General features: G+C 34.7%; 12 protein-coding genes and 2 long non-coding RNA genes across 26 annotated transcripts; 9 read left to right on the plus strand and 5 right to left on the minus strand.

Annotated features, from left to right (window-relative positions):
- Window positions 1-13,032: 13,032 nt before the first annotated feature.
- Window positions 13,033-16,746, plus strand: LOC142520657 (uncharacterized). Of its 3 annotated transcripts, none has more exons than XM_075623737.1 (3): window positions 13,033-13,512; window positions 14,356-14,585; window positions 14,751-16,746. In XM_075623737.1, the coding sequence occupies exons 2-3, from the start codon at window positions 14,364-14,366 to the stop codon at window positions 16,581-16,583; spliced, it is 2,055 nt and encodes a 684-aa protein (XP_075479852.1). In that variant the 5' UTR covers window positions 13,033-13,512; window positions 14,356-14,363; the 3' UTR covers window positions 16,584-16,746. The 3 variants fall into 3 exon arrangements, with proteins under 3 accessions (XP_075479852.1, XP_075479850.1, XP_075479851.1); XM_075623736.1 differs by having other exon boundaries at window positions 13,034-13,499; window positions 14,751-16,745; XM_075623735.1 differs by having other exon boundaries at window positions 13,033-14,585.
- Window positions 16,747-18,314: 1,568 nt separating this feature from the next.
- On the minus strand, window positions 18,315-22,678 carry LOC142520916 (protein CANDIDATE G-PROTEIN COUPLED RECEPTOR 2-like). The gene is made up of 6 exons (XM_075624073.1): window positions 22,293-22,678; window positions 21,258-21,449; window positions 19,126-19,285; window positions 18,912-19,014; window positions 18,729-18,810; window positions 18,315-18,641 (listed from the first exon to the last, which is right to left on the minus strand). The coding sequence occupies exons 1-6, from the start codon at window positions 22,569-22,571 to the stop codon at window positions 18,564-18,566; spliced, it is 894 nt and encodes a 297-aa protein (XP_075480188.1). The 5' UTR covers window positions 22,572-22,678; the 3' UTR covers window positions 18,315-18,563.
- Window positions 20,045-21,251, minus strand: LOC142520917 (uncharacterized). The gene is made up of 2 exons (XR_012814029.1): window positions 20,947-21,251; window positions 20,045-20,896 (listed from the first exon to the last, which is right to left on the minus strand). It is a non-coding gene; the product is annotated as an uncharacterized LOC142520917 (long non-coding RNA).
- A 952-nt stretch (window positions 22,679-23,630) lies between the features above and the next one.
- On the minus strand, window positions 23,631-27,858 carry LOC142520132 (chaperone protein ClpB1-like). Its single transcript, XM_075623128.1, is given in 8 exon segments — window positions 23,631-23,894; window positions 23,896-24,075; window positions 24,174-24,371; window positions 24,467-24,746; window positions 24,838-25,460; window positions 25,557-25,738; window positions 25,864-27,026; window positions 27,690-27,858. Coding segments are annotated over 7 exon segments (2,733 nt in total). The 5' UTR covers window positions 27,017-27,026; window positions 27,690-27,858; the 3' UTR covers window positions 23,631-23,777.
- Window positions 27,859-30,766: 2,908 nt separating this feature from the next.
- Window positions 30,767-45,106, plus strand: LOC142520405 (uncharacterized). Its single transcript, XM_075623389.1, has 10 exons — window positions 30,767-31,212; window positions 32,479-32,847; window positions 32,926-33,872; window positions 34,065-35,408; window positions 35,572-35,717; window positions 35,801-37,696; window positions 37,886-37,934; window positions 38,025-38,269; window positions 38,412-38,519; window positions 44,541-45,106. The coding sequence occupies exons 2-10, from the start codon at window positions 32,658-32,660 to the stop codon at window positions 44,755-44,757; spliced, it is 5,142 nt and encodes a 1,713-aa protein (XP_075479504.1). The 5' UTR covers window positions 30,767-31,212; window positions 32,479-32,657; the 3' UTR covers window positions 44,758-45,106.
- Window positions 45,107-46,225: 1,119 nt separating this feature from the next.
- Window positions 46,226-47,650, plus strand: LOC142520715 (uncharacterized). The gene is made up of 3 exons (XR_012813975.1): window positions 46,226-46,346; window positions 47,205-47,291; window positions 47,418-47,650. It is a non-coding gene; the product is annotated as an uncharacterized LOC142520715 (long non-coding RNA).
- An 861-nt stretch (window positions 47,651-48,511) lies between these two features.
- Window positions 48,512-52,712, minus strand: LOC142520843 (biotin carboxyl carrier protein of acetyl-CoA carboxylase 1, chloroplastic-like). Its single transcript, XM_075623999.1, has 8 exons — window positions 52,482-52,712; window positions 51,838-51,891; window positions 51,611-51,744; window positions 51,205-51,523; window positions 50,702-50,773; window positions 50,184-50,249; window positions 49,727-49,976; window positions 48,512-49,603 (listed from the first exon to the last, which is right to left on the minus strand). Exons 1-7 carry the CDS (start codon window positions 52,617-52,619, stop codon window positions 49,953-49,955), a joined length of 807 nt encoding a protein of 268 aa, XP_075480114.1. The 5' UTR covers window positions 52,620-52,712; the 3' UTR covers window positions 48,512-49,603; window positions 49,727-49,952.
- A 3,947-nt stretch (window positions 52,713-56,659) lies between these two features.
- On the plus strand, window positions 56,660-60,738 carry LOC142521411 (plant intracellular Ras-group-related LRR protein 7-like). Of its 2 annotated transcripts, XM_075624613.1 has the most exons (10): window positions 56,660-57,008; window positions 57,536-57,605; window positions 57,808-57,854; window positions 58,368-58,476; window positions 58,601-58,686; window positions 59,172-59,262; window positions 59,766-59,851; window positions 60,208-60,294; window positions 60,384-60,519; window positions 60,671-60,738. In XM_075624613.1, the coding sequence occupies exons 1-9, from the start codon at window positions 56,910-56,912 to the stop codon at window positions 60,492-60,494; spliced, it is 786 nt and encodes a 261-aa protein (XP_075480728.1). In that variant the 5' UTR covers window positions 56,660-56,909; the 3' UTR covers window positions 60,495-60,519; window positions 60,671-60,738. The 2 variants fall into 2 exon arrangements, with proteins under 2 accessions (XP_075480728.1, XP_075480727.1); XM_075624612.1 differs by having other exon boundaries at window positions 60,384-60,738.
- A 2,804-nt stretch (window positions 60,739-63,542) lies between these two features.
- Window positions 63,543-67,750, plus strand: LOC142520606 (uncharacterized). Of its 2 annotated transcripts, XM_075623657.1 has the most exons (4): window positions 63,543-64,169; window positions 64,379-64,418; window positions 65,331-65,477; window positions 65,883-67,750. In XM_075623657.1, exons 3-4 carry the CDS (start codon window positions 65,336-65,338, stop codon window positions 67,253-67,255), a joined length of 1,515 nt encoding a protein of 504 aa, XP_075479772.1. In that variant the 5' UTR covers window positions 63,543-64,169; window positions 64,379-64,418; window positions 65,331-65,335; the 3' UTR covers window positions 67,256-67,750. The 2 variants fall into 2 exon arrangements, with proteins under 2 accessions (XP_075479772.1, XP_075479771.1); XM_075623656.1 differs by lacking the exon at window positions 64,379-64,418.
- A 2,749-nt stretch (window positions 67,751-70,499) lies between these two features.
- LOC142521444 (uncharacterized) lies at window positions 70,500-73,097 on the plus strand. Of its 2 annotated transcripts, none has more exons than XM_075624648.1 (2): window positions 70,500-70,768; window positions 70,870-73,097. In XM_075624648.1, the coding sequence occupies exon 2, from the start codon at window positions 71,238-71,240 to the stop codon at window positions 72,801-72,803; it is 1,566 nt and encodes a 521-aa protein (XP_075480763.1). In that variant the 5' UTR covers window positions 70,500-70,768; window positions 70,870-71,237; the 3' UTR covers window positions 72,804-73,097. The 2 variants fall into 2 exon arrangements, with proteins under 2 accessions (XP_075480763.1, XP_075480764.1); XM_075624649.1 differs by having other exon boundaries at window positions 70,874-73,097.
- Window positions 73,098-86,304: 13,207 nt separating this feature from the next.
- On the plus strand, window positions 86,305-91,209 carry LOC142521494 (uncharacterized). Of its 5 annotated transcripts, none has more exons than XR_012814209.1 (9): window positions 86,306-86,459; window positions 86,924-86,998; window positions 87,750-87,809; window positions 88,424-88,526; window positions 88,971-89,541; window positions 90,066-90,201; window positions 90,391-90,558; window positions 90,643-90,762; window positions 90,869-91,209. XR_012814209.1 is itself a non-coding variant. In XM_075624700.1 (8 exons), exons 2-7 carry the CDS (start codon window positions 86,924-86,926, stop codon window positions 90,543-90,545), a joined length of 1,170 nt encoding a protein of 389 aa, XP_075480815.1. In that variant the 5' UTR covers window positions 86,305-86,459; the 3' UTR covers window positions 90,546-90,558; window positions 90,643-90,793. The 5 variants fall into 5 exon arrangements, 2 of the variants coding, with proteins under 2 accessions (XP_075480815.1, XP_075480814.1); XR_012814210.1 differs by having other exon boundaries at window positions 90,972-91,207; XM_075624700.1 differs by lacking the exon at window positions 90,869-91,209 and having other exon boundaries at window positions 86,305-86,459; window positions 90,066-90,271; window positions 90,643-90,793.
- A 487-nt stretch (window positions 91,210-91,696) lies between these two features.
- LOC142521493 (heparanase-like protein 2) lies at window positions 91,697-95,569 on the minus strand. Of its 2 annotated transcripts, XM_075624698.1 has the most exons (10): window positions 95,137-95,569; window positions 94,446-94,659; window positions 94,327-94,363; window positions 94,047-94,230; window positions 93,794-93,942; window positions 93,433-93,666; window positions 93,075-93,264; window positions 92,837-92,962; window positions 92,657-92,756; window positions 91,697-92,262 (listed from the first exon to the last, which is right to left on the minus strand). In XM_075624698.1, exons 2-10 carry the CDS (start codon window positions 94,653-94,655, stop codon window positions 91,873-91,875), a joined length of 1,620 nt encoding a protein of 539 aa, XP_075480813.1. In that variant the 5' UTR covers window positions 94,656-94,659; window positions 95,137-95,569; the 3' UTR covers window positions 91,697-91,872. The 2 variants fall into 2 exon arrangements, with proteins under 2 accessions (XP_075480813.1, XP_075480812.1); XM_075624697.1 differs by having other exon boundaries at window positions 94,446-95,569.
- Window positions 95,570-101,487: 5,918 nt separating this feature from the next.
- On the plus strand, window positions 101,488-105,837 carry LOC142520406 (uncharacterized). Its single transcript, XM_075623390.1, has 5 exons — window positions 101,488-101,575; window positions 101,871-102,546; window positions 102,669-102,746; window positions 103,328-103,393; window positions 105,796-105,837. The coding sequence occupies exons 1-5, from the start codon at window positions 101,520-101,522 to the stop codon at window positions 105,835-105,837; spliced, it is 918 nt and encodes a 305-aa protein (XP_075479505.1). The 5' UTR covers window positions 101,488-101,519.
- A 946-nt stretch (window positions 105,838-106,783) lies between these two features.
- Window positions 106,784-111,368, plus strand: LOC142520637 (pentatricopeptide repeat-containing protein At2g03880, mitochondrial-like). 3 transcript variants are annotated; one of them, XM_075623701.1, is made up of 4 exons: window positions 106,784-110,099; window positions 110,266-110,356; window positions 110,422-110,560; window positions 110,880-111,368. In XM_075623701.1, exon 1 carries the CDS (start codon window positions 107,018-107,020, stop codon window positions 109,985-109,987), a length of 2,970 nt encoding a protein of 989 aa, XP_075479816.1. In that variant the 5' UTR covers window positions 106,784-107,017; the 3' UTR covers window positions 109,988-110,099; window positions 110,266-110,356; window positions 110,422-110,560; window positions 110,880-111,368. The 3 variants fall into 3 exon arrangements, with proteins under 3 accessions (XP_075479816.1, XP_075479815.1, XP_075479814.1); XM_075623700.1 differs by having other exon boundaries at window positions 110,462-110,560; window positions 110,880-111,367; XM_075623699.1 differs by having other exon boundaries at window positions 110,507-110,560; window positions 110,880-111,367.
- Window positions 111,369-118,249: the final 6,881 nt, after the last annotated feature.

The raw sequence follows: 118,249 nt of genomic DNA on the forward strand, positions 1-118,249 counted from the left end.
TGGGTAATAATAACCGATATATGACCTCACCCCTTAGAGAAATTACATATAGGGGACTGATCAGTAACACCATGAATAATAAGATGAAATAACAGTGCAATACGAATAATATATGATATGTCTATACGCATATGATAAGTTATGTTTGCTTATGGTTAATATCAGGTCTTGACTTTTGTTATGAATTATTATTGTGACATGAAATTCATTTAATATTTACACAAAAATATATATAAGTTATGTCATGTCTATCATTTTGTCTATTTATTGTCCCGACGTTTGTTGAGACACGGCAAATTTCGAATTGTTAAGATCTATATATGTATATTCTTGTGTTATTATGATCGATCGGCCCCCACTTGCTGAGTATTTCACAAAATACTCACCCTTACAGCTCTCACTCCCAGATAAGAATGAAAAACAAGTTGAAGAAGAAGAGCAAATGAATTTCTGGGGATGGTAACAATGTTTCAGTTGATCAAGACATACTTTGGAATTTGGCTATCTTTTATTTTTACGTTGTTCGCTTCCGCACTCGTTTGTTAAGTTGATTACGTTATAAAGACAATGTATGTTTTATGAAAAAGACTGGTTTGGTTGTACACTGTACTACGAGGCTTGTTGATTTACGATTGAATAATTGTAAAACAACGCCGGATGTCAACTCACCCCGGTATCGGGACGTGACAAACTGCCCTTCAGCAAACTGCATAACAGTAGAAAACACTAACTGCCCAAAGTTGAAATTCCGTGCCGTGCCTATGGTGAAGAGGGTGACAGCTTGAAGACGAGTGACCACTGTAGTATTTGTAGACGGGGTCCAATTGCGTATGGCAGTTTTGTGGAGAACTGAGTAGAAGGATGTCAGTTTTGCTGCTGCTAGACGCTCGGGGAGATGCGGATACTGAGTTACCAGTCCCCATGTAATGACCGAAGTGATGTAGTCAATATGCGGAAGGTCATCCACATCGTCGTCGGTAGGAGTGTGATAAAAGTCATTGATAGTGTGCGGAGAAAAATCATATATGACATCCCGAACAAAGACGCGCCCGTACTTAATTGACCTCTTATCTCCAACACTGGTGGTCAGATTGCAATAGAATTCAAGAACAGGTCGTCTAACATAAGGCATTACAGAGTTCACTGTGGAACTCAGCCTGCGGATGTTGAGGAACGTGGTGAGATTGTACCTACGCCTCAAAATCAATGTTGCGTTCTTCAACAAAATTCCTATTTGCATACAGGTACCATTGGCCACAGCAGCCTCTGAATAAAATTGAGGAGCGAAGGAAGTGGCCAGGTTGTAGTCCTCATCAACAGTGTTTTCAACACCCGGTGCAGCACCAGTGCCAACATCGTCAGCAGCTACCTCAACGTCAACGGAATGACCAGAGTGATCACCAGACTTTTGAGATTCAGACTCAGTTGCGGATTCAGATGAAAAGTTATCAGAGGGTTCTGGTTGGGCTTCATCCTTATGAGGTACTAAAGCACGCTTGTTTTTTGCATCCCGTAAGTTGTTAAGGAAGTCAGCTAGGGATTGTTCGTCCTCTGAGTAAAACCCGACTTCCGGGGATTTGTCAGGCTGTGGAGCAGAGGATGTGGACGGAGCAGCGGATTTCTTCACACGAGCAGAGCGCTTCCGATGTACCAACTCAAAAGTGTCATCATTCGAATCATCTCCGGACGAAAAATCTGGGTCCAGAGTGAAATATGTGGCCATCCGCGGTTTCTTTGGGGCATCAAAATTGGGGCTATACCCTGCCTGCCTTTTGGATCGCCGAAGAAAGGTTGAGCGCTGTGGAGGAAAAGCCCGTCTAAGTGCTTCGTAGTCGATTGGCATGCCTGGGTACCATGGATTCCCAGGTTCTCCTAGAGCAATTTCCTCAAGCGGAGCAGGCTGGGGAAGAACAGGCACAATTTGCAGAGGATTGTCGGTAGGATTCTCAGGCGGTGGTGTTGGTGGTGGTGTTGACTCCCGTTGGGGAACACTATGACTTGCCTCCATTTCACTACGGATATCTTGTGGATCGAATTGATGATCTGCCATAAGCGAGAAGAAAAGATTACGATTTCGCTTTGGAACAAAAACAATCAGAGAAATACCGAAGATTAGTGAGTGATCGTGAGACACAGTGTTCAGAGAAATGTGAAAGATGAGGGAAAATTAATCCATGAGAAATCAAATAACAGGGTATTTAAACCCTAGCAACAACGGTAACAATTTGAATCGAAATGACGCAATAGTAACGGTAACAAAAGTAACCGATTCACCCTGGGACAACGGTAACAATTCGACAAGGATTCAGTTTGCCTCTATCCCGGATTCAATTTCAGAATTTAAAGGAACCACTGATGACCCACTTCGATTTGTAACCCACAGAACACAAGACATATCAAAACCTCAAAATTTTGGTTCAAAGGATTTTAATCAACCGTTATTTGTCAATTCTGATCTCCAGCTTATTTTGATGACTTCACGATACAAAATATAATATGCATGACCTAATTATGCCTTTATAAGATGAATGTAACGAAATGTCGGGCAATGTATAAATTGTGATGTGTCTGAACTTGGTGTTGGCAACACCTCTTGGCAACACCGCTGAGTTTTATTCAAACTTCCATAAAATTTTCTTTTGATTCAGAAATGGTAGCTCTCACTCTAGAAGAACGGTCTTCAATGGACTCCCCTAGGTAGCTTTTTTCCATTATTATTTTGACTTAGAAGTGGTAGCTCCCACACTAGAAGAACGGTCTTCAATGGACTCCTCTAGGTAGCTTTTTCCATTTTCTTCTAAACAATTTTTTTTATTTCTCTTTTCTGTTTTTCTCCTTATGCTCACAATTTCCAAGTCACTTTTTCACATTGGACAAGATCACGATTTCCATGAACATCCTCAACTACTCGATGCCTTGGATTGAGCATAATTTACTCCTCAACATTTGATTGGAAGTATGAACACTCAGAGAGTACCATTCAGAAATTGCCTTCACTGTTCAGACTTTACACAAATAAATAGGATGATTATGATTATGCAGTATGCCTAGCATCCTAAAAACAGACATGCAAAAAGGTGTTGTCGTCGGTGTTGGCAACACCAGGGACAACATGTGTGTGTGATTATTGTACGCACATGCTGAGAGATTTCCGAAGGTTGGAAAATCTTTCAAAGTCTAAAGGTTTCGTGAATATATCGGCTAGCTGGTTTTCAGTTCTAACAAACTCTAGTCGAATTATTCCTTTTTCAACCAAGTCTCGAATGAAATGATGTCTTATATCTATGTGTTTTGTTCGAGAGTGTTGAAAAGGGTTTTTAGAGATGTCAATCGCACTTGAGTTGTCACAGTAAAATATCATCCTGTCACTATGAAAGCCATAGTCCTCTATCATTTGATTCATCCAAGCAAGTTGTGAACTACAACTTGCTGTTGCGACATATTCAGATTCGGCTGTGGATAGTGACACACAATTTTGCTTTTTACTGTACCATGACACTAGATTGTTTCCTAGATAAAAACATCCTCCTGAAGTGCTCTTCCTATTATCTAGATCCCCAGCCCAGTCAGCATCAGAAAAACCCACTAAATTAGTGTTTGTATCTCTTGTGTACCACAAACCTAACTCTAAAGTCCCAGCAATGTATCTCAGTATGCGTTTCACAGCTTTAAGATGAGATATTTTTGGATCAGATTGATACCTAGCACATAGACAAACACTGAACATGATATCGGGTCGAGTGGCAGTTAAGTACAGAAGGCTACCAATAATGTTGCGGTACATGGTGTTGTCAACACCGTCTGCAACACTATCTTTTGACAGTTTCTCATTTGACCCCATAGGAGTTCTCATGTGCTTGGAGCAATCATTCGAAAATTTTTTAATCAGATTTTTTGCATACTTGGATTTACATATGAAAATACCATCATGCAATTGCTTAACTTGTAATCCAAGAAAGAAATTTAACTCCCCTACCATACTCATTTCAAACTGTGAGGACATGCGATCTACAAATTTATCAACCAGATTTTGAGATAATGCACCAAATATAATGTCATCCACATAAATTTGACAAATCAGAATAGCATGCTTGAGTTTTTGTATAAAGAGGGTTTTGTCAACCTCACCTCGTTTGAAGCCCAAGTTAATCAAGTAGTCGGCCAACCTACAGTACCATGCTCGAGGAGCTTGTTTCAATCCATAAAGAGCCTTTTTCAGCTTGTAGACATGGTCCAAGTTGTGTGGATCTTCAAATCCTTTTGGTTGACTTACATAGGCTTCCTCATTTAAGATCACATTCAAGAATACGCTTTTAACATCCATTTGGTACAATTTCATATGCATATGACAATCAATGGCAAGTAACAGACGGACATACTCAATACGGGCTACAGGTGCGAAGGTTTCATCAAAATCCACCCCCTCAACCTGTGTATACCCTTGAGCTACCAGCCGGGCTTTATTTCTAACAATGTTACCAGATTCGTCAGTCTTATTCTTAAAAATCCATTTTGTTCCAATAACATTAGTATTTGGGGGTCTCGGTACCAAATCCCACACATCGTTGCGCACAAATTGCTCAAGTTCTTTGTGCATTGCATTTACCCAAAATTCATCCTTAAGTGCCTCAGTTATATTTTTGGGTTCAATTAATGACACAAAGCAGGAGTGACTAACCTGAGAGTATGTGGAGCTCATACATACCAGATCGATCATCTTTCGATAGTCAACCTTATCTTTTTTCCTCGTTTGCACATCCTCGTGCACTTCACCAATGATCTGTGACGATGGGTGATTCTTTTGAATTTTACTAGGAATATCTTTCCCATCATTCAATATCACTGCATCCTCAACTTCTTCATTTTCCACAGATTCTGTAGGATCCTGAGATGGTGTTGTGCTTGGTGTTGCCGTACTTGACTCAACACCAGTCTCAACACCAGTATTAGTTTCCAGCAGTCTTTCAGTATCATCTTCTTTTGATTTCCCTGTCAAATCAGCACAATCATCAAATACCACATTGATTGACTCCATCGTTGTTCTAGTTCTCAAATTGTAGACACGATAAGCTTTACTATTCATAGAATATCCAAGAAAAAGACATTTATCGCTTTTGGAGTCAAATTTAGCAAGATGATCTCGATCATTCAATACATAGCCAACACAACCAAAGATATGAATGTATTTAAGGTTTGGTTTTCTTCCCATCAAAATTTCATAGGAGGTCATAGTAGATCCCCTTCGTAAAAAGACTCGGTCTGAAATATGACATGCAGTATTTAAAGCCTCAGCCCAAAAGCGTTTTGACACACTTTTGGAGCTAAGCATAACCCGAGCCATTTCTTGAAGAGTTCTATTTTGCCTTTCTGCTATTCCATTTTGTTGAGGAGTTTTAGGAGCAGAAAACTCATGGGTTATTCCCTTTTTGTCACACAAGGATGAAAAGTGAGAATTCTCAAACTCCTTACCATGATCAGTTCTAATTTTAACCACCCTTAAATCAAATAAGTTGGTTATTCTTGCATGCAGTTTTTTAAAGACATCGAAGGTCTCAGATTTTTCTCTAAGGACGCTTACCCAAGTGAAGCGTGAAAAATCATCAACACAAACAAATGAATACTTCTTACCGCCCAGGCTTTCAACTTCTATTGGTCCCATTAGATCCATGTGTAGGAGTTCAAGGCATCGTGTTGTCCCGAAGTGTTGCAACACGTGTTTGTTTTCCCTTTTGACATGATCCACAGACATAAGCATTATCTGAACTTAAATTGGGCATACCTCTTACAGCTTCATACTTACTCAGATTTTTCAGGGTCTTGAAGCTTACATGACCTAGCTTTTGATGCCATAGGTCCAAGTTGCTTACCTTGGCACTACAGCAATCATCGTCTTCGCCCACGAGATAGCAATTGTCAGCAGACCGGGTTCCTGTCATAACACAAACATTCGCATTATTAATGACTTCACACTTATCTTAATTGAATCTAACATGTAAATCATCATCACAAAGTTGACTTATGCTTATTAGGTTTGAGTTAAGTCCTTCAACATGCAGAACATTGTGGAGTATGGGAAGCCCGTCAACATTCAGAGTCCCTTTGCCTACAATTTTTCCTTTGGCACCCCCTCCATAGGTCACCCGACCACTTGCAACTTCAAGATAATCAATGAGGTGTTCTTTAGATCCCGTCATATGACGGGAACACCCACTATCAAAATACCATGCACCTGAAATGTTAGTTTTTAATGAGGTATAAATAACATTGCATAGAGTTACAGTTTTGGGTACCCAGATTTTCCTTGTGGGAGGTTTCTTGATTCCAGTGTTGTACTTGGTGTTGGGAAACACCTTATGCAACACTTCATTTGAATGCCAATTCAAGTAATCGTCTCTCAGTTTGTAGCAGAACGGTCTGATGTGACCAGGCTTATGATAGTAATGGCAGATAAAATTACGCTTAATTTTCTTGAGCTTTGCTGATGGCGCATGCTTCTTAGTTCGTGACGCCCTTGCTGAGGAGTGAACTTTTGGGAGTGAAGCGGTTGAATCAACTGACTTCAGTTTTTGTTCAGAGATTGGCTTTGGAGTGGGCACAATTTTTGGAGACATGTCTGTTGGTAAGGGGTCAGTATAATCTTCTCCTTTCACAAATACTGTGGTCTTTGAGCGGGTGTTGGACGACTCTCCATGCTCATACGTGCTTTCAACATACCCAAGACCAGACCTACTACCCGTTCCCATATTCAGCATTGTCTCAAGCTTTGAAGAGCTTGAATTGAATTTTGAGAGTGTTTTTTATGCCTTTTCAAGCTCATCTCTGACTTTACATAGTTCAACGTCCTTCCTACTCAGCAAAGTTTCAAGACGTGACAAGTTGCTCTTCAGATCAGTATTCTCTTTTGCGAGTTTGGAGTTTGTCTCATTTCGTTTAAGCCAGTCATCATAGAGTTCTTCGTACATCATCTGGACAGTTTCCACAGTCAGTTCTTCTTGATCAGCTTCCTGGGTGTCCACACAACCTGAATTTTCCAGAGATTTAGTATTAAGGCATAGTGATCTTGAAGTGGTGTTGCGACCCGGTGTTGCAACACCAGTGGCAACACCGAGGGGATTAACCTGCAATTTATACATATCTCGATGAACAGCAGAAAAAGAGGTACAATCGTCTCCTTCCTTAGAACCACACTCCTCATCAGTGTCCTCGTCACTCAGCGTAGGCTGCCATGATTTTGTTTATGCGAAGCCGATTGGCACATTCATTGGCGTAGTGACCAAATCCGGAGCATTCTCGGCATTTGACTGAGTCAAGTTTCTTTGTTTCTGGTCGACCTAATGTTTCATTTCTTGATTTGAAATTTCCTTGAGTAGGAACGAAAGTTTTGTTTCTTTCAGTAGGGACGAATGAGGGTTTCAATGTAGACACAGATTTCTTTTTGTCTCTCATCCGCTTTAAGTAGTCACCAAATTTCTTGGTGATCAAGGAAATTGTCTCTTCACCTAGATCAGATTCATTTGCCTCTTGAATTAGGCTGTTTACCGAATCATCAGTGGTTTGCAAAGCAATTGCCTTCCCTTTACTCCTTGTCTGTAACTCCAGATTCATTTCAAACGTTCGGAGAGAACTTATCAAGTCTTCCAGATTGAGTGTAGAAGTGTCCTTGGATTCATCAATGGCACAAATTTTGATATTAAAGCGTTCAGGAAGAGATCTTAGAACCTTGCTGACCAATTTTTCATTGGACATAGGATCACCAAGGCTGAAAGCTTCATTTGCGATGTCACGAAGTCTTCGATCATAATCAACAATAGTCTCATTCTCCTCCATCCTTAGGCTTTCGAATTTTGAGGTTAGCATCCTCAATTTGGTCCGGCGGACACTCTCAGACCCTTCACAGTTTTTCTGAAGAATATCTCAAGCTTCTTTGGCAGAAATACAATTGGTGATGAGACTGAACATGTTAACGTCAACAGAGGTGAATATAGCATTGAGAGCTTTCGAGTTAAAATTCGATGTTTGAACTTCATCATTTGACCATTGGCTTTCTGGTTTTGCTAAATTGTCTCCATCATTGTCAACAGTCTTCGGAGGAAGCCAACCATCTAGAACCCGTTGCCATGCTCTTTCATCAATGGATTTAATGAACATCCTCATTTTGACTTTCCAGAGAGCATAATTAGACCCATCCAGGACTGGTGGTCTGAAAGCCGTGCCAGATGTTAACGGATCCATTGAATTCTTTGATTATTTCCTGTAAAGACAGCAGAAGACCAGAATCAATCACTTAGTATATCAAGCGTTGGCTCTGATACCACTTGTAAGGGCTGTTACGCATAAGTTCACAGGAAATATTGATTAAATATGAATCAGAATTTTGGTGTTGTGTTACGGTGTTGGCAACACTGCAGCGGAAATTGATTGATCAAAATTACGAATAAATTAAGTAAAATAACCAGAGACCAGAATTCAATTATGCACAAGTACGAATACTTGTGTGATGCCTCAAGGCAACAAATTCACTAGAAAAATTATGTAAGTCGCTTACACCAAAAACCAATACTAGTGAAAATAACGAAACCTAAATTCCTCGACACACCAAGGAATTAAATAGCATCAAATAACTTTTAACCCAAAACTAGATGCTACACCCAAACATATGCTGGATACACCAGAACGCAAAGAACACTCTTGTCTGAGTGTTTCCTCCTTTGATCTGCAACTTCGTCAAAATCGTGAAACGATTCCTTCAAGAAGGTTTGTGTGTTGTGGCTCTCTGTTCTCTATTCGGTGTAACCAATTTGATTGGTCATGTTCGCCTATTTATGTCTGCATCACAATCTTCCGTGATTCTCTCAATCTACAATCAAGGAAACAAATGTGTTTAATAAGAATCAAACTCTTTTCAAGATATGGCCAATACTGTAGATATTTTCCCTGATGGTATAAATCATTCCATAAAATAAATATCTATTTCTAAAGAAACAAATCATTAATTTCATCTAGAAATGCAAAAATAAAATCTCAATAAAATGTGGAATCCACGATTCCTTTCATTAAGCATTCGAATTCATGTTAGTATATGTTACCGTTGGAGGCAAAGTCTATATATAGCAGAGAAGAGCAGCTGAGAATTTCTTTGAACTCTCGAATCTCCAATCAACCCAATCGATATACTATCAACTGAGTTGTTACTCTGCTGAAATCTTTTCAAATTTCAAAGCTCACGCTTATTGTATACCTTCATAGCATTCAAGGCTATACTTCGAGCTTACAAGCACAAACTGTTATTGTTGAAATACTCGATCTTGAAGATATCAATTGTGCTAAGTTATTTCAGTCTAGCTGAGTACTGTAAACTATTTTGTAACTAAGAGTTTCAGTTTGGCAATTTTTAAGTTCAAAAATGAAGTGGGTCTGTACAACTCTTTGTATCGATTAAAGTCTTTTAGTGAATATCATATCTTTGTGATAGAAAGGGTGACATAGGAGTGTTTGAAATCTCCGAACATCCATAAAATCTTGTGTCTCCTTATTTCAGTTTTATTCTATCTATCAGTCAGTTTATTTCCGCATTTTTATTATTAACTGATTGATATCGACTGACAATATTCCCAAGTATTAGTTTATCACTAAACTGACTCATAAATCGAGAAAAGATTGTGAAAATGTTAGTACCCCCTTTCTAAACACTCTTTCACCTTCCAACCGATACTTACATCTAACTTAAACTATTCTGGGTCTTTGTGAAGTTTTCATGTGATGTTTTGTGAAGTAGAATATATATTTCAAGTTTCTTTCGCCAGACATGATTATTAAATCCTTTTTTGGTTTAAACTGGAATGAAGTACTCAGGGAGGGTTTCCAATGGCTGAGACAAGAGGCATGGATAATAAGCTTATAATCTGGGATCTACAGCATTCATCTCCTAGCTGCACATGTGACTCCTCACAGTGTAAGAAACATACTCTACAATCCACAACACTACCGACTAGTGACTCCTTACCATGTAAGTTTAAACTATTAGCCTACTACTGGAGTCAGACAATTCATTTACTCATAGTCAAACTAATTTCATGGAGTTGAGTGCATCCAAGTGTGAGGGTGTTGATGGGAGGCAATTAAGATTAACGTAGTAAGTTTGAAGTATGTGTTAAATAAGAAGGGGTCACTTAGTATTTTATGGTTCGATCGACTTGTCGTTTTGACAGCGTCATTTTATAACGCTCAGTTGCAGATTGGCTTGTAGTTTCTCAGGATGATGACAATGTAACAGAGAAGAGATTCTCAGTAAAAAGTCCTTTTCTTGGTGGCGATGCATTCACTGAATAGGAGCCGTTCAGTTTTGGAGGGGGATATTTTGAGATTCCTTCCGAGGCAGTGAAAATTTGGTTAGATCCAGTCTTGATCCCACACTAAGCACGTCCATCTTTTAACAAACATAGATATATTTACATGCAACTTAATATCACTTTCTATATATTTGGATCAAATCTACCAATCATTCTTTCGTGGGTAGTCCTTGCAAGTTCTTATCTTCATCCTGTTTGGCAGTGATACCCCGGGAATATCTTGTTCTCGGGTCATCTCCAGGGTGGACTTAAGGTAGCCCGTAAGGTCGGCAGGGGCAAGGTTCATCTTGGAGCCCAGGTGGTAAGAATTCGGGTAGATCTTTGGTGTCGGGAGGGGAGGGCCCGGGTAGTAATACCCGGGTGACAAGCATCCGAGAGGAGTTCTACCACAAGGATGCTTTCTCCTAGGCATTAAAGTGCAGGTGTCACGTATGAACTCATAAGGTATGGGGCGTCATGACTTAATCATCATTAGGAGACTTTTCAAAGCATGCAAGAGCGATGTGACTCGATCGGACTAGGCATGGGTTGTCAGATTTAACAGTAAGCAGAATATGTGCAATTATATATCATGAATAGCAGCTGGGCACTAAAAACCAAGTCCTCCCTGATTTCCTCTTATAAATACCAGGTTTATCCGATATTCAGATATATTCTCTTGCAAACGAAATATTCACTCTTTTCATAAAATATTGACTTGAGCATTGGATTGGCTACGCCGGAAAATCATCCGGCGCCCCACTAACGATTTATGTTATTTTAAGTGTGCAGATATTTCCAGAGCCAAGGAGAACCTCTTCCTGAAAGAATATAACCCAACCCGGTGAAATTATCCACTTATCTCACACCCAATTCACCCGGTCACATCAGGCAGGATGGAGTCACTTGTTTGCTTTGGCTAGCTGGTTCTGGACATATTGCCACAGGCTGCGTCGATGGGAAAGTTCGAATATGGGATGGTCACTCGGGAAACACTGCAAAAATAGAAGCATAACTTGCATAAAAAAATATTTTAAAATTCATTTAAAAAAAACACTTTTTAAAGCAAAAAACTTTTAAATCCAAAAGGAGCCTATCGTACCGTGAGATATTGATCCAATGGTCCATAATGAATCAAATATACACATACACATCTTTGATTTTTTGTATCTTTTATAGGATATGGTCTTGATTATTATAACAATATTGAAATTTAAATAATATTCTTTTTTAAAGCAATATTTAATATTCTTTCACATTATATTTCGATAAGAGAAGGATTCAAATTTACCCTCTAAATTTAAGAATTTTTGAGTGACATCCTCCTGTTTTTAAAAAAAAAATCTGAAATACTCTAAATATATTCGGTAAATTGCTCAAAAATATCCAAAAACAAACAAAAATTTGGTTTCAGTTCTCGTGTCAAAAAAAATGTATTTGAACTGTTTGAGCTCGTATATATTTTTTTTGGATGAAAATCGGTACAAAATACTATAAATATGACACTAATATATGACATTTGAGTATTGGTTGTTATGATAGTAATATATAATTTTTGAGCATTCAACCATGTATAACAAATATTGATATTAATGATACATTTATATATTATGATGAAAATCAATTCAAGATATTGCAAACATGTTACTGATATATGATATTTGAATATCAACTGTTTTATACCTAGTACAAAAGATAAGATTCTGAGTATAAAATATAGACAACTTTATTAATATCAACATTTGTTACACATATTTGACTGTTTGAATACTCAAAAATCATATAGTAGTCCAAGATCTGAAATAATTGTTATTCAAATATTATATATTAGTACTCTATTTCCAATGTTTTGTACTAATTTTTATCCGAAAAGACGTATGTGTTGTTAATATCAATATTTGTTATATATGTTTGGGTACTCAAAGTTGTATATTAGTACTTGATCTGAAACAGTTGGTACTCAAATATTATATACTAATATCATATTTTTAATGTTTTGTACTGATTTTCATCCAAAAAAAGACACGTGGGCCTAATGAGTAAACACATTTTGTTGTCGATCAAAGAGGGCAAACACGTAATTTTTCTTATATATATATATATTAAAAAATTTCTACAAATATATTAGGAGTAGGTCTTTCAGTGAGACGGTCTCACGAATCTTTATATGTGAGACAGGTCAACCATACCGATATTCACAATAAAAAGTAATACTCTTATCATAAAAATCAATACTTTTTCATGGATTACCCAAATAAGATATATGTCTCACAAAATACAACCCATAAGACCGTCTCACATAAGTTTTTGTCATATATTAATTAATGTTCTTTGGAAAGGATGTCTCTTTCTTCAAACAAGATAAATCTCAACAATTATTGAACTTTTTGGAAATTTAAGTCCATATAAATTCATGATTTTTTTAGCATTTGAAAGATATACTCTAAATTAATCTTTGATTTTAAAAATGTCTGACAAACCTTGTTTGAAAGTAGCCTAAATACCATTCTGATCGATTTAAATTTGAACAAAGAAATTATGTTTTTCCGATTTTTTTTAAAATAAATCCAGTATCTTGATAAATCGAGATATTACCAGAAATCCAAAGATCATCCTAAGAACAACACTCACTAAAAGTTCAAACAAGATTCCCCTGTTATCCCCCACACACCATAGTACACCCCCTCCCCTCGTGGGGCCCGGTATTGACAAATCCCATGTCTCCTCATTCAAGTTTTATGCTCTTCCTCCCCCACTTTCTTAGTAAACTGTGTTCCTCTGACCCCATCAGATCCAAAAATCTCCATTTTTTTTCCTTTTTCCAACTGAGCTTCCCTTTTCCATTGGCCTTTGCGTGTTCACCAATTCAAGCCTTCTTTTCATGGCTTTCTTCCCCTTTCCTTGCACCAACCGAATCCCAGCTGCTTTTTCTCTCATTGTGTGACAGCTTTCTCAAAGCCTGTGAGCTCGATTCCTCAGGTTTTCTCTGTAATAATGGGTTCTCACCATTTCACTTCTTTTCTAGTTTTCCTCTGAAAAAAGACTCCCTTTTGTCTTTTTGGTTTGTCACGCTTTTAATGTTCGAGGTTTGTTGAGTTCCCAGTGAAAAGTAGTTCTTGTTTCTGCTGCTGCTGGTGGATTCGAGTGGGATTTTTGGGCTTGGATTTTGTGGTAATTTGCGAAGGTCTCTTAGCTTCTCGAGTTAATAAGTCATGTATTTCGCTCTGTCCTGTTCACTCTCATCTGGGATAGTTTTTCTTTTGTGATTTGTAGTCAGTGTGTTTGTGGGAAAGCTTGATTCTTTTCTTACTTTCCATTTTTGAATTTGATGGTCGGCTGTCGTTTTGATGATAGGATCCATCCATTGTGACAGAATTTCTCCATGATGGAAATAAAATTTATCTAATGTCTTGTTTCATTTTTTTCCCATTTCATTCCATTTGTGTGTAATTATTTCTATTTTATTAGCTTTCTGATGTTTATCTCCTCTTTTCTTAATATTTGTGGCTTCTTGCTTTAAACTTCTTTGTTGGTCATAGCTGGAAAATGCGGATTTGGTAATCAGGGACACCATGAAATAGAGATAATGATCCTGAATTTGCGGATGCCTATTTGTTTTTGCAGATGTGTTTTTGAAAGATTCCCTTTCTTTAGTGTTAACTGATGGGAAAGTTGTATTCTTTATGGCCTTTTGGGCTCTATGCATTTGCCCAATCAATTGCTTTTTTTATCTATATGTCCTTTTCTTTTGTTTTGATCTTTTGGCGCTTTTAATTTCTGATGTTGTTATCATGTTATCTTGTTGTATTCATTGACATTGAATTCCACAGACTGACTCATTTTTGCTCAAATAGTCGGTTCACCATTTCAACTCCCTGTCTTCTTCAGTATCATATACATATTTTCTTACACCTCCAAAATTGCAAGGAATGCCCAATTATTAGTTCATGGTTATACGTTTGTTAATGAAATTATTTAAGTTCCTGGTGGCACGTTACGACTTAAACTTTTCTTTCTGGGCAAGTAGGAGGAACTATGAATTGCACAAGCTACGTCCCTTCATCTTACCAACTGAGGGATTTTAATAAGAGTGAAAGTGGTTTTTCTTTGCTCCCATTCGTCTTTGATGGTAAGAATGGAGAAGAACAAGGGAACGGTATTTCTTTGCTACCATATAATATGGATCAACATTTGGGTTATGACAAGGTGTTATTGAGCCAGATAATGCAGAAGCATGAAGCTACATTTAAATATCAGGTATGTATATCCCTATCATGTTTTAACTGGTGACTGTGCTATCTATTGAAATCATTAATGACCTTCGTTTTACTCTTTTAACCTGTATTTCTATTTGACTTTTTTTGTTCCACGTATCTCTATAGAGTAGCTTTTTTTAGTTCATCTTTTTTCTTGTCCTTCCAGGTCCAGGAACTACACAGATTGTACAGAAGACAAAGGGAGTTAATGGAAGAAATCAAGGTGAGAGAAATGTTTGCTCGGCATGCACAATTCCCCACATCACAATCAAATAACTGTTTGTCTCAAACCCGGTCTGAGGTTTCTCAAACATCACATACAACTAGCTGGATCCTTGGAGATCGAATAGATAATAAGCTGTCTATTCTGAACACAGATAATCTTCGAGGACCTTCAGATTTTGTTGCTGAGAATTTTCAAGGACCAACAACTGAACATCCTGGTTTGCTGCTGACAAGAAACTGTTATAATAGAGTCCAAGCTCCGTCGTTCATAAATAAAGGTCATGAAATAAGAATTTTGAACCTTCGATTTCCAGATTCTGTGTATCATGGTGCAGAAGAGAGGGAGCGGTTTAATGAGGTAATTGTTTCTAAAGATCCTAAAAGGGATTCAGCACTTGGTCCTTTTAAGACCGGAGATTCTATTTCTTTTGATGCAAGATGCCGGGATAAAAAAATTTTGATCGACTTAAATGAACCCATACAACTTGAATCTGTGGCTTCAAGTTCGACTAGTCCTTTGGAACCTTTTCCGTGCTACTTGGAGTTTTCACACCACGATCCTCATGCTTCTGGGAAGATAGAAACAGGATCTGTTGTACCTAAACACTGCCGGCATGATAACTATGGTAGGGACTCTGTTGATAGAAATAGAGCTGTGGGTATGGATTTGAATTTTATGCCTCTCAGTTGTTCATCGGAGACTGTAATTACTGAAGTAGACCTTCTGAATTCGAATCAGGAATACAAAATTGAAGATCCAAAAAAACATTTGCTCTCCTTTGTAGAAAAACCAGACAATAGTAGTGGGGTTCCTTGCTCTTTCGAAAGTAAAATATCACAAGCTTCTGGTGTTGACAAAACTGTAATTTTGAATGCTAGCTCTGTTCATCATCTTGAAATGAGTAAAGAAAAGTGTGTCAAAGTCGACCCTGATGCAAGGATAGGTGAAAAGTTAATGGAATTCGAAACTCACATAGACTTAAATGTTGGTGTACCCGCCAATGGGACATTTCCATCTTTGTCAAGTAACAATGTTGGGACTAAATCTGCTGGAGAGACAGACTTCGAGGCTCCTGTGAGTCCAGAGAACAAGGAGGGTTTTCCGCCAGGAGGAAAATGCAAGGATATGCTACTTGGTACTCCTAGTCTCTTATCTGAACGAGGAGAATCTAAACCTGAGATTGAAAATGATGGGATTGCTGCAGAGACTTTACTCTTAATATCCTCAGCTATAAGGCAGGACTTTAACTTAAGTAACTGTCTCTATTGGCTTGCTGAAATAGCTACTGTGACTGGTTATGCCGAGGACCAAGAAAACAAAGTTATGGAACTGCAAAATTTCTCAACCAACAAAGATGGCTGCATGCTTTTGTCAGATGGGATTGACGAGTTTAAGGATGCGACACTGATGCTATCTCAGAAAAAGGCCCTAAATCTCTCTCGCGATGCCAATAAAAAGAAAGAAAGAGTTGCTTTGTCCTGTAGATCTGTGAGGGGCCGTGCAACTAAAGACCATCACACGGTTAAACCATTCCACAGAACATGTTCATCAAAAAGAAACGTGGGAAAGAATTCGAATGAAGTACCCAAAACCCACTCCAGATCATATCCTTCAAATGCCAAGAAAACAAAGGCCTCCATTCTGAAAGTACCGGCGACTCGCAGTAAAGTTGGAGTTCTGCAGAGTTGGGGAAAGATAAAGAAACGGCAACGTGGTCCTAGACGTTGTGCTAGTAAGTTTCTTACATCATCTGAGTTCGTCCTAGAGGTATGAAGTGTAATTTTGTTTCTTCATAGGTGATATGATAAACATCATTTATGTTACTGATTAAACTGTGAGGCCTTAGAGGCATGAACAGATTTGTATATATGAAATTGTTGTTTAATGAACCATGTTTGGTGGTAGACAATTTTTATCAGATTCTTTGAAGTTTGTTCTTTTTGGAAACTTGAAATGAAAATATTTGTTCAATTAACCTTGGAAGTAGGACTTCACAGTAATAATTGGATGCATAACTCTACCGTTTGGCTCGTGAGATAGGATAAGAAAATATCAATTATATAGATATGATAAATCTATATATATGTGTGTGGGCGCGCATAATGATTTATAACTTCAATCTTTATAGAACTTGAGTCAGATATTGTATAAAACAAATACATGTAATCAACTAAAATCTCGTCTTTTGCATAAAACCGATTAGGAGGTTAAGACAAATGATTATTGTCTTTGTTTTTTTTATTTTTATTGTTGATATATCAATTCTAAAATATATTTTAAAATATATTCTAGAATTTTTTTAAAAGATGGTAATAAAAAGCTGACAGAGATTATTTAATTTATAATCAAAATATTTAATTTTACACCATCGTTAAAATAAAAATAAGAATATAAAAGATTTAGTTACTGTCACGAATTCGGTTACTATAATCAATGTTTTAAGGGCGACGTGTGACGAAGCGTTATAGTCAGGTTTTAATACAAGTAAACGTTATTTTAGTATGAGATTAAATGTTAAAAGTTATTTTATTTTTAATATATTTTAAATTATATTAATTCAATCATTATATAATGTATATATGGGTTAATTGATTTAAATCTCCATCTATGAACTTAAGTTTGCATTTAGTTTCTGTCAGCAAAATTATGTGTTTGTTGTCTCTGATTCACAACAGAATGTGCTTGCACTCTTTGATTCTATATGTTTTCTCGGATAAAAATCGGTACAAATTATTAAAAATATAATATTTATATATGATATTCGAGTGTCAACTATTTCAGATCTATTATTAATATATGATTTTAAGTACCCAAACATGCATAACAAATATTTGTATTAATGATACATTTGTCTTTCGGATGAAAATGGTGCAAAATATTGAAAATGTTGTAATAATATATGATATTTAAGTATCAACTATTTCAGATCTGACACTAATATATGATTTTTTAGTATTCAAACATGATTTTTGAGTGTTCAAACATGTGTAGCAAATACTGATATTAATAAAATTGTATCAATTTTATACTCAAAATTTATATTTTATTCCAAATCTAAAACGATTAGTACTAAATATCATATATCAATAACATATTGTCAATGTTTTGTACCAATTTTCATGTCAAAAGACAAATATGTCATTAATACCAATATTTACTATACATGTTTTGGTACTCAAAAAAATAATATATAGGTATCATATCAGTAACAATTGATACTCAAATATCATATATTAGTATTTGTACCGATTTTTTTTTCCCAAAAATGGACCTATAGAGTTCAAATACATTTTTTTGACATGAGTACTGAAAGTATATTTTAGTTTTTTTGTTTTTTGAGATTTTGTACAATTTACCTGAAATATAATTAGCCTATACCGAATATACCATAATCATTATTTTCGTAAAATTGACATTAATTTTTATTTATCATCGTACATGATTATGCGCAAAGGTTCAATTTTCCTCTCATAGGAATTTACAGATAAAGACAATATAGAGAGATCCTATTCACAAAATAAGGTAAAAACTCTTTTAAAATCTCATCAAATGATGCATATACATCGGTTGAGACACTACACTAATTGCTATACACGGTTGAATTAACCACTTGGGTTTTTAAATATTGTTAGAATCATGAAATATACACAAGATTAGTATGAAAGTTACACAGTATCCACGTGATTTTTATGATTCAAAGGTGGTCAAGCCATCGAAAGATGCTCAACATAGCATAGTATGAAAACACACTATCTATTCCCAGTCGGTATCGAAAAAACCTGCATCTTTCATCTCCGAGTAGTATGCACTATCCAAAAGCCAATCTTCCTCCTGGAAATGAATTAATTTGTTTCTGATATCATTTGCGTCTGTGCAAAACCAGGCTACACTATCGATCAGACGAAAACACACAGTTACCTGGAAAAAGTCTGCGAGAAAAGTAACGTACAGGAAAGGAAGATAGAGGGAATGGCGACAGATTACTATTATATTGTACAACCTGAAAAAAGAGCCGCAATTTCATAAACAGACTGGACACTGATAAAAGGATGCGATGACAGACGTATGTCGAGGGGTATTGGTTGTGAGCATGATACATACCAAAGTCCAAAGCCAAAACCAATTCCAGTGAGTCCATTTGCGAACAATCCTACAACGTTTGTTGTGAACATGACAACCACGTAGTTGTAGAATGATGGCCTTGCTGCATTTTGTCCCATTATTTTTTTATACAGAGTAGGCTATAAGGTTAGTCCGAGGAAAGAAACAAAATTATTGAAAATAATTCAGTCTTGAAGAAGTTGTTTCGACTCACGTGGCAACCTATCTTTCCACTTGGAATAGTGCACAAAGAGTATGTAGCTATAGACGGCTGTAAGCATCGAAGTGTGAACAAACAGAACACTCCATTTTCCCCAATGTGAAGCATCGGCATTAATGAAAAGTGGCACCTCAAATCCAAAGACTACTATTGCCTGTCCATTGACAAAAACGATCACATACCTTCAGTGCCACCACACATTAAAGTTAACGTTGTCAGAAATAAGCGTCATTCAGATTATTGCATACAACAAGATATCAAGAGTACAGGAATTTGTTGAATTTTCTTTGGTGAGGAATTTTATGCGATCATTTTTAGGTTGAGCTGCGTGATTTTACAATGGAAATTGGTATCACTAATATTTTCAAGTATTCTAATAGTTCTACGGATTTCTTGTCACCACACATGTTATCTCCTTTGAATGGGCTTGAGCTAGAGTCAAAACATTAACTCGATAATCCATTGGTAGGAGAAAAAGGAGATATTGTTCAAAATTAAAAGGTTGATCCACTAGCCGCAGTTGCTGCTTTCTGTTTTATGCAAGCAATAAATTCGCATATATCAGGAAATCCATCACATATGAGATGTCACATGTGATATTATGTTGGGTTATTTACAACCAAAATCAATAAACCTATAGTTGGTAAAATTTAATATGAATGTGGTGTCTAAATAAATAATAAATAAGGTAAAATAAGAGTAGAAGGTGCATATGGAAATGCGACAACAATGATCCAGAATAGAATGGTCCTGACAGATGAACAACATTGACAAAATGAAACAGTCTGGGACAAATAATGAGATGTGATGAAATGAGGCAAATAAATGAGATTTGAACATTCAGCTTTTAACTTCCAGAAAGAATACTCACAGACAAAGTAAAACCATAGGATCCTTTGATGAACTAGGAATGTGATTTTGTTAGGCTTGTTTCAAATATTAATCATTGTTCCAACGCTAGAAATAATATAATGGAACATGAAAGGTAATTACACTTACACCCTAGCTCAAAATATAAATTTTAGGTTCAATATTGCTCCTTCACATAACAAATAATCCAATTTTCGGGACCTAATTGGCTAAAGTAAAAAAAATACTGTTTCTAGAGGATTTTATGGTGTAATAAGCAGTTTTTTAAAAAGCGGTAGACAAACGGCCACCGACCGTCTAGCGTCTAGGCGGCCGACTAAGCGGTTTTGTCTTCTTTAACCTAAATATCTAATTCTTCTTGTCCATCTTCATATTTCTCCAACACTTCCTCGATATTAGATTCAAATTCAAAATCTATGGCATCTTCCTACTCTTCATCCGATACAAATTGATCGGAAAATATGTCAAATAATCTTTAAAAAAAATTAATTATTAATCTAGGTAGATGCCAAGCCGGATTTTGAGTCGCCTAGGAGCCGATTAATGTAACAACGCCCAGAGGCATTGCCGTTGTAAAAATCGGGGCGGAGGGTCTCCCACCGCCTAGGCAACGCCTTTTAAAACACTAGTAACAAGGTATATTTTTTTCCACTCTCACTTGACCTATAAAAGTATAGGTACAAAAAGAAAAAAAAATTCTAACGAGGAACTATATTAAGAGTCTTAAAGCAATTAACCACTTCAGAAGTCATGGTCACTGCCAGATGGTTATCTTTGGCTAGAAGAATTTTATGGCAATAAATCCCTATCATATTATTTGAGTCGTGTAGCAATCATTAGATTTCCTTAACTTCTAGATTAAGCTTTTTTCAGTCAAAATAATGAATTTGGTTTCCTTAACTTCTAGATTAAGCTTTTTTGAGTCAAAACGATCAATTTGGTTACTGGAGTCGCATGAAAAATGAAATTCATGATTCCAAATTTATAACTCTAAAATGCTTTAATCCAAACGAAACCTAACAGAATTTTCAAATTCTTGAATTACAAAGATAAAAAGGAACAAAAATAAAATGAGCCAAGACATGTAGTAAGCTAGCACAATAATGCAAAAATGTGCATGAACTGAACTCATTCCAAAAGCTTGGATCAAGTATAATGAGGGAGAAAACTAAGTTAACAAGGAGTGAGCTAGGAAACTGAAGAAAGTATATATCCATTTAACAAGTTAGTTGGCATATCAATAAGACAGATGTTACCTGAATAAGTATATCAACTGCTACAATTGAACCTGAAACCATGAAAGTGTGGGCTAGGGCCTCTAATCCACTAGAATAATTTTCCTGGAGAAGAAAAGGAAGTAGGCTAATTTCTAAAGATAGCATTCCACATTCTGTGAACAAGGATAACAGGTTCCAAGCAATTGTCTTCCCAGGATCACATCGCCATGCCTGTTTCATCACATAAGTCAATACAATAAAAACTAGAGATTTAGAGTCTATTATCAATCAAAAATTTCATTGACCGGTTGTACAAGTAAACTTTCCTTGGGAAAAGAAGTATAATTTCATCAAAGACTAGTTTTTTTTTTTTTACTGGATAGCAGGTTATTTTCTATGAAACAAGTGAAACTCGGACAGGAATGTAACTTTAAAATTAAAGCTTTAGGTGCTGTAAATTAATAGCTTTACTAAATCCACCAAAATACAGAACTAAATGCCCAAGGCAAGCTAAAGCTCGACAGTTCCCTAGAGCCTAATCGCTTTATTGTGTACAAACAAAAAATATTAATATTTAATGCTATTAAAATCAAATAAAAAAGGTTAAACCTTTTGGAACATATCTCAAAAGAGGGTTGTCCCCCACGCCAAAGCTATTTCGTCAGTCATGCCAAGCAAAGACATCATTATTCTAAAATAACTACCAGCCATAACTTAGAATATTCATGAATGACAACTACCATTCACTCCAAAAACTAGAAGAATACAAAAGCTGGATGCGTAGAAATATGACAAACTTCGTACCGGCGGAATTCAATATACCAAGAAATGAAGCTACCGAAAGGATTGCCAAAACATGGAAACTACATACACCCAAGTAATCACACATAAAAAAAAAAAAGTAATCACACAAAAAATCCATGCATTTAAGTTTTCATTGCCTCAAAAGTTATGGAAACATTATAGTACGAAAAAAAGTAAAAAAAAGCCAGCTGTTTCTTTTTCACTGTATATAATCCAGCAAAAATGATTTATACCAAGGAAAAAAAGCAAAAAAAAAAATCGAAAATCTACCTGAAGAATAGACCACGCCAAATTGAGAATAGCTGCGAACCAAAGGAGCGCGTAGAACGCAATCATAACATAAGACTTCCGGTGCCTGAGCTTCTTCACACTCCGATTCGCCTGAAACCCAAGGTACAACACCAACAAAGCGGATGGAACAACCATAGATGCAACGCGCCAGAAGCCGCCGCAGCCGGAGCTGTACCATCTGGAACCCTCGTCAATTTGGACTGCAAAGGGAGGATCGGTGATATTTTGCGCGGATAAAGTGGAATTAGGATTCGACATTCAACTCATCCAATTATAATCTCAATTCTTATCGGAGAATTGTTAGGTTAAAATTGCAGCTTTGATCGAACTTCCAAGGCTTTATAATTAATTAAACCTGATAAACTTCCCTTTTCGTCATCTAAATATTGTGGATATTTTTTTTCGTTTACCAAAATATTATATAATATTTTATTTAAAAATATTATAATATATTATTTCTATTACTGTTTGTTTGCCCATAAAATAATTTGTAATGAAAAAAATCAGTGTGTAATAAAGTGAAGTAGATAGAATGGACGGGTCGAAATTCAAACAAAAAGGCGCTTTCGTGGGATCTTCACGGACAGAAAAAAATTGCCGTTCATTTGATCATGATCGAGTTACATTGCTTCTTCGGCCTGAACTGAGGGTATGGAGATCATTGAAGGAAGGTAATTACACAAATTATCGTCAAAAATTATATAATAAAAATACAAAAACGACATATATCAAGAATTTGATTTAAGAGCAGTCTCTTGTGAAATAATCTTACGAATATTTATTTATGAAACGGATCGATCCTATCGATATTCATAATAAAAAAAGTAATACTCTTAACAGTAATATTTTTTCATAGATGACCCAAATAAGATATCTGTCTCACAAAATACGATTCATAAGATTATCTCACACAAGTTTTTACCTTGACTTGATCATTGGTCTTTCTTTTTCATGATTATAAAATAATGGTCAGAATGTATCATTATTTACATACCAACACTGAACATTTTTGCCCAAAAACCATCATTTTCAATTTTTTTGCACAAGACAAATTGTTCGTTAACATCATTAAAGTAGTTGAACCAACTCTCATTCGAACTCCCAACAGTTCATTCATCCGAGCATAAACCATTTTTGATTCTGCGATATTTTCTTAATTAATCACACCAAACCAGTCATCACCGGTTTGATATTAAAGGTATAAAAAAAATAATCCTAAAGCTCGAGTTCGAATTCAGTTCTTGTTTATACGACTAGTTTAGATTACACGATCAGCTACTAAAATATTAACATCACGAGAAATGAGAAGGGTGCACAGACGAGAACTTTTGCTTTATTTCACATTACATTAGGTGAGAAACATAAAAAAAAGGCCTTCGAAGAAGCCACGCTTTTGAGACAAAAACTCCAGCACCGACACCCAAAAATATATTCAAGACTTCACAATAACATCTCAGACTATTATTAATCATCCATTTCATCGTCATCAAGTATTTCTTCAATCTTAATTCTCTTCACTGCTTGAACAGGATCGGAGGGTGTCCCATTCGGTAGATGAATCAATATATCAGATTTCTCCCCAGGTGGCAGCATTCACAAGCCCCCCATTCGTCTCAACAGTATACACCAATTCTTTTCCATCAACAGATGCATCAATATACACAGTTGAATTTTCATCGATTTCCTCTCGTATTAGCATTTTCGACAATTGAGTTACTACCCTTTTCTCCAGCCACCTTCTTATAGGTCTTGCACCATAAACCTGAAAACAAGAAACAAGTATGATCAGAAACATCCTAATGTGTCACGAATTATGATGGTGTAGGTGAAAGTGAAAGTGAAAGTGAAAGTTTTGCTTACAGGATCATAGCTTTCAGCTAATATGACATCTAGCGCTGATTCAGTCACGCCCATTGCAATGCCTCTCTCAGCCAGGCGACTTGCAACATCTTTCAGCTGTAAACGACACACTTTCCTCAGTTGGTCATGAGAAAGAGGGTCGAATACCACAATTTCATCCAGTCGGTTCAGCAACTCGGGCTTGAAGTGTTTTCTCACCTATAATATGGAATAAAATTGAACAGGTTAGCCATATGGCAAATAAGTTGCTAAATTTTTCCTCTAGAACCATGAAATGCGAGAATGATCGTTACCTGTTGCATCACCATCTCACGAGCGCTCTCCATCGTACACTTTCCCAATAATCCTTTCAAAAGGTACTCGGCTCCGATATTAGAGGTCATTATAATGACAGTGTTCGTGAAGTCAACAGTTCGGCCTTGGCCATCAGTTAGTCTTCCATCGTCTAAAACTTGAAGTAACGTGTTAAATACAGTGGGATGTGCTTTCTCTACTTCATCAAAAAGAATGACACAGTACGGCCGTCTCCTCACAGCTTCTGTTAGTTGCCCACCTTCCTCATGCCCAACATAACTATCGAATGACATGAACAAGCATGATTAGAAAAATGTTGTAATGATTATACAGTCCTAAGCATGAAATAAATAAAAGGATTCTCACTTACCCTGGAGGAGCTCCTATTAACCGTGCAACAGAGTGTTGCTCCATATACTCCGACATGTCAATCCTGACCATTAAATTATCATCATCGAAGAGTTGTTCTGCCAGAGCTTTGGCGAGTTCTGTCTTGCCAACGCCTGTTGGACCCAAGAAAAGGAAAGAGCCTGTTGGTTGTTGGGGTCTTCCAAGTCCAGCTCTTGATCTTAAAACAGCCTCAGCAACAGATACAACAGCTTGATCTTGTCCTACGACTCGTTGGTGCAGCCTCTCAGAGAGACCAATCAATCTCTCTTTTTCATTCTGTCCAAGACGCGTGACAGGTATACCAGTCCAACGTGCCACGACTTCAGCAATTTGATCAGGGCCGACGGTCTCTGTAAGCATCCCGTTCTCATTTGAACTTGTTTCTAGTGCTGCAATTGCAGATTCAACTTCCTGGATTGCTCCGTATCTCAAGTCTGCAGCTCTAGCAAGATCGTATCTCCTTTCAGCTTCTAGCAAGGCATATTGAAGCTCATCTCTCCTCTGTTTGAGCCTCCGAAGCTCGTCGATTCTTTCCTTTTCTTTGTTGTACCTCATTTTCAATGGTTGAAGCTTATCCCTCAAGTCATCAAGTTCCTTCCTCACCTGAAAATTTGTTTGAATTCAGGCAACAATGTTACATTAAGAACCACAATGTACAGTCGCAGTATTATACAACAGAAATAGTAAATTCATACTCACTTCAACCAGACGTGCTTTGCTGGCTTTATCCTTTTCCTTGTCAAGAGCATGCAGTTCTACCTCCAACTGAATTCTCTTTCTTTCCAAATTATCAATTTCTTCAGGTTGACTGTCAAGCTGAACTCTTACATTTGCACAGGCCTCATCAACAAGGTCTATTGCTTTGTCAGGTAAATGTCTCCCTATATACAAATGTCATAGACAACAGAGAATATCAGTAACCCAAACCATATATCGATAACTTTGGGCGTGACGACTAAGTAAAATCCATACAAATGCAACGTTAAGATTTTGATGCCAAACATACCTGTAATGTAACGCGCTGACAGTTGAGCTGCATTTATAAGGGCTCGATCTTGAATCTTAACACCATGATGTCCTTCATACTTCTCTTTAAGACCCCTGAGTATGCTGATTGAATCAACAACACTTGGCTCGGCTACATAAACTTGCTGAAATCGTCTCTCAAATGCAGCATCTTTTTCCACATATTTCCTGTATTCCTCTAGAGTTGTGGCACCAATACACCGCAACTGACCTCGGGCGAGCATGGGCTTGAAGAGATTGGCAGCATCCATTGATCCCTCTGTTCGTCCAGCACCAAGAACTAAGTGAATTTCATCAATAAACAAGATCACTTTCCCCTCGGCCTCTTCAACTTCCTTTAGAACAGATTTTAACCTCTCCTCAAATTCACCTCGATATTTTGCTCCCGCAATCAATGCTCCCATGTCCAATGCAATAAGCCTCACATCAGCAAGATTACTTGGAACATCTCCACTAACAATTCTTTGAGCTAACCCCTCGACAACCGCAGTTTTACCTACACCAGGCTCCCCAATGAGGACCGGGTTATTTTTAGTCCTCCTCGAAAGAATCCTCACAACTCGCCGGATTTCTTCATCTCTACCAATCACAGGGTCAAGCTTACCAGCTTGTTCGACAAGGTCACGACCATAAGTTTTCAATGCCTGAAATGTGGTATCCCCAGAAGCGCTTTCCACCTTTCTTCCTTCTTTCCCCCGCAATTTTTCAACTTCTATTTTCATCTTAGCTGGTGCAACCCCTGCCTCCTTCAATAGTTCTTGAATTTGAGAATCCTCTAAAAGGCCCAGAATTAACTGGTCAACAGCCAGATGAGTGTCACCACGGGACTTTTGCAGGGCTTGTGCTCTACGAATAACCTTGATTAGCGACGTACTAGCTGGTATTTCATCCGGGGGAGGTGACTGGGTGGGCAGCTTTTTCAAAGATTGGTTTATGACCCTCTCCACAGATCTCGCAGCTTCATCACTACCACTGGCATTGACAATTGCTTGAGGGAAAATGCCATTTGGATCAGAAATTAATGCCGAAGCAAAGTGAAGAGGAGTAAACTGAGCATGGGCAGAATTCAGAGCCAATCCATGAGCAGCAGCAAGGGTTTCATTGGTCTTGTGTGTAAACTTCTCGGGATTCATCTCTTGTAAGCTGTTAAATGAAATTAAACAAAAAAAGAATCAAAATCACACCAACAATCGAATGATACAGACAAATTCCACACACCAATATCATTACCCACGACGTATAAACAAAATCCAAGTACAGAACCTTGAACAAACCAACAAAGGCAATCTTCACTGTTCTATACAATCTTCACGTAATAAGATCAAATAAAGTAAAATAAAAGAATTAAAATATACCAATCGCAACAGCAGGAGTAATTTTCCATGAATGATTTCAGAAATTCAAGATTCATAGTCAAAAAGTAACAATGTAGCACTAGATTCTATCACATACAAAACTTGAACCACCCCAAAAACAATTAACACATAAAGGGAGATCGAAAATCTAAAACCCATGTCCGCCTCACAAACAAATCCAATCTTCTTGAAATGATTGGCACATACGGAACACCACAACCCACCCCTACTGAGAATCCATCCTCGTCCGTAACACCATGAATTTAAAGCCAAAGTAAAATCATGAAACCACCCAACCATACATCATTTAATTCCTAGATCATCATCAAACACTCTATATAATTGGGGAAAAAAACTGAAATACGCAAAAAGAAACCAAAGCAAAACCCGAACAACGCACAATTCCATCAAAACAGCTGTAAAAAAAACAAAAAACAAAATAACAACATACCGTCGAGATACACGCGCTGGATTTGAAAATCTTGATTAGATATATGCAGAATAAGTGCGAAATTGATCGTTAAATCGGAAATTTGTTGAAGAACGGGAATGATGGAGGGGACGTTTTATGCAGCAGAGTGGAGGCATCTCGAATATTGGAGGTTGCTCTAGAAGATATTTCTTCCTCCCTTTATTTCAAAAATAATTATTTTTTCAAAAAATTAATATTTTATTTCAGACTTATTTATTAAGTAATAAATAATTTGTTTAATTTAAAAAATGTTATTCATAATTGTAATAATTTATGCTCCATAAGAATGATAAAATAATTAAAATTTTATTTCATAATAACAAATTTATTTCTATCATAAACTATTCAGATTAAAATTTTCGAGGTACGAGTTTAAATTTGCACAATAAATTTAATTTTTATATGGCATGTAGAAAATGTACGGGTATTTCGTTTGATTTTTTTTATTTTAACAAAATAAATTAAATATTATTTAATGTATAACTTTAAATTTAAAAAATTATTTATAAAATTTGCAAAATATTGTATATATTGATTAATTTTCTTTATATCGATATACTTTTACAGTAGATATATATATATTTCGAGAATATGTGAGGGTTTTCTGGATATCGCATTAGATATTGATCATGAATCTCTTTAAATTCTCAATATACAAAATTATGTTGTACTCTTTTAAAGACATAGATATCAAATTATAAAATCACGGTGTTTCGTGGACAACAATGTATCAATAATTATAACTGTGTTTATTTGTGAATCACCAACTAATATATGTCAAAAACTTGTGTGAGACGGTCTCATGAATCGTATTTTGTGAGACGAATATCTTGTTTGGGTCATCCATGAAAAAATATTACTTTTTATACTAAGATTATTATTTTTTATTGTGAATATCGGTAGGGGTTGACCCGTCTGACATATAAATATTCGTGAGACCGTCTCAGAAGAGACATACTCTATATATATTATAAAATCGAGTTGATTGTTTATTATATTATCATATTTATCGTATCTACATATAAACAAAATTACTTTTATCTAAATTATTCAGACAAAATAAAATTTAAAAAATCAAACAATCTCTAATTTAGTAAGAAAGCAAAAAATCACAGTGTTTCGTTATAAAAATTATCATATAGCTGGAGATAATCATTTAGCTATGGATTTCGATTTTCACTTCCATTTGTTTTCTTACCATATTAGCTATTTTTATTGTGAAAAAATCTCGTAATTAACACGGCTATTATTAAATGAGACTAAATAAATTAAATCAGTAGATCTTTTTGTGAGACGGGTCGATCATTTTAATATTTAAAATAATAAGTAATATTTTTTGTAGTAAAATTAATATTTTTTATAAGGAATCTAAATAGAAGATATGTCTAATAAAATTGACTTTTGATACCGTATCACAAAAATTTTTGTGAAACTAAATTATAATATGAGAATTGATATAGTTTTTTTTTTTTAAAAAAAATACTACTTGATATGAATCTTTTATAAAAAAAACAAACTAATATTCTCCGAATAAGCATTCCATAAACCAAGCTAAAATAGTCAGCACCTGCTGATAAATCATTATCTGATCATTTTGATGATTAAATCTGTAGTTAAAATTTCTCATTGAAATCGGTATAATTGAGAGTAAGAAGTCTTACTGTTCAAAATGTTTGTATCGAAGTTTTACTAATAATTTCTCTTAGACGTTATTAAGTCCTACTGAAGTGAGCGATTTCAAATTACTTATAATTACAAAGTATTTTAGTACAAATCCTTCCTGAGAAAAAATAAGGTAATGTAGTAGTTTTGAAATCTCCGAACATCCAAAAATATCATTGTGCTTATTTACTTTACAGTCTAATACTTCCCCACTATTCAGCAAACCCCAACTGATTTTCTCGATAAACCATTTGTTCGGTCAATTTTAGTAAGTCTACTTCCGCACAGTTCACACTGATTGATTTACTGAGAACTCAATCGATAAGAACAAAATTTAAGTGTTACAAACCTAACCGAAAAACTTTTGAGATAAATTTATTCACCTCTTCTAATTTTTTTTTAATCATAACAAATTTCCACTATAGTTCATTAAAAAAACTATAAATTTTCGGATAAATAATTTCATTTATTAATCGACTTATTTTTGTTTCTCACTTTTAAATTTTTTCCATATACTTTCTTTTTTAAAATATTCTATGGAACAATTTTATGTCCAAACAATTTGTTATTTATGGAGCCTCGTGTATTGCAACATGAGGCATAAGTACTCATGACGTCATCACGATATTTGATTGTTTTATTATGAAAAAATATCTTAATTATAATGTCTATTATTAAATGAGATTGTTTAGAATAAAAAATATATCGTGAAAATCTATATGGTAGAAGTCTTGAAATGTGATGATATAATGAATAATTAATTGGTTAAATTATTCCAATTATAAGTATAGTTTAATATAAAATTATAATTTATTCAGCTTTAAAAAATATAATTTGTTGTTATAGGAAATAACCAATCAATAAGTATACAAGATAAAGAATTTAAACGTTTAGGGGATTGAAGAGTTGGTAAGACTTGATCTGACGTGAGTTGATATTTCCCGACGTTGTATGATCGATTATCGTGTAAAATATATTTCTCACATAAATATTGTGAGGTATGCTCTGGAGGATCGACTTCAGATCCTTGAGTAGGTATCTTATGAGACGGTGTCGCGAATCTTTATCTGCGAGACGAGTCAATCCTACCGATATTCACAATAAAAAAGTAATACTCATAGTATAAAAAGTAATATTTTTTCATGGATAACCAAAATAAAAAAATCCATCCCACGAAATGTGATCCATGAAATCATCTCACACAAATTTTTGCTACTCATCCGATTTAGCATTCTCGTTTGGGTGCAAGGGACGTCTGACTCATGCATAGGTTTAAAACCATCGGTAAACATTTTTTTAAAAAATTTAAAAATAAAAATAAAAACAAAAAGACAAAAACCTAAGTTATTTACACGCGACGTGGCTGATTCTCATTGGAAGGGATAGCCATTTCTCCTGGAGTCCTCTCCAATCAAGCGCAGCCCTCGCTTCGGCGATTCCCAGTCTCAGCCTCAGCCCGAACCTAACCTTGTCTCGCACTGTTCGCTGAGATTTCGCTTCTTTTATCTTTCACATTAACACCGCGCATTCATCTCTCTTTCTCTCCGATTCAAAACCCTAGAACTTGGATTCTACCAAATCGAAAATCGCCATTGGGGCTCCAATATTTCTCCACTCATGCTCATCTGGATATTCACGTCAGTTCCGTTTTTCTTCCAATCTTGAACCCTATTTCTTTGTTTCGTTGATATATTAAGGTAAACAAGTGTTTGGTGGATGGGGGGTGGCTCAGTATCGCGTGTAGTGGCGTGGAGATATCTGAATATGGCTGTTTTTGGGGCGTGAACTGTCCCTGTCGTGTTTCTGGCTCGTTGGGTAATTGTATTTGTTCAATTGTCGCGTGAGTCTGCAATTGATAATTTGCTCGCTTTATTTTTGTTGAGTTTTTTTTTAACTATGTTTCTGTATTTTGTAAATGATAGTGCTTTAGAATTGGGCAATCTCGGCTGCTAAATTGTTATTTTTCTTGGGTTAATGTCATGTTTGTTTGTTGGCTAATGAAGGCTGATTTCCAATTATGGAATTACGACGACTTGAAAGCTAGCTAGTTAGAGTTAATCCTAATCTCTGTTGTTTATGTATTAGGTTTTACTGTGCTTCCGCATCAATCTGTGGGTAAGGAGCAATAACTTCAGAAAGTTTGGATGTTTTATGTTGGCCATGTATGATTGGTTCCCTCATCGTACTTCATATGACTTGCTTTGATTGAAATTTCATTTCATTTGAGAATATATGACTGAAAGGAAGTGATGAAAGTTGATAAATTTTAGTTGTAACATGAGTGTGACCATTTTGATTGGTGAAGTAAAATATGGTCTATTAACTATTGGGATAGCAAGAAGCTTTTTTTGGTGTTTTTGCTATTTCTTTTTGCACCGTGGAGTTATAGTTATTGACGTGTCCTTTTGATTTTCGGAAAATGGAAACTAATTAAGAAGATGACTGTTAGAATATCTATTTCACTCCGCTGTTTCTTGAGCTTAGTTCTCACTGTAATGAAATGGTTGCCAATCAATCATTAGTAATAAACTGTCCATTATGTCTTGGTACCCATCGGTAATATTTAGTTGAAACTTTGAAGTCTTAAGTGTTTTAGAGCACACAGTCAGTTATTACTGTGTTTACACACACTAGAGATCTGTATGCCAATGCTGGCAAGACCTCTTTGACTGTGTACGAGTGTCAAAATAAGTGCCTGTGAGTTATTTGGTGTTGTTTGTTGTTTGCCATTTGCTCTCTCTTTGTACTTACTGAAGTGTATATTTTGCCAATTTCTTTTGTTTCCATTTGAGAACATATGAATCTATGCCTTGTCAGCGTCACTTTTTTCCTTGTCGATTACATGTTCTCAAGACCACCATGGTCCAAATCACCTAACACATACCCGCTTTTAATTTGATTATTATTGCTCTTTCCTTGATTATCTAGAGAGCCGATATTTTGCCAACCATTATTATGTCCTGTGTTAAATGGTTGTTACCACTCAGTTAAATTTCAATCTTCATCACTAATCACTGCATACTTTTGTTCTTATTGACAGCATTTGGTTTCTAAAGTGGTATTTTGATATTTTTGTAACGAGTGAACTCTTGACTGCTCATATCAGTAGGTTAAATGAAGGTGTAGAAGTTGGCAAGGATTGACGGTTATTTTTCAGGAGAATTCGGTGTGGCCATAAGTCTTCCATTTTCCCAGCTATAAAATGGTGGCCAGTATCCGATTCTAATATATCAATATACACATACCAACACACAATATCTGAACAGTTTTGTTCAACAACCATCTATGCCTGGCAACGAATTTGGAGACAGGGTCCACAATTTTTTTGCGCAAGACAACACATTTCAGGGGCAGACTGAATCTCAAGTGGTCGAAGGGAATTGGCCAGTGTTGAGCAACAATTTTTGGATTGGCAGCCAGAGAGAAGCTGATGCACTACATTCAAACAACAAGACTTATAATTTAAAAGATCCAGGTATTACTAGGCTGCTTGAGCATCGGTTTTTTCAACATTGAGTTCTTTCATAATAATTTCTCTGTATCTCATGAACAGACATTGATAGAGGACAAGGCAGCTACCCTTTCCATGTGACGCAGGGCTTGAACTTTTCTCAATCAAATGTGAGGGCTGATTTTAGTAAAATTCAGTCCCTAAATGAACAGCCAAATCTGAATGGCTACATGTTTGGAAATCAATTTCACCTCTCAAGACAGAATGAAGCAAACTTTTTGGCAGTCGATACAGATTCTGAACCGCATCATGCGACAACCTCAAGAGGATTTTCTGTTCATGAACTACAGAAAGTGAGTGGAATGGAAAATGGGGCAAAAACTTCACTTGGATCAGAAACATCTGTGCCTTCTGTAAGTTTGGATCTATTTGGTGGTCAGCAGCAGATGAGCCATCATCAATCAAGCATGTTACAGCCAGTAATGCAGCACCAGCATCCTGGGATTAATAACATACAGCAACATCAACAGCAACAGCAACAGCAGCTCATGATCAGGAAAATGCAAGATCTACAAAGGCAGCAACAATTCCAGCCTCTTGAGATGAGGCAACAGAATCATATTAATCAGGTTCAGGCCTTTACTAAACAAGCATCTGGCAGGCACTCCACTTTGATTGATGGCAATCCAGTTTCTGATTTACAGCAGTATCCCTGGACAACTGAAGTCAGTGCAAACTGGATGAACCGTGGTTCTCCGTCCATGCAAGGGACTCAAACTGGACTAGTTTTCCCTCCGAACCTTGGCCAGACTCAGCATTTAGTGGATTTGGTGCCTCAATCTGTTGATCAATCACTTTATGGGATTCCTGTTTCTGGTTCAAGGGGTTTGAATTCAAACCAATATTCTCACAAGGTGACTGATAGATCTCCAATGCTGCAAATGTCAACCTCTAGCAATACTCTTCAGGGTAATCATAATTTTTTTGCGGACCAGGTTGGTTTAAATGATGAAGATTCCATTGCAAGACAAAAATTCAGAATGAGAATATGATTCGACGTACTCCTAGTCAATCTTTATATACTGAACCGAGAAATATGGGCAGTCTGCAGCAAGTGAATTCCATCCAAAGAAATGCTCCTCAGGACTTACTGGGGAGGCAGGAGCTAACAATTCGACCTGAGACCCCAAGTGAAAAATTTAGGAGGCCAGCTGCTGCATCCAGCAATGAGGTTGCCCTAGAATCCAGCTGAAGAAAAGATTTTGTTTGGTTCTGATGATAACATATGGGCTGCCTTTGGTGATGCTGCTAACGTGCCTGGAGAATCTGGTAATTTGTTTGACAATGGTGAGTCTTTGAATGGTTTTCCTTCTATTCATAGTGGCAGCTGGAGTGCTCTTATGCAGTCAGCTGTTGCAGAAACTTCTAGCAATGATATAGTTCCCCAGGAGGAGTGGAGTGGTCTGATTTCCCACAATGTTAATGTTTCTTCAGCAAATCAGTCCTCTTCAGTTCACAATAACAATGTTAAAAAACAATCATCTTTGGTTGATGATAAAACGCGAATGCCTTCAGCACCTAGTCCTGGATCTATTCCCCCTTCTGGTGATAGCAATGTAAATAATGTCGCAGGATTGAATCTCCTTGGACACAGGTTTCTGAATGAACCTGGTCAAAGACTGCCAAATGAGGTGTCTGAAAGATTTGTTTCTTTGGAAGAAGGTAACAAATGGTCTAATTATATTCCACCACAAAAATCAGTCACTGGAGATAGTCAAATCTACAGAGATGCCTCTCAAAATTCTTCCGAAGCTGGGATGAGCGCTATGAAAATCTCCTCGCCTTGGGCACATCAACAGAGTGATTCTCAACAACAATCAAATGGTAGGAATACTCTGGTAGCTATACCAACTGGTGGAGATAGGGGGTTAAATGTTCATCAGGCTGAGAAGTCCCAGAATTCAAAAAGCAATCAATTTAGGGTGATACAAGGAGAAGATGTTGGAGGTTCTTTATGGAAGTCAAATTCTGTTTTTAGATCTGCTACTGAGCTGGGTCCTGTTAAACCAACCATTGGAAATACCGGAACAAATAAAGTTATACTTAGTTTAAATGATGCTTCTTCAGTTGCTAACTCATACAGTGTGGGTGTAGCTGATGAAACCAATCCATTTTTTCACAACACTAACAAAGTTAATCAGTGGAAGAATAGCAGTTCTTCTACAATTTATCAAGGGGGTAAAGATTTGGGTAGATCGCCACACCAGGCTATTGAACATAATCAGGGTTTGGGCTCTTTGAATAGCTGTGAAAAGGAGGAAGCTACAAGACATGAGATGGAAAATTATGACATGAAGGAAAATTCTAATGATAGCCATCGCTCCAACTTATCTGGGCACACTTCTGGTGGCTTCAGAGAAACTGGATCAGGTGCGAGTGATTCAAAATCTTTGCCCCCTGCGAATCAAATGTTAACCAATCAGTTATCTAGGAAAATTTCTGTTCCTCGTAAATTTCAATATCATCCTATGGGAAATTCAGATGAGGATGCTGAACCTTCCTATCACCTGAAGCAATCTACCAATGTACAGGCCATGTCACAACCAAATTTCAATCTTGATCCAGTCAAACTTTTTGGTTCAGTATCCTAGAAATTCTAAAGTAAACGAACAGGTGATTTTATAAATTTAACAATTTGTGTAAATCACTCCTCGAAAGTAAAAATCTAATAGTTTTTTACACGGGCAGGGGCAATCCTCCGAGCTTCAGAAACACAATAAAGTGACGAATGAAGAACCACCCCATGTTGGTTTACCTGGTTATGCACCAACCATATCTGTTTCCTACAGTCGACCCTTTGATTCATTCGCCCCAAACACTGTCTCTTCGTCAGGGTACTTATTTTTTTCGTTTCTTTTCATACTAAATTAGTTATTATACATGTTGGGATACTTTTTGACATTATCTATTCAATCAGCCAAAACATGCTGGAGCTTCTTCCCAAGGTCGATCATTCTAGTGGTCATGGTGACATCATGCACTTAAGTTCTGAGGGTAGGGTATCCGCACAGTTATCTGAAGCGAAAAAAGTTGATGGGACTGCTGGTTTCTTTCAGCAAAATCAATCTTCTGTTTATCAAGGTTTCGGTCTGCAACTTGGTCCTCCATCCCTTCAGCGGGGACAGGTTCCTGACCACTCAGCTTCATCCCAAAAAGCTCAAAGCTCGGTTAATTCAATGTCTATTAGTCATGCTGCAGCAGAAATGGGAGAGAAAGGCCAACAGATGGTCCCTACATCTACAATTCAATCATTGAATTTTCCTCGTGGTGAATTCCAAGCTGAGTTTAAAAATAACAGACCTGCAGTACCTCCGCGATATAGTGGAAATGATGAGAGACATCGAAACTTTCAAGAAGCATTTAGTTTAGGTTCTCCGCATGTGAGTCAACTTCGAAATCAGCAAGTAATGAGATCGAGTGGAAAAATCATGATGAATCAGCACGTCGACTCATCTTTCAGCAGTGATGTTTCAAACAATATAAGGGGATCCATGGAGACAGTTTCGCCCGATACTCTTGGAGATATTCAAAAAGCTAATGTTATGTCTTCACGGGGTATGACCCAACAGGCTGGCCCTAATGATGCACATGAACGAGGTCCAACTTCAACTGCATCAGCCAGGGATCCGTTGCATGCTTCTCAGCGTTTTAGTATGCATGGTATATCTCATCAGGGAAGTTCCCTCAATGCATTACATAATTTAACGACCAATGTCTACACCAGTCAACATTCTTTGGGTTCACAATACCAGAAAGCACCATTCTCAGATTTGACCCAACCAAATACTGGGGAATCAAGTTCTGCTCCCCTGACTCAAGGCAGTATGAATGTTTGCAAAGGGGGTGACCTGTCTTCCGACTTAAGATCAATTTATGTGAATTCTCCTGGTGTTGTTGATGGGGAAGAGCAAAGGCTGAAAGAAAGTGCTGGACACTCATTGTCATCCATCAGAATTGACACAACCAACAAGAATCATTCTGATATATCTCCCCTTGATTTGCTTTCAACTCAGAAAAATTTTGAAGCCTTTGGTCGATCCCTGAAACCTAATTCCTTATCCCATCAAAATCATGCATCGCTAAACCAAATGAAGGCCCTGAAGGATGCAGGGGCTGATCCTTGCTTTAGGGTCTCTAAGAGAATGAAAGGACCTGATGATTGCTTAGATGTTGACCGAGTAGCTTCAACAGCTGGGCAGCAAAATGATCGCGGTCTTATACTTGGAGATTCTTTGGGTTCAAGTACTGGAGTTCCTTCTGATGATTTGTGGATGCCAAATTCCCTTTTGGCAGCCGATGCCTTGCATATAAACCCTTCACAGCATGGAAATGTAGCGTCACAGGATATTCTGTTGCATGGTGCAAAAGAGTCTCATAGCAACTCTTCTACTGATTATACCACCTCAGTTAGAGCTGAGTATCCTGAGGTTAGCCCACAGATGGCCCCATCCTGGTTCAATCAGTATGGTACTTTTAAAAATGGGCAAATGTTGCACAGTTATAATGCACATAAATTGATCCCCTCAATGTCCGGAGAACTTGGAAAGTCTCCAAGTGTTATGGATACCCTTGGTTCAGAGGAGAAAGGTACTGATGCCCCCATAGATGCATGTCAAATTAATACGACCCATCCAACGTCTACCTCTACATTAGTAAATGCGCCTTTGTCGTCTTGTCGCTCATATGAGCTGAATGCCACTGCTCAAAATCTTGTGGTATCGAGACCTAAGAAGCGTAAGACTGCTACTTCTCAGCTTCAACCATGGCACAAAGAAATAGCAGATGGTTCACAAAATCTTTCGAGTCTGATGTGGTAATCATGAATCAGTTTTTCTGTCATTATTCGATTATGTTTTTTTCTGCAAAGTTGTGTTTATGATGTTAGTGAAGATTCAGGATTTGTTTGTTGGAATTTTGTACCATGTTAGTAGCTTTTTAATTCTTCAGGTTTGTCTTGCTCTATAATTTAATTTGTTAATCTGAATGAGTATGCTGCATGCAGTGTGGCAGAAACAGTGTGGAGTCAAGTGGCAAATTGTCTAAAAGAAAAGGTGTGTTTGGGTTGTTCTTACTCTTTCTTCATTAGGGACTTCAATTCACCCATGGTTCTCTACATTTTTCATTTCTTTTGCTGATGGCAGGTTGATGATGATGCTGAATTGATTGAAGTTGGACCATCATTTCGTAGATCTAAAAGAAGGCTTATCTTGACAACACAGCTCATGCAGCAGTTATTTTTCCCTCCACCAGCAGCTATCCTGTCTGCTGATGCTAGTGTTAAATGTGAGAATGTGGCTTATGCTGTTGCCAGAGCCATGCTGGGAAATGTCTGCAACGCAGTTTTTCACTCAAGTGGTTTGGACTTACCCCGTGACAGAGTGGAACTGTAAGAACTTATTTGAATATTCCTCCAGCATTGTTGAATCAGTTTAAAGCCTTAACCTTTCGAATTTGTCAGGTTTTTGGTTTTTTGTGATGAATTGATTCTCCATTCTGAATGACTAGCTCTTATCTCTAAACTTTGTTAGACTTTCTGCTAAGGGTAAATCATCAGAGATAAATGTTGATCGGTATTCTGGAAAAGTTATGGAAGGTTTGACGGGAAGATTGGGGAAGCTGGAAAATGATTTCCTGAGGTAAATCTTTGCACTTATTTCTTGATTTTTGGTATGTTTGTTCCTATATAAGGACTTTTACTTGATCTAAACTGCCAATACTTTGTGCGATCCAGTCTAGTACGTTTTGAGTTAGTCAAATCAAATATATGTTTTCTGGCTGAAAACCAAAATAATTTTATTTTGCTTTGGCAGATTGGTTTAGATGAACCATTCTAGTTACTTTCTGTCCTAACTTGTAATTTTTTTTTGGCATATTTTGCTTGTTGTGAAGTGTAATAACTGCAAGAAAATTTAAGTACTTGAATTCTATAGATAACATAATTTATTTAAGCTATATATTTATTCAAAGCTATTGCACACCATGTGCAGAAGCAGCTAAGACTGAAAATTGCATCTGTGCTTTTTTATGGAGATCCTTTCAAAGATAAATTCTGAACTCTATCATGCGTAAGTGTTCAATAAAATCAGGTGTTAGCAGTCTTTACAGCTTATGCGATTATATTTTGTGACCAGTATCTGAAGATATGGGATAATCTAAACATATCAATATGCAACAACACTGACTTGAAAGTATATTATTCTAATTTTTTGGGGGATATCATATTTTGTTCTGTTCCTAATTATGTCCAAATCTTATATTGAATTGTTTCCTTATATATTTAAGTGCATATATAGAACAAATATATATCCATATGCATTTCACAATGTATCTAATCTAAGTCCTAAAACTCTCAACTTAAGAGGATCAAACCCTATTACTATAATCGTCCCACTAACTTTGAGTAACTTTTCAAGCTGTATGTCAGCCACCTACTAAGTTTTGAAGAACGCGTTTGGATATGTAGTATTGTTTTTAACAAAAAATAAAGAAATCACATGTTTTAAAAAGAACTCTTTGTTTTTTTTAAAGCACCTTTGGATAATTTTGTGATGTTTTGAGTCTTTCTCAAGTACTTGTACTTAAAATAGAAATCACTGGAATGTTTTGTCTCATTTTTATGTTTTGAAGAAATTGTTGGTCCCATGTGCAACATCTTGAGATATAAATATGAAAATAAAGTATACAACCGGACACCGAGTTTACATGGAAAACCTAAAAAATTATTAGGGTAAAAACTACGGACAAGATGAAAAGAATTCCACTATAATATTTTATGGTATACAACCACCACTCATAGTGTTTTTAAAGAGAATACACGCTCTTAATACATGATCTTGTTGGACAGAACAAGAGCCATGTTAAGGATCGCGGTCTAGCCAAGTTATTTTGGGCAGAAACAGTCGAGATCGCTAGTTATAACGTCAATTGTTCTCATTCAGTGACGATTGATCTGAAGTCTCCGATGTAGATGTGGATTGGGGAGCCGGCTGATTATTCTCATTTGGATACATTTGAAAGTCATGTGTACGTTCAAAACAATAATCAAGAAAGATCGAATTTGGATTCAAAATCCAGAAAGTGTATCTTCTTGGGTTATGATGATGGAGTAAAAGGGTTTCGTTTGTGTGATCCTACCGTTTACGAGCTTGTCATCAGCAGAGATATTATCTTCGAGGAAGATAAAGTAGACAAAAGACACTGAATTTAGAAACTACTATATTTATGGTAGAAAATAAGACCGACGAAGGACAAATTTCTTGTGAAGCAGTACTAGAGCACGAGGAACAAGAACATGTCGAGTCTGAGGTTTCCAGGGCGATGCAAGTTCACCTAGACAGAACTAATAGAAAGATTTGGCTTTATCAGAACAATTATTTGAAGAAAGTCTTGGTACACTTAAACATAGAAGATAACAAGCCAATTTTGACCTTTTTTCTTGTTACTTCCAGTCCTCCAAGATGTGTCATAACAACGAAGTAGAGAAAATTGAGATGTCTCGAGTACCGTATGAATTAGTAGCGAGAAGTTTTATGTTCGCCATGATCTGTACAAGACCGGACATTGCTCAAGCTGTGAGAACAGTTAGTCGGTATATGACGAATCCTAGATTAGAGCATTGGACTACTGTTAATAAGATCCTCAGATACATTAAGGGTACGTCAAATGTTGCATTATGTTTTGGAAGCTCTGATTTTATAATTAGGGGCTATGTTGATTCAGATTATGCAGGTGATCCCGCTGAGAGAAAATCTACTACTGGTTATGTGTTTAAACTTGCAGGGAAAACAGTAAGATGAGCTTCAAAACTGCAAACAGTTCTGGCATTATCTACAACAGATGTAGAATATATGACATCTACTCAACAAGAAGACAATATGAATTAAAATGTTATTGGAGTAAATTAAGCACAAACAAGAAAATGTTCATTTGTTTTGTGACAATCAGAGTGCCTTGCTCATTGCAAGGAATCCAACATTTTATTCCAAGACTAAATACATTGGAGTTCAGTTTCATTTTGTTTGAGAAGTATTAGAAAAAAGATGTGTTAATATATTGAAGATCCATATAAAGGATAACATAACTGATGTTTTGAATAAGCTATTGAACATTGATAAGTTTGAATGATGTAGATTCTCAACTGATTTAACAGAAACGTAAGTAGCAGAGAATTACAAGATTGAAAGGATGTGTGGAGATGTGTTTGATTCTCAATTAAATCTCCAAGTGGGAGAATTGTCGGCAAATTAATGGTGACATATGGTGGGTGAATGGTGGTAGACAACATTGATGATGATTGGTGGCAGATTGGAGATGTGAAGGAATTCAGATGCAATTTAATGCATTCAATATGAAGAATCCCCTCCAAATATTTTATTCATCTCATTCTCGAGTTCTTCTCTCCTCTCAGCACATTCTTATTTGAGTGTGTTTTATAATATTTTTGATGTTTTTTGTTCTCCTGTATTAAGAGAGAGTGAAATATAGTGAGTGATTGTACATCATAAAATATTAGTGAAATATTATAGAAAATTTCCACCTAAATCTCTTGGTTCAGTTTAATACTTTTTTCATATTTGTATCTCAAGATGTCACTCTTGAGACCGACAAGTGATATCAGAGTCTTGATTTAAACTTTCTTAAAATTTGGAGCATGTTATGTGGTTGTAGCCTTGAGTCCTTGACTGATCTTTTACAACAGAAAATATGTTTTTGAGATGTTTTATTAAGGCTGGATTGTTTTGTCCAGTCTACAAAATTGTTGTAGACATAATGGCAGACATCTATAGATAACAAAGTTCAATAAGAGCATTTTATGTTTTGGAAAGTAAATATACAAGCAGTTTTAAGGAAGGAGAGTTACTTGACGGCTGTTGGAGATCAAGGTTTATGTGGAAAATCCTAAAAATTATTAGGATAAAAAATATGGGCAAAATGAAAAGAATTCCACTATAATATTTTATGGTGTACAAACACTTATTGTGTTTTCAATGATAACACATTCTCTTAATGAAGAAGAACAAAACACCTTTCAAATATTGCAGAACAACACACTCAAGTAAGAATGTATTGAGATTAGAGAAGAACTCGACAATATGATGAATAAAATGTCCGGAGGAATGACCTATTTATAGGTGATTTTTCATATCAGGTGCATTAAATTGCATCAAAATTTCCTTCACATTTCCGAATCTGCCTAGCCATTTGAGATGAATTTGTGAGATAAAAAGAGATGGCTGAAATTTTTTTTATGAATATTTTTTATTGTGCGTGTCAAATCATATAAAATCTGTAAATTTAATAAGATGATATTTGTGTGGGTGATTGATTAGGGGTGAGATATATTAAAACTTTGAAAATATGTTTTTACATTAAAATATAATATAATAAGATAACAAATGTTCGAAGTGTTGAGAAGCCGAATTAAATGCAACAATTATGTTGAGATTATAAACTGATGAAAATATATTTTGAGGAATAATAAAAGTTCAAGTGATATTATTTGATTTTATTCTGTGGAAGGAAATATGGATTTTTTTAAAAAGAAATCAAACCAAGCGTATGGAGCTTGGGAAATCAAAAAATTAGTTCATTTTTCTGCTTAACTTCTTTTTAACATGTAAGAAAAGATTGCTTCTTAGCTATTGTGTTAAAATATGAAATTGCATTAATTTTTTTAGACAAATGTCTTTTAAATAAAATGAATTTTGAAGCTAGGTACCTTCGTATTTAAAATAAAAGTTTAAAACATATTTGATAAAAGTAATGCAAAGAAACTCTTGCCTCCTCTTGGCAGAACATCGGTTCCATCAAGTTGTGTATTTTGGAATTTAAGCTTGTGATGATCCCTTTAGGTAATGAAGGAAAATTGACCCGACGAAAAAAGAATAGAAGTATTGATGTGAATGACAAGCCAGCCCCATAGAGAAGTATGTTGGCACTTGGCAGTTTATGGAAAGGTTTCAATGGAGAAATAAACTCTGGGTTATTAAGTTCAAAAGCAACCAACCCATTCTAGCTCCTATTTCTATTTTCTCACGAATATAGTGCCTCTGTCTTGCCTTTTTTGCTTTCAATACATGTTATCATATTACATATGTCACTAGCGACATGGAGCGCCTGTTTGTATTGAAAGGGTGACTTCTTGAACCTTAGTGGTGAAGAAGTCTATTAAAACAACCACACCATGTTGGTGTCTCGTGGGAAGTTTGAATGGATGATAGCATTTTTTGATGAGTAATTGTTTCCATGCTGCGAAGATTATCATTAATATTTTTTAAGCTTGAAGATGTGAATCTTGCTTAAGGGAGAGAGTTTTGGAAAAATTATATATATAATTTGATATCTAATTTGAAGTGTGATGTTTTGATTTAGTAACTTCTGATTGTTCAATATCATAATATATCTTCTGAGAAATGCATAATTTAATTGGAAGTGTATTTGCAGTGTTTTTTTTCATAACATAATAGCTCTACTGCATAGGTGGCGTGGTACTCGCAGCTGACACAAATTGACGGAGTTGAGAGAGGCCAAGAGCCACTAGGATGCAATAAGTCTAGGGGATGAACCTTTTTTCTGATAAAAAACTTGTCACTATTTAGTCTTGGAGAATAGGAATCTAATATCGTCTGAAATAATTTTACATGGATTTTTTTGGAGAAGATAAATGAGTCAAGCTTTGCTGGCACATTTTTATTGAAATATTTTTAACAAACTAATAAATGTGAGTGTAATTAATGATATTGAAGAATGATATGTCATCATCGAAGTATTTTACTTAAATGAACCATATGCTCGAGTGTCAGACCTGACTGAGCAGTGGTCTTGCTTGGATGTTTTCATGTTCATCTGAGCTCAAGCATTGAAAGCATTCAATTAAGTTCTCAGCGGATTTCAGAATCCATAAAAATTATTCTAACTTAGCTCAAACTTCGGAACTTTTTTGATCGTGTTTGGCATGGTTATGTTTGTTCACTCATATCACAAATGCGATATCTAGTTCGTTTTATTCGTTCCTTCTTATCGCCAAACTTTTACATTCTAATTATATTGCTTTTAAGTGAGAAAGTTGAGTCAGTTACTGACAGCATCCATCGAGGCCAGTTTACTCGTAATATAAGTCTGTGTGATACACTTTACTGACTATTTGACCTTATTCTCTAGTAATACTCTTTGTTTGTTGTGGAAGCTGTAGATAGAAGACTATCTGGATGACTGGCATGGATGAAAAATTTACATGTTTCTGCTGAAGTGTGTTTTGGAGAAAATAAAATGAAATTCGAGGGTAGTTTGGAGCAAATGGTTTGACAAAATCAACTTGGTTTTCCAGTTTTATAAAAAGTTATGGAAACCTATCTTCTTTCCTGGCCTTCCCTTGAAAATTATGTATCTTAATTATTTCCATTGCCATGAATAATTCTTTTTGTTCACTGAATTCAGCTCAACTTCGTTTAAGTTTTCTTTACATTTCAAAAAAGTTTCCGATGTTTGGTTACATTATTAGATTTGATCTGGGCTGGTATTATGTCCTATCTGGTATTAGTACTTTCCTTGTTTCAAGTTTCAATCTTTCCCGGTTATGCTCTTTTCCTTTTCTTCAATTTCATCTCTTGTTTTTTTCCCTTTTGCCACTTTCCCATTGTTTGACTTCTATGTTTCAGATTGGAGAAAAGTTCTTCAATATTTGACGTGAGAATGGAATGCCAGGATTTGGAGAAATTTTCTGTCATCAATCGATTAGCTAAATTTCATGGTCGAGGGCAAACAGATATATCTGATACAGCTCCTTCTCACAAACCTTTGCCACAAAGATATGTATCTGCTATCCCTATGCCTGGAGGCAGCCTACCAGACATGGTACAATGTCTATCATTATAGTAATTGGTTGATTTATTTGATCATGTTTTCGTGGCCTACCGTTGAAATCACAGTATGTTGGCAACATGATGTTTCCTGAGATGGAGGCTGTTTAATTCGTTCGATATAGGATATAGGCCATCTATGTGTCTTCCTTGGGAATTACAAGTTAAATTTATGTATATTTATTGAATTGCACTACATTTGGGTACCCTGTCATTTTTTACCAAAAAGGGGATCGTGAAAATGTATTCCGGCGTTATTGTTTCAAACATGGGAAGACACGAAAGCTTGTCTCACAAACCTGCGACTTAAATTGTTGTTCTTGGGGAATGGTACGCCTTATGTTATCTACTCAAAAGAACTGGGTTGCTTGGGTTCATTTTCTGTGGCACCAGTCATGCAGGTTCGAATTTGAACTAACTATGCTCGATTCAGCTCGATTCGTTGTTAGAAAATTAACGATTTCGTGCATTAGCTCAAGATACTTGAGCTTGCTGATTGTGCATATAGATAATTACCATCTCGAGTTGATTCTGAAGCCTAACAGGCACATGATGATCTCTGAATGTTCCTTTCCGCTAGATGCAAAAGCTTTGTTTCTGGGAAAAACATAATTTTCGGTCGGATTATGAATGCATGCTCAAGTTAATTAAATTTTTAAAAATTTAGTTTGAAGTTTAGAAATTTAATTTTTGTATCTTTGTTCAAATGTGAAGTTGTTGTTGCTTTTTGTAAAGTATTTAAAGAAGTTTATTTTAATAATTATATGTTTCTATATTCAAATTCTCTTTAATCACTAAGAAATTTTGAAAAAAAATTAAGAGAATGTATGAGAAAATTCAATCATTGTATATGTAAATATGTAATATCTGTACTATTTTATAATAATCGAGGGATGTAGAACATAATTTACTTATAAGATGACCATATCATCCCTAACTGTAATAATATAAAATATTATATATATATTTTTTAAAAAATAACATAATAAATAAAAAGGGTAGGTCTCACAGTCTCTTGTGAGACGTTCTAACTCTCTTGTGAGACGTTCTAACGAATTTTTATCTGTGAGACGAGTCATTCTACCGATATTCACAATAAAAAGTAATATTTTTTTAATGGATGATCCAAAATAAGAGATCCATCTCACAAACTACGGTATCTGAGTCTCACACAAGTTTTTGCCATAAATAAATAAATTTTAAAAACAACTCAAGATTATTTATACTGTATACATGTCCAATATTGACATCAATTGAATTTTACATAAATATTCTTATTAAAAATAAAATATATCATATCACGTCAAGTTTTCAAAATTTGAAAATTCACACATTTATATATATATTTTTTAAAAATTACTCGTTATCCAAACAATAATTACATAAAAAATAATCTCAAATACTTTAAATATATATTTTTTATAAAAACTAAATCTGACTAATAAATTTTTTTTAGAAAACAATATCAGATAATTTATGAAATACTTATTTTAAATATTTTCCATCTTTTCCTCTTTGCCCTCCTCCTTTCCCACTCCTTTTCCTGCACGATGTCTCAGTGTCCCCTCGTTTCAACTTTCTTTGCGCCAACGCTAAGAATCTTAGGTATTCCAAATCCGATTAATATTTATCTTGATGTTTAATCTGTATTTTTAAGTGACGCCGTAGATTTGATGCATTGTGCACCAAATTTCAATGCCTTTTTTTTGAATTTTTTTTTTGTTGTTCTAATTAGCGAGCTTTAGACTTGCTGCTCTGTGGATGATTTTGTTGTTTTCATATGAATTTAATGTGATGTGATAAGAACCAAAAACGGGATAATGATATGAAGTTAATGCCGCGGTTTTATTGAATTAGACTTAATGTCTCAACTTCTGTAGATGTTCATTTGTGACAGCATCTTACAATCCTTTTGCTTTATTTGATTATAATGTTATGATATGAAATGGTGGATTGTTGGTTGATTGCAGGATATGCTAAATGTTTCTTTCAAGCAGGCTAAAATATGCTGTTGTATGAGTTGTTTTTCATTAAAACTGGTGCAAGCTGAAAATTTTAGGCCTAAACTAACTAGAATGGATTACTTTCAAGTTTAAGGATCTTATTTCATTCTTGAAACATATATGTTCCGAATTAAGCCCGGTTTTCCCTGCCAAAAGTACCCTTAGTCTGGTAGAGGGTGCATGATTTCAGCAATACTAGTGGAAAGATTCATATCTTTGCTGTATTTTTGGTCTCGTGTCTCTGCCTTTTAAATTTGAACTAGGCTTCGGTTCTGTACCGAAGAAGCCCTTTGCGAGTTAAGCTACTTTCACTTTGTCGCTCGATTCTATTTTGATCTCTTACCAGCTCTGGGAGGGGGTCAAGTACTTGTTTGTGTGAATTGAACGTTTATCTTTCTACCACGTTACTGGCAGATTGTAGTTTCTGTTCTTTAAACTTCTTTATCATATCACCCTCCAGATAGGAAGCAATTTTAGTTGCTCTGTATAAAGGAGGCAAATGAGGCTTCTGAGTGAAACATGGTTGTGGGTTCGCAGTTTGGTAAAGGTACACACACAGTCCTTTATCCTCTTTCGGTTCTTGTTTATTTTGAAATTCTTATATATTGTCTGCTTCAAGTTCCAAATGGAACAAATGATCATCGATAATATTCACTTAAAATGATAACTACAGTTTTCTAGACCCACTACCCGCACAATTTTAAGAGATAAAGCCATAGCCATAGCAGGACGAGTCACCATAACGAAAAATGGAGAATGTTCGCGGGTTTCTTGTCCCGTGTGTTTGAACATACTTCAGGCACCCTGCGATGCCGATATTCGAATGACACTGGCTGTGCACTTGAGTCTGTGGCACCCCGAGGATGTGAATTTGCAGTGGGATATTATGCACAACAAGAAGCAATCTTTCATTCATCTGCCTTCCCTAGTCTTTGGTATCGGATTAGCTCTTTTGTGCTTGTCAACCAAAAATCAACCCCGACTTTTGGCCTTTAAGAGGAAAGGGAATTCCAGTGTAGTTTAGATTCAAATTTTACCATATTCACTTAACGTGTAGATGGAGGAAGTTTTATATTGGTATGTAAATTATTGGTAAACCATTAGTAATTCCAAATTTCTTAATGAGCCACCAAGATAAACATCTTCTTTTCGCGGGAGAGCGACGTGAAAGACGTGAGTTCGAACTTATGGAAAAACGAAAATTCCCCCATCTCACCCCAAATTTGTAATTTGAAATGTGTTAATGGACGCTAATTTGTTACAAATAAAATCAAATCTCATCATGGTCGCCAATGTTCTACCTAAAAAAAATTATAATGCGTGTTCTTAAACTATTTCAATTTCACATCTTTTTGTTTATATTCTGTCATATTGTACAAAACCATGGCAAATATTTACTTTTTTCTTTATATTGTACTCAATAATCTTCCAAGTTGTTAATCAACTTCAGATCATATTAGTTCTCAAATATTTACAACTTTTCGAAATAGAAATATAGATTAATAAACATAAATCGAATGCTAATACATCATAAATCAAGAAGTGAGGGGGAACAACTCCCATCACTTTATTAGACATAAAATCAGTTGCCTTAGCTAAGTTGATTGGCTGATGGCGATACAAAAACAAAATACAATTAACAAAGTCCAATGAAAGGAGCTCGCAATAATAAAAAGACAAAAACTTGTGTGAGACGATCTCACATGTCGTATTTTGTTTGATAGATCTCTTATTTGGATTATTCATGAAAAAATATTGTTTTTTATGCTAATAGTATTAATTTTCATTGTGAATATCAGTAGAGTTGATCTGTCTCACAGATAAAGATTCGTGAGACCATCTCACAGGAGGCCTACTCTAATAAAAAAATCAAAGCAAGAATAGAAGATTCTAATATGTGATTATTAAGAGCATCAATAATCATTTTAGACTCAGATTCCACTGTCATATTATGGATTTTTTGGTCTTTGAGCCAGCTAAGCGCTTCTCTTATTCCCAAGGCTTTTGCATGAGAGTGACCTCTGGATGCTTCCATGCACCACATGCTACCAACATTCCTTGATCGTCACGAGGCACACAACCATAACCTGCATCTTTTCGGATTTTTGATGGGAGTTTCATGGCCCAAACAGATTTCCGAATGATCCCAGAACTTGTTTGGGGTGGGTGCCAAATGATTTCTCATAAGAACTTTGTATCCACTCTTCGCAGGGTATCATCAAGCCGCAACCAAAGTGTCCTCAAAATCATATCGGCTTAAAGGAATGGATAGTATTATTAGCCTTTGATCTCGCTCACTAAACAGATCCTTGACGAAATCAATATCCCAAGAACCATCCGTAGAGCTTCTCAATGAGTCCACAGTAACGTAATGAAAGTCTGGAGAACACGCTGATTCTATATACGAGCTGGTGTGGTCCGGCAGCTATGGGATATTCCAGATCTCAACATGCCGGCCCGACCCGATTCGTTGCCGACCCCCTTGTCTAAGAAGTCCTTGAGTGGCCATGATACTTATCCAAACATACCTGAGATTAGTACCTATCGATGCATCAAGAAAGTGGTCTTCTGGTTAATATCGCACTTGAAACCATCGTTTCCATTTTATGCCGCCACTATTGATTCAAGATTTTCTCCACCAAAAGGAGTCCATGGTGTGCTCAAGCTCCTCACATAAGGAATAGGCAAAAGAAAGACACACATGACATGATGGGAGAGCTTGCACCACTGCCTTCAATAAAACTTCTTTCCCAGCCCGAAATAATAATTTGTTTCTGCCCACAAGTGAAGGAAGGCAAAGATAATTTGTTTCAACTCCACGCCTTCTCTTTTAGGAATGCAAAAAGTTCAGATTTATTTCTGCCCACAAGTGAAGGAAGGCCAAGATAACTACCATGATTTAGGGTGCAATGCACACCCAAAACTTCAAAGATTGTTTCATATCCAAAGACACATTAGCACTAAAAGAAATGGTAGACTTACCAAAATTTACAATCTGACCTGAAGCAAGTTCATATTTATGAAGTGTCTCTTTCACTTTCCTCAACCTGTGGCTCGAAAGAAAAGAAAGCTGTCATCGGCAAAGAAGAGGTGATATATTTCTGGGGTTTTTCTGGCCACTTTGTTCCTAAAGAATAGTTCCTCTGTTCATCTCATAAGTTAAGACTTAAGTTACTGTTCCTCAATGCAGAAGAATTCGGTTGGTTCCTCATGGCTCAATGATAAATAGAGGCTGCAAAGGAGATATGAGAGTCGTCATGTACGGAAAATCAGCAATGACTAAGTAATATAGCTTCAAAGTAATGCCTAATAGGCAGTAAATTGGCTCATGGTCATGTGCTGATTCTTTAATAGCTCCAAACCAACATCAGAAGCACGAAATCAAATTAACAATGGAAAGGGCGAACAGGAAAAGAATGGAGAAGAGAAAAAGAGATACCAAGTCCACGCTGACAGGTTTTCCATCTTCTACAAGTATGTCAACTACAGTGCCAGATTGATCGGCCTGAAAATATAAGATGCACCATAAAGACGTATTAAAGACTAAAACAGTATAGTTTGCAGAGAAATAAGCACTGCATTAAAAAGTTATGAAATGATTACGCCTCAATAAAAATGCTAAATCTCCAACTTGCATCAGACTTAGAAAATGAGACTTTCTACACCATAGCTTAGTTACGAGTCATGATGGCACCAGTGTTAACGGCATTTCTACACCACAGCTCAGTTATTTATAAAGTTCAACTTCATATCAATTCACTTTCCGGTACCTGAGTAAGAATCGAACAATGACATCTACAATATTAAGCAGAAGCCATAAGAAATTGCTCCTGCTGAATCACCTAAGTTGAGCATTCTCTCAATTTCAACCACTCGTGGATTCATCATGAGTACTGGCGAACAAAAAAAAAGTAGAACATAAATATTTAACGTCGTAGTAAGAGGGTAGCTGCTCACCTCAATCTCATTCATTAATTTCATGGCCTCAATGATGCAAATAACCTGTCCTTTCTGGATCTTATCTCCAACCTAGAAAAATAAAATGTAAATTACAATGTACAGAAACTTGTGTGAACAGAAGCTATATGTAAAAACAATAATAAGACAGAAAAAATTGCAAAAAAAAAAAAAAAAAAAAAAAAACAAGCACAAGGAAGCACAGGAAATTAATCAGGTGGTGCAGCAAAGAGATGTTGATTTGAAGTAGTTTGCATGAATACTAAAGCCTATGACACCAACTATACTTTAGAACATCAAAGATATCTAGAGCTGAGGTTGACAAAGTAAGAACTGGAAAGTGGAAACAAACAAAGATTATAAAGAACATTTACAAGAGGCACCATTCAATCGAACAATTCAAAACCCACAGCCAACTCAGGTTTCAGTGGAAAACCAACATTAACTAAGCCGGCAGCACGAAAGTTCATGCACGAATACAGAAACAAAAAATGAACACAAACCTTCACAAAAGCTGGTGCACCAGGAGCAGGAGAAGGATAAAAGTTTCCAGCCATAGGGCATTTGAATGGAGGATGTGATGACTTTGGCTTTGCTGGTGCAGGTGGTGCCGGCAGTGCAGCTGGAGCGGATGGTACAGAACTTGTAGGAACAGGAACATTTGCAGGAGCCAGTTGTGGTGGAATCATAGCCTGGTAAGGAGGAGGTTTAATAACAGGGGCTGCAATTGATGGTTGTTGCAGTGCTTCCTTTTTTCTTCCGACGAGTTCACAGTCCATCTGCTTAAGCTGCAATTCCACAATATACCTTGAATCCACAAGCCTGACCATATCAAAACAATTCAAAATTTCAATTTACCAAAACTGAATCAGAAAGTTGTATAATGTCTACAAAAAATGCTTTACACACTTGACAAGGTCTGACACTTGGCTCATAAAAACTGAAAGAGATGATACATCAGGAACTTCGATTTTCTCTCCAGATTTTTTGATTGACAATGCCTCTGCAGCTGGAATAGACTTCGATGACTTCTCAACAGAAACCTTGACAAAGAGTAATCTTTGATCAAGTTCAAGGCAACATCACGACAAATGATTAAAAAGGAGAAGAAGAATTAAAAGCTGCGTTCACTTTACTTCATTCAATTGAGCACAGAACTTAAAGGAATCCGACGGGCTCTGGCTACGAGCCTGATGGAAAAAAATGAGAGCAATGAGGTAAAAACTTCAGTAATACTAGCATATGAATTATCTTTCGAGTATTTCCTCACTTAATCTTCAGCCCTAATGCAAGCTTTTAGACCATATCCATTTTTTAGATAACTGACACAAGGCAGGATGACGCACAATCAATCATTCACATATCTTAAAGGCATTAGTGGCATTTAAGCACAAAAGTTATACGAAAATGAGGTGATATGGAATGCATGCTTGATGTCAGGTCATAACAATGACTTCCAAATCTATATTGGCAGATGACTTCTCACACAAGATCACAGTTTATAAATTCGAAAGGAAACAAAGTTTAGCTCATGAGAGCATGCTATAATCAACTGCGTATAATTTTCAACATGCAAGCAAAAATAATAGCTACGAGCAACAAACCATTCACGACTAATACCAGTTAACCCAGATGATTACAATATCAAGAAAGCCAATTAGAAAAAAAGGTGCATGCTAATGAACGTAAACATAAATTCCAAAAACGAATAAAAAAACAAATATTTACAAATCAAAACGACCTTCATTCAAATAATCCAAAAACCAAAAAATCAACAAACTTGCAATCTAGGAAGCATCGATCTGGCATCTGATCTAGAACATAATGTCATGCAGGGCAGACCGTCAGCGGCTCTCAGCTGCAATGAAGCAGCTGGCAGAGGCGAGATTTTCGGAGATGGGAAGCCGAAAGAAGCCATCAATTTCCAATCCTACCCAAAAAAAAGTATCAAATTTGAGAATGAATTTGAGGTGAAAAATCGAGGCTTTGAGAAGAATGTTAAGAGTGTCGGCCAAGGTTTTATTAACTCTAGTGTACAACAGTTAATGTTTATTTTAATAATATTTTATGATTTTAATCATATTATGATATTTATTTTATTTGTATATCCATACAAGCTATATAGATAAAGTTTTTAAATATAAATAAGTATCATGAAATCTGTCTTTCAACGTAAAATCATGAAACTCACTAAAACAAGGATAAAGGTCGCTCGAGCTTGAGACTAGCATCTGTGATGAAAACATCATATTTCATTGACAAGGGCATGGAGAGATCCATTCATACAGATGAGTGATCATATGATGATGCACTGAACAACCTTCCATCGAACTTTCCAAGTGGTTATCACTTATCGAGTGGAATAGTCTACGGTTATGGTTGTACACCATTAATCCTTTGACCCGGGACAATATGAAGGCTCTGCGTATTACATGCACTTTGACTCGTTTACCGATTCCACTGAGGGTCATAAGGTGGCGAGGTTGGATGTAGTTTCGAAATACGCATGAGCCAATATATTGTAGTTGGGGATTCACCACTCACCTACAGGTGAAGATTCCTATGTGATCTGAAAAGTTAATAGTGCAAGAAATATCTGGCTAGAGCAATAAATGTGTTTAAGGGAAGGTGGTTCTCTAGTTGCACATCCGATACCATTATTATTACTCCAAGATACATCACATTGTTATCGAATTAATTAGCAACTCTCGATATACCAATGGTTGCAGATTCGATCGAGATATACTTGGTTGAAGGGACCATACTGTAAATTAACCATAGCATAAGGTTCTTGCAGGTACTATCAGTGATACATAGGAGATCATGAGGCGATGCTACTAGACGCTCTTACCGTGATCCAATGAGTGCAATCAGAATTGAGTTCTGACATTCTGGATCAAATGGTTGATGAAAAGAATTGAGTTAACTAGAGTAAGTTCGAATAAGAACAAATGTTGTTCTGAATCACAAAGAAGTTGTGAACTCACAGCTAACTGTATTCCTGAGCCATTGAGGGTCACACAAATACTGATTGTTATCTACCCGAACAAAAATAATTAAATTCAAAGAGTTGGATTTAATAATAATAAAAAAAATTTGATTAAATTTCAAGGTTTATAATAATGATTATAAGTAAGCACGAAAAATCGAATAAAAGTTATATTTTTGAAATATTGGATTTGTTGAATATTTGATGAGGTATATGATATTTAATTTATATATATATATATATATTAGTGGGCATTTCAAAGAATGGAAAAGAATAGTCCACTGTGATGCATTTAAAAAATTGATTGGACAATGCATTTAAAGTGTGTGGAACTAAGAAATGCAAATGAACATGCAATTCAATTAATATACGGATGAATTGGAATGATGATGTTTTAAAATGATAGTAGGACAATCATTCATAAAATGACTCCAGTAATATTTTAAATAGAGATGTGATTGAAGAAGGGTTCTTCAATAATTCTTGCTTCTCTCTCAACTTCGCTCTCGGCTAATTGATGAGATGATTTTTTTTAAATTTTCGTGCTTCTTGATTTGTTTGGGGAAAATCGAATAGTTGTCTAGTGCCAGCTATTTTGAGGAAGATATATACAGTTGATGGACCGGATTTTGGCGGTTCATGGTAGCGGCAAAGTCAAGTCTTGCAGTCAGATTTGGACAAAATTGTCGTCACCACGATCTAGGTCGTGTGGCAATCTCTATTCGTGTATTTATTTTGTTTATACGTATATGATAAACATGAATCAAAGGCAATCAATCGTCCCTGAAATATCGTAGATCTGAAAAAATTTAAATTTCCGCTGCGTTTTAGATATGGTTTTCGGGACAAACCCAACAGAGAAAACTGACGATAAAACTGAAGAGAAAACAAATGGATGGCAGGATGTCATGGCATATGTTATTCTATTCATTCATAAACGCATGACATACATGAATAATGATCATTCATCCACATATAACAGGTGAAATAATATAAGATACCTTATTTTGCTAATCATGAGAAATTTTGGGCCAATCTGACAGATAAGCAGACAAATATATGCTCGAAACATCATCTTCCCGAACTACTAGCATCCGGACATATACATACAAGCTCTCGGGTGATGGCTTTCTACCCAGGTTACCTCGATAATAGCACCGCAATCGGGTACACAAGTATAAGATACCTTATTTTGGTAATCATTACTATCAGAATCACATGGATTTGACGTGTCAGAGAAGTTGTCAGAAAATAAGGCATGTGCAACCATCTTGCCATAATTAGTAGGTTGACACTGAAAAAAGGTATCATTGACTTTCTTGCTATAAATATCAGGTTTGCTCAAATTTAAAACATTCATTCACAAATATATTTTACCCACACCATTTCTACAATCGTTTTTCTCTTTGTTACATAGCTTTTTCCTCATACATCTACTCACTTTAGCATCGAAATGACCGCCGGACATCCCTCCGACGCTCATTCACGTGGTTATCTTCATGTTTACAGGTCACTACTGGTTTTTCTAGGAAGAAGAAGTCTCTGGTTTGGATACATATCACTAGGCTCTCATTCTTTATCATTTTCACAACCCGACCCGGTGAAAAGACCCACGTATCTCACAGTTGGTCGTACAGAACCACATTAAAATAACACGTGTCTTTTAATTTGCTTTCAGTTTCATTTTTTATTAAGTGGGCTAATCATGAAAACTAAGCAAAATAAAAGAAAACCAGATCAACACAATTGTTATCATGGTGTATGGCTTTTGGGTGCTCTCTAACTTTTTAATACATATTTGTTGATGCTCGAGGTTATTTTTGTTTGCAAGGTGCCCGACATGCATTTACAACGTGCATATACCGTTCAATGAGAGTTGCTGCAATGTATCTTGAACCTTTAACTACTGAATTTCTTCCCTCCTATTAATCCCATCTTCATTTTCTGCCAAAGCTTTAGCATAAACCCTCTTGATCCTCTACTCTCCTTTGTACTTTCCCGCACACCGCCGCTTGTTTTTGGGCAAGAAATCTTCTTCGTATTCGTGCTCTCTTTACATATTTGTTTCAAACGGTTAACATAGAATGGCGACTTCAGGTAAAACAGACGGGGAGATGAAGCACCATTTGATGCACGAATGGCTCGGTTAAGCTGTCTGGTGATGGCCTTGAGTTCGTACGAGTCGAGGAGGTTGCTGCCATTGTTAGTTGGGCTTAGTTTGTAGATGGGAGTGAGCATATATGCAGGAGAATTGGTTGATTTGATATCCATTGAAACTCCTCTTTTTCATTGTTTTGAGTACGTTTTTATGTGTTGTTTTTTGGGCTCTATTTTGTTGATTGTGAATGAGGCGTGCTTTGTAAATACCGTTACTGTCCATAGATTGTGTATCGGGTCTAACTATGAGCACATTGTTTTTAACTCTTTGTGTTCGTCGTTTAGATCCGTTCTCTGTCAAACTGATCGTGAGTTAATCGAAATTCGATTGGATAAATTTTTTTTTGAGATCGTTTAACAGGATTCGTTAAGTTAACGAACCAAATTCAAGCTTTAAAATATTAAGCTCATTATCATGTTCGTTATTAGGGTAATGAGTCAGCTATTAGATGAAAAAATAATAGTTTTATATTTGATTTATAAATTTTATACTTAAATATAAAAAATATATTAAATTTATTTATTAAATAAAATTACACATTTTAATAAGAAAATTATATTCTCTAAATATTTCATTTAATTTCTAATGAATATTTTAGTTTAAAATTTATATTTATTGAGTTAGTTTATGCTCGATAAAAGCTCGAATAATTTTGTGAGTTATGAATATATTTGTTTAATAAAATTTGAGCTCGACTAAATTATAAATAAGTCAAATTTAAATATTCAAGAGTTCGAGTTAGTTCGATTATATCTTTAATAAATGATCTTCAACGGTCACCAATGTCCAAGTTAATAAAATAGATGCACTTGTGACCGAGTAAACTGCATGCCAACGCGGTTTCTCATTCCCAAGTCTCACAGTTCTCTCTCCAAATTCCGTCTGATCGAATCCTGATATTTCTCAATCATAAACCCTTTTCTCGATACGACTTTTGACATTTATCTTCCATTGTCAAATTCCGAAGAATTTGAATACAAATTGGGAAAATTTTTGCAGTCTGTGTAGCTTTTGTTTTTAATGTTTATCTTGATCGTTGAAGTTGATTTAAATTGAGCTGAATGGGTTGTTGCAGCAGTAAGAACGCCGATTCCAGAGAGAGTCGCGTCGCTCGATGGCGCTCAACGGGGATTGTAGCCTTGCGCGACTCTAAATTGAAGGTACCATCTTTTTTAAAAAAAATTATTGTTACTATTGTTGTCATTATTGTTCAATGCGTTATACTTTAAGGTGATCGGATACGTGGGATTCCCTTTTCTTTCTGAATTTTCATGATAGCTTTAGTGGATGGTGAATTGGTGTTGAAACTGATTTGCATGGAAGGAATGAAGCATTTCTGAATATTTAAGTGGTGTTGTTGTTACAGGTTTTATTTGTTAGAATAATGGATAATTTTGAGTTTGGAAAATTTAGGAAGATGTAAGGACATAATTTTTGGTAATCCATATTGTTTTGTAGGTTGAGTTAGTTTCAGGCAGTTAAGTGTTTGTGGATTCTTGTTGAAGATACAAGTTGATTTTGGTATTCTCTATTGTTGACAAGGTTCTCTAATATTGTAGCAAATTGATGGTAACTTGTCTGACAATATATTTGATGTTTGAATGTTGAAAATATTTTTTCTCCTAACCTGTGTTTGTGTTATGTTGACGGGAAATGTTGATCTTTTTCTCTCTACCATGGTTTACAGACATTTCCCGATGAAGTTATCAATTTGGAGAGATCAGTGCGCACACTTGATTTAACGCATAATAGATTAGGTAATGTTTCATGTATAAAAAACAATTTAGTCATGGTTACTGTTCTAATTACAATTGGTTTTTAACCCGAACTTGGATTACCATGGGGCACTAATGTGTCTTGTAGATTTGCAAATTCATTACTAGACAAAAACTATTACCTTTGCTCTTGTAATCTTGTCAATCACTTTAATTTCCTAAAATCTCTTCTCTGCTTTGACAGTTGACGTTCCGATGGAGATAAGCAAATTGATTAATTTGCAGCGTTTGGTAAGAATTAAGATTTGCTTGTATTAATCTTGGTGACTTTTTTTTTAATATTTGTTGCATGAGTTAAATACTTTTTATTGTAAAGGCTAATATTACATGTTTTTATCCATGATTAATTCTTCTGTATCTTTGCGATAGTTTGAGACAATATAAAATGTATTATTTTTGGATAGTTGTGATTTTACATGCTATATGTAAATTAAAAAAATATTAGCATGATATTTTCAAGAGTTCACAGATGTTGCATAATTGTTTTACTCTTTATGTAATTTAAAATTGTTCAGGTTTTTTCATGATTGTCTTAAATGAAACAAAAGCAAACACTTTCTGTCCGAACTAAGACCTGTACTGCACTATGTTTTTCCATACGGCAACCTACAACAATTTTATTTGTCATAGTATTAGTTTCATCATGCAATGCCCTTGAATAGGTTGTTACTTCTAAAGACTGAATTTATATCATTCCGACATCTGTTTTCTCACATATATGGTTGATTAACCTTTGTTTCACAGATTTTAGCTGATAATCTTATTGAGCGTCTTCCAATGAACTTAGGAAAGCTTCAGTCTTTAAAGGTTATGACACTCGACGGAAATAAAGTGACCACATTGCCTGATGAATGTGAGTTTCTTGGTCTCAAAATGAAAGGATTGTACTTCAATATGTTGTTGAAACCACCCCTTTACTGCTTTAACCTGAAGGTTCTAACATTAAATTGACCAGTGAAACTTGTTGTGAATTTCAGTGGGCCAGTTGGTGAAACTTGAGAGGCTATCGATATCGGGAAATTTGTTGATTCAGTTGCCTGAAACTATAGGGAGCTTGCGCAATGTGAGTTGCTTATTCTAGTGTTTCACTTACGATTCAGTGAATTTTCAGATTTTGTGACTTTACATGTTTCTTACTGTTTTTTCCTGCTTTAGAGAAATTAAACAAACTTCACTATTTTACCTATTTATTATGATGTCAATCAGTGCTGATATAACAAGTTAGCCAACTGATTAGAATCATAATAGAGTTCAGGGGTTTAGTTGTGAAAGGTCCACTCCAGTTGATTATATCTTGTCCATGCACCTGACAATGATCTGATAGTTTATTATGAAAAAACACAATACAAAGATAAATTGTAGCTTTTCCGTGTGTTCTATCAAATATTTCACATAATGAACCAGTAAAATGGTCCATCACGAGGTTGTTTGATTTTGAATTCGTTGCTTGACTTGATTTTGGATGTAATCTCTATTATTTGATAGCAATAGCTTGTTTTATATGCTGTATATTCTGAAAAAAGTCTTTCAAAACTTTTGACTCTGCAGTTGGTGCTGTTAAATGTATCAAACAACAAAATAAAGTTTCTCCCGGAGTCAATTGGTAGCTGTTACTCGCTGGAGGAGTTTCAAGCCAATGGTACTTTCAGATTTATCTTTTTGTAATTTTTTTGCAAGACTCGATTCAATTATATGAATTGAATGTCCTAGCAGTACAAAATTTGTGGTTGTGAAATATACCAATACATGAATTCCTGAGAATAGTACAGAATGTAATTAGCCTCCACAGAATGTAATTAGCCTCCAATGGCTTTAATTCTGTACTTAGCCTCCAATGGCTTTAATTCTGTACTTAGCCTCCAATGGCTTTAAGTTGGCATAGACCACCACTCAGTTAGCAACAAATGGAATAGTGTTCATTTGAGGAACTTGTCTGATTGTGTCCATAGCATCTTCTAGTGCTTGGTGTTTATATATGAGTCTCAGTTTCTTAATGATCCATTCATCTCTTTCACATAGATACAATTTATAAGGTGCAAAAGAGAGATTGGTTAGAAGGATGGATGTCTTATACTTCTATCGTTCTCTTCATATGCATTATTGAATTTTAATTTCTAATATATATATATATATATGGTACAGAAAATTCTATTGAAGAGCTTCCTGCTTCAGTTTGCAATCTCGTTAATCTAAAGTCACTCTGTTTGGATAATAATGACGTGAAGCAGGTATCAGTTAAACTTGTTTTGTTTTTGGTGTTATTTTTTTTTATTGAAATTTTTGCTTACTTAGTGTCAAGTAAATGATTATTGTGCTTTATTTTGATGCACGTAGTATGTGGTGCCTGTTGCATATTAGATTTATGGTGTGTGAGAATGCTAAAATGACCCAAAATAATCTGTGGTGGTTTTTTTTTTTTCCTTTTAAAAAAATTATATATTTGTTGCAACCTGAGTAACTTTAATTGAGACTCTTGTTCTAATGTCCCAAAGTTATAACTTTTTCCATGTAATGTCGTCTGGCTAATAATTTGGAGTCTTCCTACTATCAACGGATTTATTAATTAGTGTCCTACACTTCACAGATACCTCCAAACTTATTGAAAGATTGCAAAAGTTTGCAGAATATATCCCTCCATGGAAACCCAATTTCTATGGATCATTTTCAACAGGTTAAACCATTAAATATTTTACACGCCTGTGTTGTACATCTTGTTCTGCAAGCATTCACCATCTTTGTTTTATCTCTTGTTCTTGTCAGATGGAAGGGTTCCCAGAATTCGAGTCTCGGAGGAAAAGAAAGTTTGACAAACAGATTGATTCTAATGTGATTATCAGCTCCAAAGGCCTCGATGAGGGTGTTGACTTGTAAATCTCGCAACTGAAATTTTAGTGAGGTTTGAAAACTCTCACGTAATTTTTTTCTTTTTGTTCGAAGTTAACTATCTTCCTGAATACTTACTCCATCATAACATTTTGGTAGCTGTTCTTCGTTCTACTCTGATATTGCTTAGTTCCCAGATGTAAATTTAGTGTATGTTTCTGCAGTTGTGGTATGTCGTGATATTCGGGATTAAGACTCTTCGATATTCAATAACACTCCATCTTTTTATGATCTTTTTCTGCTGCCGCTTATTTATTAGCGTGCCTATATTTCTTAGCTCGTCTCCCCTTGTTCCATTGTCATATGTGATGATGCTCGGGTAGATTGGACGAGCTTGGGTGGGTAATCTACCGAGCACAGAATTCTACTTTCCCTGTAAAGACTTTGACATGATGGAATGAAGATGACCTGGTCTGATCTCCTGGGTGGTCTGGCTTGGTCTGCCCAAGTGCTCTGGCTGGTTGTATTGTATACTTGAAATCTAGCGGAGGAAACTTGTACACCTATGAAATAATAACAATGTTTTCTCAATGTAAGCAACCAAAAAGTTAAAATGAAAAATTACTTACTCAAAACTCGATAATAAGAGAAGAAGTATGTTCATCTTGTTCTTAAAAACTTCTATTTTTGGTGGCTTTTCGAAAAGTATAATTTTAATGATTAATGTATAAGCTTCAATATAAATTTCGCAATCAATTTTTAAATACCAAGAAAAAGAAAATGGTATATATGCAAAAATAAACATATTAGCTGCGAAAATGGTTTATGGTATTGTGGGCAATTCCACAACTTAAAACAAGGATAAATTATATCAGTACTTTCTATACGAATTCAAAAATAAAAAATAAAAATCCCTCTCTCCGTATTTTAAAAAAAGTAGATATCTTACGAGACGGTCTCACGAATTTTTATCTGTGAGACGAGTCAACCCTACCAATATTCACAATAAAAAGTAATACTCTTAGCATAAAAAAAATTTTTTTTGGATGACCCAAATAAGATATCTGTATCATAAAATACGATATGTGAGATCATTTCACACAAGATTTTGCTTTTTAAAAAACAGACATAAAACCTCGCACTTAAGTTTTTTAAGAGTAAATTATAAAAAATCCTTAATCATACGTTAAACTTAAAGTTCGGTTCATATATCAATAAAATTTATTCTGCACAATCTGATGCTCAAATTTTTTTTATTTCCACTCTGTAATTGACATATTTACCAACCCATTTTTTTATTATTATTTCACAACGTACCATATAATAATTTTTTCATTTGTTTTTGTATTCAAATTAATTCTCCTTTGTTAATTTATACTAATAATAAAGCTTTAATAAAATTATAATTTTTATTGAATAGTTAAATTTTTTATTTCTAATATTGTATTCTTTATTATTTTATGATTTATTATTTTATGATTAATATTATATTATTAATTTATTTCCTATCATTTATTATTGTTGTTTCTAATATTATTTTTATTAATTGTTTGATTATATATTTGAGAACAAAAATAATCGAAATAACGGTTTTGAAATATTTACTATTAATAAATTTTTTCTTATTATTAATTATTTTATAATCTAATTTTCTATATTTTTTCATATATTCGATTCAATTAATAAGATCGAGTGCTTGCCGTTTTATCAAAAGTTATAGCTGGTAGTAATGGTGCAAGTCAAATCTTTTAAACCACACGACATCCCAAGCGTCATGGTTTGATCGCTCTACCCAACATGGACAATTATCGCACATCAACAATCTCTCTCGATAATTGTACTCCTTGTAATCAATGAGAATCGAACTTATGACCTTAGTTTTGGTATCAATTGTAGAATCGAGTGTCTGCCGCTTTGTCGAAAACTATAGCTGGTGATAATTGTGCAATTTAAATCTTTTAAACCGCACAACAGACCAAACACTATGATTTCATCGCTCTACTTAGCGTGGACAATTATTGCACGTCAACATATTTAATATTTTTTGTAATTAATATTATAATTATAATTATTGATCTGGATAAAAATAATTATTGATCTGGAATCTATTTTTATCATAAAAATATATTATAATATATTTTTATTAGTTGTATTAATATTATATTATTATTTTAAAAAAAAGATGTGTAATAAGATAAATTTGTTTTAATTATTTTAGATTTTGATTCTAGTTTCAGTAATTATACTATTTTATTGAGATGAGAAAAATGGAAATAATATGTGTATATTAGGATGACTTATTGATGTTATTTATTTTTTAAAAATAAATATGTTGTGTAGTTATCGTGAAATCTGATATTTATTTTTAATATAAAAGTAATTTAGCCAATTTTTATTATTAATAAAATTATAATTTATTTTTATTAGTTGTATTAATATCACATTATTATTATTAAAAAAAATTATGTGTAATAAGACAAATTTGTTTTAATTATTTTGGAATGTGATTTTAATTTCAATAAATTATACTAATTTATTGAGATGAGAAAAATGAAAATATGATATGTATATTATGATGACCGTTATTTATTTTTTGAAAAAAACAAATGTCCTGTAATTATTATGAAATATAGCTAAATACTTAATATGACCTAAAAGTATTTAATTTGATATAGCCGATATCTGATTATTCAATATCGATACTCAGTTTTGATGAGAAAATACTCGTTCTTTGAACACTAGCTGAAATAGGTAATCAACATATTTTTTATTCTGTTTTGCTGACAACTCTTTGAATAAATCCAGAGTTAGTCTGTTATCTTCGGAGAATGTGTTTAGATTAATATAAAAGCCGATATGTTTTGCACACAGAATAAATGTCGACAATTTGGTTCCACTCGAGTTGTTCGACAATTTGGTTCCACTCGAACAAATGACGCTCTTTCAATAGTCTTGTCAGTTCAGTTGACAATAACAAAAATTTTCAGGGATGTTTTTGCAAAAAAACCAAAAATTGTTAGCAGGGGCATTGATGTAATTTCATTCCGATCTTGTTACAGTATCGTCACTAACAATAGCTTTCCTATTTATTAAATATATTATAAGTCAAACAAAATAATTTTTCCCCTCTTTTCGATCCCCTGTATTCTTCCCTCAATTTCACCTATTTTTCTCTTCTAAATCTTGAAATTGAGAGCATATCCTTTCAATTCGGTTGTTTATCTTTGTATTGATACCACATTTACCTTCCTTCGTTTATGGAATTGAAATCTAGGGTTAGGGTTTGTAGTCGTTCTATTCAAGATGGATCTTGTCGAATTAAGCTGTGATTTGCGCAGATCGTCCCGTATTTCTTTGTTTTTTCACGGCTTCCTAATTTTTTGCTGAATTTTGGAAAATTATAAAAAAATATCATCATCATTCTTTCGTGATTTTATTGTTTTGTATTTTGATTTCAATTTTTCTGATAGTTTCTTGGATCTTCGAAACCAAGTTTTTCGATTTTTGGTAAAGTTTTGCGGATTGATTTGTTTGTGTCTGTAATTTGGGGATCTAGGGTTTGTTTGTTTTTTTAAAATAAAATTTATCTGGAGAATTTTTTTAATTGGATCGGCAGCAAGAAAATTGCTTCGGTGCTTAATAGTTTTGCCAAGTCCATTGATATACGATCAGCAATTTACGGGTCAGCTGTTCCGTTTGATTCTAAGATTCTATTATTTAGAGGTATGTAAATATTTTTTTAGAAATTTTGTTAAATTTTTCCGGCTGATTTTGAATTTTCTTTGCTTAGAGGAGCTTAATTTTTCAAGTTCTGTGATGACATAAAATAAAGATTCAAAGTTTAATGACGACATCACCTTACTTGATGCATGACCTTATCTTGCTTTTTGGTGGAGCCCAACTAACATTTATTTACTATTCTTGATATGTAGCATGGTCGTGGGATAAAAATCTGGAGTGCTGGTATCCCAGGTTTCAAATTGCAAATGCTGTGAACAAATTTAGACATGCACCACTAATCTGCCTATGCTTGACATGAAATAATAGAACATAATTCTAAAACAAAACATCCGAGCTGTAGTTGCCCATATTCCAAATAGTATTACGGATTATATTCCATGCATCATGAAAGAAAATATGGCTAGGCATTTGGACCTGGAATTCTAATTCTTAGTGGATGCTTGCTATTTTTATTTGATTGACTCTGTTAGAAGTGTTACTGAACTGCAAATTTTTCCTATTAGTTTGAAATACTAAATTTTCAGTTGAAACTTATCGATTTTCATCATTATTATTCAGAGGTGTAACCCTTTTTAGAGGTCTAGTACTTGCTGGTGGGATATCATTTATTGCCGAAATAATTTTCCGAGCATTCTGGAATCAGTAGGAATTTTCTCTATGGAGATGTTTAATGATTTTAATTCCATTATAGAAATCCGATAATTGGGTATCCTGGCTGGATCTATGCTGTGATGGCCTAATAAAATGTTTCTGAGCAAACCGTGAATTATTAAGTACTTTCTTGTATGAGTTTCTAATACTTTCTTGTATGAGTTTCCAATTAAAGGGTCCGCTTTTCGTCATTGCTTAATTTAGAATTTCCTATCATGCTTTAGATTATATGTCAAGATTCATGCAAAATTACTTTACCTTGGCATAGCTGAAGCAGAATGGGGGGAAGAGATTTTATTTTCTGTTGTAGTTTGTATTCCTTTTCTGTTTTCTTTTACGTTATCTGTGAAAGTTGCATAAAGTGTTTAGTCTCTTCAGAGCTGCATATATGTTCAATTTTATTTTTATTTTTATTTTTATTTTCTGTTTAGTCTTGTGGTGAATTTTCTTCTCTGTTGAGTTTTTTTCCCAAAAGTTTTTGTCCTTTTGCAGTTAAAATGGTACAGAAACGCACTTTTGATGAGGACGAGTCAATTGGAGTTTCATCTAAACAACCTAGGCAACTCGAGCCAAATAAGCAACTCATTACAACTTTGGAATTTCCTTCTGAATCTGCAGTTCTGAGTCCTTACGTTTCAGGTGGGGAAAAGAAAATGGCTTATTCCTGACCTTCTAAAAATGCTTAGCCTAAGGGTCTAAGTCACATAGCAAGCTCCACAGAGTTGAACAATAGCGTCTGTGTTCAGTGTTCTTCAATTGTCCATGTCTCCATGAATTCAATGTATTATCTGAGATCTAAGAAATGATTTGAATGTGTTCATCGTAAAAATGTAGTTAAAGTTTGGTCCTGAGAGATCTCGTGATGTTGGAGAATTGGAAAATTATAAGATTTATTTGATTCGTTGTTTCAGCGTTCTGAATATTCTGTTGTTAAATATCAACGGTGTATTTAACTGCCTTACAATTCAAGGTTTGGAACTGAAATTTTGGTTTTCTAGTCTGAGTTCATTTGTTTGTCAATTGACTGAAACCATTGTGTTTTAGGTAAAGGGGATAACCGTTCAGCTAAAATTAAGCCTGAATATATCGAGAAGTTCAATATTACTGGTGCGGATCCTCTATTTTTCATTAAGAAAGATGTTGCATCCTCAGCCTCCAGTTCTCTTCCCTACAGTTCCTGGGCCACCAGCAGTGTCTGTGAAGAGGATATGAGGTTGGAGTGGCCATTTCACATGTTGTCTTCCCCTGATTATCATAATACTGAACGTCCACCAAGGTCCAATGTGCACCATGCAGAGATTTATTCGTTTCTTTTGGATCATCCTCCTCGAAAAGTTGTTCCTGTGGGACCAGATTTCCAGGCTAATGTACTGGAATGGGTTGAGCATGGAAATCAGAGGACACTTAAATGCTCGAAGTATCCACAGGAAGAATCTAATCTGATTTCTCAAGCTCCAGAATCTGTTCCTTTCAAGCCTTTTGATTCTGAGAAGGAATTGGCTGGGTATCGAGTCATTCCAATGCCTGAATCAGTATCGCCTGCAGAGAGTAATGAGGTTGGGGTTGGTAGAGTAGATTGTTCATGCGAAGACATGGGCTCAATCAGATGTGTCCGACAACACATTCTAGAAGCCAGAGAGAAACTCAAAAGAACATTCGGGCATGAGACTTTTACTGAGCTCGGTTTCTGTGATATGGGAGAGTTAGTTGCAGAGAACTGGAGTGAAGACGAAGAGCAATTATTTCATGAGGTTGTATTTTCCAATCCTGTATCAGTAGGAAAGAACTTTTGGGACCATCTAGCGGTTGTATTTCCCTCCAGGACAAGGAAAGAAATTGTCAGTTATTATTTTAATGTCTTTATGCTTCGAAAACGTGCTGAGCAAAACAGGATTGATCCAATGAACATTGACAGCGATGATGATCAATGGCATTGGACTGACGATTCTAGCGATGATGAGGTTGAAGTTGATGGTTTTGAGCTTGAATCGCCTTTAGAAGCCGATAGACGTGAAATCTTTGATAAAGTCACGCATCCGTCTGGTGAGGATGTTTGCCAGACAACCGCTGCATATCCTGGTAATATACATGCCACCTGCAAGATTTCAGGTGGCGACCATTCTCATGAAACTGGCAGTCCTGGTATTAAAAATGAACCTCGTACATCTGGTGATGCTGTTGTTGCTCTTGACGAGTGTGCGGAGAAAAGTGATGATCATAGACAATGGACTGGCACTAATGGGGCCAGTGGACATGACTTTATGTTGGAGGCTTGTAACGCTCGAGAATGGGAAGGCGGGTACATGGCTCACACAAGAAATGAAGTGGATCTCTTACCCACATGCAGTATGATCGAAGAAGTATTTGGTACTGGATCTTGGAACTGCAAGGCCCGGGATGGACAGGGCTTGAGCTAGCATCGGATAGCTTCTTTGATCTTGAACATTTTTGCTTGCTTTATGGCTTTTAACACCTTGGCTCAGGTAACCAACTGATCTACTCCGGAGAACAGTTCCAATTTTCCTTGTACATTTTCAGCACCTGCTGATTCTGTAAGACTTGATAATTGATATCATTTGGCAGTCTTTATTTTACTAGTTTACCCGTGTGTCTCCTCGGTTTTCTCGGTCGTTCGACCTCAAAATCCTGAGATCTATGTCTTAGCCGATTACAGTGGCATGAAAACACTCTGTAAATTCTCTAATTTATGGCTTTATAAGAGCCGAGGGTATTTACCCTTGTAAATTATTTACCACCCCTTGAGCAGATTTTTTTTGAAGGGGAGTTTGCTTGTTTGTTAATTAGCCTGAAAAACTTGAATATGGAAGTATGGGACAGTTGGGATCAAAATGTCTCCTTCAACATGCAGTGGTTTTTATTATATTTTATTGCATACTTTGTGTTTTTTCTTACATCTTTGCTAGCTGTACTAATCATTTACTAAGTCAAAAGTAATAGTGGTATTCGAGGGACAGGTGGGAGTTTGGAGTGTTTCTTGAGCATGTGTTACACAGAAACATGCTAATAATATGTACACAAATATACATAGAAATATGTTCAAATATATACATAGAAATACCATTAAAATATATATTTATAGGCATTATAATATGTGAAAATTCGATTTTGTGTTCTAAGTATATTACACTTTAATTTTATGTTGATATCCAAATGTTTTTTTTTCCTTTGTTCAATAACAAAATATCGGTTTTCTTTAAATAAATATTGATTAGTTCATTAATAATTGTTACATTGTTGTCACTTTTATTCTCAGTTCTCATCTATATATTTCCTAATATTTATGTAATCTAACAATCATTTACCTACAATAATTTGTAGACGTGAAAAACTATGTTTCTTGGAAAATATTAAAGAAACTATTAGGTAGATCGTGCAACTCTCCATTGGTTGAAGTCTAGGTAAAAATTGTTCCTTTTTAATAATCTATTTGTACCCATGTCTATCTTTATTACATGGAGAGTGATTGCTTAATCAGAGTTTCAAACTTATAAAAATATTTGTTTATTGATACACATAATATTCATTATATATAGAACCATCTCTAATGTTTAACAACGATTTATTAAAAATCGTCGCTAAACAGCGCATTTTCTTGTAGTGTATTATATGTGTGCCTAACATACATAGGCCATCACTTAGGAGTTAATTATCATAATAACTCATTGTGATGCTAGGATAGGTGTAGCAAATTGTTGGAACAATTTGACCAATAAAGCCAAAAGAAAGGTATCTTATCTTTCTTGTACTTAATGATGTTAATAAGGTAGCAGAGAGAAGACAAGTGAGTGGCCAACCTTTTGCTTGGAAGGTGTTTGCTTGTCAATTTAAGCATCACTTTGGGGCAATCTATGAACTTTGCTCACAAGTGAAGTCACTTTATAATGCAAATGTTTTCAAATGCAAAAATCATTAATGTTTATTGTTGAGGAGCTTTGGATTAAGTAATTTAACATTAATCGGTTAAATTAATCACGGAAAAAATCGAGAATAAATTCCATTATATTTAAAATTTGAAGATCATCTCTCATCATCTTGGCTTGCCATTGCAGCAAATCTACGGTTTGATCTAACGCGTCTCTATAACGACTATGCGAACCCGATTAGGCGAATTAACTTATGTATATTAGATTTAACTTTAAATTAATTTCCATATAATACAGCTAAATCTTGGAGTGGAAATGCAGGCTAAAACATTGGAATTAGAAGACATTTGAAAGTGCGGTTTTTGCAATGAAAAAAGCCGGCATTGCAGCAAATTTGGGCCGGCACTGTCACTGCTGCTGCATGCTCAGCTTCTATGCTAGCTGCATCATCAAGTTGTCAACTAAGTTTTTGTATTAAAATAATGATTTCCATGGTCTAGAATAATACATTTTCCTGTCACCTTTCTTATTTATATTTTGACAAAAACTTGTGTGAGACGGTCTCACGAGTCGTATTTTGTAAGACAGATCTCTTATTTGGGTCATCCATGAATAAATATTACTTTTTATGCTAAGAGTATTACTTTTTATTGTGAATATCAGTAGGATTGACATGTCTCACAGATAAAGATTCGTGAGACCGTCTCATAAGAGACCAACTCTTGTATTTTATACCATTGTTTTTTCAAAAAATTGAATGTTGTTTTTTACACCTAAAAATTTGATGGGTTGATATCATTTTTCCCCACTCTTTGTTAAAGTGGGTGGCAAATACTTGTATGAAAGTGTGGTGGAATCCTCCTTAAAAAATAATAAATTATATAAAAGACTAAATAGAGGCAAAGATCCATAACCTGAACAGCTACTTATTTGTTGGATCCACCAGAATGATACTTACAAAGAAATGCACGGTTAATACCAAAGAACACCAACTTAATTTGTTTTTATATATACGTTTTGTTTTTGAAAATATATAAAGTTCGTATGTTTAAGATATTAAAAGGAGTGTTTGCAAAATATTATGTTTTTAGAGATTGATCGAGTTTATAGATTACGAAGAAATGAATTTTTTTAAGTTAGAATGTTTGGTAAATAGTTATTCTAATTCTAACTTTTTAATAAAATACAAAAAATGCTGATATTCACAGGAAATTTAGGGTCCGATTCCAGCGGGTGTCACTAGTCAAGATGCATGTTTCAAAATAGTCATGAGCCTGAAATCACGAATAAGATCATTAGAAGGGGGCCAGGAGGGTGTCCTGACGTAGCCCCTCCGACGCTCAAGTCAGAGATTGTGGATATAAGTGGCGAACAACCGAGGGTGCTACTGAAAAATAATATATTGAATGAATCAACCGATCACTCAAACCTGGTATTTATCGGATAATACCTGGGCCCTTGATGAGCCTGTCTTTCATTTGGGCTAGGGATGAGCCAGAGGTAGTGGGGTGTAAATGAATGTAACAAGTAATTTTGGATCGGACAAAAATATCGAAGGTGAAGGTATCCAAATTTTTTTAAATATTTTTTAAGAATTAGAATGCGACCAGTTTGTAGATTTCAATTAAATTGAGTGTTGTTAAGGAAAAAAAATTGAGTGAAATGAAAGTGAAAATTCATTTTTTCATAGATGGCACACACCTGTACCAGATAAAACTTATTGTCTGCTCCTATATTCCAATTGGAGCTGAAGTTAAAGCAAGAGGAGTAAGGATATCTTAAAGGGCCCCCCACCAATTTATTGCCACTTTCTTTGCTTTGTTTCTCTTTTTTATCTTAGCCTTCATGCATGGAAATCTCCTCCCTAGTGTAGTTTGTGACAGAGATAAATTATGATATAATTATATATAATTCTTTAATTATTTGTTTCTTGTTTTATATTGGCTTGCTCTTTGCCATCATTTACAACAAAGCCAACTGATTCTGCTCTTTCCAATTTGATATTTACTTCAACTTTCATCTACCCTAAAGCTACTACTTCTACAAGTAAGAGTAGCTTAAAAAGAGAGTCTCTTCCTTAGTTGCTAACTGAACTGCTCTTTTTTCTCTTTTTGTTCTTTTTTTTTCCATATATTTTTTCTTGTCAGTCAGATCTTGTTCAGCTCTGGAAATCCGACAAATTCTTGAATCTTTGTTCTCTCCAGCTGTTCAAGATTCAAGAAATCGAAGCTCTCGTCTGCTTCAAGCTTAAAATTCGTGTTTCTTGATTTGAGCTACTGGTTGTAAGTTTGGGATTCGAGAAACTGGAATCCCAGTTCTGGTTTGACTTTAATTTCATGTTTTCTTGATATTTCGGTTTCTTGATTTGATCTTCTGCATTTTCTGTGCTGTTTGATTAGCACAGAGGTCAGAATTGTAGCATTCCCTTGATTCCAATCAGCCAAGTTTTCAGCTTTTCTTGATTTGTTTGTGATCCGTTTCTCACCTTTTGTTTCTGTGAAATTTCAACTAAATTATGGAGGAACTGAAGCATATCTGCAAATTCTGCAACAAAAGTTTCTCCTGTGGCAGATCCTTAGGTGGCCACATGAGGTCTCATTTGATCAATGTTTCATTTGATCAAACTCAGAAAAATGATAACAAGTTGCAAAAGAAGAAACTCCCACCTCATACAAATGGCAAAAACAATGCGAAACTCAGTGAGATTGTAGTAATTGGAAGCCGAGTCAGTTCGGACGAGACAAAAAATTTCTCAAAGTCGATTAAAGAAGTGGATACTTTGCTTCAAAGAAAGCTCTGTAAAGAATGCGGCAAAAGTTTCCGATCTTGGAGGGCTTTGTTTGGCCACATGAAATCTCACTCTCTTAGCGGAAGGATTGAAAATAGCTTGGAAGAAGATTCTCAGGACAGTTTGGATGATCATCGAAAAGTAATCATGGATAGCTGTTCAGATATCGAAGAAGGGACTCCCTTTTGCAAGAAAAAGAGATCAGATAGATTGAAAAGGTGCACATCTACTGCAAATTCATCTTCTTTAGCACATTTTTCGTTGTATGTTTCTGATATCGATCAGCAAGAACAAGAAACGGTAGCTTTGAGTTTGATCATGCTTTCAAGGGATGTAAGGAAATGGGATGGTATGCATTCTTTTGATTCTTCTGATAATAATTCTGAGCTTTTAGAATCTAAGAATATCGGTAAAGTCGTGGACAAAAACTTGAAAACTGGCGAGTTCTTGAAGTTCAAGGAACTGAAAAACGTGAAGATAGATTCTATAGCCCTGGATTCTGAGGTGAAAAATCGATATTCAAGAAATGGGCACAAAACAAGCACTGAATTTCATGCAGATGAAAATTTTAAGAAGTTAAAGAATGTTGACATTGGATGCAACGAATCTGAAGTTAGCTCCCCAAAGATTTGGATCAAGAAAAGTGAATTGGATCTGCTTGAAGAACGAGATTTCAAGAAGAAGAACAAGAGGAAATTTACTGATTCAAATGATTCTGACTTGACTTTGCCTGTGGAAAACTACAAATTCCCATTATCCTACAACCCATTAGACTCTGAAGATTTCGAGAAAAACAGCAAATTTTTATGCACAATTTGTAAAAGAGCTTTCCCTTCTTACCAAGCTCTTGGGGGTCACAGAGCTAGCCATAAAAAGTTCAAAGGCTGCTGTGCTCCAAGAAGTGAAAACACAGAAAATTCACCAATTCAAAGCGATCGAAATTCCCAAAATATACGTGATTTTGCAGCTAAAACTCCATCAGAAGTTGGGTTCAAGAAAGGTAAAGATCATGAATGCCCAATTTGCTTCAAGATTTTCCCATCAGGCCAAGCTTTAGGTGGGCACAAAAGATCACACTTGATTAGTCATCAAACCAAAAGTACTCATCCATCTACAGCACCTCAGAAACCAATACCCAAAATTCGAGACTTTCTCGATCTCAACATGCCTGCTCCTGTCGATGAAGAATGCAGTGACTTCAAATCTTGGTGGATAAGGATCAGCCATGAACAAGAGCACGGTCACAGTCACAAGAACGAGCACGAGCCGTTACTCGGCATTATCTCCAGCTGATAGTCTTGTTGTTTGCTTACCTTTTACTAATTCACCAATTCATTGATTCTTTACCGAAAATTCAAGTGTTCTATGGCTATTAGCCACTAAAGTTGCATCAATTTTTACCAAAAACTTTCCCATTAACCATTTTCTTGAGTCATCTCTTCCACTTGTTTTTACCGTTTCTAGATTATGTAATATTTGATCATTACTATATTCTTGTTCTTGCTTGAAAATGATGTTAACCATTCATTTGATTGTAATTTCTATTTCATCTATACATCATCATCTACAAATTAAAGTCATATGCTGTGATTATCTTGACTTGGGAATGAAGCGAAATGAATGAAGTATTGAATATTGAACTTATTAATTAAGTATATACATATGAAGTCATTACCATGTGGAGTCTTTTTATATTGTACACATATGCAAAGTTTACAAGTGAACTCAAGGTGTTGGTTTAGTCACCCACCATTTAAAATGACCACCCATCCCATTTCCCTTTCATTATATATATAGAGTAGGTCTCTTGTGAGACGGTATCACGAATCTTTATCTGTGAGACGGGTCAACCCTACCGATATTCACAATAATACTCTTAGCATAAAAGGTAATACTTTTTCATGGATGACCCAAATAAGAGATCCGTCTCACAAAATACGACCCGTGAGACCATCTCACACAAGTTTTTGCCATATATATATGTGCGCGCGCGCGTGAGTGTGTGTTTTTTGGTTGCCAAGGTCTAAATGACGGGCAGGGTAAACAAAAGTCGAAAGAAATAATGTATGCATCACCTTAATATCACATAGGCAAATAATGAGCAGGACATGTTTGAAGGACGAGCAGTTTGTCATCTAATTATTTTTTAAATCTAACATACATATAAATATATGACTTCTAATTGTGAATTTTCCAATCTACCTTTATTCATTTAATGTAGCAAATTAAATCAATAATTTTTTATGGGTTTTTTTATAATTTATTGTCTATCTTAAATGCCTTTGGATATTAATTCATATTGAATTTATCAATTTACCCATAATTTTTCTTTGTTGCTAACTAAAATTTGTTACTAAAATTATTGTATTTCTTCATGGTTACTAATGAATATTTAATATTCATATCTTTTCTTTTATTTTATAAATTGATTTAAATAATAGTTAAATAAATAGTGACTCAATAATTTAGTGATTTCATTTATGATTCATAATGTATTATGATAATATTTTAGATAATAATATTTTTAAAATTAAAGTTTCTATTATTATATATTTTGTTATCAATTTTCAATTGCGTTCTAAACATAATATAAAGTATGGTTATATTAGCATTATTCTATTACGAAATCATCGTATATAATATATTGATTTGTTATATTGTTTGTTCTTTTCAACCTATTAATTAATTTCAAATTGTATATGATGAAATTACATACATAAAAAACAATTTTTTCTCTTTTCTACATATTAATTAATTTATCATTATATATGATGAATTTACATATATAAACTATTTTTCACATTTCAAAATAACAAAATTGTTATTTAATATTACTCATTTATTAAATTAACTAAGTTATGTTTACCAATTCATTGTGCATTGTTACTATGATTGCAACTTACTGAAGCATAGGTGATGACATAGAGTTGTCACCCTATGTGTTTAAATTATTATTAGTAATTAAAACTACTTTGTGTTCGATGAAATTATTTGATTAGTGAGAATAAATTTGATTTAGAAAATGATTTCTAAAATGTAAAATAACAACTATATCATATTTGTTAGGTGCAATAATTGTTTATGTAAGGTATAACAATTCAAATGTGGCGTTTGAGTTGTTTTACTATTTTAAAAGATTTTAGTTAATGTTGCATCGTTACCCCGGTTTTAACTTTTGGTAAAGTAGCAAATACATGATCTTACAATTGGTATATATAAGAGTCAAAGTCATGAGATCGATTCTCATATATTGCAATTAGTGTGATTATTGATATTGTTGGAGTGCAATAATTGTCCTTGTTAGATACATCGATGGAATCATGATAATTGAGCTATTATACCATTTAAAATATTTGAGTTGATGTGTAATATCTATTTTATAAAAGGAAAAAGTTAAACAAAATTTGCAATGAGTTAAAAGTTAGCAAAAACACAATTGATATTTAACTTAATAACAAGTTTAGGGGTTTTATTTTAACATAATTATGATAATTTAGTTAATTAAGAGAATTTTATTTGACAATCACTGTTTGCACTCCATTTAAATACAATGTGATTTTGGTTTTAGTAAAATTTACTATTCTCTTAATTTTATTTTTATTGTTTTTCATTACAATGATATTTGGATGAAAAATATATTTGTTAATTTGAGAGAGCTGTCATTATGTTATAATCATGTAAGTTGAAAAATGTTATATAAATAAGTGAATATATTTGATTTATCGTCATGGCGTATTTTTATTTTTATTTATTGTGTTTTGATATATTTAAATTAATAAATACTAATAAACAAGATGTTATTCAAACAATTTTAAAAATTATTAATTATCTAAATCTCGTTATTATATTTTTCATTATTAATTACCCACGTGCATCGCACGTGATCATTCCCAGTAAAGTAAAATATTCGAGCTATATATTGTATTTTTTACGTCCTATAATGAGTTATTTACATTCAACTCCCTTAGATTTGATGTATTTGACGCTTATATTACCTCGTTTATATGTTATAATTTTTGCATCATACGGTAAGTGTCAAAGACATTAAGTACATGTAAAAATCTCGATAAAAATTATAGAATGAATTAAATATATTTTTTGTTTCCTTCAATCCTGTAATCCCAACTCTATCTCCGAAGGAAAAATTGATGAGTTAATAAATTTAAGAGTGGATTAAATATTTTCGACAAAGAAATCGACTGAATGCTGATAGATGCTGAATTGTTCGGATTAGACAATATCTTCTTCAATAGATCTTTCGATCTCCTCCATGTGAAGGTCGATGGTCATCTGAATAGAAGATTTGGGACATGTTTCCACTGGTTCTTTAAGAAAAACAAACATTTTGCCTTTGCTTTTATCAGTGGAAACTGGTTTCTTAATTCCTAAGCGAGTTGATTTTGGAAGCGTATCTCGAATGACCACTCCACACGCTAGTCTTGGAGCAATGAGAGAAGAGGGGCTTGTGGTGCTTTTGGGAAATTACCCCGAAGTGATGCCGATCATGATGATAATATAGTACCGAAATTGATACGGAATAAAATAATCAACAAGAACACAAAGATTTACGTGGTTCACCCAAAATAGGCTACGTCCACAGAGCACTGCAACTTTTATAACTGGAAGAAATATTACAACAAGTGTATACACCAATACACTCTATATTCCTCACACTCCCAAACCCGTGTATACCGAGAAAATAATTTCTCTAACTCACACAAGAGAATTCCCGCACTCAAGAAAAAATACACTCTTTTTCTATGCACTCTCTTTTTATCAAAGCTGAAAAACTTTTGATTTTGGGATACTAAAAGCAAACAAGGAAGGCTCAATTTATAACAAATTTCTTGAACCAACTTTGAGGATTTTCCGATGTGGGATATGTGAGAAAACATTTTTAAATTCCGCGTGGGCCCCACTTCCATTAAAAACTCACCTAACAATTCTCCCACTTGAAGACTTGATTTCAATCATGTCTTCACACCATCATTGCAGCAGCTCATATATCTCCATTTATACTTGCAGTCCGACTGAAGTTGAACACAACTTCAGTTTGTCAATGGTTACTGTCTTTGTGAGCATATCGGCTGGATTCTTACTTCCAGGAATCTTCTCCAGCATCAAGATTCCATCTTCCAGCACCGATCTGATGAAATGGTACCTAAACTGTATATGTTTTGTCCTAGCATGATAAACATGATTTTTTGCTAAATGAATAGCACTCTGACTGTCACAGTGTAACGTGCTATCTTCAAGCTTCTGACCCAATTCTTCCAGAAAGGATCTCAACCATATCATCTCATTGCTAGCTTCTGTAACTGCAACATACTCAGCCTCTGTAGTCGAAAGCGCAACAATCTTTTGCAGCTTAGACACCCAGCTTACAACTGTACCACCTAATGTGAACACATATCCAGTAGTACTTTTCCTGCCATCCAGGTCACCACCCATATCGGCATCGACAAAACCCTGTAAGCCCAATTTTGACCTCCTGAAGCATAAAGAACAACTAACAGTACCTTTCAAATACCTGAGAATCCACTTAACTGCTTCCCAGTGTTGCTTTCCTGGATTACTCATAAACCTGCTCACGACTCCCACTGCATGTGCTATGTCTGGTCTTGTACACACCATTGCATACATGAGGCTTCCGACAGCAGAAGCATAAGGAACCTTATTCATATAAGCCTTCTCCTGCTCCGTCGATGGTGATTGTGCTTTGGTTAGTTTGAAATGGCTAGCCGAATGAGTACTCACAGATTTAGCTTCATCCATATTAAATCTGCTAACCACATTTTTTACGTACTCTTCTTGAGATAACTTCAAGAATTCATTCACCCGGTCTCTAAAGATCCTCATTCCAAGGATTTGCTTTGCAGCACTCAAATCCTTCATGGCAAATTCCTTTGATAAATCTTTCTTGAGTTTATCAATTTCTTCCAGACAAGCTCCAGCTATCAGCATATCATCTACATATAGCAGTAGTATGATATAAGAACCGTCAAACCTTTTCACATAACAGCAGTGATCAGCTTGACACCTTAGGAAACCATTTTCACTCATGAATCCATCAAACTTCTTGTACCACTGTCTTGGAGCTTGTTTGAGACCGTACAAGCTCTTCTGAAGTTTGCACACCATTCTCTCTTTTCCCCGTACTTCAAAGCCCTGTGGCTGCTTCATATAAATTTCTTCATCTAGGTCACCGTGAAGAAACGCAGTCTTTACATCCAACTGCTCCAAATGTAAGTCTTCCTTCGCCACTAGTCCAAGTACTGTCCTGATAGTGGTTAATTTAACCATCGGAGAGAAAATTTCGGTGTAATCAATTCCTTCCCATTGTTGGAAGCCTTTTACAACAAGTTTTGCCTTGTACCGCTTGCTACCATCATGCTCTTCTTTTAACCGGTACACCCACTTGTTATGTAACGCCTTTTTGCCTTGTGGAAGTTCTGTCAACTCCCACGTCTGATTGGATGACAGTGAATCCATCTCATCCTCCATGGCCAACTCCCACTTGGTTGAATCATCATTTTGCATTGCCTCTTCATAGGTCTCCGGTTCACCTTTGTCTGTCAGCAAAATATAGTAAAGTGCATGGGAGTATCTCTCAGGTGGTCTGATGGTTCTCAAAGATCTCCTAAGTTCAATCACCGGAGTTTGTGGGTCATCGTCTTGTGCAGTTTCTTCTTCATCTTCCTGATTACTGGTTTTCAATTCATTCACAGGAATATATGTCAATGGCACTTCATCAGTCTTCTTGATTTCAGGACATTCATCTTCAGCTCCAATGTCTGACTTGTCCTTGTACAGAAGTTGCTCATTAAATATTACATCCCTGCTCCGAATGATCTTCCGATTTTGGTCATCCCAGAAACGATAACCAAACTCATTATCTCCACAACCAATAAAGAAGCACTTCTTTGATTTCGGATCAAGTTTTGTTCTGCTTGCTGAATCAATATGAACATAGGATAGACATCCAAACACTTTCAAGAAAGAAATGTTTACTTCTTTGCCGCTCCATACCTCTTCTGGTATTCTGCAGTCAAGCGGTATCGAAGGTCCTCTGTTGATCAGATATGCTGCAGTGTTAACAGCATCAGCCCAGAATGATTTTGGCAATCCAGAATGCAATCTCATGCTCCTTGCTCGTTCATTCAGGGTCCTGTTCATCCTTTCAGCTACACCATTCTGTTGAGGTGTACCAGGAATGGTTTTCTCCATCTTGATCCCGTTCTGTGCACAATATTTTTTAAACTCATCATCTTCATATTCTCCACCATTGTCAGACCGTAAGCACTTCACCTTCAAGTTGGTCTCATTTTCCACCATGCCTTTCCACCTTTTAAAGGTCTCGTAAACATCAGATTTATTTTTCAGAAAATAAACCCAAACTTTTCTACTCGAATCGTCAATGAATGTGACATAGTATCTCGAGCCTCCAAGGGATGTCACAGGAGATGGTCCCCATACATCAGTATGAACCAGCTCCAACTTTGCTGCTTTTGGTTCTCTACCGCCTTTTGAAAAGCTCACCTTCTTTTGCTTTCCAAGGATACAGCTTTCACATAGTTGGTGTTCAACAGTCTTTAATTCTGGTAGCTTTCCTTTTGACACCAACATCTTCATTCCCTTCTCACTCATATGTCCAAGTCTATAATGCCATAGACTTGAATTGGCTCCAGCATCCACAGCTGCTAGTGTGTCTCTGCAACTGGAAGTCATATACAGTGTTCCAGTTTTCTTTCCTCGAGCAACAATCATGGCTCCTTTGTTCACTTTCCAGGAACCATCACCGAAAGTCACATTGTGGCCTTCATCATCGAGCTGTCCCACCGAGATCAGATTGCGTGTCAATTTTGGTACATGTCTGACTTTGTTGATTTTCCAGACAGATCCATTTGACATCTTCATTCGTACATCACCCATACCAACAATTTCCAAGGGTTTTCCATCAGCCAGGAAAAATTTTCCGTAATCTCCAGCGATGTAATTATCAAATACATCGCGATCACCAGTGGTATGAAACGAAGCTCCCGAGTCCATAACCCAAGAATCAACAGGGCTTTCCATGGATAATAGAAGAGCATCATGTACTTCCTCAGTGACAACATTTGCATTATTCTTCGTTGATCTGCAGTTCTTTTTCAGGTGACCAGTCTCACCACAGCTCCAGCACTTCATATTCTTTTCAAAGATGTTTTTGTCTTTTCCATTTCTTGATTTGGATCTACCGCGCCATCGGTTGGAACTCCTTTCACCACTCCTTCCTCTTCCTCTGTTATCAAGATTTAGAGCAGATCTCGATGATGTTGCTTCACCCGAGTCTTTCCTGCGAACTTCTTCAGCAAGGATTTGATCTCTAACATCATTGAATTGTAGTTTCCCTTTTCTAACAGAGTTGCTAACCGCTGCCCGCATCGGTTCCCAATTGTCTGGTAAAGACGCAAGAAGAATAAGTGCCCGAATCTCATCATCAAATTTGATGTCCACTGATGTCAGCTGGGAGACAATCGTGTTGAATTCATTTATGTGTTTTGCCACCGAAGCACCTTCTCCCATCTTCAAGTTGAATAACTTTTTCATGAGATGCACTTTATTATTTGCCGATGGCTTTTCGTACATGTCCGACAAAATGGACATCATCTCCTCCGTGGTTTTGGCCTCCGCCACGTTATGCACCACGTTCTTTGTTAGGGTCAATCGTATGACACCTAAAACCTGTCGGTCAAGGAGCTCCCAGTCATCATCCTCCATCTTTTCCGGTTTCTTTCCTGATAGAGGTTGATGCAGCTTCTTACTGTACAGATAATCTCTTATCTGTAACCGCCAAAACGAAAAATCTGTTCCGTCGAACTTGTTGATTCCCGGTCCCGATCCATCATCTCCGGCCATCACTTCTCTAGCCTTAGCAAAAAATCTAAAAAATCTTTTCTGATGTGGAAGATCAGACAAGGCTGCAACCACAGAGCATACTCAGAATTTTTAAGAATTTTCACAACAAGGCTCTGATACCAGTTGTTGGGAAATTACCCCGAAGTGATGCCGATCATGATGATAATATAGTACCGAAATTGATGCGGAATAAAATAATCAACAAGAACACAAAGATTTACGTGGTTCACCCAAAATAGGCTACGTCCACGGAGCACTGCAACTTTTATAACTGAAAGAAATATTACAACAAGTGTATACACCAATACACTCTATATTCCTCACACTCCCAAACCCATGTATACCGAAAAAATAATTTCTCTAACTCACACAAGAGAATTCCCGCACTCAAGAAAAAATACACTCTTTTTCTATGCACTCTCTTTTTATCAAAGCTGAAAAGCTTTTGATTTTGGGATACTAAAAGCAAACAAGGAAGGCTCAATTTATAACAAATTTATTGAACCAACTTTGAGGATTTTCCGATGTGGGATATGTGAGAAAACATTTTTAAATTCCGCATGGGCCCCACCTCCATTAAAAACTCACCTAACAGGTGCAACAGTAGTAGTGGCAGTAGTAAGTTTGAAAACTTGGTGCAAGTGTAGGTTATCACTATCAGATGGGGCTGGTAGAAATGTAACAGGAATTCGTGGACGACAGTCCCGAGTCCTCCAACAGTTCATCTTCCACCTCTACTAATGAAAAATTCGATGATAGTGCAGATAATGAAGCTGATAGTGAAGATGTTGAGGGTGATGTTGATGAAATTCCAGACAACACGGACAACAAAGACTATGATTTGAGCAAAGTCTTCTCAACTAAGTTCTACATTGAAAAATCTCTGACTTAGTGGTCTATGTATGCCATCCAAGAGTTCATTGATGAGAAAAACGTGGATACAGATGGCTTTTCTAGGCAGAATATCGTGGCTTTCCTCAAACTCTGTGAGCTATTTTCGACTATTTCTTCAGTGGTGTCATAATATGTCGTAAGCATATTCTTGAGTTCTATACCAATCTCTCACCAGGTGTAGGTGATGAGAAATCAAACAAATTACTTCATTGGCATTCATGAGGTTACTTTAGTATTAACCAGAAGCTTGATCACTCAATTTCCAGCATATCCAAGGCGCCTTTCTGTAGCCAACTTGACGTCTTTTTACTCAGTTATTCACAAAATTGTTATATGTAATTGGACTCCTTCAACCAATTCTACAGTGGTGACGAGACCACATACATTAGTTCTGTTTTCCATTGAAACTCACAATACCTTTAATTTTGGAAAGTAAATCTTCAAATCGTGCAAACTTTATTTTCTCTCACTGATTTATGGGATCTTTGAGTCTCAAGAATTCACAATAGAAATTCATAAGGAGCTCTTCGATGTAAGTGATCCACTGAAGATTGCTCTGGCCATTTTCAAAGGTAATCAGAAGATAGATCTTCCTGGAATTTTGTTTTTGTTTTTTTTTGGAATTTGGTTGTCCATTCTGGACCAAAAAAAAAAAAAAAAGAGATAAAGAGTGATGCACAAACTTCGAAAGCAAGATCATCAGGGACAAAAGAAAGTGATAACACCGAATACGAAGTTGAAGAAGCTACTAACACTTATAGCAATCAATGATTTTATTTTATCATTTTATCTGCTCTGAGTTTGTTTAGTTTTAAGCTCATTTCAAGTTTCTTAAGTTCTTGTTAATTAGGTGTTAAGGTGGTTTTAATGCTATCCTCATTTCAGTTTAAGAAGATGTGAAAGAGTGATTATCTCTATAAGAACATGTGTTCTGTGAGACCCCGATAATAAAATAGTATTGATGGCATTTTCGTAAATAAGTTGAAAAATAATGAATTAATTTTTAAGAATAAAATATGACATATCTTGGACATATGAAGTCCAAATGATTTGAGATTTGGATGTAACGCAGAAAACTCAAAGATATAGAAGTTTCATGTTTTGAGTTTTGAAAAATTTGATCGTTTGACTGGTTCTAAGGGATGTACCGATGTTAAAATTTTAAATAGTATATATTATATTATATTATATTATTTTATTAATATAATATAATATAATATTTAAAAAAATAAAAAAAATAATATTAACGTGAGTCGTGAATTCCACCGGTCTCAATTTTGACATAAAACGAAATGAGAGAGAAGAAATAAGGTTTTTATTTTTCTTTTCGATCGTGCGACTTATCGGTTTATCCAATCGACGAACCGACTTCAGATCTAGGATTGTTGACACGAGATCTTCGATTTGAGGTATAAATTTCATAGTTTTGGTGATGTTTGAAATTCGTCGATTTTTTGAATAAATCCGATAAATTGTTAAATCATACTGGAATTGAAGATTGTTGAATAATGTATGATTTTAACGAAGAAGAGATGATTATAGTGATGTTATTTTGAATTATTCTCAATTTATTATAATTAGAGAATTTTAATCATTTGATTGATATTGAAGAATTATTTGTCGGTTATATATGCGGTAGAATAACTGACAAGAAACTAAGTTTTAAAGTCGGAATTGAATTATGATATGATTTTGATTTGATATGAATTTTTGAAGTTTCAAATGATATTTGAAACTCATATTAATGATTTTGGAGTATGTTATTGATTGGAATGAATATGTTATTGATGTAGATAGATTATTATACTGATATCTTCAAGCTACATCAATTGGAATGAAGAATTGAGGTATGTTGCAACCGGATAACATACGACAGGTATCTGTATTATATGATATATGTTGGATTGATTTGATTGAGAATATGTGTCGATATGCCTTATTTGTTGAGTTTATGTGGCATACATGATATTGTGATTTGAATATCGATGTATAAAATAAATTTTTTGTTAACACACATCGTTTGATGCATACATCGATACATGACATGCACGTTGAGCTATGATCCTTGGATACCCTGATATGATTTGATTGGATTCTGGGGTTTGTAAACACAATGCTATGTTTGGTATTACATGACCCTTAAAACATAGACATTTGTGGCCCCGGCGATTGATTTGAGATTTGGGATTTGATGGCGCTTCGTCGACGCTATCATACGAGTATCCCTTATTGAGGCCGGTGTGCCAGCTCGAGCATTGATTTGATAGCGATTCGTTTGATTCTGACATGTGCTCAGTGGATGGGCATTTGACCTGATACCTCCACGACATACATGGATTGCATACCATATATCATTGTTTAGATATCTGTGGTATATATGATTGATTGTTCCATACGGAGCTTAGCTCACCCCCAAGGGGGGCTGTTGTTGTCTTTGTGTGTGGACAATGGCAGATACTCCAGGATATCAGGAGACCGGAGAGGGTACTTCTGGAGGGAGCCACAGCTTGGGCTGAGGTTTTATGTTTATGTCTTGTTCCCAGTATATATGTATATGTATCTATATACCGGGGCATGTCCCGAGGATATGAGATGTTTGTATGTGATTGGTTTTGATTACGTGTGGGCATGTTTATGACGTGAGATGAAATACTATTTTTAGTATTCAAATAAAAGGATTTGGGCTCATTGTAAAGAAATTTTAAACTCGTTTTCCGCTGTAATTAGTTAATCCTAATCAGAGTGCATTGTAATAACAATTAGGAGCTAAGGGCCCCACATGTTCTATTCAGTGTTAAATGATAAATGTCTTTGTCCATGTGTTGTCAATACTTCGAGCAACACTCAAACTAATATGACCAAATTCAGGAGGATATATGTTTTCAAAATCAGGGAGAGTCAAATGGAGTTGCATCAACATGCGTAGATTTGTTTGTGCTTATTTTGTCTAGAAAGACAAAAAAGATATTAAAAGGAAACATGACTTGCATTGCAAGACACAATTCTTTAAAAAATATTATTTTTCTTTTTTAACAAGATTTTACATAAGAGTTTTATCTTTATAGAATATTGAATTTCTTAAACTATATTTGATCTTTAATATTTAAAAGAATTAGTTTCCTAATGAAATACCAATTTTCTTATCTTGTAGGAATCATATCAAGATCAACACAAGTCTATACATAATGCAAAATAATTTTTGCACCAAAAGAAGCAAACGAGAGAACATAGATAAAGCTCCGGTGAATTTTCTGAATAACTCGCAAAGACGAAATATCGCAGTTTCCCTATGTTGTTGTTGTTAGGATGTATTGCTTGACAGATATGAGTAAATATATAATAGTAGCGTAATATGGTAATTTGTGTTTTTATCAAAATCAAGTGTTGTGTCAAATGTTACAACATTCAAGACAACATGCAACGGAATATTAAACTTTATAACACAAATTCCCTTCAGTTGTGATGTGTTGAAGACATTTGATGTAACGATCATGAGTCATTGGACTGAACCAACATGGGCATCAGCCCATATTCATGCACCACTAATGATCATGGGTCGTTAGGATGGTCGAACATGAGCCACAACTCATGTCCGTGCACCATAATCCAAGAAATTTTGAACACTTAATTTATGTAGAAACACTCTATTTTCCGGCCTCATCCCTAGTGATGGTGTTTGTTTTACTCGAGTCCACAACATTCGATCTTACTCTATAAGCTGGCTTGGATTTATTTTATTCATATGAAGTGATGTAAAACTTGATATTATATTCCAATATATTAATGATATATATTCATACTTTCAATAATAATAATAAAAGATGCAATTCTTCTAAAAAATTTAAATTGAAAAATACTAAAATTTAATTTTTGAACTTAATCAAGAATCAAAATGATGAAAATTTAAATAAACAACAAATAGAAAAATAAAATTATTCCAAATCTGCATCCTGATTCTGAAAATTAAAATAATATATGTCCTGAATTATTTTTAAATTGATAGCTATATATTATTTCGTTCATAAATTTTTATAGTAACCATGCATGTTTTTATTTACTTGTACTTGAAATAATTTTAAACTTAGTAATTTGCCTTCATCCCTATAGTTTATGTATTTTACACTCGTCTCCCGTGTCATGTTATAATTTTTATACTTGATAAGAGGATATATGTCATATACATACAATATAGATGATTTGAATGCAAATAATTCATTTTAAAATTATAACTTTACAATTAAAAGTACAAAAATTGTATTTATGCTCGCTCCTGTATGTTTTGTAGGCAAATATTTGTGTGAGACGGTCTCACGGATCGTATTTTGTTAGACGAATCTCTAATTTGGGTTATCAATGAAAAAATATTACTTTTTATGCTAAGAGTATTATTTTTTATTATGAATATCAGTAGGATTGATCCATCTCACAGATAAATATTCGTGAGATCATCTCACAAAAGACCTATTCATGTTTGTTTATTTGAGATTTTCATCATCTACATATCGAATTTCAGTCTTAATCGTATATATTTCGATTTTTGGTAATTTTATTCATTTTTCATATGGAATGCTGAATGGCAATATATACGTGAGCGTCACATCAACGTCATATCAACGTTATGTTATTTAAAATATTAATACACTAAAATTTGTTAATATAAAATATCAAAATTACAAAACGACAAAGGTACCAAGCCAAAAATATATTTGAGTATGTCTCTTGTGAGACGGTCTCACGAATGTTTATCTGTGAGACGGGTCAACCATACCGATATTCACAATAAAAAATAATACTCTTAGCATAAAAAAAGTAATATATTTTCTTGAATACCCCAAATAAAAGATTAGTCTCACTAAATACGATCTGTGAAACCGTCTCACATAAATTTTTGTAAAAATAATTTATATTATCTTAATAATAAACATTTACTAACATTACGCTAATTTCGGAAAGCCGAGGGGCAAATTGTGATTTTCGAAAGCTTTATTCAAAATAACAGGTCTCCATCGTTTCATTTCAAGCTGTTGTTAGACCAAAATTCGCATTCATAATTGGCAATTATTCTTTAATTTCTCCACAAAAACAGAGCGGACAAATTCACAATTTCTTGGGAAGATATTTGCAGCCTGTTAGCGTAATTATACGGAAAAAAAATCGGTAAATTCCTCTTCTCCCCAAGTTTTGTTGATGCAGTTGTTTTTATCATCAGCAGATATCATAAGGGCAAAAGAAATAATCTTTTTGAGACATTTTATTGATTTTATATCATGGGTTCTTTGTTATTCGCAATCAGTTTCTGGGTTCTTCTGTAATCCTTTTGCCTTTTTTATTTTTTGGTAATTTTTGATTGAGTTTGTTTTGTTGGAGCTGAAAGTCACGTCTTTTAATGTGTTTTCTTGTTTGATCTTACATAACATATCCTCGTTAACCACTTTTATCCAAGTTATTTTCAATGACATACTGCTCATGTTGGATTGGAAACATATAAATACCCTGTCACACTGTGGCATTTTGATGAAAGATGGGGTTTTCTGTAAGGAAAAAGGAACAAAAAGGACAAGTCTGTCTGATTGTTACATTTTTGAAGGGTGGTGAATATTTTAAATCTCTGTACCTTCTAGATGTCTGGTGGATGCGGTAGCAATGTCTCTTTAAATGATGATGATTTGTTGGAGATCAGGGCAAGATGCAAGGAGGTTAGCATACTTTCTCGCTTCTTTAAAATACTAGTTTTGCGGTACTTAGTATGGAGAAATTAAGAGATTGGATTATATTATTTGAAATGGTATTGTAAGTTGGTAAATGTTGATTGCTTTGCGACTTCATTTTGCTTTTAAGTTCTAATAATATTGCTGTCATCTGATTTTTTTCAATGGATAAATAAGTTAAGTAATGGAATTTAGTGAAAAACTTGTTTCATCATTTGCAAACAAGTGCAGGCTGACCACCAATGATGTCAGTGTCTGTCAGGGATGAGTGAGGAAGACAAACTTGAGATATGATTAGACATTGCAAAGGAGACATGAAAAAATGAAATTTATGCAAAATTAAGTACCATGGTAGTTATGCACGGGGACCCAATCGACTTAATTACTTACAAGATTTTGAAAACATTGTACTTTTGAATCAAATGTTGCAAGAGAAACGTGTCAATTGGGAAAATTGCAGAGCATTTTTCAGGTCTAATTTGGTCGTTTTAATAACATGCGTTTACAAGTTTTATTTGGTGATTTTAATGCCATGCACTTGCATGTCTAATCTGGTCATTTTAATAACATGCTTCAGATGCATGAATAAGATTGACTTTGCTTTTCTCCTCAATTTTGGAATATATTTCCTATTTTATGACCAATTTCGTCCATGTTTCTATCAATGCCTGTTGTCTGACCGTTATACTGTTCAGACGTTTTGTTGTTTAATACGTTTAAATTAAATCCTCTGATACAGCTGACAAAGGAAAAGGAAATGTTGAGAGATTCAAAGTCCCAGAGCTTCGAACTAATCAGAGTATTACCTTTTTCTTTTAGTTGCATGCTCATGTGATAGACTATGTATTGCACAAAGCTTAGGCTATGGTACTTAGTCTCTTTTTTTTCCCTATAAAATGGTGATATTTGTTATTTGCCCTCCCTATGTTTTTCAAATACACACTAGCTAATCTTGGGTACGTGTGTTTTGGAGAAAAGATGAAATAGTCGATTGTCTCACTTTATTCCTGCCTCCATCTTAGTGATTGAACACATTTCCTTCTACATAAAGCAAAAAAAAAAATCATCTTTTTAAGGTTTTTTCTGTCATCTTTAACGAGTTACCCACTATTTAAGTTTCTCATTTAGGCAAATAGTGGCTTTATTTAGATTCTGATTGAAACCCTTTCCATCTTTACTTTCTATCCTACTTTACTTTATTTCCCATCTTGATCTGATCTGTCATCGGTATTTTATATACATTTATGTGCTTTTGACATGAATTAAATCATAAATGAGAACAAATCCGTATTATGGAACTGCAAAGTGAATACCACATTGCCCATTAAATTTCAAATTCGATTAATTTCAAGCAATATTAGGATATATGACTGAATTGCCCATTAATTCTAGTTTCACTTCTCTTTGACGCAGAAATTGGAATGTCATGTCAAGAATTTATCTGAAGCCCGTGAGGAAGACAAAAACCACATACAGGACTTGGAAAGAGAATTGAGTAATTGTTGCCAAGAAATAGGTGGGACATCCTCTGCGGACTGCGATTTACTTTCATTCTTAGAGTTTATCTTCACGTTATCTGGAGATGATGTGAAACTCTTTTTTTCATATGTTTTTGCTTCAAACTATTCATCTCTGGGAGATTGCCAACAAGGTCAACTAGAGTGATTGCTAGGAATAATGGCTTATGGCTAGAGTTTTTCTATTATTTTCTTCTTTCATATTCATGATATAAAGATACCTACTTAAGTGGCCACTATCTCCTTTTAAAATTAAATTGCAACTTATATGTTAAGATGTGGAGAGTCTTTTCCTTGAAGTTGTTTTTCCCTAACTAATTAGAAGATAAAGAATAGAGCCTCGCCCTTTTTCAATTAAATTTTTTTAGATAGTCCTAACGTGATACATCTATCATCTTGTTATTATTAGATTTTAGGCTGATCAGTTAAATAATAACTCGCAGATTACCTGCAGGATCAATTGAATACAAGAAACTCTGACTTAAACTGCCTTGATGAAGAAATTAGCAGCCTTCGGTTAAAACTTGCAAACATGGAAAATCTGGAGGAGGAGGTCAGACATTTAAGGGAGCAGATGAAGATATATGAATCTGAGCGAGTGCTATTGACAGAAGAAATTGAGGATAAAGAAGTTATCATAAGGAACTCAGCATCATGTGTTGAGAAGCTGGAGGAGTCAATTTCATCAATGGGATTGGAGTATCAATGTGAAATAGAGAGTACTAAACTAGAGCTAATAGCCATGGAGCAGAATTTTTTCGAAGCAAAAAAATTGCTAGAAGAAAAAACTCAACAAAATGCTTCTATGAACGAGTTCATCCTGGATCTTGAGCTTCAGATTCAGGATGCTGATAAGGTAATTGAGATCTTAGACAAAGAAAATAAAGACTTGAAAGAAAAAGTCAAAGCATCTGAAATAAATGCCAAAGAATTTGCTGAGAAGATGGAGGAGCGATTTAATGGGTCGCTTTGGAAAAATGGCTATCTATCAAGTGAAATAGAAAATGATACAAGGTATTCTATAGACTTCTATGTATTTATGTGTATCCGAGTGTGCATCATATCACTTGGTCAGCCGCTAAAATTTAATTGGTTATTTTAGCTCTATATTGGGTGGAGTAATTACTTGGATGTAAATACTACATGAGTATCTTGTATTTCTCGCTTCGTTCAAAAGTAATTAAGTCCCACACTGTCATTCACTGGTAATTGATGCACCTGCTATGTCCTTGACTCCTTGAGAACTAAAGGCCAACTGCTACTGGGAATATTCTTCATGACATCTTCCTTACTTTACTTGTTTTCATGTTTTCAACACTCATTCATATGGTTCACAAGCACCTTATTTAGAAGATTAAAATATGGTGCCATTCGGTGCAATGGCATCAATTCCTTTGCGTAATTTTTTGAATGCTATTTGATACTTTCGTCATTGCAGCTGGAATCCATTAAGTTGAAAAAGGTAGACTAATCACATGCTACTCCGCTAAAATTGTCAAGTTCAACTTATTTTGATGCTTCCGAACCTTTGCTTGCAGTACCTGCGGCAATATTTTGGGTCCCCTGCTTTCCAAGTTTGCTACACCAGAAGCACTGGATGCAGAAAAAAGAAACAAGATGGCCGAAATGACACGTCAGATAGATGACTATGAGCATCTTGTGAGAGAGCTTAAGGTATGCTGGCATGATTATTTACACGCTTGTGCTTGTCATGCAGCAACTATACAAATGCTGACTCCTTATAGTTAGTAAATGACTCTATGTGGCATCTTTTAAGTTATGTGAACGTTTATAGTTTTGGATCTTACCAACTTTGGTAATGTAGTTCTCAGTGTCTGAAAGTTTGTGAATAACATTTGCTAGGAAGAGCTGAGAAAAGAAAAGTTGAACGCAAAAGAAGAAGCAGAAGATTTAGCCCAGGAAATGGCCGAGCTGAGGTACCAAATAACAGGGTTGCTCGAAGAAGAGTGCAAACGTCGTGCATCCATAGAACAAATATCTTTGCAAAGAATAGCTGAATTGGAGGCTCAGGTAGGCAAAACTCCAATCTCTTACATTCCACATGGAAGAGATTTTGTCAAGATTGATTAATGGTATTTACATTTTGTGATGTAGATTGCCAAAGAGAAGCAAAAATCCTACACCTCGCAAAGCCTCGTTGTCAGGAGTATCAACAAAACATAAAATATAACCTCAGATTTCACAAAAGCCTTCTTGTTGAACTTGTATCTAAGGGTTTGTTGTTCTAATCTCCTCTTCATGCATGGTACATGTCCTTTTATATTATTATGTTCTTCGTCGCGCTTACATTTCAGCACCATTAATGCAAACTTCATTACAGGTGCATCATCTCTGTTGAACAAGCCTGAATTTATTAAGAATGTTAGAGCCTTCTGGTGTATCCTATTTTTCTGAATTATATTTTCTTGTATAACAATGTGCAGAGAAAATTCATGGGCGAGGCGTGTGAAGTGCCATTTTAGTGGAATTCCAAGGATTTTTTTCGAAAATTTCCATGTAAATTTTCAAAAAGTATGAACATCAACTCCATGAATATCAGGAGATAGAGTTTTTCATTGTTTGGTGATGATTTTTTTCTTTTTCACCAAGCGTGGTTACTGAATTCTGTTGATGTGTTTCTTTGTAATCTTTTTTATTTATTTATAAAAAGGTGTGTGTATTTGTTGATGAAACCACTATGTACATATTAATTATTATGTTTGGATTCAAGGGTCTCATATGCTAATTTTTGCACACTTGATAAAAAAAAATGGGGTAACGAAGACAATATATCTCTAAATTTAAACGTGATGTTTTAAATGCTCGTGTTAAGATTCGGATTCTAGGACCTCATACCATACTTGAACAGTTAACTTTAAGTTTCAAGCTTAAATTCGAATATGGGATTGAAAATAGTATTTGACTTATTTTGAATTTTAAGCCAAAAGGGTCCACATTTACCCCAACTATTTACATATACATCTAAAAGAATTTGAAAAAAACGTGAGCTAAAACTTGCCATTTGCTGCAATATTCAGACACAAACTTACAAGAAATGTCCATGAGCTAAAAATCAGCATCTGCTGCAATATTTTCAGACACAAATATGTTGACTGATCTTGCTTGTAGTAAGTACCTTACTCAACCATCAGATACAATCAAAAGTCCCTTTAACCATTAAATATGGTATATGCTATTTCTTTAATTGCCAATATATAAAATACCATTTACATTTATTACTTCTTTGCAGAAATACAACCCCAAAATACAAAGTACACAAACTACCGGCTAACTAATGACAAACTCAACATAGGAAATGGCGATATTTGAGTGAATCAAACTTCATTAGCAACTTGGAGCATTGAAGTTAGGAAACACTACAAACTTAATCGACAAAGGAGCAATCGTTAACGGAGAATTCAGATCGCGGAAAGTGGGAACCAAACTCGGGATATCACTTTTTTCAGTCAATTGTAGTGGTTGATCATTCAACATCATGGTTTTGCTTCGCAGATCACCGTTTTCGGGAGTCAAGTGATACTCTTCTCGAACTAGTTTCACATCCGCTGCCTTTATTCCAATCCATGACACTGATTCCTTGAGACCGTGCACAAAAGATCTTTTTGTGCTTCCTGTTTGGACTTTCCCAGGTAACTCGCTGTTGTTGCTGGATTCAATTTCGATGTTGTAGACGGTTTGATTGCTTAAATTTATAAGAAGTACGGTAATGCCTGCCTGAAACGAGAAAGAGCTTCATAGATTGAGTATTTTTGTACAAAATGGGAAGTAAAATGTGGAGACTTCAAGCCAGTAGATTGCATGGCTCCCCTTCCCATCCCACCTATCAAAACGATAAATATTGAAACAGGAAAAATGGGACAAAAACAGCTAAAGGACTCGGCACCTATGGATGTGCCAAAAAATATAGTTACAGATACTAGTATAACTAAAAAAAATTAGTTGTAAAACTGCCGGAATATTATGTTTCAATCATTATGCCATAACAGACATTTTCATTCCTTGTAACAAGTAAGCAAAGGAAAATCATGTCAATTATTGATGTCAAATAAGAATTGAGATCTTTGGCATTCTATCTGCCCAGTTAAAGAAAATGATTGAGGGTTCTTACTCTTTCTTTTGAACAATGAGCATAAGTGCGCAAATGTGGTGATGCATAGCTGTTAACAGCAAGCACTCCTTTTCCCATAAGCCGATGCCATAGAAGTGCACTATACCCAAAAGATATTTAACACGAGTGAAGGTATATGCGTAAAAAACATGAGTGTGACTCAACTAGAATAGTACTTACCTATAATAATCAGGATTTGGAATGTAGGTAGTTTTGTTAAGAAGTTCGTAGAATCCACCAATCAAAGTCTGCCTGCAATATACTTTAGTATTGTACTTTGCTGCCATTCCAAGTTGATCTAGATACCTATATTGAGACGCTGTCTTAGTGAACAAGAAATCTCAATTCTGAAATTTCATCTCTTGTTCGGTAAGAAGATTTCTTTTATAAAATGAATGAAGCTGGGCTAAAAACCAACCAAAAGCTGTTCAAAAATGTGTTTGATATGTCCCTAGCACCATTGTTGTAGGCGCCTCCTGATTCTCCAATCCAGGCAGAAGTCCAGGGGCCATACACTTGAACGGTTGATGTAATATTGCTGAATACGAATGATGCCTTGTTCAAGTGATCAGGATTGAGGATTTTACTTGCAAGATTAGGATCATTTCCTGCAATGTGATTAATGGCAGAGATCACTAGATTTTTTTTAAGAAATAACATCAAGAACACAGCAAACTGTAAGGATTAAATATTAAGATATAATAAAGAACCTGGCAAGGAAAATATTTAAAGAGATCAAGATTTATAATTAAATTTTTTTTAAAGAAAGTACCCACCAGGACCCAAATTATACAAATGATGAGATATAACATCAACTACATGTGAACCAGAGATTTGAAGTAGTTTCTTGAACCACAACTTATCAAAGAACCCTCCTGGAGCCAAGATAAGAGGTTTTGAGCCAAAATTCTTATACAATTCATTAACCATAGCGTTCAGATGGATTGAATCTTTTCCATATTGCTCAGGACCAACACTAGCCCCAACACCTTTGCCGCATAACTCATTACCTGCGTGGTGAAAGTGAGACAAATTAGTTGTTTCTAGCATATGATGCTGGAAAATCCTTCACAAAACTTAGACCAAATGAAAGAATTAGTCAAATATTTTTGAAAGATTGAAAGAAGGGATTTATACCAAATTCCCAAGAGTCTATATGGTACTCTTTGGATATAGTGTAATTAATGAAATCACGAGCGTTGCCGGAATTCCAATCTCCTCCCCAAACTCCCCTTCTAATATGACGTCTACCGTATAATGCATTAAGGCCAAAAGTCACAATAGCGCTGCAACAAAGTCAGACCTATCAGCTGCTTAATTGCTGAAACAGAGACATGCTCGTGGACACGCATGCATATATACAGCTACACATGTATATACTGAATCGTACCCCGTCTTCTTGAAAAAGTTATTCAGCTCATCCCACCTCTCCATATGTAAGCATCCCTTTGAAAATCCAAACAACCCACCCCTCTCCTTCCTAAATTGGCGGCAAGGCGAATTCAGTTTTCCCACATTATACAGAACTTGGTCTTGCAGCGAACCGCCAATTCTGATTCGCAAATTCTTAAAAGCTATGGAGCAACCAATTGAAACAGTAAGTTGCTAAGAATAACATATCATATAATTCACATATAACTTTCCAAAGTTTATCGTAGGGAAGTGTATACCTTGGACAGCATTGTTCAGAAAAGGGTGAGATAAGTTCTGACAAAAGGAAAAAACACCATCAGCGTCCATTTTAGGAAGCTAGATTTCAGCAAAAAAAACTCGTTAAAGTAGTTCTTACAAGATTTATAACGGATGATAATCCCCATGGGCATCTGTTGTAGTTGCACTTATCTTGAGGCCACCAATCAATAGTAGCACAAATATAACTAGCATCTGTTTCAGTGATTATTGTACTTGTGTCAATGATAAGTCTTGCATCTTCCAAGTTCTGGCCTAAAATTGTTGGGAGAAAGGCCAGCAAGATCAACGACGAGGTCCAAAATCCCATTGGCCTGATTCATAGAACATAAAATGGCAACTCATCCTATTCAAAGTTCAATACAACAAAATATCCAAGACAGACAATATCATCATCTTTCTAAATCTTCCTCGCTTACAATTACTCAGAACATTACAAATGAACTAAAACATGTGCTTTAAATGCCAAGGATTACAGCACCAAACATAAAGATTCATAAAAGAACACGAGAAATAGATTTCATTTCTTTACATCTACAGCATCAAACAAGAAGTACAAGCAAAGTTAACACAAAATTCATTTAAGACACGAAATTCCAGCTAAAAGCAACAAAAATCTTCTACAGAAAAGCCACGGAACTCTTATCGGAACCAGTAACGGCAAAGGAAAACAAGTAAAATGATCCGAATTTTAGTGCCATAAATTTACTGAACAATTACAAACAAAAAGTTCGACCACTGCCAATCAAATAAAAATTATAGAAAAAAACACAACCCAGATGAGAACTCACCTCAGAAACCACAGAGATCCACTTTATTACAACAATGAAGCTCAATTCAACTGATAAAAGCACACCACCGACATATCCATGCTTTAAAAGAACATTTTTGAATCAAGATTTTTAATCTAATAAACAATAAACCACCCCAACGATCAAACAAAGATTGCTAGTTTCTTGAATAAGTTAAATCTCAAATCCCGAAGTTTTTTTTGGAATCCGAGGTCTGGTCAGTGAGCATTTGGTGTCACTGTCAGCATCAAACACATATTGGAGTTTGGTAAAAAAAAAAAAAAAACTTGGTGGGAATTCAATTTATATTTAGATAACCACACTCTCCTAAATCTTTATCATCCCAAAATGAGATTCTCTACTACTCGGTGTACTTGCCTTCCCCAGAAAACTTTGATGCTGGGGAGTTTTGTCTGTGAAGAATGTCGCGATGTTTTCACTTGTGATATCAGCTGTAAATATTTATTGCGTAATAAAGTTTTAAATATAACGTTACGTCTCCATATTAAAATCACTTTTATTTTGATAATTAATCAATTATCTTTTATACACACTTTTAATAAAGTATATATATATATATATATGTACACATAAATATTTGGATATATATATATATATATATAATGTATGTTTTAAAAAAATAATGTAAAAAGAAGTTTTATTTTATGGGGAAAAAAGAAGTTTTAAGAGAGAAATATATGTAAATATTTCTGAAAATAAAATTGTAGGTTTATCAATCACTTGGGAAAGCATATATATCAAACCAGAATATATTTATTGTGAGACGGTATTATATATCTATATTCGTGAAGTGACTTGATTTGATCTATATGTGGAAAAAAATATTTTGATATAAAAAATAATATTTTTCCATTAGTATCTTAATTTTTCTTAATTTATATTGGTTGTTATTTCGATTTCGATTATCTATTAAAGAATTATTAATACAACAATGATATTTCTTCTCATTCAAAAATAAAATAAAAAATCATGAATTTCGATTGCTGGTTAATTTTCATTTATATTATCCATTTTGTGTAGATGCTGTGTATAATTTTGAGATTATTTTAAAGTTAAGAATTTAATGACAAATTTTATAATCTTTTTTAATAGATAATTATTTTAATAGGATAGTTTTGTAAATTTATGTTTTAAAAATCTGGTTTTTGAAAATTTTTATGTTAGATGTGGTATGATATTTTGTGACCATAACATAACATCATTAGTAGTTGTTTTATGTCTCTAATTTGTTGTAATATAGTATGGATATTGTTTGTTTACATTTGTTCATGTGGATTGAGAATGAGTGTTGGGTGTAATAATTATTTTTGTTGAGTAGAGCAATCGAAACGTGATATTTGAGTTGTTGTACGGTTTCAAATATTTGAGTTGCACTGTTACCACTAGCTATAACTCAAGCATTCGGTCCTACAATTGATATAAAAGTCAAGGTCATGGTATGATTTGTTGGTTCCATATGCGATAACTTGAGATAATAAATATGAAATAAAGAATAAATTAGACACCGAGATTTACGTGAAAAACGCATAAAAATTATTATGACAAAAACCACATGAAAAATGAAATAATTCCACTATAATATTTATTAGTGTATAATCACTCACTGTATTTACAAAAAAAATACACACTTTCTTAATGAAGGGAAAAAACTCTATTTATAGAGCTCTTTGTTCGTGTGGTTGTCTGCCACCAATGTTTTTCTGCCGACATGATTCACATTTAGCCTGAATGACAATCGAAATGTATTGTTTGAACGATTGGTAAAACGGGAAGCGGTCGATCCTACAATAACATATTATGAGAATTTATAATTTTTTTTAATGAAAAACGTTCATGAAAGTATAACGATCACTCCTCATTCAAAATTTAAAATTTAATTTTCCCAACAACGTGCAAAGAATGGAATTATCAATTATGGCTTCTATTCTAACCTTGAATAAATTACAACAGATAACTGGTAAGATTCTACAAAGCATGCATGCATAATCATGTCAAAAAAAAAAAATCCCAGTCATTCAGGATTTTTCACTCAATTTTCGAAATTTGTAGAGCTGCATCTTGGGATGTTCAAACTTCGGATAAAACCGAAAAGCCGAAAATCCAAACTGAAAAAACCAAACTACAAACTGAACCGAAAGCCGAATTTTGTAATACAGATATAAATGTTAAAACGGAAGTTTATTTGATTCAATTTCAGATTATATATATCAAAACAAAAAAAATGAAATTTCATTAAATTAATAATTTTGTTTATATTTATATTTATATTATATATTTTGATATGATATTTAGTGAATAAAGAACCATTTTGAATAATTTTTAATTGATTGTTGTTTGTTTAATTAATTTAAATCTTATATTTAAATATTTTATTAAGAAATCATGTGAAAACGTAATATATTATATTTTACAATATATTTATATTATCAATCTAAATAATTGTACCAAAACTTAAATAACCAACTGAAATAACCGAACCGTTTTGGTAGAAAATCGAACAGAGCCGAAAGAAAATGATTTGGATATCGGATTATATATTTCTAAACCCAAAAACCGAAATAAAAAACCAAGAACCGAACCGAAGCGAACCGATGAACACCCCTAGCTGCATTTCTTAGAAAAGATAGTTGTGCAGAAATAGACAGTTTTCCATGTTCTTCAATCCCTTTTTTTACCCGTTATCACTTCATGAGATTCTACATTGCAATGAACATATTCGAATTCTGCTGGATCACAAGGGATTTTCATATTCCTGGCGCCTCCCTTTCTTGTCAAGAACATGAGTAAAACTCACCATTCAAAGGGCAGATGATGTGTGAATAACGATTATCAAGTAGTTCTTTCACTATATTTTCGTTCATCCTTGGTTGTATTTACATTTGCTCCAGAATCTATGTTGTTATTCTGTAACCTTAAACCAGAGTCCTGTAGAAAAAATGCGAACAAAATATTACCATACCGAAAAAGGCGGGGATTTCAGATCATGGCAAGGTGTTCATCAAATGGAGCTTGCAGATATGAAAAGACAAAATTTTAACTCTCAGAGAAATATACTATAATGAAGGAACATAATTTTTGGTACCTGCCTTTCTAGTCTAAGTAAGGCAGGAATTTCAGATAATGACAAGGTGTTAAAACACAAGGAGCTTGTGTTTATGAAATCAAAAGATTTTGCACTCTGCTTGAATAACGATTGATCACAATATGGCAGAACTAACTTCCAAATAAGGGAAAATGCAAATCCTAAACTTTATCAAGATGAGCAAAGATAATTTGTCACATTATACTATGTGTCACGCTCTGGACTCAGGCTCGCGCGACTGAATTATAGGCCGATATAGAAACTACTTCGTAACCGTCCACACTTTTTACGAAAATAGTTAGCTCAAATTGTTATATTAGTCTATTGTAAGACATTATAAAACATTTTAAAATTTCATTTTCAACTAATATGGGACAAGGGTATCACAATCATCATTTTTTCAAAATGCAACCATCTCATCGCGGCTTGCCCCTCGATTAACCAGCATCGATAATCTAGAGATGATTCCTACAAGATCAAGATGTCTCACCAGCAATAGGAATCTAGAGATGACCCCTACAAATTCAAGTGGTGACTCCCGTGATGTATAACTCTGTCCTACAAGTTCAAGATGCGACTCTCACCCACATAGCATTTTGCCCTACAGAACACTTATTTTTTAGTATCTGCTGGTGATCTTCTCTGATACTATTTTTGTTCAAGTTGTTCTTTTTGAGTAAGAACAACTTTCTCATTCGTACATATAGTGGTTCGAGTCTCATTCCCCATCCCTATAATTTTTTTTAAAAAAACAATATTATTATATTTTTACACATTGTACATTATAATAAATAATAATTAAAAATCAATTGGTGTATTGTTCAAATATTAAATTATTTTTTATCTCGATTTTAAATCAGGTCGACAAGAGGCTAGAAGAAAGTAATAAAAAATGGACCCGAAAATAAATAAATAGTTTCCTCGAACTCGACTCGTTTAATATTTATATGTCAATGATATCAATATATATATTTCATGATTCAATTTGTCAAACGAATATATAAATATGGTGTGGTGCCTCAAGAAATGATATTAAGAGATAGGGTTATAATTGGAGCAATATTTATGTATAGAATATAATTTCATGTAACTTTGAATTAAATTTGGAAGCCATTTAATTTCACTGAAATTATTATTTATACATCCATATAGTATAGTTCAATAATTGGTGAATTTCATAATATTTGTTCGTAGATAAGAGAGGTACGATATTTTACATATACTTGACGATTTTTGGCATGCATGTTTATTAAATTTTAATTTTATATAAAATAATTTTTTCGTAAAATAAAATAATATTGGTAAAAAATTATTTATTTGAATTTTTATTAGTAGAAATGAGTAAAAATATGTCGTCAGCATTCCAATTTCACTTTGGTCACACCGGCCTGCCAGTTCAATCACTACGGTGGTCTCAATCGTAGTTAGCAAAATGAGTAGATCTCTTGTAAGACGATCTCACGAATTTTTATCTGTGAGACGGGTCAATCCTACCGATATTCACAATAAAAAATAATAATCTTAGCATAAAAGGTAATATTTTTTCATGGATAACCCAAATAAGATATATATCTCACAAAATACGACTCGTGAGACCGTCTCACACAAATTTATTCAACCAAATATCCCGATGGTCTCATGGCTAATAAAGCATAAGAGATAGATATAGAATATAATTTTATAAAATATTAATTTCCAAAATTACCCATATTGCTAGACTACTTATAATATGAAGTTAAATTCATGATGATAAATCAAAGTTAAAAAACTTTTATCTCCTATATTAACTTGTAAATTTGTTGTTTATATAAAACGTCAAAATTTATATTTCTTTTATAATTTGGATCGGAGTTGTCTATAGCATACACGATATCATACTTTTTACGTCGATGCTGATTATCGACTACCAAACACAATATGTCACACCTTGACATAAACTTGTTGAACGTAGGATCGAATCACATTGCACCAAATTCCGTACGCACATAATTCCATATCTCATGTTCGAGGAATTTAAGAAAATGACAGACTTTGAAATCTATCATTCTCAACGTAAATTTCATCTTCTGAATCATTGATTAGATTTAACGATAAATTCACGTGAATTTCGTAGAACATGTAATCGGATTTTCAATATATGAAGCTAATTCATTGAAATCTTGTATTCACATTGGATTTGAAAAATATTTAATCAAAGTATCTTTATCAGATAATATATTCAATTTATTTATATGTATGGTCCTGGTAGGATACGAGATGATCTCAAGTTGTACCAGATTTCATTCACTATATATCCTTATTTTCAACTACCTATGAACCAATCATTTGCCACTTCCATGATAGGAGGACCCCTGCGTTTACATTCTTTGTCAAATATATTAAATTTTTTTGGGACAAAACTGTCAGACTTGTTGTTAAATGAAATTCTTCTGCTGTGATACATTGTCCTTACATCTGTTGATTTGCTGTCTTAATTCATTAACTTGTGATTTTTTTCCGATTTTAGTTATTTTCACTGAGTGCTAATCTGATATCGAATACGTGAGCGATGTATGTCATAATGCTGAAAATTTTTGGTGACACATTATCATTTTTCTACAACACGTTAGTACTTCTATGAAAAATATAGTAAAATCGAAAAAATGTAAATTAGTGGAGTAAGACTGTAAATTGATGAAGCAACCCTGTTGTTAGCTTCACCAACTTGAGTTTTTTTCATCTCATTTTTTTCTGTTACAGAATCTCTATATATAAATAATACATAGTTTTCGACAGAGTTTGTGAATACTTTAGATAGAGAAGTTATATCTAACGCATCAAATAAATGAATTTAGTTTAAAATACATTAAAATATAAACAGGGAGCCGATCTCAGCCCGTCCTCAGTGTCAACTCAGCACCGTTAGCAGGAAGAGTGGTACAACACAAAAACTTATCCTTTGGGCACCATTAATGTTTAAGATGCCGTGCTACCACATGTATCATGTCAAAATCTCAATTAACTTGAACCAAAGGGGACCAATTTATTGCATACATGAATATAAAATATAATTTGTATAAATTATTCCAAATTCCCCATTTTACATTATAATATTATGTGTATATTACTCCTCAGAAAGAGGGAGAGAATTAACTCATGAGTCATTGTATAGTACCTGATTGGAATTCAAGAAAACAAAGACAAAGGCAAGAAGATATTGAAGGAGATCAAGATCAGCATAGCGCCACAATACAATATCCTCCCAAGTATCCCGAAAACCTCAGTTTTACTGTTCCCATGTATGAATATCCTCCATCCATATTGTGTGATATATACATGTGCGCGAGCGCGTAGATGGTACAAATTACATGGGATTAATAGGGTATATGTACATGCATTATCGACATGTTTTATCTTCGAGATAGTTTCTCCAATCTGTCTATATATCCATACAGCTAGCCATAGATTTACCTTGCAATTCAAATCTTTATACAAATGGAAATACAAAGACGGATTCATGAATTTAGTCGCGATTATTTGATTTTTGTATCGGAATTCAAATGTTTTTATATAAAAATGTAGATAAGACGATTTTATTATTTCTGGTTGTGACAACTTGATCCCAACTGATTAACCATGTTGTGCTACCTAGGTCTATGAACTATGAAGTAGGAGAGTTAGCATGGGGCAATTATAACAGTCAACCAGCAGTGCCTTTGCATGGGCATGGAGGGATCCAGCTTCTTCCACAAACAAAGCCGACATGGAGCAGTACTAGAATGAGTGACACCCTCGAATCTTTAGTTCATCAAGCTACATTCAGCAATACCACACAACTACGCCATCGAGGGGATTTACGCCCTTCTTATTCGGCCTCAATCCCCACATCATCGGCAGGAAAATGGGTGGTCGGAAGCTCTAAATCCTCATCATCTTTCGGGATAAAATGGAGGGAAAACTCCAAACATATCGACATGGGGAAGAACCTTGCAGCCAATATAAGCTCCATGACAACATCCTCATGTGGAAAGTGGAGGGAAAAATGTTCCTATATGCTGGTGGAGCACAATGATCATGAGGTAAAAACAGGGTCCATGCCTACATATTCCGGGCTGAAAATATGCTCCATGGGGGATCATTCCGGGGGAAAGAGGACGGAGAACTCGAGCTCGTGTTTGGTAAGTAAACGAATAAGATCCGACTCCGAAAAATATCTGGGAAAAAATTGTTTTCAGGTGGAAGAAAGGGGATCATCAGCAGGTGGAGGTGAAACTTTCTGGGAAGAGAATACAGACACAACCGATGATTCCGCCTGTCAATATTTCTTGGTAAAAAAATATGTATCGAATAATGATATTTTTTGTATTCGAAAAATTGATATTTGTTACTTTTAAGATCCCATAATTGGTTAAAACTTTGATGAATAACGTTCGTTTGGATGGAAAATCAGGATGAAGAATTCGGAAATCAAGAGGAAAGCGCTCGATCCCAAACAGCAGCACGACTCGTACACAATCAGTCAGAAAGGGTATATAATAATACATATATATATATATATTTAATAACATATATATATATATATATATCTGTGTGTGTGTGTTTAAAAAATAACTTTTTTGAATAAATTATAGGTGGACTAATTTATCATATGAATTGATTAGAACAAAGTTTTTCATTGTAAAACGTCTTCAAGATTTGTGGCTCAATACAATTTTATTTAGGCAAAAATTTGTGTGAGACGGTATTACGTGTCGTATTTTGTGATATATATATATCTTATTTGGGTTATACATGAAAAAATATTATTTTTTATGCTAAGAGTATTACTTTTTATTGTGAATATCGGTAGGGTTCACCCGTCTCACAGATAAAGATTCGTGAGACTCTTTTATTTAATGCAATATCGTGTTTATTGATGATTTATTTCAGAATAAATTTAAAAATGAGGACGAACATATCATAGTATAAATCTTGTTTATTCGTAACAACAACAAAAATATTCAAATCGGCTTCGAAATATTACTTAAATTCTTGCCTTTTTTTTTTCCCGAATCGGTTTCGAAATGTTACTAATTAACTGCTTGTCTTCAATATAATGCATGGTACTAGAGACGCAGAGACAAGATCAACGAGAAGATGAAGGCTCTGCAGAAGTTGGTGCCTAATGCCAACAAGGTAAGTATATACACTTGAACAATTTATTGGATTCATATATATTTTTTATTTATTATTATAAAGTATAATTTTAGAAATATATTTTAAACTTATATATTTAAATAATGAGGAATACTTATTTAAATATATAGTATTTATTATTATATATTTACTTTTATGATAGGAGTAATATGATTGTTTAAATATTTGAAAGTATAAATAAAAATAAAGAAATATTTTATTTGTAGATGATATGAGTCTAAAATGCACTAAAAGAGAATTTTACGATAATTGATTTATAACTCTTTTTGAGAATTTCGTGATTCTGGTTTATTGCATAAATAATCTTTAAATCTTTAAATAATCGGGACACAGATCCTCTGTTGTGCCACTAAGTAAAAATATTGACATTTATACACGGATCCTTAAATAATCGGGACACGGATCCTCTGTTTATCACAAGGTTCATGACATTGTATTTTTCTAAATGCAGCTCCTTATTGAAAATATTAGTAGAACGACTCCTAATATCACACGTTTATTGCTTGAATTTGATATTTAAAATTTATTTGATTTGTAAAAATTGTAAGTTAACAACTATAAATTTTTTTTGACAAGTAAACATTTTTTAAGGTCGGGGTAGAATTTTTTTTTATATGAAAAATTTGTTAACAAGTAAAAATATTATTACTAATATAATAATATCTAATTTTAAAATAGTTAATTTAAATTAATAGAAATAAATTATATACATTATTTCCTATAACATAAATTCAATTATAATATAATTTAATATATATACATATAATTCTAGTTTAATTTTTTAAGTAAAGTTATTCAATTATTTATCATTGAATTATTTTTTGATTTTTAAATTTTAATAGTAATACAATTTGGGTCGTGTTTTGCAAGGCCAATTAAAACCAAGAAAAAAATAGAATAACACAAAGTGATGTTGTCCTATGCACAACATATGATCCGTGTATCAAGGTTGGAGGATTGTCAAAACCCATATATGCAAGTCTCATGAATTTTATTTAATCGACGTGGGACAATTAACATTCTTCTCTTGTACATTTGCTACATGGAGCTGAAAATTTTACGGCAAAATTTTAGGTCATTATATGTTTTGTTAAATTTATTAAACTCCTTTCATTCCATCACTCAGCATAGGAAGCTAGTTCTTCCGTTAATATTTGAAAATATAAAATATGCGTACAAATTCGACTTCGAATAATTTAATTACATGGTTATCAAATCAAATTCTAAAAAAAAATTTAATATATTCTAAATAAATTTAACGTCAATTAAAAAAAATTCAAATCAATGTTGATGGTCCCAAATAAATAAATTTATCTATTAAAAAACTAATGAAAAATAATTTTCAGTTTGATAAAAGAGATCTAACAAGTAATTAAATTGTAACCATAGCTTTCAAGATTAATAAAAAAAGGCTAAATAAATAGAATTTATTTTTCCACGTTTCCATGCTTCAAATCAATTGCTGACAATGAAGAACGATTCAAGTTTCTTCCCAATTCTCCCAAAAATGAGAAGAGCGTCGGTGATGACGTTTAAAGTATATTAGTCGTCGTTTAAAGGACATATGCAATAACGATTATGGATACCAATCAAAATCGTCAGTTATTTGTATTATCTATAATATATTACCGTGAGAGTTACATATCATGATGTACTTAAATATCCGAGTGACCATATCAACAATATCAGACGAACTTTTACAATAATAATTCATAATACGTATATGTCGTTATTTTGCAAACCATACCAAGTTTCAATCAACATTGGTAGGTATCTCTTGGCATGAAGATTTTATTGGTCCCGTTCGTTGAAAACGAGTTCATTGGAGACATATAGCAGTTCCCATTTATGGAGTTTTAATCCATCACGATCCCCCTGGGGGGTCGATCGATGTGATTAGCTCTCATGTGTCGTTTGGTGCAAATGATAAGATTCAAAATACTTATTTCATCTAACGCGTTTCATCAGAGTTTTGCGATAATTGGAGTTAAAAATAGTTATTTTATTCAGATAGTAATTATGAAAAGATGAAAAACTTAGCTAAAAGTAATAATTATGTCTGAAGATGTAAAAAATTAAAAGGAAGATCAATTTTTGGACAAAGAGAATAAAAAAAACAAACAAAAAAGTTTAGAAAATCTGCTGTCATATAACATTCTTTATAATTTCTTCAACTACAATCACTACTGCCATAAAAAAAACTAAACTAAAACTGAACTATTTGTAATCTCTTTTCATATATTTGCACTTATGCATACATAATAACATAATATATATACGTATAGATTTGATCGCACTCGCCGTGGACACTTAAGTGAGCACCAACGTCCACCTGTTGGATGTGATGAAAGTTTACATATTGTTTTGGCATGGTAAACTAGCTATCTGGTTTCTTTGATGGTTGGATGGCCTGTTGCTTGTAGAGACTCGCGATTCTGTTGTAGGAATCCATGTTCATAGATTGCTGAAGCAGATCATGAACATATTAAATTAATGGAAATCAGGCATAGATCTATTGATATCGGCGGCGTTAACTTTGGGTTTCAATTGAGTGAGAGACTTAACTAGTGAAGGCACGGGGAAGGGTGGTGATACAAATGAAGGGCCGGTGGTGCTGAAAGGCATGGTTCGGTGGAGTAGGAGGGGCGTAATAGGTTGGGGCATGGTTCGCGCCAAGTTGTTGACATCGACGATCCCCATGCCAACCAGCCCCATTCCCATTCCGAGTCCCATTCGTCCCAAAAGCGACATTTGAAGAAGTTGTTGTTGTTGCATCCCTAAAGGCATCACCATTTGGGGCGGCATGGCTCTTGCATTGCTCAGCATTTGAACTTGTGCTTGGAGTTGTTTTAAGTACTCGATCACCTCGTCTAGCATGGATTCTTTATCAGTCTGTAATAGATGATTTTCATCAAGTAATCAGTATTTATAAATAGGCCATTGAAAGTCATATATAAAATAGTACAGCGTGTCACTCGATTTTCTTTCGAAATTGCACGAAAACCTCACGGTGCGATGTATGTGATGCAGTGAGATGATGTTTGTTATAATTGAGTCTCAAACTCGATTCTCATATCAAATTTAAGATCATTATGTCAGATGAGCTATAAGTCATCAACATACATGATACAATTTTAATTATAGATTTTTCGTGCACATTTAATTAGGGTTTTGTATAGAGACGATATAAAGTTTTTCCTCGTCTACTCGTTTTCAGAATCTGTGTATTCTCTTGCTTTACATGATCAGTTGCATATTGTATTTAGAAAATGTCTGTCTTATTAATTATTAGAAAAATATTTCTAAAATTTTATTTTAATATAGATTTTTTTAAATAAAACTTATTTAATGTTATGAGAAAAAGAAAACAAGAGACCCAAAATCCAAAATATATCCAGCTCGCCATCATCTTCTTCTTCCGCACTTGTGCTCCGGATAGATAACTCGAACATGGATTGGCAATCAAATTCTGTCGAAATTGCTCTTTTCCTGCTTCCATTTCGGGTAGTTTGTAATCCGTTGTATTTGGTGGGTTATCAATTCTCCATATAAAGTTTTGCTGCGGAGCTTCTGCGACCAGAGGAGGTGGTTTTAGTTTTTTTAATGGGACGCGATTTCGCGTCTCTACCGATGCTCAACCATCCCTCTAATGTTATCCGGGGTGTTCTTTTAACTGCTCATCGATTGCCCAGAAGATGTTCAACGCAATGCCCGAGTAAAAAGAATCGGTTTTCTTGGTTTTGCTCCCGCTCTTCCCTTGGTGCTTCCGCTGTAAGAACTACGGAAATGCTCGATGACGGGTTTAGTTGTGAAAGAAACCGGAAAAGATTTGTACTTGTCAATGGGTTTAAAGAACATCAGACTCCTTGTATGGAGCGTTCATCTGATGGGGCTATAAGTTTGAGCTGCTTTTCTGGGAGAGATGTTAAAGCTAGGCTTATATGGTATTCCGAAATGCTGAAAAATTGCTCGAACGAGTTGTGTTTGGCTGGCGGTAAAGCGATTCATGGCCGTATCGTTAGGTGCGAGACCAAGCCTGATGTGCATTTATGGATTTCTTTGATTAATTTCTACGCAAAATGTGGGGCTTTGGAGGTTTCAAGAAATGTCTTTGAGCAAATGCCAACGAAAGAAGTTGTATCTTGGACGGCTTTGATCTCAGGGTTTGTAGCTCGAGGGTATGGAGTGGAAAGTGTTGAGCTGTTCTGTGAGATGAGGAGGGAGGATGTGAGACCCAATGAGTTTACTTTGGCGACAGTTTTGAAGGGTTGTTCAATGATCTCTGATTTGGAGCTTGGGAAACAGTTGCATGCAGAAGTGGTTAAAATTGGCAGGCTTTCAGATGTTTTTGTTGGTTCCATTTTAATTGATCTTTATGCCAAATGTGGGGAGATGGAATATGCAGATGATGTTTTCAGTTTGATGCCAGAGAAAAATGCTGTGTCGTGGAATGCTTTGCTTAACGGTTATGCACAGGCAGGAAATGGAGAGGCAGTTTTACAATTGTTTTGCGAAATGTCAGAGCTAGAAATGAGGTTTAGTAATTACACATTGTCAATAATTTTGAAGGGAGTTGCCTGTTCCAGTAATTTTAGAGGTGGACGGGCCATCCATTCAATGGTGATCAAGGTTGGGGGTCAGCTTGATGATTTTGTCAGTTGTAGCCTGGTTAATATGTACTCAAAAAGTGGTTTGGTAAATGATGCCCTTAAAGTGTTCAAGGGGATCAAAGATCCTGATATAGTCGCTTGGAGTTCTATTATCAGTGTCCTCGATCAACAAGGTCAAAAGGAAGAAGCAGCCAAATTGTTCTGCTTGATGAGGCATTCTGGTGTGAGGCCCAATCAGTTCACCTTTGCCAGTATTATCAGTGCGGCCACTGATTTGGGTGACCTAAAATATGGTGAAAGCATTCATGCTTGTGCTCACAAATTTGGTTTTGATTATGATGATTTGGTCAGTAATGCATTGATTTCTATGTATATGAAATTTCGATCAATTTATGATGGGTATGATATTTTTAACAGAATGACGAAATGGGATGTAGTTTCTTGGAATGCCCTTTTATCTGGATTCCATGATGAGAAAACTTCTGATCAAGGAAACAGAATTTTCAAGCAGATGCTTACAGAAGGTTACAGGCCTAACCTGTACTCATTCATTAGCACTCTGAGGTCTTGTTCCAGCCTCTTGAATATTGAATTCGGGAAACAAGTGCACTCGCTCGTAATTAAAGATAGTTTTGATGATGATGCATATGTGGGAACTGCTTTAATTGACATGTATGCCAAGTGCGGGTGCATGGAAGATGTTGAAGTTATTTTTAATAGATTAAATGAGAAAGACATCTTCACTTGGACCGTGTTAATTTCCGGTTATTCACAGACCAATCAAGCTGAAAAAAGTGTCCAATGCTTCAATCAGATGCGGAGAGATGGTTTTACTCCAAATGAATTCACACTTGCTAGTTGTTTGAATGGCTCGTCTGAGATTGCAAGCCTTGAGATTGGCCGACAATTACACTCTCTCGCCGTTAAGGCTGGTCAGTCAGATGACATGTTTGTAGCAAGTGCATTGATTGATATGTATGGGAAATGTGGGCATATTGATGCCGCTGAGTCATTGTTTAGTGACACTCAGTTAGATGACACCGTTATATGGAACACAATTATATGTGCATATTCTCAGCATGGACAGGACGATAAGGCTCTTCAAGCATTCAGGACAATGATGAAGGAAAATGTGTTGCCTGATGTGGTCACTTTTGTCGGAATCCTTGCAGCATGCAGCCACTTGGGTTTGGTTGAAGAAGGGAAAAAACATTTTTACTCCATGAGAGAATTGTTTGGAACATCTCCGTGTATTGAACATTATGCTTGTATGGTGGATATGTTTGGTAGAGCAGGAAAATTCGATGAAGTTGAAAACCTCATTGATGGCATGGAACTAACACCAAATGCTTTGATCTGGGAGAACGTTCTTGGGGCATGTAGAGCTCATGGAAATGTCAAATTAGGTGAAAGAGCTGCTGAGAAACTTTTTCAAATTGATCCAGAAACAGGTTCAAACTACATCTTGCTATCTAATATTTACGCTAGTAGAAGAATGTGGGATGACGTGTCGCGTATTCGAGCATCCATGTCCAGTAAGGGCATTAAAAAAGAACCTGGGTGCAGCTGGGTAGAGATTGATGCTCAAGTTCATGTTTTCTTATCTCAAGATGCGACACATCCATGTGTACTGGATATCCATCAGAAGTTGGAAGAGTTGGGACAGAGGCTTGCTGTGGCAGGCTATGTACCAAATACGGATTATGTACTTCATAATGTGCCAGACAATGAAAAAAGAGAGAACCTTTTTCATCATAGTGAAAGGTTGGCTTTGGGTTTTGCTCTTACAAGAGAGGTCAAAAGCGGAAAAATTAGAATATTCAAAAATCTTCGCATATGTGGAGACTGCCATGAATATATGAAGTTTGCCTCGAGGATCATAAATCAAGAAATCGCTGTTCGTGATACCAGACGCTTCCACTACTTCCGCAATGGTTTTTGTTCATGTAAAGATTATTGGTAACTTTATAAACAGTAAGATTCACTTGCTACTAAAGTCAAGAAGTATTGAGTCAAAGTGACAGATTGGGTTTTGCCAATATCAGATCGTCCTCTCGGAAGTACGGATAATCCAGGTCTCATTACACCCTTTAATTATTTTTGTTGTTCTTCGAAAATGGGCTAATGCACAGTCATCATTTTCTGTTAAGTTGATTTCGATTTACATAAAGACTTAGTAAATTACCATATTGGTGTTGGTTATCTTATTTATAGTCGTCTCTATGTCTTTTATATGTGCAGATGAACTGCTATTGTTTGTGAGATAATTTGATAATTCTTGCTTATTATCTCTGGAAGGGGAAGTGCGCACATTTTGATGATTGTGTGCCAGGTACAAAGTCTATTGTTTATGAAATTTTACAGCGGACCATAAATTAATTGTTATATATGCTGAAGGTTTTTCTCTGGAATTGACTGCATTTGGTTGCTCTGTTAGAGTCTCCCGGTCAGCTATTACAACTTTGCTTGGTGTTTCTCACAGATTGCTTCAACGGTGGGTATCAACCATTGATTCAATCATATTTATCTCCATGAGGTAAGACTCCTGTTAGAATGTTGAGTTAAATTAGAACACAGATTATTTTTACTACTAACTGATATCTGAACGATGAAAATGAGTCGATTGATATATAATTTACTTGAAAATGAAATAAGACTCATTTTGGTATATGAACTGCTAGTTAATTGTCAAATTCATTCATTATCCATTGAAAATTTCTCAAACCTTTTGTTTACTTGAAATTGATTAAATTTCATTTCTTAAGTCATTTTTATTGTTCATATTTCTTTTCTTGTCTTTTCTGGTTACCCCATCGATGGAATTTGAGTTTATTTTAATTTGTTGGTTATGCTAGGGCAATGAGTGGCTCCGTTCCTTTTGAGCAGGCATTGGCTGCCAGATTATCTCTTTTCGCTCCGTCACTCTCTCAGGTGAAATATTTCCTCGAGAAGAGACCTCCAAAGCACGAAACCTGGCATGCCGTTTTCTTTTCTTTTCTTTTCTTTTATAGTCATTTTTGGATCATCTTGAAGAAGATGTGATAGATTTGAAATGATTGTTTATTTACATGCATTTGAGCGAGGGGAATGTTGGATTGTTATGTATGTGCTTCTCGTTTGTCAATACGTTAGAGGCAAACAGAATTTATATGTGCTGTATACCTCAAAACAACCATCTAGTTTCATGACAAGAAGAATAAATGACATATTTCTCAACCAAAATATTGATGCATGTGATTGTTTTGTTTGGACTTTCTCCTGGAATTGATGCATTGGTGAAGAAGCCCAAGGACAAAAATAAAGATGTTTTTCTTGTCTCTGGTGGTTTTCGTCAAAGGATAAATGTAGTCTCTGTGATTTGAGTCATAAATAATCAATCAATCTAATTCGTAAACTTGACTAGTATATTTCGGCAAATAGGTTCTAATTTTCAGAAAAATTGATCAAATTGGTTAGTCCGGTTACGGTTTTGAACTTTTTTAGAATGATCATCTGCGATGCACGTGGGTAATTAATAATGAAAAATACAAGAGATTTAAATAGGTGATTAATAATGAAAAATATAATAACGAGATTTAGATAATTAATAATTTTTAAAATTGTTTGAATAACATCTTGTTTATTAGTATTTATTAATCTAAATATATTAAAACACAATAAATAAAAATACATCATGACGATAAATCAAATATATTCACTTATTTATATAACATTTTTCAATTTACATGATTATAACATAATGACAGCTCTCTCAAATTAACAAATATATTTTTCATCCAAATATCATTCGCAATGAAAAACAATAAAAATAAAATTAAGAGAATAGTAAATTTTACTAAAACCAAAATCACAATGTATTTAAATGGAGTGCATACAGTGATTATCAAATAAAATTCTCTTAATTAACTAAATTATCATAATTATGTTAAAATAAAACCCCTAAACTTGTTATTAAGTTAAATATCAATTGTGTTTTTGCTAACTTTTAACTCCTTGCAAATTTTGTTTAACTTTTTCCTTTTATAAAATAGATATTACACATCAACTCAAATATTTTAAATGGTATAGTAGCTCAATTATCATGATTTCATCGATGTATCCAACAAGGACAATTATTGCACTCCAACAATATCAATAATCACACTAATTGCAATCTATGAGAATCGATCTCATGACTTTGACTCTTATATATATATCAATTGTAAGATCATGTATTTGCTACTTTACCAAAAGTTATAACCGGGGTAACGATGCAACATTAACTAAAATCTTTTAAAATAGTAAAACAACTCAAACGTCACATTTGGATTGTTATACCTTACATAAACAATTATTGCACTTAACAAATATGATATAGTTGTTATTTTACATTTTAGAAATCATTTTCTAAATTTAATTTGTTCTCACTAATCAAATAATTTCATCGAACACAAAGTAGTTTTAATTACTAATAATAATTTAAACACATAGGGTGATCACTCTATGTCATCACATATGCTTCAGTAAGTTGCAATCATAGTATAATGCACAATGAATTAATAAACATAACTTAGTTAATTTAATAAGTGAGTAATATTAAATAACAATTTTGTTATTTTGAAATGTGAAAAATAGTTTATATATGTAAATTCATCATATATAATGATAAATTAATTAATATGTAGAAAAGAGAAAAAATATTTTTTTATGTATGTAGTTTCATCATATACAATTTGAAATTAATTAATATGTTGAAAAGAACAAACAATATAACAAATCAATATATTATATACGATGATTTCGTAATAGAATAATGCTAATATAACCATACTTTATATTATGTTTAGAACGCAATTGAAAATTGATAACAAAATATATAATAATAGAAACTTTAATTTTAAAAATATTATTATCTAAAATATTATCATAATACATTGTGAATCATAAATGAAATCATTAAATTATTGAGTCACTATTTATTTAACTATTATTTAAATCAATTTATAAAATAAAAGAAAAGATATGAATATTAAATATTAATTAGCAACCATGAAGAAATACACTAATTTTAGTAACAAATTTTAGTTAGCAACAAAAAAAAATTATGGGTAAATTGATAAATTCAATATGAATTAATATCCAAAGGCATTTAAGATAGACAATAAATTATAAAAGAACCCATAAAAAAAATTATTGATTTAATTTGCTACATTAAATGAATAAGTGTAGATTGGAAAATTCAAAATTAGAAGTCATATATATATATATATATATATATATATATATATATATATATAGTTGGCCTCTTCTTTTGGGGAGAGACTTGTGGGGACCCGGACGCTAATCATCTTCTTAATCATCTTTGGGATTTAATTATCAGTTAAGATAAACATGGTCTAAAAATTTTTCTTTTTAAAATATAAGTGCGGAACGTAATGGAATTTAACTAATATACATCTCAGTATAAAAGTACAATAATGTACAACAATTATTCAAACTAGTCTAAGGTTCAACTACTAATTTCCAGTATTAAACCAAGTCTACATCCAAGTCCGGAATCACCACTCTAATCTCGATCTCTCATCATCCTCTTGACCCTGATTCTGCTCCATCTGTTGTCATGCACACATACAAACAAGACAACAGCCGGATAATCCGGTGAGAATAAATCCCAGTATAAATAATGTATACATGCAGTTAACTGAATTAACATAAAAGCATGAATTATATCTTATCACATGTAGCATAATCAAACAACATGTATCCATACCAGTCTGTAAATAAAACATGAATCGTAATCTACGAAACATAAATCAATACAGATCTGTAAATCAAATTCTAGTCTCAATATCTAAAACTCGACTCATCTCTCATTCTAATCTATGGATCCCGGTGAATAAGAACGTAACAAGTCTCCCACCTACTACTACCAGTCGCAGTGGCGGTACGTTCTTATTTCTGGACTTTGGTCTAATCTATATCGAATAGAATGCTATCTGTATCTGAAGCATAACGATATACCAAACGTCCAGTGCCTTGGCGTATCTACCAAGACTAAGCCTATTCTGACAATGTGCAATGGGTCAGTGACAAGTCTGTCAAAATCTAACCTCTCTGTCAGTGACTCTTACTTAATAGCTCTCTGCTTTCTACTTCTAATTCAATAAAATAAACATACTCATTAAAACACAAAGGTATAAAAACAATACCATACAAGTACGTGGTTTAGGGAAACTCGAGTTAAATCTAACTCAAGTCGATCTCCCAATTGACATCCATTTATACATTTCTCTTCTCGGTATGATGACGCGAAGTCTTGTATTCCAATCTGTCCATATCCAAATCTGATAATGACGATCATATAAATACCATATCAGTATATAACTCAATTCAAGACCTGTTCTGATCAATACTCAAATCAGTATATAATCTGATCCATATCTGAACAAGGTACAATCTAATTCATATCAATGATATCACGATACAATCGAGATCATTACTGAATCTGATCAATCTAAATCAACTGATGTTTCAACGGCATAACAATGAAATCTCGATAATCCCGTCAATCTCAACATCACAAATATAGTACCAGAATTCATAATCAATACCAGTATAACTCATAATTTCAATATCGGTATATTCAAAATCAGTAACAACACTACTATGATTTCAAATCTCAATCAATATCTTTCGAAAATCATAACAATTGCATAACCAATCTATTATTTAATCTGACTTCAATTATACAATGTCTACTGTAGCAGAAACATCATATCTGATTCATATTCAATTCTGACAATATCATAACTTCAAATCGTGTCTAAACGTAACAAAACTTACGTCCAGTTATAGCTTGCGTTGATAGGAACACAGTACTGAAGTCGGATTCACAATATCAATAATCTATACTGATCTAGTGAGTTTAGTAAACTCATAAAACGGCAATTCCTGGCAATATCGTCAATTCTGACTAATCAATCACGTCTTCATGTCGTTCTGATCAACTGCTATATATCATCTGCAAATATAATATGTCCTCAAACAATATAAGCTGTCTCAAATATTGTGTTAGGACAATAACAATACTCAGGCAGACACAAAACAACAATCGTATACGAAAATCTGTCAATTCAGACCAAAATAAATTTCTGACATTCTGCAATTTCTGATCTTTCTGATATCGGTATCGTTCTCAGTCACTGATCACAATCTCAACTGTGTCAAAATCAATCGGTATACTAACTTCAGATATCACATACTCTGAATATAATCTGTTTCAAGCAGGATTCATATCTGAATAATTTCTGTATACAATAATCACAGTTCTCAGAGTATTCACTACAATCTTCAGATATTCGATTCAATCAATCAGATGCTACAAATATATCAAAATGTCATAGATACAACGAGCATGAAATCATCAGAATATCTCTGAACATACTGAAATATGCCACTGAGAAACACTAAATCAAATGTAACTCCTGGCCCGTACTCTTCTACTGATCTTTCAATTCTTTCACTTCATTCAGTGACATTCTGCACATTCAATATCATTCTGTACTGGATTCTAATAAATCAAGCAGTACTTGATCTCAATTCAATTCTGAAGTCTATCTTTTTGATATAAAGCAAATCTGAAATCTTATCTAGGAAGACGTCAACTAACTCGTACATCACTTGGCAAATCTGCCAATACTAGTCTCGATTTCAGCATGTCTACTGAATACATAAGGATGCCATCTGCTCCTTTCTGTAATAATCGAGTCCCTAGACAACACAAATATCAAAGGAATTCTGAATCTAGAATCCTTACCGTGAAATCTCTACTCATCAGCCATATCTGATCTGAATATTATACTCTCCTGACAAGAATCTATAATAGTTTTGTACTTGTTCAGCATATTAATATCAATAATGCAGTCAGCATATTAATATCTAACTCGACTTCATTCTCATCTTACTGTAGTATACAATATGTCACAGAAATCTCTGATATCAATTTTTCTTTTCCAACAAGTAAGGGAATCAATACTACAGTACAATCAGGCTCAACAGATACAGCATATCTCAACGCAACTCAGTCAAAGATGATCGTAGGGAATGCATTAGTATATATCAATACCTATGCAATATAATCATAAAAGAACAGTACCTGTCACTATATCATCAAGTGCCTCTTGGGTCTGTTCCTCGGTCACTACCACCAGATGGTCCTGATCCCTGAAATCTTTGGGAATCTCTCTGTGTACAAACTTTAGCAAAGTGTCCCCGTTGTTTGCAGATATTGCATATACCAGTCACTCCCTGGCATTGCTCGGTAGGATGTCTTCCTCCACAAGTTCTGCAATACCCTACAATATAATCCGAGCTAGAACCACTGGAGCTAGATGACCCGCTCCCTAACTTCTTGAACTGCTTCTTTCGAGCTTGTAACTGTTCTTTCGTCCCACTACTGCTACTGCCCATCTCAACTCTGTGGGGCAGTTGCTGTGAACTCGATCTTGGAAGAACATACGATGCTCTCTTTTGTCCTCTCAGAACTGTTTCTGCTCTTTTGGCTCTGTTCAAGGTATCAGCAAAATTAATCGATCGTTTCACATTTACCAATGTACGTATCTCCGAATTCAATCCCTGAATGAACTGATCAGATATAGCTTCATCATTTCTAGCAACATGAGGGACAAAACGTAGCAAGATAAAGAACTGGCCCAAATACTCATCAATACTCAAGTGACACTGTCTCAAATTTGAAAACTTTGCACTTTTGTCTTGTCTGTATAATACGGGGAAAAATCTTTGATAGAATTCAACCTTAAAAATTTTCCACGTAATTAGTGAACTACGTTGTTCCAAAGCTTCTTTGGTTATTAGCCACCAACTTCTTACAGTCTCTTTTAGCTGGTTCCCAATCAGTGTGACTCTACAATCATCTGTGAAACCAAGAAATTCAAATAGCATTTCAATGTTTTCAAGCCAATTCTCACAATCTACTGGCGTCTCAGTACCCTTTAAAATCGGCAGTTGAAACGACTGAAACCTCTTCATCTGTGTTTCCATCGGAATTTCTGATACATCTATCTGTTCAGTCGAAGTACTACCCCTTTCTGGAATTCTCCGTGGAGGTATATCTGCTTATCAAAACATTAGTACTCAAATACTACAAATCTGTTCCAATCTTTCTCTGGTCATCTTACTGCTGATCAAGAATCAAATCTGATTCATACTCAATAATACATAATATCAACTCAAATCAGATAATAAGGTAAACATGTATTTTAAAGCAGTAAAACATAATCTCATGCTAGCATACACAATGTAAATCAACATTAAAATAAATCTCATGCTAGCAATCACATGCAAGGAAAGAAAGCTCAATCTACCCCGCTCATTCTCTTCTATCTCAGTCTAAAGGATCTATCGCTCTGATACCACCTGTTGTGGGGACCCGGACGCTAATCATCTTCTTAATCATCTTTGGGATTTAATTATCAGTTAAGATAAACAGGGTCTAAAAATTTTTCTTTTTAAAATATAAGTGCGGAACGTAAAGGAATTTAACTAATATACATCTCAGTATAAAAATACAATAATGTACAACAATTATTCAAACTAGTCTAAGGTTCAACTACTAATTTCCAGTATTAAACCAAGTCTACATCCAAGTCCGGAATCACCACTCTAATCTCGATCTCTCATCATCCTCTTGACCATGATCCTGCTCCACCTGTTGTCATGCACACATACAAACAAGACAACAGCCGGATAATCCTGTGAGAATAAATCCCAGTATAAATAATGTATACATGCAGTTAACTGAATTAACATAAAAGCATGAATTATATCTTATCACATGTAGCATAATCAAACAACATGTATCCATACCAGTCTGTAAATAAAACATGAATCGTAATCTACGAAACATAAATCAATACAGATCTGTAAATCAAATTCTAGTCTCAATATCTAAAACTCGACTCATCTTTCATTCTAATCTAGGGATCCCGGTGAATAAGAACGTAACAAGTCTCCCACCTACTACTACCAGTCGCAGTGGCGGTACGTTCTTATTTCTGGACTTTGATCTAATCTTTATCGAATAGAATGCTATCTGTATCTGAAGCATAACGATATACCAAACGTCCAGTGCCTTGGCGTATCTACCAAGACTAAGCCTATTCTGACAATGTGCAATGGGTCAGTGACAAGTCTGTCAAAATCTAACCCCTCTGTCAGTGACTCTTAC

Source organism: Primulina tabacum, chromosome 12 (genome assembly GCF_025594145.1).
Source record: "Primulina tabacum isolate GXHZ01 chromosome 12, ASM2559414v2, whole genome shotgun sequence".
NCBI classification, from domain to species: domain Eukaryota; kingdom Viridiplantae; phylum Streptophyta; class Magnoliopsida; order Lamiales; family Gesneriaceae; genus Primulina; species Primulina tabacum.

Bases quoted from the DNA above. Each gene is read 5' to 3' on its own strand.
- LOC142520657 (XM_075623735.1), top strand. From the start codon at position 14,364: ATGAATTGCACAAGCTACGTCCCTTCATCTTACCAACTGAGGGATTTT. The intron at 14,586-14,750 runs GTATGTATATCC...TTGTCCTTCCAG, and splicing joins AAGCTACATTTAAATATCAG to GTCCAGGAACTACACAGATT.
- LOC142520916 (XM_075624073.1), bottom strand. From the start codon at position 22,571: ATGTCGAATCCTAATTCCACTTTATCCGCGCAAAATATCACCGATCCT. The intron at 18,811-18,911 runs GTATGTATCATG...CTCTTTTTTCAG, and splicing joins GGTTTTGGCTTTGGACTTTG to GTTGTACAATATAATAGTAA. The intron at 18,642-18,728 runs GTAACTGTGTGT...ATTCATTTCCAG, and splicing joins TTCTCGCAGACTTTTTCCAG to GAGGAAGATTGGCTTTTGGA.
- LOC142520405 (XM_075623389.1), top strand. From the start codon at position 32,658: ATGCCTGGCAACGAATTTGGAGACAGGGTCCACAATTTTTTTGCGCAA. The intron at 33,873-34,064 runs TGATTCGACGTA...AGGTTGCCCTAG, and splicing joins AAAAATTCAGAATGAGAATA to AATCCAGCTGAAGAAAAGAT. The intron at 37,697-37,885 runs GTAATCATGAAT...TGCTGCATGCAG, and splicing joins AATCTTTCGAGTCTGATGTG to TGTGGCAGAAACAGTGTGGA.
- LOC142520843 (XM_075623999.1), bottom strand. From the start codon at position 52,619: ATGGCTTCTTTCGGCTTCCCATCTCCGAAAATCTCGCCTCTGCCAGCT. The intron at 51,745-51,837 runs GTAAAGTGAACG...CTCTTTGTCAAG, and splicing joins TCTGTGCTCAATTGAATGAA to GTTTCTGTTGAGAAGTCATC. The intron at 50,774-51,204 runs GTTTGTGTTCAT...TTATTTTTCTAG, and splicing joins GTGCACCAGCTTTTGTGAAG to GTTGGAGATAAGATCCAGAA.
- LOC142521411 (XM_075624612.1), top strand. From the start codon at position 56,910: ATGGGTTGTTGCAGCAGTAAGAACGCCGATTCCAGAGAGAGTCGCGTC. The intron at 58,687-59,171 runs GTGAGTTGCTTA...TTGACTCTGCAG, and splicing joins CTATAGGGAGCTTGCGCAAT to TTGGTGCTGTTAAATGTATC. The intron at 59,852-60,207 runs GTATCAGTTAAA...TACACTTCACAG, and splicing joins ATAATAATGACGTGAAGCAG to ATACCTCCAAACTTATTGAA.
- LOC142520606 (XM_075623657.1), top strand. From the start codon at position 65,336: ATGGTACAGAAACGCACTTTTGATGAGGACGAGTCAATTGGAGTTTCA. The intron at 65,478-65,882 runs GTGGGGAAAAGA...ATTGTGTTTTAG, and splicing joins TCTGAGTCCTTACGTTTCAG to GTAAAGGGGATAACCGTTCA.
- LOC142521444 (XM_075624648.1), top strand. From the start codon at position 71,238: ATGGAGGAACTGAAGCATATCTGCAAATTCTGCAACAAAAGTTTCTCC.
- LOC142521494 (XM_075624699.1), top strand. From the start codon at position 86,924: ATGTCTGGTGGATGCGGTAGCAATGTCTCTTTAAATGATGATGATTTG. The intron at 86,999-87,749 runs GTTAGCATACTT...CCTCTGATACAG, and splicing joins TCAGGGCAAGATGCAAGGAG to CTGACAAAGGAAAAGGAAAT. The intron at 90,202-90,390 runs GTATGCTGGCAT...AACATTTGCTAG, and splicing joins ATCTTGTGAGAGAGCTTAAG to GAAGAGCTGAGAAAAGAAAA.
- LOC142521493 (XM_075624698.1), bottom strand. From the start codon at position 94,655: ATGGGATTTTGGACCTCGTCGTTGATCTTGCTGGCCTTTCTCCCAACA. The intron at 94,364-94,445 runs GTAAGAACTACT...TCCTTTTGTCAG, and splicing joins TATCATCCGTTATAAATCTT to AACTTATCTCACCCTTTTCT. The intron at 93,943-94,046 runs GTACGATTCAGT...ACTTTGTTGCAG, and splicing joins AACTTTTTCAAGAAGACGGG to CGCTATTGTGACTTTTGGCC.
- LOC142520406 (XM_075623390.1), top strand. From the start codon at position 101,520: ATGAATATCCTCCATCCATATTGTGTGATATATACATGTGCGCGAGCG. The intron at 102,547-102,668 runs GTAAAAAAATAT...ATGGAAAATCAG, and splicing joins CCGCCTGTCAATATTTCTTG to GATGAAGAATTCGGAAATCA. The intron at 102,747-103,327 runs GTATATAATAAT...GCATGGTACTAG, and splicing joins TACACAATCAGTCAGAAAGG to AGACGCAGAGACAAGATCAA.
- LOC142520637 (XM_075623701.1), top strand. From the start codon at position 107,018: ATGGGACGCGATTTCGCGTCTCTACCGATGCTCAACCATCCCTCTAAT.